At 46.5% G+C, this 144,179-nt stretch overlaps 1 protein-coding gene and 1 non-coding gene across 3 annotated transcripts; one reads left to right on the forward strand and one right to left on the reverse strand.

Moving 5' to 3' along the window:
• Positions 1 to 8,190: 8,190 nt before the first annotated feature.
• Positions 8,191 to 79,814, reverse strand: C7H1orf21 (chromosome 7 C1orf21 homolog). 2 transcript variants are annotated; one of them, XM_049776632.1, is made up of 6 exons: positions 79,775 to 79,814; positions 41,752 to 41,963; positions 31,927 to 32,021; positions 13,395 to 13,471; positions 11,611 to 11,671; positions 8,191 to 8,882 (listed from the first exon to the last, which is right to left on the reverse strand). In XM_049776632.1, exons 2-6 carry the CDS (start codon positions 41,843 to 41,845, stop codon positions 8,844 to 8,846), a joined length of 366 nt encoding a protein of 121 aa, XP_049632589.1. In that variant the 5' UTR covers positions 41,846 to 41,963; positions 79,775 to 79,814; the 3' UTR covers positions 8,191 to 8,843. The 2 variants fall into 2 exon arrangements, with proteins under 2 accessions (XP_049632589.1, XP_049632588.1); XM_049776631.1 differs by lacking the exon at positions 79,775 to 79,814 and adding an exon at positions 79,077 to 79,252.
• Positions 79,815 to 103,604: 23,790 nt separating this feature from the next.
• On the forward strand, positions 103,605 to 103,708 carry LOC126015321 (U6 spliceosomal RNA). The gene has a single exon (XR_007498197.1). It is a non-coding gene; the product is annotated as a U6 spliceosomal RNA (small nuclear RNA).
• The last annotated feature ends 40,471 nt before the right edge of the window (positions 103,709 to 144,179 follow it).

A 144,179-nucleotide genomic window follows, 5' to 3' on the forward strand; every position in this document is an offset into this window, starting at 1 on the left:
TATGTTAAAATATTTTGCAGAAATGTGGGAAAAGAGCAGCTAAAATGAATCTTACCTAGCCATCTACTGTATACATATCTGTGATCAACATATCTAACCCTCGGGCTATTTTCTATCGTCTCCCATTTATCATTCACCAATCCACTCCATACTCAAATACCCTTCTCTATAGCCATCCACCTATCTTTTCTGTCCACACATCCACCCATTAGCCATCCACCTTCCATCCATTCATCTGCTCACCCTCTATTATCCATCCACCATCCACCAGTCTACCATTCAGCCATTCACCATCTGTTCATCCAACCATCCATCATCCAACTATCCACCCATCATTCAACCACCACCCATTCTTCCATCATAACTAATATAATCAAGGTAGTTTGCTGGGAGGGAAATCACAGCAAATCTCACATGAAGTGCTAGGAGTATGAGAAGAATTCTGGGCTAAGTTCCAGGAGATGCCTGGAAGTGAGAAATATTGTCACCTCGATGGCAGAGAGACTTTGAGCAAGTTATCAACTCCCCCTACAGTGGGGTTTGAGGAAATGAGCTCTGACGCCCCAACCCCCAAATCTTGTCTGACCTTCAGGCACCTGTCTTGTCAGCTGTGAGAAAATCATATGGAAGAGGTCACTGGCTTAGAATCATAGCCTAGTTTCAAAGCCACATCTCGAGGCTGCAAACCAGATCTCAGTGAATGAACTCCTTGGGAAAATGGGTAAAGGGTGATAAGATTCTAGAAGTTAAAGGATTGGCTAGGGAAAAAAATGTTAAGTACACATAGCATATATTTTAGAATTAATGCTAATTAAGAGTTCATTATTTTACTGTACTAAAATAATGTGCTCAGAATTTCTGGGAGAATGCTGTGTCATCTTTTAGGCAAAAACAGTTTAAAAATAGAAAAGCAGGGCTAGACCAATAGCACAGTGGGGAAGGCATATGCTTTGTATGTAGCTGACTTGGGTTCAATCCTTGGCATCCTGTCTGTTCCAGGAGTGATTACTGAGCACAGATCTAGGAGTAACCCCTGAGCATCTCGGGTTTGGCCCCAAAACAAAACAAAAAATAAATAAATAAAAGAAAAAGGTAGGACTGGAGGGATAGAACAACAGGAAAGATGTTTGCCTTGTCTGTAGTCTGCACCATAGTCTGCTGCCTGGTGGTTGGAGGAGGACTGGAGTGGCCCAAAATCCTCTAAACACCGGGTCCCAGCCTGCCCCAACACGTCCCCACCTAAGGTAGCCCCAGATCCTGGAGGGGTGACCGCAGTGGAGTACACGGCTCTGTGGGGCCCGAGTTCCTGCCCTGGAGAATTCAGCCTGGATGGCCCAGCCTGGACGCAGCCCCATGGTGTAGAACCCAGCATTGAACCGTTTAGATACCTGGGTTGGGCCTGGGAGCCTCAGGCTCCCCAAGGAAAACAGAGCCTTTAAAAAAGAAGTCGCCTACCTAGAGAAGGTTGGTCCAAGTTCTGGAGGCCTTGAAATTGGTCTAGGGATCTCCCCTCCCTCTTCTCTTTCCGTCTTTCTTCTCTCGGTCCTTGCTTCCTTCTTCTCTCCCCCTTCTCTTCCCTCCCTCTTTCCCTGCCCTTTTTTCTTCCTTTGTTTCCTCCTTCCCTCCTCCCTTACCTCTCTTCTCTTTCCTTTCTGCTCTCCCCCTTCTCTTCCCTCCCTCTTTCCCTGCCCTTTTTTCTTCCTTTGTTTCCTCCTTCCCTCCTCCCTTACCTCTCTTCTCTTTCCTTTCTTCCTCCTCTCCTCCAATCCTCCCTCTCCTTCCCTTTTCTCCCTCCCTTTCCTTTCTCCTTCCCTTCTTCCCTCTCTCCCTTCCATCTTTCCTCCCTTCCTCCCTCCCATTGTATTTCCTTTTTGCTCTTGGGACCTAGGTGTGAAGGAGGCCCCCCAACCCCTGGATCTGCCCACTGCACTGGGCTCACTGGTCACGGGGTCCTTTCCAAGGTTGAAGAGAGGTGGTGCCAGCATGGGGGATAACAGGGGAAGGTCTGTGCACCCTTGTATGCCTCATGTCTCTGTGGTAGGGTTGCCTCCTCTCCACCATGGACACCACTCCCCCCCTCCCCAGCAGGCTACTCCCGGTAGCTTGTGCTGGGAATGAATGGTCTATTTAGAGTCTGGAACAATCCACAGTGCAGAGGCTATGATTGGGGGCTGAAATGCTGCTTTATGCAGGGGATCCCAGGCAGCTGTGTGACTATCAACCCCTGCTCTGGTCAATGTTTCTGGAAGACCCCTGGATAGTGGGGGGGGGGCTGCCCATCACACCCCTTCCCTACCCTCTGTCCTTCCCAGAGCCGTGTGCAAGTCAAGAGTGAGGAGGGAAGAAAGAAGGGAAGGAAGTAGAGAAGGAAAGAAAAAGGAGAAAGGAAAGGGAGGATGGAGAAAAAAAAGGGAAGAAAAGGATGTAAGAAAGAAGAAAAAGGAGAGGAGCTGTAGTGATAGTGCAGCGGGTAATGCTCTTGCCTTGCACACGGCTGACCCAGGTTTGATACCTAGAGTCCTATGTGGTCCCCTGTGCCTGCCAGGAGTGATTCCTGAGCACAGACCGAAGAATAAGCCCCAAGCACTGCCAGATGTGAACCAAAACAAGCAGACAAACAACAAAAAAAGGAAGAATTCTGGTATTTCTCCTGCAGCCTCCCTGCAGCAGAACAGACCCAGGAGGCTTTAGTGGGCCTGTGTGGCAGGAGCACTGCCTGAAAGGGACTTCCTGGAGGAATCGGCCTCCCAGAAAGGATTCCCACAGGTCACCTTCCTGCTGAGTCAGAAGATGCATCCACACTGCTGTCAGACACTGTCTTTTGCGGCACGAGGTGGTACCGGCAGTGTGTGTATGTGATGGTGGTGAGGTAGTTTGGGTAGTGCCAGGGACCCAGTGTGGGTCCTAGAGAGATGGCAAGACCCATCAGGAGCACACCTCACCCCCAGAGCACAGATTATGGGGTGGAAAGCCTGCAGACTTTGGGGAAATGTGTTAGCCTGTGTGTACACGTGGGGATATGTGCAGGCACATGTGTGCGCACATGCACATAGGTGCAGTCTGTGGGGGTGTGCATGCAAAAGGACTTGGGCACATGCCTGTGACTGAACAGGTGTGCAGGCACACGGGTGGGCACCATATGCCCTCTTCCTTCTTTTGGTAATGTCAGGTCTGAGCCTGGGGAAGGCAGCAGCTGTGGGAGCTGCAGAGTGGGAACCCTGAAAGGGTGCGTCCCCAAGGGGAGCCTGCTGCTCGAGTTGCCCCCTCACCCCCAGCATCTTGGAAACGGGGCAGCTCTCACATGGAACCTGGGAGCAGAGCAAGGACAGAACCCCCAGGACCCTGCCATCCAGAGATCAGGAGAGGAAGTGAAGGAAAACTCGATGCCAGGCCCAGGGTGAGAATCGAGTTACTAGAAAGTCCCATGTCAAAAATACATAGTAGGGGAGGGGGGCACTGGAGCAAGAGCACAGTTGGAAGGGAGCCTTGCACAAAGCTGACCCAGGTTCGATCTCTGGTATCCCATAGGGTCCCCTGAGCACTGCCAGGAGTAATTCCTGAGCACAGAGGCAGGAGTTAACTCCTGACCTCAAACAAAAACTTTTGCGGAGGAATCAAAGTGCCATTGGATGTGTCACTTCCTCAGACACTTTTAAAGAATGACTCTGCAGAGCTCAAACCAGGATCTTCAGCAATGCAGCCCAGAAGGGCAGCCCCCAAATGCCCTATCTGGGAGAGCAGAGGCTCCAGCACCCCACAGCTTGCAGCCCTGCAGCCCAAGGAGGGGCTAAGAGGCAAATCCATGTTCTGGGCCCATGGCTGCCATGTCTCCTACACCAGAAGTGCTCAGAGGTAGCACCTGCTTGCAAATCCCTTACTCCCCATAGCTGAGATGGGCCTGAGGTGTCCAGAGTAGGAGAGTAGGGTGTGTTGTAGCCCAGGGTGCCCCAAGGAGCTCCAGAGAAAATAGCAGAACCTCAGCTGCTAATATTTTATTTGGTTCTATCAGCTATGTTGTGTACACACGTTGTTGATAGTGTGTCCAGGTACATTGTACATGCACAAGGTCCAGTGCCCATACACACACCATATACACATAGTTCAGTTCCCATGCATGCACTATGGACACACTATGGTCCTGTGTCCATACATGCACCATGTAGTCATGTCCACGCACGTACTGCGTAATGGTTCAGTATCCATATATGCACCATGTGAACACATTATGTCGACTCTCATTGTGTATACATGCATTGTCCCTATATGTGCTGTGTATAGTGCCTGTGTCCATACATGCATCATGTATAGCACCCAAGCTCATTGTGCACACACAATTCTGTTCATGTATCACGTCATGCAGTGTTCAGGGTACATACTGTGTATACACATCACACAACATTTGGTGTGTACAAATATCATGTGCACACATGTGGACACACACGATGCACATAATGCACACGAGTTAAACCCACCCTGTGTATGTAGGAAGACAAGGCACACACACACACACACACACAATGCAGGTGGGTGGCCCTGGGTCAGGACTTGAGGGAGAGGGCCTCTGGCCTAGACCCTCTAACTAAGGTACTGGAGCCCACAGCTCCTGCCTGGTGCTCTGTTTCCAGATGCTCTTTTTTTTTTTTTTTTTTGGTTTTTGGGCCACACCCGGTAACGCTCAGGGGTTGCTCCTGGCTATGCGCTCAGAAGTTGCTCCTGGCTTGGGGGACCATATGGGACACCGGGGGATCGAACCGCGTTCCGTCCAAGGCTAGCGAAGGCAAGGCAGGCACCTTACCTTTAGCGCCACCGCCCGGCCCCTGGATGCTCTTTTTTTTTAAAATTCATTTTGTTTTGTTTTGTTTTGGGATCATACCCAGCAGTGCTCAGGGGCTACTCCTGGCTCTGGACTCAGGAATTTCCCAAGGCAGTGCTTGGGGAAACATGGGATGCTTGGGATTGAACCCAAGTAGGCTACATGCAAGGCAAATGCCCTCCCTGAAATGCTATTGCTCTGGACATCTCTAGATGCTTTTTTTTGTTTTGTTTTTGTTTTTGTTTTTGGGCCACACCCGGCGGTGCTCAGGGGTTACTCCTGGCTGTCTGCTCAGAAATAGCTCCTGGCAATCACGGGGGACCATATGGGACACCGGGATTCGAACCAACCACCTTTGGTCCTGGATCGGCTGCTTGTAAGGCAAACACCGCTGTGCTATCTCTCCGGGCCCCCAATTTTTAATTTCTTTTTCTTTTTTTTTCTTTTTTTTTGGGGCCACACCCGGCGTTGCTCAGGGGTTACTCCTGGCTGTCTGCTCAGAAATAGCTCCTGGCAGGCACGGGGGACTATATGGGACACCTCGATTCGAACCAACCACCTTTGGTCCTGGATCGGCTGCTTGCAAGGCAAACGCCGCTGTACTATCTTTCTGGGCCCTCTAGATGCTTTTTCAAAGACTCTAAAAGGTGGCAGAGAACAGTTCTTCCTGGAGAAGCTCCTAGAATCTGCCTTCTCATGTCTTAGCATGCATGCAGCTATGTGCTATATACGCACATGTATAGTCTGTGTTATATGAGTTCATATGTGGCAAATATTTCCAATTTAGAACCTAATTGTGCAATCGCTTCTGCTCGAACAGCCTGGATTAAACAGTCCATGTGCTCTCGCAGCAGAAACACTGGCCTGGCCTCAATTGGGAAAGTCCCCTGTTGGAAGCTGTGCCAGAGAGCCAGGAGCTCAAGGGGCAGTGGCAGCAAGCCTGGCGGTGCCCTCACGTCTGGGCAGAGCCAGGCAGGCTGCCCCCACCCCCCAGGGCCTGCGGCAGTTCTGGCTGAGTCTCCGCTCTTCTTTGAACTGCTGGAAATCTTGCTGGGCCCAATTCAAAGTTGGGCCTGGAAATAGCCACGCGAAGGGCCAGGCGCATTCGGGGCAGGGAAGACCAAGGCACGAGCCAGAACTTCTAGTTTGGGGGGTGGGTGGGAGGACTGCGCCTACTTCCAGCAATTTCTCTGGCTTTCCAGACATCAAAGCCACCCCCACCCCACATCAGCTGAAAGGAAGTAAAATTGGGGCAGCCACTAAGGCAGCCGAAGGGGTGGGATGTGAGGGGAAATTTTCATGGGAGCAAGACCCCCAGTCCCCGCTTCACCCAGGAACTTCTTTGATTCAGGCCAAGTCAGGGGGCGAGCGTGGCTCCCAGCATGGTGCTCATGCATTCAAGGTTGTGCCAAGCAAAGCAACTCAAGTTCTGCCTGGGCTCCTCTGACCCAGGCTCTGACACTAATAGCAATCAGTTTCCAGGCCATTCCAGTACCATTCAGAACAGCAAGCAGATTCATTCTCACTTGAGCTGCCCCACAGCTACACAGAGCAAAGGACCTAAAGAGGCCAGACATGGTTTCCATTGCTGACAGCCAGGTGGCGTCTTCCCTCTCAGAAGTTAAAATGCCCACCCCCCCACAAAAATCCCAGGAACTCAGGAAAGCCATCAGGGCTGTTGGCCGCAGTGGGGACAAAGTCCATGGGGTAGAGAGGTAAAGGATCCTGCACCCCAGACTTGAGGACACAGTGCCCCTGCTAGAGAAGTGCCATGGAGCCCTTGAATGTTCTAGAAGGTGCCATGAAGGCAACAATCAAGGTAAACATGGTGAAAACCCCTACCAAAGCCCCAGGATAAAATTTCTCCCACATGGGCACCCTGCCTAGAAAGGGTGGGGGAGTGAGCAAAGGCATCACAGTAAGGACTTTGGGGGAGCAATGTTGAGGACGAGCACAGCAGGAGGTGGGAGCAGCAGAGTCCACAAACACCCAGGATGAGATGCCATCCCACCGAGCGGGTGCCAGGAGCCCCCCTCTACCCTCTTCTCCCTGAGCTGGGGGATCCCAACGCAGAGATGCAGGTCACAGATATCCCAGGGGAGGTATAGGGGCACTGCCGATGGACTGGCTAAGGACTGAGAGAACCGCAGGTCCCAGCTATCCCTGCCTCTCTCTTTGTCCCAAATATACCTGAGAAACTGAGTCACAAGCTCAGAAGGGCTGTGGGTGTTGTTGGTGCTATGGAAACCCTCTGGGCAGAAGAGGGATGGATGGGGGACAGATCTAAGATGAAATTCTGGCTGCCAGGGGACAGACTAATGTTCCACCTCGGGATTTCCCATGGTTGATTCCACTCTCGGTTCAGAGAAATAGCAAAACAGGTAGGGAAGTTTGTCTTGCATGTGGCAGACCTGGGTTTGATCCTCAGCATCCCACATGGTTCCCAAGCCTGCCAGGAGTAACTTCTGAGTGCAGAGCCAAGAATAACTCCTGAGTGCTGCTGAGTGTAGCCCAATGCCCTCTCTACCCCCCCAAAAAGGGCAGGAAATTTTCAGGATGGAGAGTACAACCAGTAGGGTGCTTAACTTGCACACAAAAATGTGGATTCAATCCCCAAAATCCCATATGGTCCCTCAGGCACTCCTAGAAGTGGCCCAAAACAAAAACCAAAAAAAATATTCATTCTCTGGCCAGAGCCATAGGCCAGTTTGCTTTGCACGTGGCTGACCTAGGTTCGATCCTAGACATTTCATATGGTCCCCCAAGATGGCCAGGAGTGATTCCTGAGCACAGAGCCAGGAATTAGCCCTGAGCTCCACTGGGTATGGCCACCAAAACAAAAAAAAAAGGAATTTCAGGTGCTGGAAGGATTATTCAGTGGTTAAGGCACTTGCCTTCCATGCCATGCTGCCAACTGGGACTCAATCCCTGAGCACTGTTGGGTGTGGCCTTAAAACCAACAAAACAAAACAAAACAAAACTCAACCTAGCCTACAGTTTTGGCACTACATGAGCGGCCTTCCCCAATATTTTAACAATCTGTTCCAAAGATTGCTCCACATCCATGCTGAGGAAAGCTTTTTCTTGGTAGAATATGGAAAATAAACTATCCAACTTGTAGTCCCCATTCCTGGCATTGTCCTTCCTTGGCAGGCTCAAGGTGGGTTCCGTGTCACCCTACCCTCTAATGGTGGGTGTGATCATAGGGAATGAGGGAGAGACCAGGGTCAGCAATGTCTGGGAGGAAGTCAGGCCAAAAGATGACATGGGAAATGAGGGTGAGATTGCCCCAAATCACACCCTGTGCCAGCTCCTAGTCCCCTTTTGCTCCCTCATATCAGCCCTGCAGGGAATTAAATGAATGAACCAAGACTAGGTTACATAAAAACAGTAAAATGTTTATTTTCTTAGAAAAAAAGTCGGGGAGTGATTACGATTGACTTCATCTGAGCACTGCCAGCAGAGTTGGGGTGCAGACCCCCAACACCCGCCCAGGGCCAATGAGTCTGCCTAACGCCATCTCCGTCACAGCTGTGGCCGCCGTCCCTACCCCAAAGCTCGGCATCACCCTGAAGGAAGCAAGGGCCATACGGGGTAACCTGGGTGGGAGGGTCAAGAATTTGGGGGACATTTGAAGAGACGGGGCAAATGGCTGTGGAACTTTCTAGAAGTCTGAGAGCGGATTCACCATGGCCTCTGGAGAACCTCTAAAAAACTCCAGTTATCTTTCAGGCACCACTCCAAAAGTTTGCCACCTTACCCCAACACGAGAGAAGAGAGACAGCAGTGCTTTAAGTGGCAGCCCACAAAGAAAGTTCCAGAAGGCTTTGTTTTGGGGGGAGCACTCTCCCTTTGGCGAGCTTGTGAAGGAACACTGTGATCAAATGGGTTGGACGGAGGCTTCGAAACCACCATCTTCGGCTTTGAAGTGCTGTTGGGTGTAGACAAGAATCCTTGGTAATTGGATTTCCACTGGGGTGTAACCTATTTACACAGTAGTTGCTCCGGACTCGAGGGGCGGCACAGGGCGCTATGTAACGTCCTCTTCCTCTGAGCAATAATCTCGACCCTGCCATGGGGAAGAGGGAAAGATCGGGCATCAGAGACTCACAGAGAAGGCCCCAATCTTGACTCAGTCAGGGCTACAAGGCCAATAAGTGGGAAGACACAAGAAACATCAGCGAATTCAGAAACGACGTCTCTGCAAAGCACACCCCCAATCTCTAAACAAGGCATTCGGGACCCAGTGCAGACAGCCAGTGATTTTGGGGTGCCCCAGATGCTCACACCACCCCAACTTCCTCTAGCCCCAGGCCTGGTGTTGGCTTGTATATGTCATGAGGATAGAACCTGGAATGTCTTTGCTTTGATCCACGTTAAATAAACCTACAATGAAGCAAGTCAGGGTCTGTGGTGACAAGGAGCATCTCCCTGGCTGATGTTGGCTATATGTTGGTTAGGAGGGCAGCCAAGAGACTTCTAGATCATTCCACGGCAATTCTCACTCCAGCCAACCTAGAGGTGCAGTGTTGGGGCATCTCAGCTACCCTCAGCAGTGTCCAGAGGAGCATGGAGTACTGGATATCCAACCCAGCTTGGACAGATACTAGCCGGAACCTTAACTGCTGGATGACCTCCTGACCCCACATGAAGTTTAAAAAAATAACTAAAAAAATAAAAACAAAAAATGATTGGGAACAATAGTACAGTGGGGAGGGCACTTGCCTTGTACACGGTTGACCCAGGTTTGATCCCCAGCATCTCATAGGGTCCCCCAAGCACCGCCAGGAGCGGTCCCTGAGTGCAGAGCCAGAAATGAGCCCCAAGCAATGCTGAGGATAGCTCCCAAATAAAAAGAAACCAAAACAACACAAATTTGATTTTTAGAAACTTCATGTTTAGAAATTTCTAAAAGTGTTGACATATTCAGAAGGATAAATTTCTCTCTCGTCTCAAAGAGAAGCAGAAAAGCTTGAGTTAGCGAACAGAAAATTCCTGAAAATCTGCTGTTGAGCTCTCAGCACACACACTGTATCTGTGGATTTAACTGTTGACACGAGTGTTTTTTTTCCTCCCCCAGCATTCTTATGTTCTAATATTCTTTTTTTTTTTTTTTTTTTTTGGATTTTGAGCCACACCTGGCGGTGCTCAGGGATTACTCCTGGCTATCTGCTGAGGAATAGCTCCTGGCGGGCACAGGGGACCATATGGGATGCTGGGATTTGAACCAACCACCTTAGGTCCTGGATAGGCTGCTTGCAAGGCAAACACCGCTGTGCTATATCTCTGTTCCCATATTCTAATATTCTTACACTCCCAAAATTATTCCCAAAATTCCAAAATGCCAATATTCTAATTTCCAACATCTCAACATTCCACTAACACCCTAATATTCTAATAATTTAACATCTCAATATTGCAATATCCCAACATTCTAATATTACAATATCCTAGTATTCCAACATCCCAATATTCCATTATTCCATCACACCCATATTCTAATATTAAGACTGCAAATAATCCAATATTCTAACATCCTAATATTCCATTATCCCATCATTCAAATATTTTAATATTACAACATACTAATAGTTCCAATATATAACATCTTAATATTTCAACTTCCTAATATTCTAATATTCTATATTAGATTCTATATCTGGATTCTACATCCAGTCACAAATGCTCCTTTGTCCAGCCAAGGTTCCACCTGGCCAGTGAGGGATGGAGTTCTAAACCTAAGCTCCATCTATGCTAGACCCTGGAGACAAAAGCAAAGAGAAAACTAATTTCAGAGAGGAATAAAGACTTTCTACTTCCAAGTACACAGAATCTGGTGATGGAAATAAACTGGTTCACCCTTAACCACATTGTTGGAATTTAAAGAGATGACCTGGGGCTAAAGTACAGGGGTTAAGGTACTTCTCTTGCAACCAAGGACCCCAGGCCAATCCCTCCAACTTTGCCCACTTATATCACCAATGACTCCCAGGATTCCAGGATGTCACCATGACACCCTGGATATTTCCATGGCTTCTTTGTCTTAGAAGGGAGTTGGGGTTGCTGTGATACCTCTGAATCTTCCCTGGGAGTCCTGTCCAGGCTGACACCCCTGCGGCCATCTCAGAATGGGCATGGAGAGGTTCCACTTTCAGCAGCCCAGTGTCACCCACCCCCTACATCCTCCCACAGAAACGGTCCAGTTTCATGACTTAACCCTCTCAAACTGCTTTGTTGAATGTCAGATTGTTCTAGTTTTTATGACTGAGTGGCCGTCTAGCAACCCCCAAATTTCAGTCATGTCATCCCAGAAAAATCATGGGAAATCTGATGGGAAAGTCCCATAGGAATCTCTCAAGCTCAGTGAACTTGGACAGTTAGTTACGAAGAAGTTCAACTAGCACCAACCATAGTCCCAGTGAATCCTCACACTGACTTTAGTAACACCACGGAGATACAGAACAATCATTTCTAATTGGCTCATTGATCTAAGTTTTTATAATTCCATTGGAATTTGTATTGTAACAAACACTATGAAGTCAATCTGTTTGTGCCAATATGGAGGCAGGCTAGGGTGATGGTTGGGAGATTGAGGGCACTGGTGAAGGGAAGGTCACACTGGTGGTAGGAAGGGTGTTGGAATAGTTAATACCTGAAATGTCTTATTATAGATAACTAGGTTAATCAGTTATAATTAAATATACATAATAATAAAAAAGGAACAGCTAAGTTCACAGGGGAAATAAGAATCTCATGAATTCCCTTTGGAGTCTGGAATGTTCTCTCCAGCCCTTTACCTTCTCGATCTTCTCATCCAGCATCCTGAAGAATTCCTGCTGGCTCTCTGAGATGTGCATGCTGAAAGAGAAGATATAGCTGAGAGTAGCTATGGGGGATTAGGGGTCCCTGATAGCCAAAATCTGGTACAGGAACACACTGCCTCCCAATACTGGGAAACACGTCTACTCCTGACATCTCTCTGGAGCAGAACTTCCACAAAAGTAGAAACGTGGAAGCATATCTGGGGGTTGGTTCTCTCCCTCCCCCATGCCCTGTTCACAGCAGGGATCGGGTACATGAACAGGGTAGGGTTCTGCAAGTAGCATGGTGGGATTCGGGATGCTGGGGTTTATTTGTTGTTGTTCATGTTTCCTGGTCAGGGTGGGTGCAGGGAGCTGTGTAAGCCTCAGCATTCTGATTCATTTGGGGGTCCCAAGAGGCAGCAGCCATGACCCTCAACCTTGCAGGCCCTCTCGGGGGCACAAAACAGACTTCAGTGGGTGAGTCCAACCCAGGTTTAAACCCTTGGAGAGCAGCGGACTTGGCTAAGAGATGAAAATTCCAAGATATCCACGGCCAGGACATCCCAATGGTTCCCTTCCTCTGCTTCATAAGTCAGTGAGGCTAGAGAACAATGATTGGGGAGTGAGCAAGGAGGGAACTTTTAACTTTGGGAAACTCATAAACTCACCCTACTCTTTCTTTCACAGAGACCCTGAAAGTTTCCCAATTGCTCTCTGGGCCATGACTCAGATGAGGGCAGTACTAAAGGCCAACCTCCAGGGGGCGGTGCTGAGGAAGCCCTGGGATTCTCCTACCTTTCCAGATGCCTGATGAAAAAATGGGGTACCCAGCTCCTCTCCCCTCTGCAAACCATCTTAGTGGGATTTACAGAACAGGGATGTGGGGGTGACTCAATGGAGTATCTTGTACGAAGCCTTGTATGCAACCAGATGGCCCCTGGTCTTGCTGCAAATCCTCTTTTGAGCTTCAGTTCAGGGCCAAGAGAAGATGCCAAGACTGGCGCATGCCTGGCCTGTGTGAGGCCCCAATTTTGAGGTCTGGCCAGGCCCTTCTGATGTCTCAGCACCACAGTGACCACAATGAGGGGGCGGGGACCGGCACATCAAAACATTCGGCCTTCTTGAGAGCCCCAACAAGGCCCAACTGGCAAATCTTGAGTCCCCCAAACCCAAACCAAACATCCTTAATACAAATGGAGGCTGCAGAAATACGGGGAGATGGGGGCCTAGTCATTGAGAGGTGGGTGGCAGGGCAACCTGGCAAGCACCCCACTTCCTTCATGGATGCAGCTCAGGGCACTTGGGGTGGCATTCACTCAATTCTCTCCTAAGTACACAATCTCCCAGGGGAGGAAAACAGTGGGGGGGGGTGTGTGGAGAGTTGGGGAGGGTAACATCTGGAACCCAGAGCCCACCCTTCCCTGAGACCTCACAACTCTCCTTTCCCAGGGCCAGGCTGAGTTTTCAGGGGATTTGCTCTTTCCTCTCGCCCTGGACCCTCAGAGCCTTCAAGTAGGCGGAGAACCCAACTAAAACTTGCTGTTCTCTGGTTTCCTCTGTGAACAGTAGTAGGGGTGAGAACAACTCCCCTTGGGGGACAGTCAGGAGTGGGAAAACAGCCCCTCTGGGGGACAGACACTGCAGGTCTCCAACCCTGGTGCCTTTTGTCCCAAGACCCACAGCTGGATGGGATCCTTGTGGGAAGGATGGGATCCTTGGGGGTTTGTGGGCGATCACTACACCCTAGTCCCATGGAGAGGTGATGAGAAAACACTTACTTGGCTCGGGGCTGGTGCACCAATCCCGGGACCTCTTTACCAGTTTTCAGTCTGGTGTTGGAACTGGCACTTTTTTCCTGGAATAAAGACACAGGGTTTACCAGCTCTGGGAACTCAGACACTCAAAGACATTTGATTTCCAGTTGGATCACAAAGAGCCAGCATCCTGACCCTTCACCTGGAACAATACCAGCAAGAAGTTACCAGCTTTCACGGCAGAGGGCTGAGTTCAAGAGGAACAAAGACCGAGGAACATTCTAGGTACCTGTGCAGGACAAGAAAGACCCTTGACCCTCCTTACTCCTCTAGCCCCATCTGCCAGAACTGGCTCCAGAGTTTGCTCCAAAGCTCCTTGCTCCTTCCATGCCATGCAAACATGGTTCGAATTGTGCAAAGAAAGGTCCTTGATCAGCATGGCCTGGAACTTCCTTGTTTCCATCTGCCTGATTTTTGGAGCCACAGCAGGCAATGCTCAGGGATTACTCTGCAGCTGGATGACCAGTAACTAGTTGGAGGAGCCACCGTTTCTCGGAAACAAATTTGACTCGTGCCACAGTGCTCACTGCACTTTGACTGGGGCTCAGGAAACAAGCTGCCTTCCTTACAGATCCAACTCCAGTTCCTCTTCTAATGTCACCCAGACCTCCCTCCCACCTCTGTGTTCGAGACTCAATTAAAAGATAATAAAATGTAGGTGCTAGCCCAGGGGAAGTGGCCCAAAATCATATTAGCAGAACCAAAACATCAGAGGACCCCCCCCCAAAAAAAAACTCCTCTCAGCTCCAAAGCTCCCTAAAATGAAGCAAAATGATCTCAATACTCATACTGAATCATAGGACTGGGGAATGTATACAGTAGGGAGGTCTGCCTGGTGAAGTTAGCACTGGGAGAATTCCAACCTCATGTGTTCAGTCTAGAACAAAAAGATCTTCGGGCTTCAAAAAGATAGAATGACAAGCCGTGGCTAAACCAGCAAAGTGGAACCCGGCAAAGTGGCCTGAATATGTGACTATGTCCAGTAATGAAGTACAAGGCTTCGAATTTGATCCCCAGCAGCAGTCCACATGCCCACATGCTGACATGGCTCTTCGAAGCACAGGGCTCCTGATCTATGATAAAGCTGTGATGCTGCCTTTGCAAAGGCAAAGCTGAGAAACATTCTAGAATCTAGAAACATTCTAGAGCAAAGGACAAGATGTTGTTGCATTTCCCGAGACCTCTGGAACTGGAGGCATGTGGGCACACCTTCAGGGTACAAAATGGTGGCTGGAATGATGGGAAACACAGAAACTCAGGGACATGGCTGATGATGCCACACACATGCCCAGATTTGGGAAGGTGATGCACTCTGCCTGTATCACCAGTGGTGTTTAGCAGCTGCTGGACTCAGTGCCCAGAACACTTCTGGGGTTTGCTACTTGTCCATGTCTCAAATCAGCGCCCAGCTGTCAAACATATATTGGACAACATTTAAGGTAGCCTGGATTAAAGGTTCCAGTACACATGTCTGGAGATGAGGCTGCCAGACCTCAGGGATGGGGTTCTAAGTGAAAATTACTTAAAACCAATTATACCTCATTTCTGTAGGGTCCCCACTGCCACATAACTGCTTGGAAATCGCTAAGGGGACGAGGCTGGAGGCCCAGACTGAGGCAGTGCCATCAAAGACCACGAGACCTGGGCCTCAGTGAAGGAGTGCTCCCCAGCTCTCCATAGAGAGTTGAGGGGACACGACAACAAGGTCACTGAGTCCTGTGATACTTGGGCCTCTGATGACAGTGACTCAGTGTGGCAGAAAAGATCAGATGGTGACAAGCCAGGGCACTCTGTCCTGCTCACCACTGCCAGCCCAATGCAGCCCATTCTCAGCACAGGCACCCTCAGGGCTCACTAGGATATCCCATAACTACATGGCAGTTCCCTCATGACAGGGAGGGCCAGGCTTGGACCAGGGTATTCAGGGCATAAGAGGTTGAGCTTAGGGTCCTGCAGTGGACTCTGCAGGCTCAGGGCCACAAGAAAATAGCATAAATCTCAGTTGGGGGGGGGCTGTCCCCACATGTCCTGCCTGTTTGCCATCTCAGTTCAGTTCCATTTACTGGGGCTTCCTCGGACCCAGTCACTCACAGATAAAAGGGAACAGCAGGTTCTGGTTGGTTCAGGGGGAGGTGCAGAGGCCAGGAGGGGTGTGAACATGCACAAGAGTGTACAGGGCTTGTTCTACACAGCAGCCGAGGGTTCCCCAAACAGAGTGCTGGGTTCCAGCAAGTGCCCATTTGAGCTCCAACATACAGGAAACCACCATGAGCTCCAGGCCTTGGCATGCAGTTGAGTAGAGCATTGCCTATGAAGGGGAAAAGTGGCCAAGACAGAAGCGACCTGGAATTGTGGGGAGCCATTGGAGGGGCAACAGGGCTCAGTAGAGACCTGGCCTGGACCCAGGGAATCCCACTCGGATCAGAGCTGCACAGACTGATCAAACCTCCGCACTTTATAGCAAACACAACTGAAGCTCCCACATGCTACGTTCCCAATTTCTAGAATGTTCTGACCCAAATAGGAAGGATTCAATAGTGACTCCCCAAGCAGTACTCAGGGGCCTGGAGGGCTGACGGTAACTCAGTCTGTGGGTGTGGTGCTGTCTGGGTACCTGCTATGTTGGAGAACCACGGCCACCCACCTCAAATGTGCTGGGAACATTCAGGGCCACAGTCCGCAATGCTTATGGGGCCAATGCTTAAGCGCGGCCAGGTAGCACAAACCCCCCCACTATATCCCTGGCCCCCTATAAAGTTTTGTTGTGTGTTTAATTTTCAGGGAGCACAGTGGCAATGCTTAGTAGGGCTAACTCCTTGTGGGTTCAGTGACCATATAGGGCACCAGCCAGCCCAGGAAGGCTCATTTTTTTTTTTTTTTTTGTATAATGGGTCTTTATGCCCCTTTTATCATTCTGGAATTTGTTTGAATAAATCATCTTTCGAAGGGCATCAGTGCTGGGGGTTAGTGCTAAAGGCAAGTTTGCAAAGGTGTGGTACAGACTTCCTGAAATCGAGGTGGGTTTCACTCAGGGGATCTATGAGTGAGTGGATAGGTGAAGGAATGAATGAATGTATGAGTGAATAAATGAATGAGTTAATATATGAACGAATGAACCAACAGGAGCGTGAATGAGCCTGGCAGCCTGCAAACAGATAGACCCAGAACCGTTCTTTGTTTTTGGCACCCATGCACAGCTGCAGGGGGGGTAGGGCACAGGGAACAGAGCCGCCAGATGTAGTCAGCAGCTGCAGCCCTTATTATGCAGGGGAGGGAGACTCAGTGGGCGGGGCCAGGCAAGACGGTCTGCTGTGAATTAACTCACTTGAGAAGACATATGGGGCTACAGTATGGGGGGGGGGCGTGCTTGCCTTGAACACAGACACCCACGTTTGATTCCCGGTATCCCCTGAAGTTCCCCAAGCACCACCAAGAGTGATTCCTGAGAGTAGAACCAGGAGTAATTGCTCAATACTGCAGTACTGCTGGGCGTGGGCCCTAAACAAAAGTAACCCCAGCAAAAAAGATATATATGGAGGGATCAGAGTGACAGTACAGCAGGGAGGACACTGGCCTTGTACACAGCTGACCCAAGTTCAAGAACCAGCTTCCCATAGCATCTCCTGAGCCTGCTATGAGTGATCCCAGAGCACAGAGCCGGGATTCAGCCCTGAGCACTGCTGGGTGTGGTCCTAAAACAAAAACAAAACAAAACAAAACAAAACACATGGAAACCGTTTCTCCTTCTCTGGGTTCTTGAGAATTTTTTACTTAAAGGTTTGAAAATGGCCTTGCTGAGCTGAGCACAGGCTTTGCATGCAGAAGGCCCAGGTTACTTCTAGCACCTCTGGGAGGAACACTGAACACTGAGCTGAAAGCAGAAGACCCCAAGCACCACTCGTCTGGTTTCCAAACCAGAATCAAAACCAAATCCCCCCCCCCCCCCCAGACAATCCCCGCCCAATGATTTATACAAATTTTTTATGGTGTTTAGGCCCCACCCAGCGATGTTCTTGGCTCTGTGCTCAAGGTTCACTCTGGTGGGGCATGGGGAGCTAGAGATCAAACCTGGTTGACTATGTGCAAGACAAGAACTTTACCTACTGTACTATGATTCCAGTCTCTGATTTACTTTTAGTTTTAGGGTTTTTTTTTTTTTTTTTTTGGTTTTGGGCCACACCCGGCAGCGCTCAGGGTTACTCCTGGCTCTATGCCAGACATTGCTCTTGGCAGGCTCAGGAGACCATATGGGATGCCAGGGATCTAACCCGGGTCGGCCGTGTGTAAGGCAAACACCCTCCCCACTGTGCTATCACTCCGGCCCCAGATTGATTTATACAACTTATTTTTGCAAACATTATACACTAGTTCCTGGAACCCTCAGGAAAAGTCAGCAGCATTTTGGAATAAGTGGCTACATTTTGCCTTTCAACCACAGTTACCCTAGGAAGATACTTTCACTACTATCAGTCTGGTATCTGAAATTAATACCCAAAGGAGACAAGGAAATGGATGAGAAAGATCCATCATTTAGACACTTTCCTGACCAATTTCTCATTTAAGAGGAAAGTGATGACTGAGATGGATCCCACCCTTCAGAGGAATGTTCCAGAACCTTCCAGGCTGTTCATCCTGGCCCTGCACATCCAGAGCTGGAGTTCTATATACAACAAAGCCTATCAAAGCAGCTGAGAGTAAGGGGCGCAGTGACAAAGTACTTCAAGGTTTCTTCAATACCCACATAGAACATGCCTAGTTTAAATTTATTTTTTTGGGCAACAGCTGGCAAAGCTCAGCGCTCACAGTTCACCTCGGAAAGGGATCATGGGACCCTCTGTGGTGTTGTGGATATAACTATGATTGGCAGCATCCAAGTCCAGTGCTTAACCCCTGGACTGTCGATCTTGCTGAAAGTAAATGAAAATTTTGATGCCTTCTGTGGTTTTTCCCATGAGAAAAAAGTCTGGAATTAGGGCCGGACTGATAGCACAGCAGCAGGGCATTTGCCTTGCACACCATGCAGCCAACCTGGGATGGATCAAGATTTGATTCCCTGCATCCCATAGGATCCCCCGAGCCTGCCAGAAGCGATTTCTGAGTGCAGAGCCAAGAGTAACCCCTGAGCACCGCTGCATGTGCCCTCTCCCCCCCCCCCCCATGTCCCATCCCTGAGCACCTCCAAGTTGTTTCCTAGCACCCTCCCTCCCAGCTGCTGAGCTCGGCCCAGTGATCCTGTAGGTTTGTCTACAGAAGCCACATGCTGGGCAGGGCTGACTCAGTCACTTGTGCAGGGCTCCCAGTCACATACCAGCTCCCTCACAGGCCTCAGCTTGGTTGGAAGAAGGTGTGCGGTGCTGCCAAGCAGTCCATCCAACAGGGAGCCGAATGCCTAACTGCACCTAAGCTCCAGGGTGCTAGCAGCACCCACTTTCTCAGCAGCCCCAGAAACTTTCTAGAAGTTTTTACTGCCTCTCCCTTCTTCCCCTATATCAGTGTTTCTCAATTATTTTCTGTCATGCCTCCCTAGGAAGAAGAAAACATTTTTCGCGACCCCCCACGCAACTATAAATAGTATCTTTATGAAAAAAAAACCTTTAACCTGCAAAACAAAAATATATAAAGTAATTTGAGCTAATTTTGTGTTGTTGTTTTTTCAGGCCACACCGGTTTGATGCTCAGGGGTTACTTCCTGGCTAAGCGCTCAGAAATTGCCCCTGGCTTGGGGGGACCATATGGGACACCAGGGGATCAAACCGCATCCTTCCTTGGCTAGTGCCTGCAAGGCAGACACTTAACTCTAGCGCCACCTCACCAGCCCCTGAGCTAATTTTTCTTTTTTTTTTTTGGTTTTTGGGCCACACCCAGTGGTGCTCAGGGGTTACTCCTGGCTGTCTGCTCAGAAATAGCTCCTGGCAGGCACGGGGGACCAAATGGGACACCGGGATTTGAACCAACCACCTTTGGTCCTGGATCGGCTGCTTGCAAGGCAAACGCCGCTGTGCTATCTCTCCGGGCCCTGAGCTAATTTTTTAATCAGAGGTAATGTCTGGATTAATGGCAACAATGAGCATGTTTTGCAACACATAGCTTTTTGAAGCAGGACACAGCAACTCTCAGCTCCGGAGACATACAGACACATAAACACGAGGCTTAGCTTGTTATGACAGTGTTTGCCGAGGTCAAATGCAGCCTCCTTTACAGAGCCTCGCGCCCCCCGCCCCCCTGGAGGCACGCCCCACTATTTGAGAAGCACTGCCCTATATTCAGCCTGACTTTCCAAAGTAACATCAACTAGTGGCCCAACTCCTGCATGAAAAAGGCTTTGGGCTATGGCGACTTAGGACTGGCTTAGGTTTTGAGGCTTTGAGGCATGCTGGGACGCGCACTGCGGCTATTCCCAGCTCTGGGCAGGAGGAATGGAGGGCCCATGAAATGCCAGGGATAAAACCCAATTTCCAGCATGCAAAGCCTCTGCTTCCAAGAGCACGGCAGGGAAAGAGCTAGCCTTGCACACAGCTGGGCTGAGTTTGATCCTTGGCACCTCATAATGTCCCCAGAGCCTCACTAGAAGAGATCCCTAAGCCCAGAGCTAGGAGTCAGCCCTGAGCACTGCTGGGCGTGGTCCCTAAATTAAAACAAAAAATAAAGGTCACAAGTTCCTTTAGAACCCCAAGAGGGGTTCCAGAAGGCCTATTACAAAATTCTGGGCAGAGTCAGCCCGCCTCGACCCCTGAACAAGGTTCTAACATGAATGTTTCAAGTGACTCATTAAAAAAAAATAAAATAACTGGGTCAGAGCAGTAACATAGCATTGCCTTGCACACAGCCAACTCAGGTTCAAACCTCAGAATTTATATGGTGCCCTCCATGCCCTGCGAGGAGTTACTGAGCACAAAACCAGGAGTAAGCCCTGAACATCGCCCAGTGCTGCCCCTAAACAAAACCAAAGTAATAACCAGAATACAGAGCAGATCAACTGAAGAAAGCAGTCCATTTTAATGCAAGGAAAAGGGGCTGGAGAGATACCTGAGGGGGAAGGCACTTGCTATTATGTGGCTGACCTGGGTTCAGTCCCTGACACCACATATGGTGCTCTGAGTCCTGCTAGAACTGATCCCTGAGCACAGCTGATGTGGCCCAAACTCCCAGTTCATCCCATACTCTCCAACAAAACATGGACCTTGATTTGAGCATGATGTTCAGACCCGAAATCAGAAGTGACGAGTCCAAACATTAGCTCCCCAGAATATTGCTGAGCCAAAGGTTTCCACACAGGAGCCAGTTAACACTCTTCAAACACACACACACAAACACACACACACACACACACCAGGGACAGTACAGTTAACACTCTTCAAACACACACAACACACACACATACACACTTGAAAGCATCAGCCTCCCAGCAGCAATCCTGAATTCCACAATAATGAAGACAAAAGTATGTATGTCTAGTTATTCAAAAATAAACATTATTCTTAAAGATGTTTCACTGAATTATTAAACACATCTGTTTCTACTGCCATTTAAATTTTTTTTTTCAGATTAACAAATCTACCTCTTGTAACAATACAGGGAACATCAAGTTCTGGAAGAAAGAATTCCTAACTGCATGGATCTTGGGCCCCAAAGCAAGACAAAGGGGCTATCGATGACACAAGCAGTCTCCTTGATCATGCCAAATGGCTTTCTGCACACATGATTTCCCACATAGCACCACTTCTAGAACATTCTGGAACTACTAGAACATTCCTTTGTCATTAATGTTGCCTGGTTACCACTCCAAAGAAGGGGCAAATCCAGCCAGGTGGGTCACAGGAAACCAGCTGGGACCTTCGTAACATCCTTTAGAGAGTAAAATTAGGGGAGATCTTCTGGAAAAGGGGGTCTGCGCTTAGTTTATTGCCTAGAAATATGAACGAAGAAGTAACATATGGTCATTATAGACACAGGAGAGTGCTGCCTTTGCTAGAGGCAGTTCTTGACTATCCTCCAGAGAGCTCTGCTGCAGAGTATTGGGTTTTTGGGATATACCATATTTTCTGGTGTATAAGACGACCCCCTAATTTTGCAGTTAAAACATAGGCTTAGGCCTATATTTGCTGTATCAGACAGAACGTTCCTGTGCTGCAACTGTATGTACCACAGTGAGCCACTCACAACAAGCAAAGGTTCAAAGGTTATACTGTAATAAACTTCTTCTCTGACTCTGGCCAATCTGAGCAGGCTTTTTACAGTGTAGATTCGGGTCCAGAACATTGTCTAATTTGCATGCATAAAAAGCCTGCTTGGATTGGCTGAGTTAGAGAGGCGGTCCGAGCAGCCTGGCAGTGACTGGTGCAGGATAGAGTTGGAAAATTCGTTTTGTGGCAATATTCAGATGAGTTTAGCGTATAAGACGACCCCCGATTTTCGGTTGACTTTTTTGTTTCAAAAGTTGTCTTATACTCCGGAAAATATGGTACCTCAGGTCCGTCCTTCACTGCTTATAGGATCCCAGGCAAGACATGGGGTATCACAGACCTGACTGAAGTTGGCTGAAACACGAAAGGGAGAGAGTGGGAGTGGCGAAAACATCAAGTGACTGTTGTCCCAGAAAACAAAGAATTGAACCAAGGCTGTTAGAAGGTCACAGAGATGGGGCTGAAGTGGAACAGTAAGTAGCACAACAGGTAGGACACTTGCCTTGCACATGATCTACCTGGGTTTGATCCCAGCATCCCACATGGTCCCCCCAAGCACAAAGCAAGGAGCAATGCCAGAACACCGCCAAGTGAGATTCGCAGAAACCAACAGGAGAAGGAGCAAGTGGTCAGTAAAAGTCACTGGAGTCACAAAGAACAATGAAGAGGGTAGGGTATGAGACATTGTCACCCATCCCATGAAGTTCATGTCGCCCACCCTTATTCAATTCCTGACATCCCATATGGTTTGTTATAACATCACCAGGTAAGTCCGGAGGTTATGACCCACTTAGGGTGGCTGGGGAGTTCCCAGCACTGCAAGACTGGAAGAATTCCCGGACAACTCTTTGCGCCCCCACCCCCCCAAATCATGGATACAATTGTCTTTGCCAAAAAAAATCACATCTGTGAGTCTGTCCACACACACAGACCTCTCATACCTTCGCAATGACAGAAGCAGAAAAAAGCAAGGCACTGGGAGCTGGGATGTACCGGGCAGGCTGCACCCCACTGTGGAAGCGGCAGTGCCCAACGGGCAGATGACAAATCCATGACAGAGACGTGCTCAGACATGGCAGGGCTGTGGGGAAGCCAGGCTCTGTCCAGACAGCTCGACCCTGACACACCCCAGTTCTAGAATATTCAATCAGCTCTTGCGGTATTGGGCCTGGTGTCACCTGGCTGGAGTTTAGATCCCACCTCACCCCAACTCAGCCAACTGTCTATATTTTATTCCTTTTTTTCTTTTTTTTTTTTTTTTTTTTTTGGTTTTTGGGCCACACTCATTTGACGCTCAGGGGTTACTCCTGGCTATGTGCTCAGAAATCGCCCCTGGCTTGGGGGGACCATATGGGACGCCAGGGGATCGAACCGCGGTCCTTCCTTGGCTAGCGCTTGCAAGGCAGACATCTTACCTCCAGCGCCACCTACCCGGCCCCTATTCCTTTTTTTCTTGTTTTAAATTTTACGTTTTAGTATTTGGGACCACACCCAGCAGTGCTCAGGGGTTACTTCTGGCTCTGCATCCAGAAATTACTCCTGGAAGTGCTTGGGAGACCATATGGGATACTGGGAATCAAACCTGGATTGGCCATGTGCAAGGCAAACACCCTACCACTGTGCTAACGCTCCAGTCCCTTGTTTTAATTTTTTCAGGGGGAGCTATACCTGGCAGAACTTAAGAAATCATGTGATTTGGGGATACAAAGACATAGAACCCACATACAAAATTTGCATCAACCCTTATTCTTGCCTGCCAATTCTGAACTCTAGCTGCATTTTCTCTAAAGCCAATCAGGTGAACATCCAAGGAGGCCATCCCTCAAAGGAAGCCAGACCCGAAGACTTAGGGGTTTTAACCCAAGTCATGCAGTTCACCAATGTCTCAGTGGGGCCAAGAGCCATGATAAAGCCTTTGTGTTTCGTGATGGTTGTGTCCTGGCTAAAGCCATCAAATGAGAGCACAACTCTCTCATCTGACGAATCCAGCCTTTGAGGATAATCTCCTGAGAGGTACCCAGGAAAGAGGCAGAAATGGGGGGGGGGGCGCCAAGGGGGGCAGAGAATAGAAGCATCCAGAATTGTCCAACCAAGGTCAGTGCATAACTTGTGGACTGAAGGTCCCAAGTTCACATCTGGGAGGCCTTTACTTATGGGAAAGCAACAGTCAAACCAGCAATGAACATCTCATGTGGGGAACTTCTGGTGTAGATCCAAGGGCAGGAAGAAATGCCAGGTCTCAGGCTGAAGCAATAGTATGGCAGGAAAGGTGCTAGCTGACCCAGGTTCATATCTTAACATCACTTAGGTTTGCCCCAAAGTTACTCAGGAGGGATCCTGGAGTACAAAGGCAGGAGTCAGTTCTGGGTGTGGCCCCACCAACACAATACAAAACCCAGAAACAAATCAAACAATAAAAATGCCAGCTTGATTTGTTTTATTAGCTCCATGTGGAAAAAGATAGAATGGACGTTAAATTCTTTTTTTTTGTTTGTTTTTTTGTTTTTGGGCCACACCCGGCAGTGCTCAGGGGTTACTCCTGGCTGTCTGCTCAGAAATAGCTCCTAGCAGGCTTGGGGGACCATATGGGACACCGGGATTCGAACCAACCACCTTTGGTCCTGGATCGGCTGCTTGCGAGGCAAATGCCGCTGTGCTATCTCTCCGGGCCCCGGACGTTAAATTCTTAAGGGCGGTGGTGCAGGGCATAATCTGCCTTGTGCATGCTAGCCTAGGATGGACCGTGGTTTGATCTCCGGACATCCCATCTGGTTCCCCAAGACAGGCACAATTTCTGAGCACATAGCCAGGACTAACCCCTGAGCATCACACCAAAAACAAAACAAAACAAAAAAATCTTAAGGGTGGGGGCTAAAGTGATAGCAAAGAGATAGGGCATTCTCGTTGAATGCGGCCAACTTTGGACATATTCCAGTTCGATTCCCGGCATCCCATAGGGTCCCAAGACTGCTAGGAACAACTTCTGAGTGCAGAGCCAGGTGTAACCCCTGAATGCCACCAGTGTGACCCAAAAACCAAAATAAAATAAAATAAATGCTCAAAGGTGGTCCTGCTTTGTTCAGGGATGCAAGGAGAGAAGAGGGGTGGAGGTGATGGAAGCAGGAAGCACACCCACTTCAGTAGTTTGAATCCAGTTTCTCTTCCATCCTGGATGTAGTAGGAAAAAATGTGGGGTCCTTACAGGTGATAATTTTATTTTATATATATATATATATATTATAATGATTAGATAAATCATTTTAGCACATTTACAAGTTTACCTTTACAAATGTTACTTCATTTTTGAGTTGTTTTGTTTTGTTTTTGTGACACCAGGGATTAAAGTTGGTGCCTCCTACATAGATAGCAAATGCTTAGCCACCCCTTGCACTGCTACTATTTCTTTTAGAGAGTTAAAAACAATGAATGTTTGGTAGGCTAGAGACATTTGAGCAGCGAGAGTATTTGTCTTGCATAAGGCCAACTTGGGTTCAACACTTGACACCAAAGTATGTTCGTTCCCCAAGCCTTGCCCAGAGTTATCTCTGATAGTAAATCCAGGAGTCAGCCCTGAGCACTGCCGGGTGTAGCTCCCCCACAAAAGAAAATGAAACAAATCAACATTTGGAGGGAAACTGAGATGGTGGTATTTATATCACCACCGCTAACTGACGGGCCAGAACATAGCTCCTGCCCCAAATTGTAGGCATCCAACTACAAAGAGAAAAGTCTTAGTTTAATAGGCACTCTGCAAAACGGGATTACAATTTCTCTAAGCCCAAATATTGAAAAAGGCCAGACTCAAGGATATATTTTAATGCTGTCAACATCTTTTAAAGCCTGGGTATGCTTAGAGCCTATAAATTATGCTCAGACGGAGAGTGTATGCTCAGAGAAAAGAGGTATTTAAAATATCACCACTAACTGAACACTGAGCTAAAATTGGAGGCCTCGTGTGGTCAATGACTTTCAGAAAGAACCACAGATGTCTGCCCTCTGCTTTGGTTTTCTCCTGCATCGGTGAAGAATCAGGGGGTCTCCTAAACGCCATTACGTTGGCCCACAAAGCAGGAACTGTGGCATTTCATGTTTGTATCGGAGAGTCACACCACGTAACAAACATTTTCAAATCCAAACAGTAAAGAAACGTTTCATTCTCAGTCCTGATGTTATCATAAGCCTACAACTTGAGTCTCCATACAGGGGTTCAGATTTCGGTACTAACCATGGACAGCCCAGCAGGGAACACACCAGGGCAGGCTTTCTGTCCAAAATCTCCCGTCTCTACTAACATCCCATGGGAAAAGCAAGTCAAGGGTGGGGCACATGGACAGGACACTGTGTCTCTGGATTTGGAAGGGGGTCCCCTTCTGGCTGTCCCCTCCTGAACAGACACCTTCATGGTCAGCTTCCCCACACGCACACCCACTTTATGCTTTTATCATATACCCTGGGCTGATACAAGGGGAATGACTAATGGGGATCAAGAGGAATTTTATGGGTTCTTTTTCTACTGTAAAACAACTAGGAAATGTGTGTATAATATATATAGAACATATATATATATATTTGGTTTTTTGTGGATAACCCCAGCAGTGCTCAGGGCTCATTCCTAGCTCTGCGCTCAGTAATTCTCCTCTGGTGCTGGAGGACCAATATGGGATGCAGGGAATCAAACAAGGGTTGGCCATGTGCAAAACACATACCCTGACCATTAATTAATTAATTTATTTGGGAGGGCCACACCTGGTGATGCTCAGGGGTTACTCCTAGCTATGCGCTCAGAAATCGTTCCTAGCTTGGGGAACCATATAGGATGCTGGGGGATCGGACTGTGGTCCGTCCTAGGTTAGCGCTTGCAAGGCAGCGCCTTACTGCTAGCACCACCACTCCAGGTGGCTGGATTTTCATGGCCCCTAGAAATAGGATTTAAAGTCAGTTTCCTTCTAGAAAAAATCCAAACCATGAGGTGAAAGTGTAAGAAAATAGAAAAAACTTTTTTTTTTTTTTTGGTTTTTGGGCCACACCCGGCGGTGCTCAGGGGTTACTCCTGGCTGTCTGCTCAGAAATAGCTCCTGGCAGGCACAGGGGACCATATGGGATGCCGGGATTCGAACCAACCACCTTTGGTCCTGGATCGGCTGCTTGCAAGGCAAACACCGCTGTGTTATCTCTCTGGGCCCGAAGAAACAATTTTAGTCCCAATGAAAAAGTTAGTTTCCAATCAAAAAGAAAAAAAAAAACCTGGTAAATTCTAAGATACAATAACCGTCTTCCTTAACTAGCCCTCCTTGCTCACAGGTCGGGCATTTTCAGGAAACAGCTGCCAATTCTTTCTCAGGGAGATTCAACAGAACAGCCCTGTCAGAAACAAGAGCAGACAGGACATGCAGCACGTGGGCAGAAGAGATAAGATCACAGCAGACAGAACAAATATTAAAGTCAGCGCTGCAGACAACCGGCTCCGGCTCAGAAACAGACCCAAGAGAAGGCTGAACAAACGATGGGAAGGTACTGACGAAGATGCGAGCAAAGGCAGGCAGAGGAAACAGCAAGGAGTTGAAAGTGGCAAGAACTGATCCTTCTCCCCCAAAGCCCTCCCAGCTTGCCACATTCAAGGGCAAATTAGCTTTCCATGTCTTTTTTGTTTGTTTTGTTTTGTTTTGTTTGGGTCATGCCTGGCAGTGCTCAGGGGGCTACTCCTGGCTCTACACTCAGAAATCGCCCCCAGCAGCTCAGGGAACCATATGGGATGCCGGGATTTAAACCACTGTCCTTCTGCATGCAAGGCAAAACACCCTACCTTCATGCTATCTCTTCAGCACCCCTAGCTTTCCATGTCTTACAACACAGGCAAATTCAAGGAGTCTGTGTAGTAAGGCTTGGAAAAGCTTTTGCTATGGAAAGCAGAAGAAAAAAAAATAAATACACAGCCCAGCAACCCAAGCTAAGACACAAGATAGAAGCATTCAGAAGTCAAAAGACCACTTTCACACAGAGATTAGCAGAGCCTTAGTGTTTTTCCTGATCAAAACTGAGTCTGAAGCAAGTGGCTGGAGGCAGGGACGGAAGGGGGAGCTATAGAATATTCAAATGTGTTGGGGTGTGGGACTGGAGAGAGAGCAAAGCCACTAGGGCCCTAGGGCCCTACCTTTGTATATGACTGACCCAAGCTGGGCTCCAATAAACTCCATATAGTCCATTGAGCCCCACCCAGAGTGATCACTGAGCACAGAGCTGGGAATAAGCCCTGAGCACTGCTGGGTGTGGCCTGAAAACGAACAGAAAGACCAACAAACTAGAAAGACCAATACCAGGTCTATAAAATTCAGAGTTGCTCCATGTATCAGAACTAGTATAAAAAGGGGAACCATTTCATGAAGCAGACCAGAGGTCAAAGGGTACAAAGGTTTGCGTGAGTAAGGAACCAGGGGGCCCCTTCAGTAGTGAGTAAGCAAATGGCTGGTTGAGTCATTGGTAATCACAGTACTGACAGATGTTACTGAAACACTGGTGAAATAGAAGCTAAACGTCAAAATAAAGAGTTTCAAGACCGTCTGGATAAAGTGATGACATCTGATAAAGAGTAAGACAGAAAATGCAAAATTATTTGTTGGAATTATTTGTCTGTAAAATAGAATAAAATTACTTTTCCCAAAGCAGCTTTATTACTACCAATATCATCATCATTGTTGGGTCCCGTTTGCTCCTTTGTTGGTTGTTTGAGTATCCACAAAGAGCTCCCAGAATAAGAAATTGATTCCCATCCCCTTGTCCCTTTTGGGGGGAGATCTCGGTAATATTTATCCACAGCAAATAATCCACACAGACAGGAGGGTTAAGGGTGAAAGGCTGGGCGAAGAGAGTCCTTTGTCAGCCTGCTGCTAGCTCCCAAACACCTCGAGCCAGCCAGCCAACTCTGGCAAAAGACCCTGAAGCCTGGCACCCACGCTATTTATTCGGCGCTCAACAGTGCCCCCACCTGGAAGGTCAAGGCGGGACAACAGGCAAAGAATAATCGTATGGAAATGTTTTCATATACCACAATCATCACCACTATCACACACCAAAATCAGTACCATTCTCATCCCAACCGCCATCATCACCACGATCACTATCCTCACCACCATTACCTACGACACTATCACCATCACTAAGCACCATCAGGAGTGTCCCCTCCAAACCAGTTAACTACACTTGGGAGTGCTCGGGGGTATCCCACAATGTGATCAGGGACTGCTCCTGGCACTGTTGGGGGGAGGGGTGGAACTGGGGTTCATACACAGCAGTTGAGACCTTCACTCCTTGGAGCATCTTTGTGTTGCTACCCCCAAGTCTCTCTCATCTCCTTTGATCTCACCCAAGCCTTTTTGTTTTTTTCTTTTTTGTTGTTCTTCAGATCTCTGTCTGCGCTCTGACTTTTGGACAACGTTGTCTGCCTGCTATGTGAGCAGAACAGGCACCAGCTCTGGATTTCTGTCCACAGACACATCTGTGTACCAGGAGTCTCAAACTCACAACCCGTGGGCCATTTGCAGCCGTCTGTACAACGTTTTGTGGCCCTGCCCTAGAGGAATCTTTTTTTCTTTTGTTTTGTTTTAGTTGTTTGGGTCACACCCCCCAATGTTCAAGGCTTACTACTGACTTTGACTTTGCACTCAAGGATCAGCCCAACTTTGCTTCCTGCGGCCCCCAGGTAAATTGAGTTTGAGACCCCTGGACTGTAGACCTTTGGCAGACATGCGGCATGCACACAGACCAGAATCTTTCAGGGGTGCTCAGAGTCAAGCCAAGCCCAGCACCCGTCCCATGGGGAAAGAAACTTGGAGACTTGGAGCAAACTGACAATGAGCAGGAAGGAAGGAAGGCGGAAGAAAGGTTCAGAAGGGGGCCAGAAAGGAGGGGGGACTGTCCCACTGGCTGCTGAACCTAAACTTGGCCTCCAAATGAACTTCCTCTGCGTCTGCAGTGATTTACAAGGCAGCGCCTGAAACTCACACCCGATTAGCACCTCCAGGTGGCAATAAAAATGAACAATCCATTAACCAAGGAGAAGTGGGTTTGTTCTTCCTATGCTTGGCACCTGCGGTAATGGAGATTAGTTCATTGCTCAATGCCTTTCCCACCGGACTGAAAAATCCTGCACTTCACTTTACTTCAGTTTCCCAAGCTTAGCACTGCGACTGGAGTGAGGAGAGAGTGTGCTGGCGTTGCACACGGTTGACCTGGGTTTGATCTCCAGCATCTCATAGGCTCCCCCCCCCACCCCAAGAAGAGTCAGGAGTGATCCCTGACTGCAAAGCCAGGAATAACAACCTTCAATCCTTGCCCTTGCAAAATGCCCCCAAACCTTACCAGGAGTGGTTCCTGGAGCACAGAGCCAGGTGTCAGCTCTGAGCACAGCCAACCTGGGCTTTGATCTTCAGCATCCCATAGAGTCCCCCAAGCAGGATTGATTCCTGAGTACAGGAATAAGCCCTGAGTGTTATGAAGTGTGACTCCAAACACCAAAACCAAAGAGCTTGGCACACATAAAAATACAAAAACCAGGGGAAGGAGTGATAGTATAGTGGAGAGGGCATTTGCCTTGCACATGGCTGATCCAGGTTCAATCCCCGGCATTCCACAGGGTTTCCTGTGTGATTTCTGAGAACTGTGCCAAGAGAAGTGCCCCTTAGGGCTGGAGAGATAGTACGGAGGTAGGGCATTTGCTTTGCATGCAGAAGGATAGTGGTTCGAATCCGGGCATTCCATATGGTCCCGAGCCTGTCAGGAGCATTTCTGAGCACAGAGCGAGGAGTAACTCCTGAGAGCTGCCAGGTGTAACCCAAAAACCAACCAACCAAATAAAAAAGAGTAGTACCCCTTAAGAACCTATGAGTGTGACCCAAAAATCAAATAAATAAACAAAATAAACTTTCCCTTTCCACAGGAAGCTGCCATGTTCTAGTACTGGTATTTCCTCATAGTACACAGGACATGCACAAAGAAGAATAAGCTTTCAGAGTTCACTCGGGAGTGCCAGAAAACCCCAGAAAGTTCCAGAGTCCACTCCACTATTTCCCTCAGCAGGAGCCAAGCAAAAAGTATCAAAAACAACTCACTGCAAAACACTTCAAGTTTCTTCACCTCCATTCCTTTATAATGACAAGGTCTAGACTCTTCCCAAATGTAAAAAATAACAGTGGAGCACAGTGGGCACCTCATGGAACCCAATGCAAGCTTGAAAATCTGTAACCTCTTCAAAGAAATCTAAGAAGCTCATAAAATAATTATTTTGAGAGAGAGAGGCTTAAAGTTGTGTTCATCAATTTATGCTCAAGAAAGCAGTTCCTAACTTTCTGTTGAAGGTTAATAACAATTCTTGGGGTGGGGGGTAAAGCTAAATTTCATAAAACACATACTTTGATTGTAGAATTTCCCAGGTCTATCCCAAGTATTGTATGTTCCCTGCCCCCCCACCATCAAGATGAACCCCCAAATCACTATGCCTGAAACAACCCATGTTATTTTCAGTATAATCCCAACTCTCCCTCCCAATAACCTTTCATAACAAGAATCTTAAGTACTGCTTTGAGGGAGACTTACCTTAAGTACATCTCTTTGAGAGGAAATGCCCACAAACATCCTCCAAAATCTAATGCAAAAGAATAAAACTTTGGAATCTCCTGGCCTGGATCATAGTTTTAAAAATGTAGAATAGGGGGCCAGAAAGATGATACAGTGGGTAGAGCAATTGCTTACATGTAGCCAACCTAGGTCCTACACCTCTATATGGTCCCCTGAGAAGAGGAAAAAGTGACCCCTGATCACAAAACCAGGAGTAAGACCTAAGCATTGCTGGGTATGGCCCCAAAAATAATAAAATAAAAATTAAAATTATTAAAATTAAAATAAAAATTAAAAAAATTTAAGTAGAATAGGAGCCAGAGCAGGGAGAACATTTGCCTTGCATGTAGTCAACCTGGGTTTCATCCCAGTACCCCATAGAGTGAAGGACCCTATGGGTCCTTCAAGTCCACCAGGGATGATTCCTGAGTACAAAGCCAGGAGTGACCCAAAACTCCCCAACAATGAGAAAGGGGAGAGGCGTGCTTGCCCAGAACATCAAGTATTTCACTTGATGTAGTTTTGTAACACCATCTGCATATTCACTTTTCCGTTAAGACGTAAGGAGATAGGAAACGGAAGGCACCTATTTCCAAACAAGCTAGAAACAGCATGGCATTTTCAGGAAATCCAGCAGTGCCCAGCATGCAAACCACTTTTCATCGAAGGTTTCTCTGCACCCTGGGCACGGCACCCCTTCTTACCAAGTTTTCTTGGTTTCTGGTTTCTACCTTCTGCTCATCTTCTGTCCCATTTTTCATGTATTTAACTTCTTCCACCGGTTTGATCCTATATTCATCTGAAAAACAAGAGAAAAGACATTTTGTTAACAATCCACAGTGAGAATGAGCTCAGATGTGGCTTCTGATCTGAGCCTAAATCTGTGGTTTCTTTCTTCTCTTTTCTATGTTTGTTTTGGGGCCAAACCAAAGTGGTGCTCAGGGCTACATCTGGTTCTGCACTCAGCAATCACTCCTGGAGGGGCGTGAGGGACCCTGAGGTGCTGCAGGTTGAACCCAGGTCTACCACGTGCAAGACAAGCGCCATGCCATGCTAATCTATGCTCTGACCCTAGTTTATTGCTTTCATTTAACGTGTGTGTGTGTGTGTGTGTGTGTGTGTGTGTGTGTGTCTGCCTGCCTATCTGTCCCTCCCTCCTTTTCTCAGATTCAGTTCAGCACTTCAAAGACAAGTACTCTGTTTACTGTCACCCTCCATTGCTTGGGACCTTATAGAAGGTTTTGGGGCCACACCCAGCAGAGCTCCATAGCTACTTCCACTCTCTACTTGGGGCTCATTCAGTGCTGGAGATCCAACTGAGATATTTGTCTCCAAAGCCTGTACTTGACCTGAAGGAAGTTCTCATGTGTTCTCCATGAGAACATTCATTGAAAATATCCATGGCACGGGGCTGAGGTGATAGGACAAAGGGGAGGGTTCTGCCCTTGCACACAGCTGACATGGGTTCGATCCCTAGCATCCCATAGGGTCCCTTTGATCCCTTACATAATGAGCTTGGGAGTGCAGAGCCAGGAGTCAGGCCTGAGTACTGCTGGGTGTGGACAAAAAACAACAACAACAACGAAAAATAAGAGAAAAAAAGTCATGGCAACAATCTATAGCCAACATAAATATTATACTGGTTGTCTTTGGGAAAAAGACCAATTTGGGAAAATTATTAATAATTGTGTTAAAAAATAATTGCATAAGACTCCAGGAATTTCATGGATAAACAAATGAAGACTAGTAAGGCTGAAAATTTCCGATGGATGAAATGTTATTGGACAGATGGACACACACACACTCACATACACATACACACACACACACTCACCTCTCTGCTAAGACAGGATCTGGATGGACAAGAGATTTCTCTTTCTCCCTCTCTCCCTCTCTCTCTACAGCCTCCCTACCCACCAGGCAGAAACTGGACAGCCAAGTGATTCCAGAATCTGGAGGCCCCTCAAGGTTGGGATAGGAGCTTCTCAAAAAGGGCCTGTGTCCCTAAATCACCTCACAAAGACACCCCACTCATCAAATGTCATGAAACAGGCACAGGTATGGGAAAACAAGGGCTAAGTCTGAGTCACACTGAGGCCAAGTTATGGTGCAAAAAGGCAAAAGTGGAATAAGGGCTGGGGCCAGAGTATAGGTACAGTGATGAGGGCATTTGCCTTGTATGCAGTTGACCCGGGTTCGATCCTGAGCACCCTCTAGAATCCTCTGAGCACTGCCAAGAGTGATTCCTGAGTCTAAATCCAGGAGTAAGCCCTGAGCATCGTGAGGTGTGGCCCCCAGCACCCCAAAAATAAAAAATATTTAGCCCTTTTAGATAAAGACTTGGCTGTACCTTTTCACCCACTTTAAGTCACTCCCTTCCAAGTCTTCATAGCCACACCTGGCATCTGGAAGGATGTGTTTCTTTTGTTTGGGGTCACACTCAGAAATGCCATGCTCAGCAGTTATTCGGCAGGAATAACTCAGATATTACTGGACTCTGTGTTCAGTAGTCACTCCTGGCAGGCTCGGGACCGTGTGGGGTGCCAGAAACTGAACCCAGGTCAGCTGCATGCAAGGCAAATGCCCTGTTCCTGGAATGTAAACAACCTCCCATGCAAGGTAACCCCCACTCACAGTGTAATGAACATGAACTTTGCTGTTAGTACTTGGAACAACAGCTATTTTCTATCACTGCTCCTGGCCTCTCTCTTCCCCAGCCAGAACCTTCTCCCCCACAATGCTGGGCAAACAATACTTCAAACGAGAAAGACCTTTATCAGTGCTAGTTTTGAAAAGTACCACTCAGGGGGCCGGGCGGTGGCGCTAAAGGTAAGGTGCCTGCCTTGCCTGCGCTAGCCTCGGACGGACCTCGGTTCGATCCCCCGGCGTCCCATATGGTCCCCCAAGCCAGGAGCGACTTCTGAGCGCATAGCCAGGAGTAACCCCTGAGCATCACTGGGTGTGGCCCAAAAACCAAAAAAAAAAAAAAAAGAAAAAGAAAAGTACCACTCAGGATTCATCGTTCACTGGTGTCACAGTTTGTAGAAAGACTGTTTAATATGCCATCCATGGGGGCCAGAAAGATAGTATATATAGTGTGTAGAGCCTTTGCCTCACAAGCAGCAGACGTGGCTTTGATCCCTGGCATCTCATAAGTGAGCCCTGAGCACAGAACCAGGAGTTTTTAATAAGCCCTGAGCAATACCAGTTTCTATCTGATGTTTCCTGTTCTCTATTCTCTTGCGTTGACTTGATGGATCCAGGTGGTGAGAAAACAGAATCTAGGTATTCAACAGAATCACACTGTAAGGACACACCTAGAACCATTCTCCAGAGAAAGCCAGCAGTCGGGAGGTCACTCTGCGCTTTGTTTAAATCCATCTTCTCAGGCCAGAGCAATAGTACACTGGGGATTGTGCTTGCCATGCATGCAGCCAACCTGCATCCAATCCTCAGCATTCCATAGGGTACCCCTGACCACCAGCATGAGAAACTGCTGTGTGCGGAACCAGAAGTAACCCCTGAGCATTGCCAGGTCTGACCTCCAAAGCAGAAGTAAAGTAAAATAAATTCAATCCATTTTCTATTACAGATCATATAATCCCCTTCAAGTGGAATCTTACCACCACTTTTCCCTAAACACAGTAATAGCATCAGCCAATTGGATGTTAGGCTGGCCAAAGACTCATTCCGGCATCCCTAGAGGACTGCTAAATGTAAAGCCAGCCTAGGCAGATCAACTCAATTCCTCCTTTTTCTTTCTTTCTTTCTTTCTTTTCTTTTTTTTTTTTTTTTTTTTTTTTGGTTTTTGGGTTACACCCGACAGTGCTCAGGGGTTACTCCTGGCTCTATGCTCAGAAATCACCCCTGGCAGGCACAGGGGACCATATAGGATGCCGGGATTCGAACCACCGTCCTTCTGAATGAAAGGCAAACGCCTTACCTCCATGCTATCTCTCTGGTCCCAATTCCTCCTTTTTCACCTGCTGGTGCAAGGGAACCCTCCTCCTAAGTCACTAATCTTGATGTAATTCTAATACACAACCCCACAACTCACTGCTCGGGGGCCATTCCTCCTAGCAGTGCTCAAATAATCACTGGGCAGTGGCACACACAACTGCAAAGCACATGGCCAAAAAGCTGTCTTGGCTTTCCAGCTTTTCTGCTCTTAGAAGAAGAAAAAAAAGTTTCAAAGCAAAGCTATCAACAACACCTTGACCCTTAAAGCCATTAAATGTTTCAAGGTCCATAAACCTAGTTCAACAATAAGTTACAGAGCCCGAGGGCTGAGACATCTTTACCAGCATGAGAAGCTACAACAAATTTGCAAAGCCAGGAACTGAAGGAACCAACACTGTGGAATGGGGAAGGCAAAGCACATTCACAGCTGCCCTCTAGGGCAGCTGAACCCAAAAGCCCCAGCCACCAAAGCATCCCCTAGCCTGGGCTTCCAGGATGACAGAACAAAACTGGACAGGGAGGATGGCCAGAAGCTACCGATCTAACAATGAGTCACCCAGACAGAAAGCCAGAGCCCTGAGGCTGAAATTCAATAACTCAGGGCCTAATGCATCCCCACATTGGCCTGGCACTGAGGATTCAAAGCAAGTCCCAGGCCTTAAGTCAGGTCAGAACCTGAACCCCTTTTCTTGAGCTGATTCCTTCTGGGAAGCAAGACACTGGGGGAGGCATGGGCCAGAGTTCTGCCCTCAGTACCCAGGACATAGGAAAAAGTACTGAGTGTGTTACAATTCCTAACTGGACACAAGAAATGCAATAGGAAATATACACTTGGAAAAATGTTAGCTTCAAGCAACAAAGCCAAAAAACAGGAAATGCAATGATGTGAAATAAATGCTAATGCTACGTATAGGAACCATAAAGCAATGGGAAATACAATGTACATGAAATATACCAACACTGGGAAATGCAGCACTTTCCTGGACTCAGGGCCCACATCAGTTAGGGATTACTGCACTCAGAGAGCTCCTGGCTGTGCCAGGGACCATGAGATGCTGAGGATTTAATCTATCTATGTCAGCCATGTGCAAGGCAAGTGCCCTCCCCACTGTCCTATGGCTCTGGCCTTTCAAGATTTATATTTAAGTGAATAACTGAAGGGACTGGGGAGAGAGAGAAAGATCATGTTTCAGAGCACACACTTTGCTGGCACAAGGTGTAGAGTTTGATTTGGAGCACTACAAGGTCTCTTTACCCAACATCATAGAATACAGTCCCAGATAACCCCTTAGCACTTTGGGGGGACCCCATGGAAATGAGCATGGAACTGTCCAGCCTGGTGAGCTGAATGAGTGGACCCAGACTTGCATCTGAACACACAAAAGGATCTGAAGATAGTAGTCAGATATTGCGGACTTAGAGCTGGCCCAGTGTGCAACTGGGACACCTCATGAGGTACTCTTCGGTAATGTGTTAAATATTAAAAATGAAAAGCATCCATGAGCTACAGAATTAACAAAACTGTTTTGAACAGTTTTGCCAGCATTTTTTTTCATAAGCCTTGCAGAATTAAACAGTATCCAAGCAGCAATGTTGTGCCTATGTCATATAGACTGCCTTTTCTTCTTTGCTGTTAATAACATGCAGAAACCTCTTTCCACCTCACTGGCTGGGCGTAGCACCTTATTTGCGATCACTGTGCAGAGGGTCTTTCATAAGCCAAAGGACCCCGGAGCAGACAGGCAGGCAAGCTTGTCCAATTATCTCCTTCTGATAAATTCCTAGAAGTGAGAGTACCGGAGCAAAGGGCAAACTCATTTAAATTGCTGATACTTATTACTCTCCTGGGTCCCAGGAAAAGATCCAATGGGACTTCCCAGCTCTGGCCTGAGACTTCACTTAGCTTTGTGTCTGTGTGTGTTGTGTCATGCAGTCATTTATTTACAAGGATGTTTGAAGCTGTCGCTTCAAAATGTCTATGACATTTAGCTTTTCTTTTTTTTTTTCCTGTTCAAATTACCTAGACACAGTAATTGTTCGCCTTTCAGCAGGAAACCTTTCAGCGGGAAGGCTTCCTTCGGATTTTTCAATGAGTCATTAACTTCGTGCGTTGCAAATACTATCAGGCTGACACATGTCTGACCTTGTTTATGAAGGTTGGTTTGTGATGAGTTGTATGTATGTATACACACATAATTTTAAATTGATATGTGGGCAAAAGTGTCAAAATTTTTTTCTACAATATAATGTTCTATGGCATTATGAAGAAAAAGATGGATTTTTTTTGTTGTTGTTGTTCTTGTTTGTTTTGGGATCTCACACACAGGTCTCACTCCTGGCTCTGCACTGAGGGAATCCTGGCAGGAATCAGGAAACAATATGGGATATGCCGAGGATCAAACCCAATGCAGCCCCAATGTACTACTACACTACACTCCAGTCCCTGCTTGTTTGTTATGTTTTTATTTTTTTAAGATTTTATTTATTTATTTATTTATTTAAATTTTTGGGTCACACCTGGCAGCGCACAAGGGTTACTCCTGGCTCCATGCTCAGAAATTGCCCCTGGCAGGCACAGGGGACCATATGGGATGCCAGGATTCGAACCACTGTCCTTCGGCATGGAAGGCAAATGCCTTACCTCCGTGCTATCTCACCAGCCCTTTTATTTATTTATTTATTTATTTATTTTGCCAGCCCTTTTTTTAAGATTTTATATTTGCAACTAGATCCTTAAATTCATCTGCAAACACTAATCTAAAAAGATGAGTTAGGGAATTCAATTTCTAATATTATAGTTAGGAATAATAGGCTCATTTTAAAGAATAAAAAGTGAAGGGAAATAGTCTTTAATGTGTGCATCTTTTTCTACTCGAATTGGTTTGATGCATTTCTCCAATTATAAAGCACCAATGTAAATAGAAATAATAGCTAATTTGTGCATCATTTTTACACAAGTTAGTTAAGATGCATTGATTCAATTACAAGCCGTAGCCTGTCTCTTTTCTGTTTATCGTTTGCACAATGTTTCACTTAAAAAAAATCAGATGTCTATAAACATCTTTTGCAGACCTGATAAGGCCAAATGCACACGTGATTTAATAAAAAAGAAATTTTCCTAAGCTTATTTTTAATTCTAAAACACACTCTCCTAGAAATAAGATATATCCTATTCATTTTTATATACATGGGTGACATAAAGAAAAACAGACAGACAGACACACTGATATGGTCAAACAAAAGGAACAAATTAGAAAATGACAAAAGAGACAAACACTATGTGTCTAACTAGTTGACTTTTGAAATTGAGATGACAGTGGCATACCAATAGATGAATTAATACACTTCACCCCAGGGTCATGGGGGTTTGGGGGGAGAAACTGAGGCAGTAAGTTTGTTTATTATCAGATCAAAACACAAGCTCTCGCTCAGAGCGACTGATACTGCCAGAGTAATATCTTGCAGGCTGCAATGGACTCCAAATTGTTCCAGATTATTCCAGACCATTATTATTTTCCAGACCATTCCAGGTTGTTCTGTGCTATTCCATACTAATATGGATTTAAGCCAGAACCAACGGTGGCAGGTGTTAGGAAAGTGAATCCAGAATAAGCAGGAGGTAGAGACTCTGAGACTTGGAGGAGACTAAGATTTCACTTTCAGGCTTGGAATCCAGATTCCCTAGAAGGGAAGTGCTTTTCAGGCATCATCAAGTCAACATAAATAAGATTCTCCAGAGTGGAGGAAGTGAAGTGTAAGGCAGGCACTGATTTCAGGGTGTGCAGGACCGTTTCCTGAAGAGGAGGCATCTCTGTTCTCAAACCCACTCTTACTTGCAAAGGGAAATGCTGCTGAAAGACACCAGAGCAAACATTTGGGTTTCCTTAGAAGTTGCCTAACAAGTTTATATTAACTTGAAATGGTGGGTCATTTATTCCTTGCAAGCTAGTCTTGGCAACTGCTCTACTGGTCCCAGAATGACCCCAACAGGCCTGCTTACCACTGGCCATTCTGTCCACTGCTAAGGAAGAGGAAATTCCAGTATGAACATTGACCTCTGGCCTGGCTCCTTCAAACACCCAGACTTTCAGTTGGAATCGTTCCAGCTTCAAGATGAAACGTGACATCTTGTGGATTCATATCAGTGATCATGTCTTATCTTTGGAGTCATTGGACTCCAAAGGTGAAAAGAGGCCCACTGGTCTGGAGTCAATGGACGATGGGATGCTGGAGAGAAATTCTGTTCTTTCAGTACAGTAGCTCCTAATATACCAAAACATCCAGAGCCTGAACAGTGTTATGAACATGAGTTTTACCATTTACAAAATCACAATGGTTAGGAGTCAAGCTCCCAATCATGCCCCAGAAGTATTGAAATAAAACAACATATTCAGGGAAAGAATCAACAGCCCTTGAACACGTGGCCATCAGCATTTTCCTCAACATTTTCCAGAATGGTCCAGAACAGTCTGGACCAATATAGAATATTCAGTAAAAGTCTTAGAATGACCTGGAATGATCCAGAACTAGCTAGAAGAACCTGGAGTCCTTCACTTTTACAATACCGTATTTTCCAGAGTATAAGACAACTTTTTAACCCATGAAAAACTTGTCAAAAGTCGAGGATCATCTTATACACCAGTATACGGCATGCCGAAACTTACTCCAGCTTCAGGGTTGAGTGATCCAGCCCCCTTTTTATTGCCACATCCCATCCAGCTACCAGGCATCATCACTCAGTCATCTGCTTGTCTTGATTAATCTTTCAGGACACAGAGGAGCTGAGTTACCAGCACTGTATCCCATCCAGCTACTGGGTGTCATTGCTGGTATGCGGCTTTCTGGTGCTCACATCTCTGCTTGTCCTGATTTATTTTTCAGGGCACACAGAGGAACTGAGTTACCGAGCACCACATCTCATCCACCCACCGGGTAAGCGGCTTTCCGTTGGGTGCTCAATCCTTTGTTCAGCTTTTATGGGACACAGAAGAAGCACTCTGTCTCCCTCTAGCTGTCTTATTAATCACTGCACCCCAGCCAGTTGCTCTTGGAGGGGCCCCCTTTCCCTATCTCAGCGGTGGGCAACCTTTTTTTTTCAACTGAGCCAAATCTCAATGAAAATAACGATGTTGTTTTGGATTCAGCCAATTGAAATTTATTTTGAGAGCCACACATGGCGTGCACTGACAGAGGCTAGGAGCAGAATCTTGACTCCTGGAGCAGCCACCCGGCACACAGAAGAGCCACATTAAAAAGTGTAAAGAGCCTCATGTGGCTCATAAGCCGCGGCTTGCTGACCACTGCCCTATCTCAATGTAGATCACAATTAAAAAATCAGAGTCACTACAAATGACAAATGTAAAATTATTGTTGGCACTCCAAAGTCTAGCATTATTAAACATATACTGTTAATCTTTGAGGGTTCTACTCTTTTTCTCTTACTTTTTTTTCATTTCCATTTGGTGTGCATTAAAAGAGAGGTAATCTTATATGATGGATATGGCCCAAATCCTATATTTTAACAGGAAAAGTACGGGGTCGTCTTATATGCTCAGTCGTCTTATACGCTGGAAAATATGGTGTATGTCAGACCTCTGGGTTCCCATGAAAGAAAAACAAGGAAGAATGTAAGAAAACAGAAAACCAGTGTCTGAGGTTGGTCCTAAAGACAGAGTCCACAGCCTCATGGGACACCAAGCACTGAATCACTAAGTGACATCAGCCTGTGCAGAGAGCTTTAATGCCTCTGTCAATGGCTTTGGAACTGCTAAACTCTTGACAGTTACCTACTCACATGCCCAATGACTAGGACTCAGGTCTCCTAACACACTCCCCTCAAGAAAGCACTTAGAAACCTCCTTCACTTCAAAATCATACTTTCCTACTGGCTACCTTTGACCTAATGTTTGGTTTCAAGCCCTGTTAGGTTTTGGAGAACTAAATGGAAATGCTGGTCCACACTGAGCACTACATCAGAGAGTAAGGCAGAAAAACTAAATAGTATAGCAAGGAGGGCACTTATGACCTGGGTTTGGCCTCCAACATCCCATAGGGTCCCTAAGCACAGCCAAGAGTTATTTCTGAGCTCAGAGCTCAGACTCCTGTCAGTTCTGAGCACCTTCAAGTATGGCACAAAAATAAAAAAAAATTTAAATTAAAAAATTAAGTAACTGAGGGCTGGAGAAATAATGCAGTGGGTAAAGTGTTTGCCTCACATGCAGCTGAGCTGGTTGGTTTCCATCTCCGGCATCCTATATAATCCTCTGAGCACTGCCAGGAGTGATTTTAGAGTGCAGAGCCAGGATTTGTAAACCTTGAAAACTGCCATGTATGACCCCAAACAAAAAATAAATAACATCCTGGCATTTGACCATCGTGTAGGAAGGCAGATAAGAGCATACACTTGCCAGCCTGGCATTGATCTCATCTCAGAAGCCCTTTGCCAACTGCACCCACACCCACACCCACACCCACACACACACACACAATGCAGCCCAATAGTCCAAGTCTTCACTTGCTCTCAAAGGGAAAGGCGGGAAGCATGAGATCAAGGGTCAAAGGGCACTCACCCCCAAACACATCTCCGTTCTGGTAGTTCTTCCCTTTCTGGGCTTCCTCTTCACTCTGAACAGTGGCTACATGCTTGGCGGAGGTGCAGCCCATAGTCTCATCCGGTCAGCGGCCACCGGGCTGAGCTGCAAATCATCTCTACACACCCGGGGACATGGTCCTTGACTTCAGCCCAAGAATCCACCTTCCTGCAGGATCAGCCACGAGGTCCCTGGGGAACAAGAGAGCCTGGTCAGCAGGGTGGGATAAAATCTAAGTGTATATGAGAAAGTGTGTGTGAGACAACCAAAGACCCCAAGGTCTGCAGAACACACTCTTCTCTGGGTTGGGGTAACGGGGCCAGGAGAAGGAAATGCAATTTGAGGCACAACCCTATACCCAAATTCCCACTCGGAGCCGAAGCAGAAGGTATGACCTACTGCCAAACATGTGGCTGAATCCAAAACAACATGGTTATTTTCATTTGGAGGGGAGGAGTAGACCTGGCTTTCAATGCTCTAGAATGACTCCTGGCTTTGTCCTCACCAATCACTCCTGGTGGTGCTCTGGGGACCCTCTGAGTTGCAAGGGATCAAACTCAGATCAGCTGCATGCAAGGCAGCTGCCCTCCCCATTGCACTCTCTCTAGCCGCCATAATTTGTTCTAGTAAAAGCATGAGCATCTGCCTACATGCACTTGAATGCATGCTCTATGCATCGGGGAGTCTGTCCTGCTTCTCCTCAAAATGCTCAGCCCCATCGCTCAGTCCTGCTTTGGAAGCTTCAAGTACAGCCATGTCCCCTGATGGAGGAAAAGCAAACAAAAACCTCTCTGATTATGAAGCAGAGTCCCAAGATGAACTAACTGCTGTGTCACTTAGTTTCTTCTACATTGTTTACTGTTTGGTTTGAGGGTTTAAGGTAGACAACTGCCTGTACTTGAACCATTCCTGGCTCTGTGCTTGGGCACCATATTCTGTGCCATGGATCAAACTGGGGTAGATAGACCCCATGAAAGGTAAGTGCCTTAACCATTGTCTTATTCTCCTGTTTCCAAAGTTACCCAAGGAACATACTCATTCCCTGTATTTGCACGAACCTCTGAATCAGCCAACGACCTCCAGACAGATAATTTTCTCACAGTTCTTCTATTTTCCTTTCCCAACCAGCCCAATATAAACTCCAATCCCAGCAAAGCATCAGGTGAATTTGGGAGGAAAGAAATCCACATTTCATACAATAATTTGTATCGACCCTTGTCTCACCAGTCATGAGAGGCAAGTAATGATACTTGGCTTCAGTAACAGCAGTTTTCAGGTTTTTCTTTTCTTTTGGGGCCCTACCTAGAAGTGCTTGGGGGACCTGATGTGGTGCCTGGCTATGTGTAAACCAGTGCTTCAACCTCTGCACTCTCTCTCAGCCTGGTGATAATGTTTGTGAATATTCTGGACTCCGAAAAGCCTTAAGAAAGACAGGTATAGCCACGGACCCACATCTGTCCTGGGAGATCACCTCAGCTTCCCCAACATCTCACATTTTTCAAGAAAAGGGGCCTTCTGCTGCCACTGGATCACAGGCTGGTGCACTGTTGGTGGTGGGCCCCTTGAATTCAGAACTGTCTTTTACCAGAGGTGACACTGTTCTGAGAATCAAGAAGAGGATGGCAGGTCTGAAATGGACACATAGTCCATCCCATAAAATGCATCCCAAAATATGGCATCGCGTATTAGACCACTGCCACCACATCCCATAATGAGCCTTTATCTCAGCATCCCATAACAGTCTATAATATATGTGCAGCCCATAATAGTCCACCTTATATGCATCCTATATTATACTGTTACCTAAGCAACCCATAATAGCCCATTATACACATATCCCTTAATATTTCATTACTTATGCATCCCCTAATTTCTACTGCCTATGCATCCCGTAATCACCCATTACACATGCATCCTATAATATAGTCCATTACCTGGGTAGCACATAATAGCCCATTAAACATGCATCCCATAATAGTCCACTGCCCTTGCATCCCATAATAGTCCTCTATCCCTGTATACCATCATAGTGCACTCCAGAACTGTCCATTTTTGAGCCATCATATGGGCCTATTTCTATTGTCTCATCCACTGACAGTAAGAATCTTCTGAGACACCTGCTACGTCTTTCAAAACGTGCTTTTGAGACATCTGCCACGTCACTCAGAAGTGGAACAACTTGGCAGTCACCATGCCTGCACCTGGCCAGGTCCATAGACTCACTCTGTTCTCGAAACAGATATAAACCAAGCTGTGAAAAATGATGGGTACACCAGCTATGCAATCACAAGGAAAAGCTGGCAATCACAGGAGAGGTTGGGCCAAGACTCCACTCTGCCAAAGCCATGTCCATTACACCCACCACCCATCATCGCTGCTTTGCCAATGGCCCTATTTCACCACTCCTCCATGTCTCTCTGCAGGGACACCAATCTGACCAAACTCCAAGTTTGCCAATATTTGTACTGAAACTACCTGGACTTTTTTGGAGTGAGTGTGGGCACCCTCCCTCATCCCCACACACCTTGTAATTCCTGAAGCCTTAGCAGCCAAAAACATGTGCAATAAAAGCCATATAGTATCGGCAATAGTATTTCGAATTCCTGAACAACAACCCCATTTTTGTTTAATACTGTCATCCCAGTAGGATCACAACAATTTAGAAGTCACCAATGTATCTGAAGTCACCTAAAGTTCAGAAACAAAAGTAACATAATGGTCAACTAGCAACAAAAGCTTACTAACCTTCTGATAACAACTTCATTGGAGATACAGTAATTAAAAAAAAATTGCTTGTCTACTTCTTTTATTTTTTTCTCTTCTTTTTTTTTTTTTTTTTGGTTTTTGGGCCACACCCAGTAACACTCAGGGGTTACTCCTGGCTATGTGCTCAGAAGTTGCTCCTGGCTTGGGGGACCATATGGGACACCGGGGGATCGAACCGTGGTCCGTCCAAGGCTAGCGCAGGCAAGGCAGGCACCTTACCTTTAGCGCCACCGCCCGGCCCCTCTCTTCTTTTTTTTAATGATTTTGCTCTCTTAGGGCAGGAGCAATAAATAGCACAGCAGAGAGGGGAATTTGCCTTGCAAGCATCTGACCCACGTTCAATCCCAGGCATCCCCTATGGTCCCCAAGCCTGCCAGGAGTGATATCTGAGCACGGAGCCAGGCGTAACTCCTGAGTGCCACTAGGTGTGGCCCAGAAGCCAAAAATAAAATAAAATTATTTCTCTCCCATCTGGAAACAAATGTATTATGACTAATTCTGCCAATTATAAAATACATGCTCTCTACATAAAGTAAATTAAAGAAAAAAGAAGTGGAACAATTTGGTGTCTGCTTTCTTCAGCCTAAGCTCTCGAACTGGAAACATCATTTCCTCAGAAAAGCCCACTTTTGTCAAATCAAAGAGAAACCCCACCCCCCAACAGAATCTCTTTTGAGAAGAATCTGAGCTAGCCGGCCTTGTTTATTGGTTGGTTGGTTTTCGTTCTGGTTCGGGGGACCACATCTGGTGATGCTCGGGGCTGACTCCTAGCTCTGTGCTCAGGGATCACTCTTGATGGATTCAGGGGACCCTTTGGGGTGCCAGGAATCAAACTTGGGTCACAGCACACAAAATAAACACTCTCCCAGGCTGGAGAGATAGCATGGAGGTAAGGCATTTGCCTTTCATGCAGAAGGTCATTGGTTCGAATCCCTGCATCCCATATGGTCCCCCGTGCCTGCCAGGAGTGACCCCTGAGCAGTGCCAGGTGTGCCGTGCAGGCCCCTAACCATCCCCCTTTTTCTCCCCTGGACTCCAGGCCTTCCTGGGTGCCTGCCCAGATGACCAGAAGTGGGTTCAGGTGGACTCTTAAGGGTCCTCAGGCTTCCCCTGCCACTCTGTACTCCAGGGGGGAGGTGCATGGGGAGGAGGGCGAGCAGATATCTGGCTTCCGGTCTCCTCTTTGATTCTGGAGGCCAGCTCTTGCCAGGTATGGGGTTTGGGGAGGCCCCATGCCAGAGGCCTTCTCCCTAGCCTGGGGAGTGCTGGGAGGCTTGGCAGGCCCTCAGCAGTCCTCCTCTTTCTCCCCTGGACTCCAGGCCTTCCCTGGGTGCCAGCTCTGATGGCCAGAAGTGGGTTCAGGTGGACTCTTAAGGGTCCTCAGGCTTCCCCCCCCCATACTCCAGGGGGGAGGTGCATGGGGAGGAGGGCGGGCAGATATCTGGCTACCGGTTTCTTCTTTGATTCTAGAGGCCAGCTCTTGCCAGATATGGGGTTTGGGGAGGCCCCATGCTGAAGGCCTTCTCTCTAGCCTGGGGAGTGCTGGGAAGCTTGGCAAGCCCCCAGCCGTCCCCCTCTTTCTCCCCTGGACTCCAGGCCTTCCCTGGGTGTTGGTCCAGGTGGACTCTATAGGGGCCATCAGGCTTTCCCCCTACCTCTCCCTACACTAATGGGAATTTGCTTTGGGAGGAGGGTAGGCCGTTGCAGCACTGGTTTATGTTGGGACAGTCATTGGAAATTTTTTCTCCTTGGTCTCCATTTCAAAAACCACGTGGGGGCTAGTGCCCCCATGCGTACAATATATATTGATAGTATTATATGCATATAGTTTATATATGCATAATATCCATCTTGTATTGTGACCTTGATACTGCCCTACAAAGCTCATTTATAATCTTTTACTGCCTCAGTCCCAACCATCATTTCCCCCCATTTACCCATGTAGGTGCAGCTCATGACATGAAGCTCACCACATAGAATGATGAGTGCAGTTAGAGAAATAACTACACTGAAAACTATCATAACAACGTGAATGAATGAGGGAAATAGAAAGCCTGTCACGAGTACAGGTGTGGGTGGGGTGGGGAGGAGGAAGATCTGGGCAATTGGTGGTGGGAATCCTGCACTGGTGAAGGGGGGTGTTCTTTACATGACTGTAATCATACAACTATAATCATATTTGTAATCATGGTGTTATAAATAAAGATAATTTAAAAAAAAACAAAAAAAAATAAACAAAAATAAACACTCTCTATCTCTCCCCATCTTTTTAAAGTAATGGTGAAATACTTCTATTTATATATGATCCTAGACTTTTATGTTGATGGGGAGAGAGACAACCAATCAAATACCTTCTGGAGGGCCACAGCCCAAGTCAGAAGACCCGGATGTGTCTTCTCATCCTTCTTTGCATCTGCAATGTGCAGAAAAGTCCTGGAGTCTGCAGAAAGTACACCCCAGATCTCAGGAATCAGCCATGGCATGGGTCTCCTGACAGTTGTGCATGGCTGACATGCCAGGGGGAAATGTCCACACTCTCGTGTCAGGCTCCTGTCATCGCAGGCCTGGTTCATGAAAGGGGGTCATGGAATGTTCTAGAAGGCATTCAGACTCTCTAGAAGACTTTGGAAGGCACTCCTTCCTGGTCAGACCCCATTTGGAGAACCTAGAGGATTCTGCAACTTCTGTACTGGCTTGAGCCCTAGTCAGATGGATCCCAACACCCAGAAAATGGCCAAGAAGGGGAGAAAAGGGCAAGATGGAGATCAGGAAAGGACTTCACAGTTAGGTGAGTCAGGGTGACTTATTTTAAAGGCATCTCTGACTTGGATTCATTTATTTTGGGAGTAGCTATCTAGGGGCACCTGAGAGTCTGAGGGACCATCCCAGCAATACCTCCAGTTCAGGACCTAATGGTTAGGGGGTCTAGTGATGCTGGGTATTACTTTGGACACACCCTGTATTGTGAGGGAAGCTGTGTGAGGTTGGGGCCCAAACTCAGAACCTCACATATGTGGGCAATGCTCTACCCCTTGGGACTCCTCCGCCCTGGTCCCCACTGACAGTCAGGGGGAACTTAAAGAGGAGCAGAGAAGCCAGTGCTAAATATGGGACAGCTGGCGTCATAGACATCTCTGTCCACAGTACTCTGGGAGGTGAGGCCAGTTTGTGAAAGAAAGAGCCAAAAAGAAACTCCAAGAAAGAGATGGGAAGAGAGATGTGAGAGCTGCAGCGATAGCACAGTGAGGTTTTAGCCTTGTATGAGGCTGGCTTGGGTTCGATCCCTGGTCCCCATAGGGTCCCCTGAGCATTGCCATGAGTGATTACAAAGTGAAGAGCCAGAAGTAAGCCTTAAGCATCACTGGCTAGGGGTCCTCCCCAAAACAAAACAATAAGTAAAATTTGGCAGCCAGAGCAATAGTGCAGCAATAGGGCACGCGCCTGGCATGAGACTAAGTCTGGTTCAATTCCAGGTACCCCAAAGAGTTCAGCAAGCTCCCACCAAGAATGATACATGAGTGCATAGCCTGAATTAAACCCTGAGCACTGTTGGGTGTGACCCACACACCAGAACAAAAACCAAAAAAGCTGAGTTCAACCTTTGGGCCTCACCTCCCAGACCCATGTTAATTTCTTCTGGAGTCCTCTTTTTTCCCATGACTCAAAGGGAAAAATGTTGGCCTAAATCATTTTAGACCACTGAAAACTGTGTTTGGGGTCTCAACTTGATTGGAAGGTCAGGATCTTCAAGCCCTTCAGTGGAAGTTTTGAAAGCTTTGAATATGGCTACTGGGGGGCAGATCTCTGTCAGTCCCAGAAAATTAAGCTGTTAATTTCCACCTTCATTTGGACATGGGGGAATCTCTTGTTTGGGTTCCAACATTCCACAGAGGCCCAGAGATTCCAATGTGAATAAGTCTTCCCAATCCAAAATGCATTTCATGACTTTCAGAGTTTGGCTAAAAACTTATTTATTCCTACTGGTTAGTTACTCCAACACCCCATACTGAACTCAGCGTGGGCTGCCATTTAAATATTTGATCAACTTTCCATGACAAAGATCTATTTAAAGACGTGTCCTGAAGGAGCCAAACAAATAGGCTCGTTTTTCAGGTCACACAGATCAATATATTTTAACCTCCAGTTTTTTGTTTGTTTGCTTGTTTGTTTTTAGATGCATTGGTCTGTTCTGCTCTCAAAAAATGACAGGACTTTTAGGGGACCTTATTGATTTTGTTAAGACTTGGGTAAAAACACCTTCAATACAATCTAGCACTTGTCAGAAGCAAGAGGAAGATGAGGATGGATTTGAGGACAAGGATGTGGAGGGAAGATGCGGGAGGGTCTCTCGTACTCGGAGTCTTTGCACTCCCGCTCCCCAAGGCAGAGAGAGCATCTGCCCGGGTCTTTGCAACATGGGAAATGACAATAAAGTACAATTTGAAGCTTGATGAGCTGCTAAACTGAAAAGCTCAAAAAGATCATAAAGGGCCAGAGCAATAGAACAGCAGGAAGTATGCTTGCCTTACACACAGCAGATCCAGGTTCAATTCTCAGCATCCCTTAGAGTTCCCCAAATGCACCATAAATAATTCCTAAGTGAGTACAGAGCCATGAGTAACCTCTGAGCACTGCTGGGTGTGGCCCAAAACCCCCCCAAAAATTCAAATATAGATCATCCAGGGGCCAGAGTGATAGCACAGCGGTAGGGCATTTGCCTTGTATGTGGCTGATGCAGGACAGACCTGGTTCGATCCCTGGCATCCCATATGCCAGGAGCAATTTCTTTTTTCCTTTTTCCTTTTTTTTTTTTTTTTTTTTTTTTGGTTTTTGGATTTTGGGCCACACCTGGTGACGCTCAGGGGTTACTCCAGGCTATGTGCTCAGAAATAGCAGTCCGTCCTAGGTTAGTGTGTGCAAGGCAAATGCCCTACCGCTTGCACCACCACTCCAGCCCTAGCCAGAGCGTTACCAGGTATGGCCCCAAAACAAAATAAAACAAAAAACAGATCATCCAGGTGGGGTCCTCAGAGACAGGACAAGGGATGATGACAACTGCTCTGCCTGTGACAGAGCTGGACTCACTCCCCTCCCCAAAGCCCTGCCAGGACGGATGCCTGAGCTGAGCCAGGAGTAAGCCCAAATTGTGGCCCAGTCCACTGAGCCACTAGCATAGTTGGCCATGAATGATCACAGGAAACACCAAATAATAACATAGTAGGGAAAGCACTTACTTTAACACAGGGATGCCAGAAATTCACCGTCACAGGGATTCCCTGCTCCAAGAAGGCTCCCCAGGGCATGTCCCAGGACCCTCTGCTCTGCAGCTTTGTCCAGAAATCAACCCATGTCCCTCTCAATAGTCCCTTTTTGCTCAGCTCTGGTGGGGGTTGGGGATAGGGTCAATTCTAGAAAGTTCTTTGGTATCCTGAACTGAGCATTCCAGGAACACATGGCATCTCCTGGATGTGGGTACTTAAGAGCCACATGGACATTGAGTACTTTGCAAAGGGTTGGGATGACCTTGTCTTTCCCTCTGTCCCATCAACCTGCCTCTCTCCTGCCTTCCCTCTGCCCAACTTCCAGATGGTTCCATCTATCCTTCCAGAGCCTCCAAGCCCCTTTGTGTGGACCCAAGGGCATCATCATCTTCCTTTAGATTCCCTCCCTGTCCTAGGTCCAGTCTGGGAATCCTGAGACAGCCATAGTTACCCTATTTTCCACCTGAACCCGCACTGGCTCAGGTCAATGAGAGCAAGGGGATGAGTGACCCCATGAACAGATGAGTCTCTTCTTAGGACCCACCTTCCAGCCTGTGCAGAAGCGTCGGCTCCTCGTGTCCCTGACACTCCCAGTCACCTCCCCGTGATCATGATGCCAAGATAGAAGATTCTCGCACTTGTAAGGAAGGTCCAGCCAGACCCTCCTCCAGACCCTGAGATTATGTGTCCAGGGTCAGGCTCTCCAGCTCAGCACCTGCTTTATCTCCTCACTTAGCACAGTTCAGCACAGTGCTCAATACATGTTCACTACCCATTTCAGCACCTAGTTCAACATCTTAACAATGTCTGCTCTATCACTTTCAGTATCAGGCCTAGCACATAACTAAACACCTTGAGCAATACTAAGTTCATCACCCATTTCAGCACCTTCACCAATGTCTGGTCCATCACCTAGTTCAATACTACCTTTGTTCTCCCCCTCTGCATTTATCTTCCCACCTGGGTCCCCCTTGGCCCGCAGACCCCCCACTCCATTGAAAGGAGTTGTTCTCTCATTAGGAAATGGTCATTCATGCAGCCCCGAGCCTCCCCAATTTAGCTCCTTCGCATTCACACCTGTGCTGTTTCCCCCCCCCCCCCAGGGATTCACATTGCCTGGGGAGGTCCCAGCCTCATGTCTTATTTCTTGGGTCAGTTTTATGCATCAAGCACAGTCCCTGTGGCACCTGCTACGTTTCTGACTCGGGAGACAATGATGGAAATGCTCAAAAATAACTATCGCCCCAAGAGCCCCTGGAAAACTTGGGATTCTTAGAGGCTGCTCAAAAGGTCAGATGTTGAGCGTATAATTACACAGTAATTTGGTAAAATTATTATATGAATAAAGGTTATTTTTAAATAGAAACTTTTTTGTCCGTGAGATAAAAAATTATGAATAGAGGAGAAATTTTAGTGAAAAGGGAAGCAAAAGAGAATGAAAGAAAGAAAATTGTGCCTGAGTTTGCTCCCCTCTGTGCCTTCAGGACTGGGGAGGGGGGTTGTCCCTGGCCCCCCATGAATGCCTCCAGGAATTTTCATCACAGGTCGGACTCCAGCGGCCTCAACACCAGTCACTGATCTAGGCTGCTGTGTCCCCTTGGCAACCACCCTAGCAACAGACTGGGAAAACTAGACAAATAAATGGGGCTCCTTGGCCATATCTGCCTGAGACTCTATGTAAAATCACCCCATGTGCCATATTTCCAGCTCCGGGAAAAACGGGTCTGATGGGGCCAGAGCAATAGTGCAGTGGTACGGCTGCAGTAAGACTTTACATACAGCTGAACCGGGATAAACCTCGGTTCAATCCCCGGCGTCCCATTTGGTCCCCCAAGTCAGGAGTGATTTCTGAGCGCATAGCCAGGAGTAACCCCTGAGCATCACTGGGGTGTGGCCCAAAACCAAACAAACAAAAAAGCAGTCTGAAGCAGGGTCACTGCAAGTTAATAAATCAAGCCAGTCAGGAGAGAATCATCTAACAACTCTTAACTGTAGCGTGCATCTCCCCATTCTGGGGATACAAAACAGCCTTACAGGCCTGCTGAGAATGCATTTTATCTCTCTGCTCTGGAGAAACCAATGTTTTCTCTCTCCTTTTTTGTTTTGACTTTTTCAGCCACACCTGGTGGTGCTCAGGGCTGACTCCTAGCTCTATGCTCAGGGATCACCCCTGGCACGGCTCGGGACACTATGAAGTGCCGGGAGCAAACCTGGGCTGGCTGTGTGCAAGGCAAATAATTGTCCCCACTGGACTCTCACTCTAATGCCTTGTCTGGCTGGGGCTGGAACTAAAGTGATTTGTATCCAGCTCAATGCACAAATGAAGACAGAAAAATTCGGGGTAAGTCGATCAAAAAGCCATCAGCTATTTCATTCAAGGTAGTTCTGCCAGGATCAGAGTGACAGTAGAGCAAGGAAGATGCTGGCCTTTCACACAGCAGGTCTGGATTCAATCCCCAAGCATCCCATATGGTTCTGAGCTCCACCAGAAGTGATCTCTGAGTATAAAGTCTGAAGTAAGCATGGCCAGATATAGCCCAAACAACAATAACAACAACAAAACATCCAAAGTGGTTCATGCTTTATTGGGCTTCCCTCTAAGGCCAAGGCCAGTGGCATTTATTTAAAACCAAAATATTTAAACTCACTTAGGTCAGAGGCTTCTTCTCTACGGCTACACCTCACTGTGCTATTTCGTTCCCCTCCCCAGAACAAAAGCCAAATGCCCCCAACACTTGGAGTGTGTCCAAGTTGGATTCTTGTAAAATCCTTTGCAAGGCGTCTATTTAGAAATGAATTACAATTCACTGTGGTAGGAGAAAAAAAATCCCCCTCTGGTATGATAACTGGCTACGAGCCAGCAAAAAAAAAAAAAAAGAAAAGAAAAGTCTTATGTTGGTGTAAATAAAGGAAGATGCTGAGTGGAAATACTTGGGGCGACTTTCCCATTATATCAGAACAGGCTGCCCAGCCAGGGAACTCAGCACACAGTAGTCTGCACCTCCACCAAGTCAGGGAGTTTGGCTCCAATCGCACAGGCCCAGAATGATAATACAGCAGAGAGGGCGATCAACCCAGATTCGATCACTGGCATTCCACAGGGTTCTTTGAGCCCGGCCCAGGAGTGATTCCTGAGCACAGAGTCAGGAGTAAGTCCTAAGCATCATTGTGTGTGGTCCCCAAATAAAAAAACAAACAGACAAAACCAGCGCAGATGCTAATTACACTAGAGCATCTTCTTTTGACCTGCTTCCCAATGGGGACTCAACATTGTGTATACACGACCACACGTCAGAAAACCTTCCACCCGCCGCCTCTCTGTGGGTCCACACTGGAAAAGCAAGGATCAGAAAATTGAGTTCAGGACAAGTACTTTCAAAATAAGACATTTCTCTTTCCTCCATACATATCAGCCTCTGCAGAATCAATACCCAGATCTTCCTCATTCCTATCCCCCTGGTTCCTTCATCCTGTCCTTCTGTTTATATTTCCTTTGGCAGAGCAAATGTATGCGCTTGAATCATTGATCTTTACTTTTATGACCCTCCTTGTGCCAGGATCGAGTCACCAAGCTCATACTCGTTATTCTAGAACGTTCTCTTCTTCTCTGAACTTTATGGACTTGGTGTCTCCTGTCCAAGTTTTCTTTTCTTTCACTTTTTTTTTTTTTTTTTTTTTTTAGTCTTTGTTTTTGTTTTCAGCCTACATTCAGCAATGCTCAGGAGTTACTCCTGATTCTGCTCTCAGCAATCACTCCTGTGGTGCTCAGGGACCACTATATGGGATGCTGAGAATTGAACCTGGGTCAACCACATGCAAGGCAAGTGCCCTCCCCTCTGTCCTATGGCTCCAACCCCTGCTGTCCAAGTTTTGAGTCCAATTGAAATCATATTCCCGACGGGCACATGTCCAGCCTTAGACATTTCCATGAAACTGCCCAGCTTTTCCAGAAGCCTACAGCAATGACGTTTTGTTTTATAATTTATACAAGAGAGGAGAAGATTAGGGCCACACATGGTTGTCTCTGGGCTGGCATTTGACTCTGTGCTCTGGGATCACTTCTGGAGGGGTTCAGGGGACTGAACCATTACCCATGGGGTGATGGGGTTAGATCCCAGGTGGGTCACATGCACACAAAGCCAGCACTGTCACCACTTGACTATCTCCTGGGCCCCAGAAATTAAGTATTAAAGATGTATACTTGCTCCTTTTCAGAAAACAACCACCCAAAATTCCCTCTGCCATTCTTCTCTAGAGTGTGACTTCTAGAAAATCCACTGGCTATCTTTGTGTAGAAGGATAACCACCCTCAGCCCCATCCCCCCAAGCACCCCAATTTCTCCTCCACCAAGCCCTGCTTCTTGTTCTCAAGCTGAGAAACAAATTGTCAGCCACATATTTCCAGCATTGCCAAAAACAAAACAAAACAAAACCAAGACAGAAGCCGAGGCTCCCTCTTTCAGAGTTCACTGTTGGAGCTGTTGGGTTGAACCCAGTGTCCGGGTTGAGGAAAGAAATATATAGTGGCCTTGAACTGTCAACTCCAACTACTACATGAAGAAATCCATCTGACTCTGAAGCACAACTCCTGGCTTTGCACAACAAAACCAAACAGCTATTTCTTGAAGCATCTGGCCTGCGTGACCCCTCCCAAAATCCTGGAGATGCTCCCTGGAGATGAAAATCCAAAGGGAGGGATGGCATGAAGCCACGTGAGGGCTTTGGAGTTATTGGTGGCTTTGGAACAGGAAGGCAAAATGCCAAGAAACCGAATCACTCAAGTTTCCACTGGCAAATTCCCCCACAGGCAACTGCCACATGCTGCTGGCTTATTACTGAGCACAGGCAGGGACTCACCAGCAACGTGCCTGCGCTTTAGTTCAATGCCTCAACAGTGCATGGGAAGCCAAGGCAGAACCATGAGAGGAAGCCCAACCCAGCAGCACTGTCTGCACTCACTGCACCACCACACGCTGCACAGGTTTGGGGCTTAGCTTACATATCCCTCCTTGGGGGCTCAGTGTCTGGAGTTGGGGAACCCTTTAAAACAAGCCAGTTTCCTAGCCTAAACTGCCTCTCCCCAAAATACTTCAAGTAATCAGAAGCTAAAAGGAGAGAGATCTCTTGGCTTGAAGGTTTTTTTTCCAAAATTCTGAGTCCAGATCCACATTGCTGCTCTGTTTACCATTCCAGGGGAAGTAGCCGGGGCTGCACAGAGACCATCTGAGCATGGTTGGATGCTGAATACTTCAGTCCAGAAGCTTCTCCACTCTTCTGGAAGAGTTCATCAAGCACAGAAAGCAGGGAAGCCAAGTTCTTTCACTTTTTAAAGGCCTTAAAAAGTGAGGGTGGAGTGATGAAACAGATAGTACAGTGAAACAGTGGAGAGATGGAACAGTACTTGCCTTGTACACGGCCAGCCAACTGGGGTTTAATCTCCAACATCCAAACACAGAGGGGAGATGCTCACCCAGGTTTTTTGTGTGTGTTTGTTTAAAAACAACTGGGCCTAGAGAGACTGAGCAGTGGGGAGAGTGCATGCTTTGCACACAGCCCATGATACAATCCCAGCACTCCATAGGATCCCCCAGAACACAGCCATGAGTAATCCTTGAGCACAAAAACAGGAAGGAATAAGTCTTGAGCACAACTAGGCATGGCCCAAACACACACACACACACACAAAAGAAAATAAAATACAATTATGCTGGATGGTGACAAGAAACAGGAAGACCTCAGGAGGGCCAAGCAGAGAGAAGAAATGAGCCATTTCAGATTTCATCCGACCTTGCTAGAACACACACACACACACCCTTTCCCAAGAGTCCCAGCAAACCCAGAGTCAATCAGGGACTCACACAGCCTCCTGTGGGGCATGACCACAACCAGCCAGGCCCTGGGGTATCAGGCCAGGAGGAGGAACAAGAACTTTCCAACACTGTGGAAGCCAGGTATGGTCCACCCTCTTCTCTCACCTGCCTGCTGGGGTCACGCTGGCCCCTAGGAAACCATGGGTGACTATCTCTTAAGTAGGATACACAGGACTCACTTCTGCTCAACCCTAAATCCTGCAGCTTCTGGCAACACAACTACCCATGGGGAAGCACATCCAGGGAAAGGATCCCAATACCAGGTCAGCATGTGATGCCCATCTTCTTTCTTGCCATCGCAAAAGCAAAATCGGGCTCCATTCCCCATTCAGGGGCCTTGCAAGTGGAGATCTAGGGAAAGGGAAGGATTTCTCCAGCATGGAGGAAACTGGGATGAGAGTCTGTTCGCCCAACTGAAACTTCCACCCTGCTGCCAACACATGAGCTATGCTAGAGGTCCTCTCCATTCCACATTTTGAAGAACCATCACCACATGCAAGAAGTCTCAGAGACTATGGAGCAGGCCTACCCCAGCTGGTGCACTTCACTGAAGTTGCTGCTTGAGCCCAGTTGTCTGATTTCTTCTCTTTTTTTTGGGGGGGGGGGGGTTGAGTCACACACACAGCAGCACTCAGGGGTTACTCCTGGCTCTACGCTCAGAAATCGGCCCCAGCAGGCTTGGTGGACCATATGGATGATAGGATTCGAACCACCATCCTTCTGCGTTCAAGGCAAACACCTTACCGCTGTGCTATCTCTCCGGCCCCCAAGTTGTCTGATTTCATATCACCAAGGAGTGTGCCTTCCTGAGACAGCAAAAAATCACTCAGGGCCTGCAGACAGTTTTCAATGCCCAGCTGATAACAAGCGAGCATGACTGTTTCTTCTCAAAAACAAAATTATTTACAAAGGATGTGATCACGCCATGGAGCACGGGCTCATCAAGTTTATAAACACAGGAACCATCAGCCTTCAGAGGCATGTGATTGGCTCATGTCTCTCTGTGAACTTGGCAGAGGTTGGTAATGTGTGACACGACGCACATTTGAGAAAGTGGGACCACTTCTCATTCATGTTAGGATGCTGCAAATATGCTTATTACTTCTTGAAGGAGGCGTGGTCACACATGTGTATGAGTGTGCATGTGAGAGTATGTGAACTTGCTTGTTCTATGTATATACATGTAAATCTGTGTACATGTGTCTGCATAGGCACAATTACAGCCTTGTTCATGAACCAAAATAGGCTAAAGCCAATCTTCCAGAATTGAGTCTACATGGAATTTTTTTTTTTTTTGGGTCACACCCGGCAGTGCTCAGGGGTTACTCCTGGCTGTCTGCTCAGAAATAGCTCCTGGCAGGCACGGGGGATCATATGGGACACTGGGATTCAAACCAACCACCTTTGGTCCTGGATGGGCTGCTTGCAAGGCAAACACCACTGTGCTCTCTCTCCGGGCCCTGGAATTTTCTTAATTAAAAATATTTTTGTTTTAGTTTTTGGGTCACACCTGCTGTCCAGGGCTTACTCCTGACTCAATGCTCAGGGATCACTCCTAAAGGGCTCAGGGATCATATGGGGTGCTGGGGACTGAGCCCAGGTCAGTCATGTGCATACCAAGTGCACTCACTTCCCACTGGGCTATTGGTCCAGTTGCCATCCTGAGCACTTCTTAGAGAGCACAGCCTCAAAAAAAAAAAAAAAAAAGATGCTGAAAGGACCCAAGCAAACAAAAAATAAGGGTGGGCTCAGAGATGATTCAAATGGGTAGAGCACATGCGAAGCATGAAGGGGACCCAGGTTCAATTTCCAGGATCTGATAGTCTCTCACACATAGCCCAAAACAATCCCTAAGCATGGTGTCAGAATGATGCCTGCGAGTATGGAGCTAGAAGTAGCCCCTGACCTCCTTACCAGGAGTTGCACCAGACAGCAGCAGGGAAGCCCATTATAAAAACAACAAAACTAAACTTTGAGACTGAAAGCTAAATTCGATGTTACCAGAGGGGCCAAAACAATAATATAGACGGGAGAGCGTTTGCCTTGCACACTCAGCTGCCGTGGGTTTAATCCCCAGCATCCCATAAAGTCCCCAGCGCCTGCCAGGAGTAATTTCTGAGAGTCAGAAGTAACCCCTCAAGTGCCTCAGGGTGTGCCCCCCACAATGCTACCAGAAGGGGGGGACAAGTGGGCTTGTGGGGCAAGGGGCTCATTCATAGTGAAAGCCAGAAGGATGGGATGTGAGAAAGTTCCTCTAATAAGTTCAGGTGATGACTTATCACAGCTGACACCTGACAGTCATAAAACACTCTCCTGACCTATTACTTCCATAAAAAGCTGACGGCAAAGGAAGGATGAGCTACCAGAGTGCTTATCTGCCATGGGAAAAGAGTGATGAAGAGGAAGGGAAGGCCAGAACACATCATAAAAAAGTGAAGAGCAGTCATATCCTAAAAGCACTGGGCTCCAAAGGGCTGGGGGAGACAGTATCCTTGAAACCAGAGCTTGGGCTGCAGGATTTGAGCAGTGGCCTGAATTCATTCTGGAGCAGGGCTGGTACAGATAGCAAACTTCTTGAGTGCATCTGCCGTGATGCACACATCTGCTTGTGTCCTACAAGCAAACCCGTTTTGTGACTCCAGGAAGATTCTGTGATGAGGGTGATTCTATGGAATTTTGGAGCAGGGTCGATGCAAACAGCAAACCTCTTCAGTACATCCAGGATGACTGTCACTGAACTCCAGTGGAGGGAGGGTGGGAAGAGAAATTCTTTCCCTGGCACCACAGGGCTTCACTTTTGCTTTCTTTTCTGAAGAGCTCTTAGCTCAATGCAGGAGAACCTCTGCACTGCGAGGTCCAGGAACCTCTCCTGGTATCCCATCATGTCACTCCTGAGTTCTAGCCCATTGGGCATTGCTTCAACCCTGCTCAGTCTTACAATCACTGTTCCAAATTCCCCTTTCCCCTTCCCCACCCTCTGCTCTGCCATCTACCGTCTGCCTTTGTTTATGTGGGGGGCATCACTCCAGCCTTCACCATCCTAAGTGCCATATGCAATTCCTACCATGGAGCTGGGAGCTTTTGCCAGCATGGGGAATGGCAGGCCTTTATGCCAAAGACCTTTTTACCAAACTTAGGAGAGCTTCGGGGCTTGGGCCACCCCAATAACCTTCCATCTCCTTCCTCCTGGACTCCAGGACTATCCCTGGGCGCACGCCCAGGGGACCATCATGGTGGATGCCTACCATGGGGATCCCTCTCCTCCCAGCCTGGCTGACTTCCTACCCAGGGTTCAGTTTAGATTCTCCTCACATCAATGATTTCTGGCTCCAAACATGCTGCATCTTAAATGGAGGGGGGCTTACTAGAAGGGATCCTGGGAGTCCCCAAACTGAAATCTACTCACTGCATCCTTCCTATAGCCCATGTCCATTCACAAAGCTCAGAATGAATCTGCTGTCCAAAGCCAGCCAGCCCTCCATCCCTGGAAATAGGAAGTGCATGCAGAACCTATCCACCCTTGCAGTGCCAGATCCTCTCAGGGGCTCTTCTAATTCTAATATTAACAGCCTGTTCCTTATTCTCCAGGCTAGTCTTTCCCTGGGCCTATCTATTCTGCAAGGATATGAGATCTCCCAGCCCCACATTCTTTCCAGAGGCAGCAGAACTCAGAGGCCAAGGGACAGTTACCAACATGTACAGCAGGTGAAAACCAAACCATATGAAGTACAGGGAACAGGGACCTAGGGAGTAAGATATTGACCACAGGGACAGGGCTGGGCACCCTATAAATTCCAGAGCTACTTTCCCAGATGGGAAGAAGCAAAGTCCAAAATGTTCATGAGTTATTACAATACACAGACTTCCTCAGGAGTGACTGAGCCCTAAGACTGCTTTCCAAACTCAAACTCGACTCTTTTCACTAGGATGCAGATGAAGGGATTGAGGGCTGACTGCTGACTCCTGTGCTCAGGAACCACTCCTGGTGAGGCTTACAGAATTATATGGAGTGTCAGGGATCTAACTAGATTGTCACATACTAAGCAAGTATCTTAACTCTCATTCTCATTCCCTCTCTCTCTCCCTCCCCTCCCTCCCTCTCCCTCTTCTTCCTCTTCCTTCTCTCCCTCCTCCTCCCTCTTTTTCCCCTCCCTCTCATCACGGACATTTTTTTTTGGTTTCTGGGTCACACCTGGTGACGCTCAGGGGTTACTCCTGGCTATACGCTCAGAAATCGCTCCTGGCTTGGGGGACCATATGGGACACTGGGGGATTGAACCGCGGTCCATCCTAGGCTAGCACGGGCAAGGCAGAGATGCCTTACCGCTTGCGCCACCACTGCGGCCCCACATCATGGACATTTGAAAGGACTTACGCAGCACAGCTCCATGGTAGGTGGTCAAGGATGGTGAAGGATTTTTGCATGATATGCAGTCAAGGGACAGAGCCTCAACATCAAATATTAAGCCGAGAACAGGGCTGGCAGATAAGCCCTGTCCACCCACTAGCCCCAGAAACCTCCCAAATCTATAGCCCAGGGCCAGAGAGATAGCATAGTGGTAGGGTGTGTGTGCCTTGCACATGGGCAACCTGTGACAGACCCAGGTTTGATTCCTGGCATCCCATATGGTCCCCAAGCCTGCTAAGAGCTATTTCTAAGCGCAGAACCAGGAATAATCCAAGTGCCGCCAGGTGTGCCCCCCCCCTAGATAAAAAGCCAAATCTTAGAAAAACTCAAGTGAAATTAAATTGGATTCCCCAGACCCTATGACCTTCAGATGATCAAGATCTCCAAGTCTCCTATCTACCCCTGTGAGACATACTTGCCCTAAAACAAATCCAAGTTATGTGTACAAGAGTATCTTATAATAAGGAAAAAACCAAACCTAGTCTGCTGCCAGTGAGAGAAGCTGCTGAAACATTCCAAGTCCAGTTAGGAGGTCAGCAGGCCCCAAGAAGCACCCCCAAGGCACCTGCAGACTTAGGGCCATTGTGCCAGATGGTCCCCAATATGAGTAAGCAGCACTGCCGCACACATGCATGGTGCCATGGAGACGTACCCCACTGTCTGCTGCATCCTCACCCAATTTAGCAGCAGACAGCCCCAGAATTTCAGAATTGGGCAGAGATCTTCTTTTTGAAAGGAAGAAAAAAAGGCAATGTTATTCCAAAGCACCAAGAAGCCTCTCTACACCCAGCAGATAGTGCGGGAGCCAGGAGAGGGAGGAGAAGGCAGAGGAAGGCTCGTCCACCAGCACCGCTGCAGCCCTCCGTCTATTTATTCCATTTATTCCAGGGACCAGGCGGGGCACAGGGGCTGCTGGAGCCTGGCACAGCAGGAGGAGATGAGGAGGTTGTGAGCCCTCCTGGGGTGCTCAGAGCACAGGGGGTGGTAGTGCAGGAAACTGGAGGCTGGGGCCCCAGGAGAGTGAGAAGGGAAGAGGAATTGGGGGGGGGGGGCTGGCAAGAAGGCAGCCAATGTGCATGGCCCATATTAAACCAGAGCCTTTGCTTTGGGCCATCCTCAATAATGGTGCCAAAAGGCTCCCAGGCTAGAACACATATGAGCCCCAGAGCACCAGCAGTTGTGCACCCCCAAAAATATGGTCCCCTTTGGGGATGGAAAAATTACCTTAAATGTGACCCATTCGGGATCAATCCCCAGCATCCCCTAAAGTCCCCCTGAGTTCCACCATGAAGGAGCTCAGAGCCAACCAAGAGCACTGTAGATGTGGACTCACCCCAAAAGTTCCCCTCCATGTGTAGGGGTCCCCAGAAAGGCAAACCCACTTCAGTGGCCCCCACTCAGTGCCAAAATATCTATAGAAGAAGAAACCCCGGAGTTGTCTACACAACCCCCACAGTCAAAATCTAAGTATATTTAAGTGGAATCATGGGCAGTTTCTGCATTCTAGAACCAAGTGTAAGAGACTGGCCTTTTCACCCTTCTCCCCCTCCTAGCATGACTAACCCCCCCACTCACAACATCACAACCACCCCCCACACCTGCCAGATGGCTGAGGAGGGTTGCAAAGTGTCCCAAACTAGCCCCTAGTAGGAGCAGTGACTTTTACTTATTTTGATTTGGGGCCACATCCAGTTGAGGCTGTTCCTGATAGAGCTCTGAGGAGTCTATGGGGAAGTGGGGATCATACCAGGGTATCCCATATGTGAAGTCTGAGGTCAGCCCCTAGAGCTATTTTGCCAACACTACTGAAAGACGTTTTTAGTTTGTTTTAGAGCCACACTTGGTGATGCTCAGGGATTACTCCTAGCTATGCACTGAGAAATCGCTCCTGACTTCAGGGGCCATATGGGACACTAGGGATCAAACCCAGGTCCGTCATGGTCCATCCAAGGCAAATGCCCTACCACAGCACCATCACTCCAAACCCTCCTAAAAGACATTTAGCTGGTGCTGAGTCTTTTACTATCCTCGGCAGACACCCCCAGTCCCTAGGTCCCGAAACAAGATCAACTCACTTCCCCAACTCACTCTACAAACATGCCTGATCATGGTTCTGCCTTATTCAGCCCCTGCATGAAGAAAATCAAACGTCAAACACTAGAGCCTGGGACCCAGAGAGAAAAATAAGGTTCTAGTTCCATCATGATTGCAGGACTGTTGAGAACTCACAGGGCCCCAATCTTGGCCAGCAAACACCAGTGAGTAGAGACTTGCTGGAGGAAACTTTCCAATCCAGCTGTCATGACTGGAGGAAGCAGTCCAATGAGATCACTGTGATTGGAGAATTGGGCCTCCAAAATTAGAAGAATCTATCAGGCCCTAGGATTAGAGAAAGCTCTCCCACTGGACCTTCAGGATTGAAGGAATCTCTCACTGGGCCCTCATGATTGGAGGAAGCTAACCAATCCGGTGCTAGCATTGGAGGAAGCTCTTCATTGGGCCCTCGTGATTGGGCCAAGTTCTCCAATCAAGCCACAGGATTTGGAGAAAGCAATTCAATGAGGCCACTGGGATTGGGGAAGTTCTTCCATCAGGCCATTGGGAAATTCTTCAATCAGGCCATGGGGATTGAAGAAAACCCATCAGGGAGACACAACTCCCATCTCGGTCACATCGTCCCCCAACACCACCACGGGTGACCCTCCAGCCAAGTACATACAGTCAGGAATATTCCAAGAGCACTTCTGGGCCCACAAACAACCCCCCCTCAGTTGGAAACCATGGTGAATCATGACTTCTTGTGACCTTGAGGTCGAAAGGGTGTTGGCCGCCTTCGGTCTGATTTCCAGCACTTCCGCTGGAAATGACTTCACCCCATCTGGAACCTGGAGTCGTGTCCCTGGCCAAGATGGGTTTCAGGGAGACTGAAAGAGGAAGTGGGGTGAGCAGGCTCTCGGAGGCCTCATTAACCCTCATCTCCGTTCCCACAGAGGTCAGAGCTCAGACACGAGCACATCCCACTTCCACTTCCAGGTTTTTGAAGAGAAAAAGCTGCATAAAGTTAGTGATCAGCATCTAGAAAGCACAAGTATTGCTTGTGCTTGGACCCTTAAGAGCCCAAGTTCTTGTTACAGTTTTGTCCCTGGGTCGCCCAGGGGATCTTAGACAAGTCATTCATCCATGACCCCAAATCTCACAGTCATGTCGTCAGTGCAAGGCAGAAAACCCATGACTTTGGATGGATTTTCATTCAAAATCCAAAAACAGCTCTCTGAGTTTGATCCAAGCCACCTTGGAGAGGCTCTGAAGGGAACAAAATAGTTCCAGAAGAAGAGTACAAAACTCCAACATGGCCCTCAAAGCAGACTCCATGGAAACAATCAGAAAAGCAGAATCCACAAGAAACTCCAAAGGAAGCCCAGTCTACCCTGAGGAGGAAGAAGTTAAGTCCTAATATGAACCACCCAGCAGAGCCCAGGAGGGATTCATCTGAGATGTGGGGTGCCAGGATGGGACCATCCTGTAACCCACACCCAGGAGACAGAATCCAGGAAACTCAGACCTGCCCATGGATAGGTGGAAATGGGCTGTATGACAGAGCCAGGACCATAGGTGGATTCCAGGCCGAGATCCCAGACAGAAAACAACAAAGGGAGTCCCCAAATCTCTTTTCTCTGACTCATTTCCAACAGGGACCCAGTCAGAGGAGACAAAGCTGAGCAAATTTTTCCAGAAGGTTCTGTGGGCCTTGGAAGACAAACCCTGCACATCAGCCACCCACTGGTCTGGTGGGGAAGAGACACTGAGGTCAGAGGTTACCAATATCCCCCAGCTACTCAGACAATGGAGGTGAAAGACTCCCAACATCTTTTGGCAAAAATGGGTGTCTGCCATTAAGAAAATGCAGTGACCCCCCCGCACAGTCAGAAGACATAGTTGTTACCCAGGAGAAAAGGGCCTGCTTTTCTGGTTCACTCCTGCTCAAATTCAAAGAGCTCAAACCTCAAAAAGCCACAATTCCTTCTTCAATCCCTTTGAAAATCCACCCTTTTGCCATCTTGGTTTTAAAAGGTTGGACTCAAGACAAGAAAATTTGTGAAGCTCAATTTTTTTATTTGTTTTGTTTTTCAATTTCTGGGCCACACCTGGCAGTGCTCAGCATGTACTCCTGGCTCCACACTCAAAATCAGGGTCACACCTGGTGGGAACTGGGACCCTGGGGGTGCTGGGGTTGATCCTGGATAGGCTTCATGCATAACAAATGCCTTTCCTGCTGTCCTCACTCTAGCATTGCTTCACAATCTTGTCAGTGTTTCTCAGGCTTGGTGGAGATTCCCTTAGAGCGAAGGAGACTGCACTGAAGCACTGTCATCTCTCTCTTTCTCTCCTTCTCTCTCTCCTCTCTTCACTCTCTCCTTCCTCTACTCCCTCTTCTCTCCTCCCTACCCTCCCTCCCTCTTTCTCTGCCCTTGGAGAAGCCTGTGTTCTCTCTTGAGGACATTACTCTCTCTCTTCCTTATCCTCTCTCCCCTTTCTCAGTTCCTCTGAATAAAACCTGTTGTTTTTTGTTTGTTTTGCTTTGGGGGCCATACCCGGTGACGTTCAGGGGTTCTGGCTATGCGCTCAGAAATCACTCCTGGTTTGGGGGACCATATGGGATACCAGGATTAGAAATGTGGTCCATCCTAGGTTAGCGTGTACAGGGCAAACACCCTACCGCTTGTACCACTGCTTTGGCCCTGAATAAAACCTGTTTTAAAAACATTAAAAAGGAAGCATATCTTTTTTTTTTTTTTTTTTTTTTTGGTTTTTGGTTTTGGGGCCAAACCCGGCAGTGCTCAGGGGTTACTCCTGGCTGTCTGCTAAAAAATAGCTCCTGGCAGGCACGGGGGACCATATGGGACACCGGGATTCGAACCAACCACCTTTGGTCCTGGATCAGCCGCTTGCAAGGCAAACGCCACTGTGCTATCTCTCTGGGCCCAGGAAGCATATCTTAACCCCAACTTTGAATACTTAGCAGAGACCACACACACACAGAATCTCCCCCCACTAACCCCATGGAAAGGGTTTGGTGGGATGTGTATCCCACCTTAGCATGAGAGCCTTCTTATCCTACAAGTCTCCCCCAAGTAACTGAACCCTAAAAACTAACTGGAGGGTGAAAGAAATAGTGTAGGGTAAGACTATACTTGCACAGAGCCAATGCCAGTTCGAGCCCAACCAGGAGTGATCCCTGAATACAGAGCCAGAAGTCAGTCCTGCACTGTGGGGAAGGGCCCCATATCCCCCCCCCCCATGCAAATAATCAACTAGAAGGGCCAAGAAGACAGCTCCAAGGATTGGAGTGCATGCTTTGTGTGCAGAAAGCCCAAGTTTGACCATCAAGCACACCCAGGAGCCATCCCCAAGCCAGTGTTCTTCTGGGTACCCCCAGGGTGTGGCCCCCAACCAAATATCAACTGGAAACAAATTGATTTTTTGTTTTTGTTTTAGGGCCACACCCAGAGGTGCTCAGGGGACCCTAGGAGATGCTGGGAATCAAACCCAGGAGGGCTGTGTGCAAGGCAAGCGCCATCCTGCTGAGGTAAGGCACCAGTCCTGAAAAAGGCGCTGTAAATTCCCTTAGGCCAGGCTCTGTCCCCAGCTGAACTGGTCTAACTCTGACTTCCTCTTCCCAGGCTGGCATCAGGCTGGAGCGTGCCCAGCTTTTGTCTGCAAACAAATCCTTCAGCAACGTGGCATTTAGCGTCTCAGAGACTGACCTTTGTAGGAGGCATCTGGAGTCCAGCCCTGCTTCCAGAAACACTGTGGTGACATTGGTGACATTCCCCTCTTAATGACTGTTACACAGTTACCTTCCTTTTCCAACCTGCCATGGGCAAGGGAAGGTACCCCGCGGTCATGCAGGGCCATTCTGCAGGACACACAGATGAGCAACTCCCGGGGTGCTTGAAACCTGATAGGATTGTGGAGTCATGACTTTGCTCAGCACAAACCCCAGCAGTCAAGTCTGACGGCAAATCCAGAGGAAGTTCCAAGAGCGTGTCCAAATAAACCTTCTTGGCTTCTGTTTGTTCTTAGCAGTGGCCTGAGCCCGAAACTAGTAAAAAGCTGTGACGGACACTCCCCTGAAGACAGGTCCCCGCTTTGGACACACATCTATCTATTCCTGTGTGATGTGATGCTTGACGACATCCTTAAGGCCTTTTTTTTTTTTTTTTTTTTTTTTTGTGCATGATTATTGGAATCACGAATAGACACAGCCAACTGCGCTCAGGTCTTACTCTTGGCTCTCTCAGGGATCTCTCATGATGGGCCTGGGGACTACATGAGATGCTGGGGATCAAACCTAAGTCATGGGGCCGGGCGGTGGCGCTGGAGGTAAGGTGCCTGCCTTACAAGCGCTAGCCAAGGAACGGACAGCGGTTCGATCCCCCGGCGTCCCATATGGTTCCCCCAAGCCAGGGGCGATTTCTGAGCACATAGCCAGGAGTAACCCCTGAGCGTCAAACGGGTGTGGCCCAAAAACCAAAAAAAAAAAAAAAAAAAAAAAAAAACCTAAGTCATAAGCGTCCTCCTCAATGTCTTATTGCTCCCAATCAAGTCATTTCTGGAGACTGGCAGTGTCTGTTGCAAAGTAAAGAGTTCATCTGTTGAGGCAAACTCAGTGGACAGATGAGGGATTTGAACATACGACAGAAGTCCAAACAGACCAAGAACCTTTCCAGCTAAAACTTGTGACAAGGCAATGAAATCTATGTGACCCACAACCTACCCCCCACAACTGGCCCGCAGCACCCCACATGCCCAGTTGAAATCAGTTTGGAAAGTGCCTAGGGTCACTCACTTTAGTCACTTGCTAGTGACCATTTAGTCACTTGCTAGTGACTAAATCATCACCCCTGGAGTGACTAAAGGGAAATTCTTCGCCCCCCAAATTAGCCGCTTCTTCAAGCTGTTGGCTGCCCACTTCTGCACTTGCTCTTCAGCCCTGTTATCCGATGCCAAGATCGTGTCCTGTCCCTTCTCGCTCAAAGCTGCTGGAGAAAGGGGGCTCGTGGAAGTCAAGAAAAAGACCAAGAACTGAGGTTACCGATCAGCCACTCAGAGGGAGGAAAAGAGACCAGCAGAGCCAACAGCTCCTACATCTCGGAGTCCCCTCTACGTGCCCTGCCCTCATCAACCTGGCCACCCACATAAGCTGGGGGACGGCACCTCTTAGAGATGAGGGGCATTCGTCTCAGCAGGCAGAACATGAGTTTTGCATGCAAGGACTGGGTCTAATCCAAGAGAGCCCCCTCCCACCCCTCAGAGATAGGAGAAGCTCCTAAGCACCATGGGTGTGGTCCAACCCCCTAAAAGTATGGGGGCCCTGTGAGACACCCTAAGATCTTACTCTGCAAAAGGAGTTATTCACTGGAGCAAAGACTTCCGGCCAGAAGGGAGGGGTCACTATCCACAAAGACCCTCTTCTGGCAGCCCTGGGAAGCAACCCAGACCCACAATGAATCTCTTTATCCGGCCGGGTCCCTGAGAGGGAGGCAGAGCTGAGAGGCCACCTGCAGACCCCCCACCCAGCACACACCTCCCAGCCCCACAACTCCTTTATTCTTGCTCCCCAAGAAAGAGAGGCACCTTCCTCCTGCCTAAGCAAAGTTCAGTGTCAATTTTAACACAAGAAACTCACAAGCCCCCACACCAAGTCCAGCACACACATACATTCAAATACACTCATGCCACAGCCATTCATTCACTCATAGACACACGCTCACAGTCATACGTTCACTCATAAGTCTGTAAAATACATACACTCAGTCATACACACAAATCACTCACAATGTGAGCACCCAGTGTGAAGCAGATTCCTTTTTGTGGCTGTTTGGCATCATCTTCCGGGCAAGAAAATGACAAAGCAGCTGTTGAAGCAGCTGTTCACTGTCTACAGCCTGACTGCAAGGTGGTGGCAGGGACCAAACTCAGGATCTCACACATGCGAGACCTTGGTTCTGTCTCCTGAGTCATCTCCGTAGCCCTGGAGTGCAAGTCTCAAACCAAACCTGATGATCAAGGGCTGGCATGAAAATAGGTGTCCAGTCTGACACTGTTGTAGGGCAAACATCAGTTCTTGGAAAATCAGCTTAAAAGCAGAAAGGCCTATTTGGCATTTTAAAAAGAAAGACATAGGGGGCTGGAGCGATTAGGACAGCACGGAGGGTGCTTGCCTTGCAAGTGGGAATCCTGGGTTCAATTCCCAGCTTCCCCAAATTGTCCCTCCAGCCCACCAGGAGTGATCGCTGAGCAGAGTCAGCAGTAAGCCCTGAGCAAGGCTGGCTGTGGCCCCCAAACAAAACAAAACAGATTTGGCAACGTGACTTGAAATAGAGCAGAGTGACAGGACAGCAGGAAGGGATCTTGCTTTGTATTTGAATGGGGTTCGATCCTCAACATCTAAATGGTTCCCTGAGCCTACCAGGACTGATTCCTGAGTACAGAATCAGGTGTGGCCCCAAAACAAAAACCAAATCAAACCCCCAAAAACAGAAATAATATCATCAGTACACTGGGTGAATTAACAATAGATTATCAAATTACTTCTCTTTACAGTGTGGAATATATAAATGATTTCTACCATGAGCCCATTGGCTAAGTGCTTGTCTATCCCTTGGAAGGACATTTTCCAGAGTCAGTTCTCAAGCCCCGGAAGATGCAGGCAGAAAAGGAGACAAGTGTGGATCTCACAGAAAAACTCGACAAGGTAAAAACGTTGGAGAATGCTCCATGGTAAACGGGAGAAAAGCTCTCCAATATTACAGTTTAAGATCTCTAGCTTCATATACAGGGGTCCTTTAATCATATCAAAAAATGGACAAAAGCTACCAAGAGAGAAAATCACAGAGACCAAATGCAAATGGCTCCAAAGCATGAGAAAAAGAGCTTCAAGTGCTCAAAGGAAAACACAAATTCCAATGAAGTTTGGAATTGGGGAGCCTTCTCTGACCTGTAGATTGGTGGGGATGACAGAGTTTCAGCAGAGACTGTAGGTGTAAGTGATTCACATTCAAGGCTCCTCAAACTGGTGAGAACCAGCATGACAGTCACCCCCAAAAGGGACTTGAGGGCACAGGAAACAAAGTTGTGAATGCATTTCTCCCTTTGACCCAGGAGCCCAGTCCTTGGAAATCATGGAAAAAAGTACAAGGAGGAGGAATGGGAACATAAATTAATATTCAGGAGACTGCCAGGGCAGCTAGGGGGGTCTCCATCACTCCGCTGCCCCCTTCCTTTGGGAGAGAAAGAAGGCTTCAGCCAGGCAGGATGTTTGATTTGCAAATAAGCCCCCAGTGACAAAAACAAATCATCCCACCACAATGGAGAAATGGGGTCCCTGGAAACAAACCCCAGGCAGGAAGAATGAGTTGGTGCATTTATGCACTGGAAGATGCCATGAGAAATCTTTTTTTTCTTTTTCTGGTTCCAGGGAAATCGCTAATTAAGGCACAGAACCCTAAGTATCTGTCTTTTTTTTTCTCCCCCTGGAGTGAAGAAATAAAGCATTTCTACTCCCTCAACAAATAATGGGGCAAGAGCAATAGCACAGTGGGAAGGGCATTTGCCTTGCACACGGCCAACTGGGTTCGATTCCCAAGATCCCATATGGTGCCCTGAGCCTGCCAAGAGTGATTCCTGAGTGAAGAGCCAGGAGTATAACCCATGAACGCCACCAGGTATGACAAAAAAAAAAATAATAATAATAGTAATAACAACTGCACATATGCACACATGAATACTGACATGTGTCATGTATGCATGAATATGCAAAAATTGCACATTTACACTCTCTCCCTCCAAACTCTGACCAGTTGAAAGGACTAAAAGCATAAATAACCCACAGGCCAGGGTAACAAGTTTCTACATACTTCAAATCTGTCAAAAGTGATAAAGAGGGCCCGGAGAGATAGCACAGCGGCGTTTGCCTTGCAAGCAGCAAATCCAGGACCAAAGGTGGTTGGTTCGAATCCCGGTGTCCCATGTGGTCCCCCGTGCCTGCCAGGAGCTATTCTGAGCAGACAGCCAGGAGTAACCCCTGAGCAAAGCTGGGTGTGGCCCAAAAACCAAAAAAAAAAAAAGTGATAAAGAAAAATAAAATCAGTCTGTGTCTATTATTGCCCTATAAATAAAATATCATCTTATGGCCCCATAAATAGGACATCAACAGTGACTTGTTTCCATGTGAAAGAGATTCTCAGGCCAGAGGAATGGTACAGCTGGGAGGGTATTTGTTTTGCACGGGTTAAAACCGGGTTCAGTCTCCAGGACCCCATCCCATTTGGCCCCCCCAAGGCCCATCAGTAACTCCTGATGCACAGCTAAGAGTAAACCCAGAGCACTGTCCGGTGTGGCTTAAAAAGAAAAAACAGAAACAACAGGCTTTTCAGATTATATTTCAAGAATCTTCCACGGGTCAAAGAACCAAGAGCTTCAAAAGAAGCAGGGCACGTGACTAAAAGGCGTCACTGGTTTGAAAACGCACAATGCTTGGAGGGGCTGGCGGGAAGCATTGTGAGATGCTATCGTGCAAGCTCATTCTTCAGAGCATGGTTTAATATAGAGGGAATAAAACGGAGCATTCATTTAACCCACACAACTGCAAATCACTGATGCAGTTCACAGCTTCAAGAGACAAGTTCCAAGCATCCCAGGGCAAAAGAAAAAAGAAAAGCCCGTAGTTTCATAGCCCAGAGGGAAATGATCCATCTAGTTTGCGGGGTCCTCAAACTACGGCCTGTGGGTTACATGTGGCCCGCCCAGGACATTTATCCAAGGGTTTTTCCGCCACTTCCTGTCCTGCTTAGCAGCCAATTCATCCCTGGCCCTAAGTGCACATGTGTGGGATGTGCTCTGTACCCTCCAACTCCCCTCTTTGTCTCTTGACTCCTCTTCTCAGTCTTAGGCTGGGGTCCTCCCGACTCTCCCTCCAACAGTTTGAGGGACAATGAACTCGTCCCTGTTTAAAAAGTTTGAGAACCACTGTTATAGACTATCCTTTCTGCTTCGATTGGTGCATTTAGGGATTGAACCCTGGACCTCACGCATGCAAGACAGGAAACTTCCTGAGCCACAGGAAGGGAGGACACAGGACACTGGGAGGGGGCTGTCCCTGTCATCCTTGCCCCACTCCTTGGGTCACCAGCTCCCAGGAGAAGCCAGGGGTCTCCACATAATCTCAGGAAACTTCCTTCTGAGGGGCTCTGTCCAAAGTCCTGTGGGAGGGGCCAGAGCGATAGCACAGCAGTAGAGCATTTGCCTTGCATGCAGATGGCTCAGGACAGTCCCGGGTTCAATCCTCGGCATCCCATATGGCCCCCAGAGCTTGCCAGGAGTGATTTCTGAGTGCAAAGCCAGGAGTAACCAAGTGCTGCCAGATGTGGCCCAAAAATATAAAATAAAATAAAAAAGTCCTGCGGGAGCTTCCAGCCCTGATCAAGCTAAATACCAGGATTAACAGACACAGCAAACTGGGTGCAGTGACCAAGGCAAGAAAGAGGTGCCAGCACAAAACCCCAGGATATCAACAATTCAAATGCCAAGTTGAGAGAGAAAATATCCAAACAAGAGGGTGTTGTTCAAGAAAAGTGGAGGGACCAGAGAGATAGCACAATCGGGAAGATGCTGCCTTGCGTGTGGCCAACTCAAGTTTGATCCCTGGCATCTCATAGGGTCCGATGAGTACCACCAGGAGTAATCCCTGAGTGCAGAGCCACAAGTAACTCCACAGCACTGCTGGGTGAGAGGGAGGGGAGGAATGAAAGGGAGGAAGGGGAAGAGGGAGAAAGGGAGAATGAGAAGCAAGAAACAAGAAAAGGGAAAGAGAGAGGAAAGGAGGAAGGAGGAAAAGGGAAAGGGGGGGTTGGAGTGCTAGTACAGCAGGTAGGACATTTGTCTTGAATGTGGCTGACCCACATTCAATTCTGTCAGCCCATATAGTCCCTGAGCCTACCAAGAGTAACTTCTGAGCACAGGGCCAGGAGTAATTCCTGAACAATGCTGGTTTTTGTGGCACAAAAATCAAAAAAGAAAAAGGAAAAAATAAGGAAAGGGAAAGAAGGGAAGAAGAAAGGGAAGAAAGGAAGGTGGGCAAAGGGGAGAAAAAAAGAGAAATAAAGGAAGGATGGAAGGAAAGAAGGGAGGGAGGGAGGGAAATAATTTAGGGTAACAGTTGGTGTCTTGTACCAACAAACCCCAGTTCAATTTGAGGGGGTTACATGGTCCCCTGAGCACCCCTGGGAGTGGCCCCAACCAACCTCCCCCCTAAAAATTAAGGAATATAGGAGCTGCTCTGTGGGGTAGAAAAGAGGCCTGGCATGAATTCTGAATTCTGATTCTGAATGCCACAGCACATTAAGTAATACCAGAAGCCGATGAAGAAAAAGCAATTTTTAGGTTTGTGAGTCTCACTTGGTGGTGCTTAGGGGATCCTGCAGTGCCCAGGATCAACTCTGGGCTCCGCAAACAGGAAGCCTAGGATGCTTCTAGGAACTGGGGGGTAAGGACAGAGCAATGCTGGGGCCTCTGGCACCTGGTCACAGCCGACAATCTCAGCAAATCTCAATCTGCCTAACTTGAAAATGGGGACTTCAGAGAGGCATAATTTTAGGGACATTTGCTAGACCCCTTCACCGTCTGACACTTTTACCCTGCCTCTGCATAAATTCTCTGCCAGCCCCAGTTGCCAAGTGTCTAGCCCAGGTCAGCTGCTAGAGAATCTTCACTCACCTGGTCTGTCCACACCCAGGACAGTCCCATATTTAGACAATGTGTGTCCCAAGTTACCCTGCCCATGGCTGGAGCAACAGCACAGCAGGGAGGCCACTGCCCTTGCCCATTGAAAACCCAGGTTCGATCCCTGGTATCCCATATGATATCTCTGAGCCTGGCAGGAATGGTCCCTGAACAGAGCCAGGCATCAGCCTGAAAAATGGCCTTGTGTGACCTAAAAGCAAAAACCACAAAGGTGAACACCAGAGCCTAAAAGCTTAACTGGGTGGAGGGAGGAACTAGTCTGCAGCACATAACACATGGGCAAGAAGCTCAGGTCAAGCCCTGGCACCCCATGGTCCAGTGAGAGCAACAGCTGAGAAAAATCCCTAACCACTGCCTAGTATGGGCCCCAAAGCGGAATGAGAAAGCGAGTCAGTAAGTGAACATGAAAGCAGAAAAGTCCAGTCTCTGTCTCTGACCCTCTCTTGCTCTCTCCCCACATCTGCTGAGATGGTTTGTGCCAGCCAACAGGCAGAGGCAGGCACAAGCTGTAAAGACCTGAGGGTTGATGGGGAGAGGTGGGTGGGAGCCTGTAGGGAGGTGGTTTGGGGGAAAGTAGGGCGTGCCTCCAGGGCAGAGCGAGGCTGCCTCTGGGGGGACGGGCATCAGATCTGGAGATTGGGTCCCTTCCCAGGCAGCAACATGAACTCAAGGCCCAAGAGGAAATTAGGTGGGCAAGATGCACTTTGAGGCTGGAATCCCCAGATGCACTTTGAGGCTGGAAACAGAGTAAAGTCAGAAAATAAGGAAAATGAAAAGGATTTGGAGTCATGGGACATCAGGCGGGCGGGTGATCCCTGAGGCAAACCCCAGGGCACCCACAGTACACTGAGTCACACAGGGCAGGGCCTGCCTTGAATGAGAAAAATCCCACTCACTGGGCAAAGACCACAGCCATGGGCAGGAACAGCCCGAACTTGGATAGGGGCTATGGATCTAAGGGAAGGTGCCAAGTGAAAGGCCCCAAGCTAGAAGTTGAGAATGAGAAGGACACGTTTGCTGGGCAGGCTGTCTCGCCTCTCAAACAGGTTCCAACAATTCAAAAAGCCTACCCCTGAGGGCCAAAGAGATAGTCCAATGGGCAGCATACTGGCCTGGCATATGACTTAGCCAGGTTCCCCTAGTGTTGTCCCTTGAGCACCTCCAGGAGTAATTCCTGAGTGTAGAACCAGGAAGGAGTAAATAAGCCTTGAAGCATAGCCAAGCATGGCCTCAAACCCCCCCCCCAAAAAAATTAAAATATTATTGTCAACAATATGTAAGCCATTATGTTCAAAATAAAAATTATATTAAAAAAATTAAATCAAATCAAAATTCTACTCTGAGGACCAGAGGGATAGGAGAGTAGGGAAGGTGTCTGCTTTGCATGTGGCCAACCCAGATTCAATCCTCGGCACCCCATATAGTCCTCCAAACACTACCAGGAGTGATCCCTAGCAGAGTGAGGAGTAAGCCCTGAGCACTGTAAGGTATTGCTCCAAAAACAAAATAATAAAAAGAATAATAGGGGAAAAAAATCCTACTAGGGGGTCAGAGCAATACAGCAGGTAGGGCATTTTCCTTGCATGTGGCAGACCCAGGTTCAATCACCAGCATTCTATATGGTCTCCAGAGCCTATAAGTATAATTTCTGAGAACAGAGCACAGAGTAAGCCCTGAACACTTTGGGATATGGCCCCCCAAAAAAATATTTCCCCAGGACCAGAGAAATTGAATAAAAGTGAATTTCCTACTTCCCCAGGCCCAAGTCTATCCTTGAGCACCACCATGAACTACTGCTGAGCACAGAATCTGGAATAGTATGAGCTGCTGCGTGTAACCTAAAAAAAGAAAAAAACTCTAAAACCAAAAATTGTTGTTTAAATCCTACCCCAGGGCTAGGGAGAAGCTCAAGGGACTTGGCATGTAAGAGTCTCAGATTCCATCCCTGGCACCTCACAGTTCCTCAGCTAAATCAGGTGTGGCTCCCAAGAACCAAACGGCCAATTCTAATCTAGACATCATGCAGAGCTCAGAATAAACTCAACACTCATTTACTAAGATGCATGTCTATACTTAGCGCATTTGCAAGAAGTTAAGCCCTTTTTTATTTATTTTTTTTTTGACATATTACAGACCCAAAGGAATCCACTTTACTCCAATCCCATCTCTCCAGGAGGGCCAAACACTTTCTCAAGATCCTTCCAGATAGCACCCATTGCAGTGGACAGCACCTGGGCCCTGACCTGTTCACCTCCAAGGAGACACAAGTCTTGAGCTCATTACTGAAAAGCACCAGGCACTTGCACCACTTTGAGAAACCGCCTGCTGAGATACCTGGCCGCACCCCTTCAAGTTCTTTCTTGTTGCAACTGTAACTTGTCAAATTAAACTTGGGCAAGGGGGTGGCCCAAGCTAAACAACTGCCTGCCTGGAAAATATGCACAGACCTCAGGAACCTACCACTGCAGACGAACAAACACAGAGAAGAGTCCCCAAAAGTCACCAGCTGATGCTCGAAACGCAGAATCCCAGGAGAAACGCTTCCAAAATGCAGAACCAAATTTCTCGAGATCTGAGTCTCACAGTCAGCATGCAGAGAACTAATGAATGACCGTTGTCACCTCTTCCACAAGATGGTCAGCGCCAGGGACTCAGGGCCCCCATGGACTTGTCTGTGCCAGGTTGAACTGAGAAGTAGAGGATACTGAGCACGTGGTTCCTGGAGCTGAGGGTTTTGGTCACTGACCCTCCCCTATCCCTGGGAAGGCCCAGTATTCTCCATCCAATCAATCTCAGAGGCCTCATTCTATGACAGTGTAATCAGACCCCAGGCCAGTCCTGACCTGCTGACTTGGAGTGTTTACTCCAGGCTAAGTAGGTCCCTAATGCAATCGCTAGGCCAGTAAGGGAGGGGAAGGCCCTGTGGTCTTAAACCCTGTTGTGCATGCAGAAGTTCCAGTTTGATTCCCCTACTGGAGGGCTGTCCACCCCCCCAAGCCACTCCCACCCCATCCCTTGCCTCCAGCATGTCTGAGTCTGACCCCAAAGCCAAACAAAACTTATCAACTGGAAACCGTAGTGATAGTACAGCAGGAAGGGTATTTGCCTTGCACATGGCCCACCTAAGTATCCCCAGCCTTCTAGGAAGTAACCCAAGCACTACCAGATGCTCTGGTTCAAAAACAAAAATAAAATGAGATGAAAAGTATCAATTGAATCCAACACTAGGAAAACAACAACAACAACTGTTTCAAACTCTCTTCTACTATGGGTGAGGGACTTTAGGGGGGATCGTCTATGCAGTACTTAGGATCTGGGGGTTAATCCCTGCTTGGATTTGGGTTTGGATTCAGCCATGCTGGGCCCACTTGGGTCACCTCACTAGTGTTCAGGCCCCCCCTGTGGTACCAGAGCTCAAAGTTGGGGACTCTGAATCAGCCTCAGTATGCACTAGGACCTGGACATGGCTCATCTCCTCTGAGTCAGTCGTAGGAAAGATGTGCAATTCTGGACATGCTCCAGAATTCAAGATGCTGGCGGTCTAGGACCAGGACTCTGTTGTTCCCAGAAAGAACGATATGGACAAGGGGTGGGTGGGGCAAGCTCAAAGAAGGAGAGGATCAATAAATTAGTCAGAAAAGAAACTGCTTCCATTAACCATGGAATCTAAATTAGTGCCGGAGAACCTGCAAGGACAAACTTTTATTTTGTTTTGTTTTGTTGCTTTTGGGACCACATCCCGAGGTGCTCAATAAGGCCATATGGGGTACCTGGGATTGAACCCAGGCCAGCTGCCTTCAAGGCCAGAGCCCTCAATGCAGCTCAAGCCCCACAAGGACAAACTTTGCATACTAGGACAGACTCGAAGCCCACTGGGGCCTTTTTTCCTGGCCTGAGCAGAGACCAAGTGTGAAGACAAGTCCCCCACATCCCCCACATCTTCTCATCCAACCGCTACTCCCCTGGCAACCCTCCTGAGCATTCCCTAACACCACCCCGCATCCCAGTTCATAGGACCAGCAGGAAACATTAGGGAGTGCATCTTGTTACACCACTGGGGCTCCCCGTTTCTCAAAACATATGGGTACAGGACAGAGACTAAGTCCATGTTGTCACTGCACATAACATGGATCTCTCCAGCACACTCCAGATGTGTCTACTGGCTTTCCTGGTGAAGTGCCTAATTTTCCCCAAGAAATAATTCATCAGCCAGAAGGCCCTACGGTGGAAGTCAATCATAACCCCTGCGTGGATTACTGGCTATATGTCTGACATGGCTGTGACATTATATATCTCTTTTATTTATTTGGCTTTGCCTCCCTTGCTAAACTACAGATATTTGGCTTCAGTTATCCTGCAATCTTGCGGAAATTTTCAGCACCAAGACTGCTAAATTCCCCCCCTGGCTAGTATATTTGCAACTCAAAGGTTGAGCCAAGCCAGTTCCCAGCAACTTGCTTTTTCCAGCTCTCAGCTTCAGGGTGCTATACTATAGCTTCTGCCTTTCTTGAATTCTACTTTCTGGAGGCTTCGACTTCTTGCAAACCAGAACACCTCCGTCTCCCGTTTCGCCTTACTCTAGCAAAGCTCTTTCTCACCTACATCGGGTAGTTATTTGATATTTAGATTCTAGGGTCCTGTACCATTGTGTTGTCTGTCCCTCCTAAGGATCCTCTGCCCTTTTTGTCCCTGAAAATACATTGCATACCAGAGTTGTGCTTAAAATGTCATCAGCTGAAAAGTAAAGTTTGTCTCTCGTCTCATAGACGAGGGTCCCCATACAATGCATTTTGAGTGGTCTCAATTATTTCATATTCGTCCGCTCGTGTACCCGTTTTCCTCTCGTGAAAGTACTATGACCCATGAGAATTGCTGAGACGAAACACGTCCACAGCACATGTTGAGGTCTCAGCCAGACTGTTGACATGCTCTAGGGACACTCCACCCAGGGGCAGACTTATGAAGGAGGTGGGGCTCCCCATAAACAGTCTGTCAAACTCATAGTTCCCTTGAGTTGGCATGTCCAGTCCATGGTGCCCACCACTCTTTGGAAGGGGGCACTGCCCAGTTCCACCCAAGCTCACCCACCCTAGGGCTGGTGTAGGAGAGAAATTGAGTCCAGGGGCTCATCGTGGTGGTCGAGGCAATGAATTTGCCACAACCCCCACCCCCATCCACAGTCTCCTTCGGAAAAAAAAAAATAATAATAATAAAGCACTGGTTATTTAGTTGGGATCCAGGCGCTACTACCAGCTGCCGGCCCCTGAGTTTTGGTGATGGGTGAACTCTGGCCACTTCGCAGCCAATCCCCCCACCCCGGTGGCCCCAACCCAACCCCCCTGCAGGCCGGCAGGGTTGTCATCGCGGAGATCGCTGCGCGAGGAGGGACGGAGGGACGCAGACGCCTCTGGCCACCACGCAAGCAGGCTCCGCAACCGGGCTCCGAGCTAGGGAGCGTCCCGCGGTCCGTGCAGACGTGCCCAAGCCCATGCCGGGGGCCCCAAGGGAGGAATGAATGGGCCAGGGGAGGCCTCCAGCTCCTCCAAGCACAAACACAAAGTCGCGGGGCGGCAGGCAGCCCCTCCGTGGAGGAAGGGGTCAGGGGTACGCTCTGGTGTGTGTGTGGAAGGGGGGGGACCCCATTTCAACAACTGCCTGCAGCGGGGGCAGGGAAGGGGCCTCCTCTCCCGGGAGTCTGGCCACGAAGAAGCCCAGCTTCAGGGCGCGAGCACGGGAGGAACCAAACAGCGGGGGATGGGGCCCCCCAAAGCACCCAACCCAGCGCCTCCACGTCGCCCCCAGAGGTCAAAACTTCAGAAATCCCCGGGGGATGCCGGCGCCCCCCATATAATATAAAAGCATATCCATCAGCCTGGAGTGGAAATGATTTGGATTCCGAATTAGGGGGTGTCCGTTCAAGCTCGGCCTGGGGTGCAGGGCTGCAGAGAAGAGGCTCAGAGGCTGGGGGTACGTGAGGAAAAGGTCTGGACACTATGAACCCCCCCTTGATTTCTGGAGATCCCCACCTCTGCGGCCCAGTCCCCCCCCCCCAAAAAAAAATAGATCCACAGAGCGCCCGCGCAGCAAGGCTCCATCCAGAGCCACCCCCCGCGGCTCGGCTCGGCCCCAGCAGGCCCCGTCCCAGCCCCAGCGCTGGGCGGGCGGGCACCCCCCGCAGTCCGGCGCCCCGCTTACCTCGTCTCGCGGGGGGCGCAGCGCAGAAGGTGCCACCTCCCGCCCCCCGCCGGCCCAGCGCGCCGCGCGCTCTCTCGCTCGCCCGCTCGCTCCCTCCTCCGCCGCTTCCTCCGTCTCCCCGCGCCGGGGCCCGGGCGCCCCCACGTCGCGGGGGCCCTTCGCGCGTGCCAGCCGAACCCCCCCGCAGCCGGGCCCGGGGCGGAGCGTGCGGGCGGCGCGGGGCCAGCGCTCCAGGCGGGGCGAGCGCGGCGGCCCCTCGGGCAGGCAGAGCGGCAGAGCAGCCGCGCCCCGGAGCGCCCCGGGAGTGGGCAGAAGCTGCGCGGGAGCCGGCGGCGGGCGGGCGGGCGGGCGCGGCGAGGGAGGGCGGCGACGAGCGAGCGAGCGAGAGAGCGAGCGAGGAGCGGGCGGGCGGGCGAGGGAGGGGACCGGCGCGGCGCGGCCGTCACTCACTCACTCACTCGCTCTCTCTCTCTTGGGGGGCGGGGGCAGCCCCGACACTCCCCGCCGGCCCGGCCCGGCCCGCCCGGCCCCGCGCGCGCGCGAGAGGAGCGCTTCCTCCCCGGGGAGGAGCCTGGATGCGGCGCGCCCGGGGTGCGTGGGTCGGTGGGAGGCGCTTGTGTCTCTGTGCGCGCGCCCCCGAGTCTCCGGGACCCCCCCCACCGCCCATCCCACTTGGGCCCGTGCATCTGTGCACGCACCCGTGTCTGGGGGACCCTTTGTGCGCGCCCCGCGTCTGGAGCCCTGGTGCATCGGTGCCAGCGCGCGCGTCTCGGCGGGGCCCCTTGTGCGCGCTCGTGTCTGGCCCTGGTGCATCCTCCGTGCAAGCGCCCACTGGGGTGGGGGGGGCTTGTGCACGCGCCTGTCTGGCGTCTGTTTGTGTGTCCGTGCCCGCGCCCGCGTCTCAGGAGTGGGGGCCCCCTTATGCGCGCGCAGTCTGCGTGGGCGCACCAGCAGGATGGCGCCCCGACCCATCACCCCGGATCCATCACCCGGGGGCCGAGCCCCAGGCTCGAACTGGACGCCCGCGGAGGGCTTGCGTCTGCACACCCAAAAGGAAAGCGAGGACTTCTCCCCGGCAGGACTAGATTGGGGGGCGCCGCAGCGCTGGGCCTGCCAGGGCCCGACACCCCGCCCTGGAGCGACAGCCCGGAGACCCGGTGGAAGCAGCGTGGTGAGCTCGGCTGCAGAGGCTGGGGAGGCTGGGAAGAAAGACCTTGCGCGCCCCAGGCTGGAGATTTGGTGTCCGGCGCCCCGATTCCAAGACCGCGGCCTCCGGGGAGGTGTGATCCTTAAAGATCATTGTGCCCCTCATTCCGTTACCTAAGAGGATCCCCAAGAGCGAGCAATTTCTCCACCCGTGGATGGAGTTCGTTTGTCTCTCCTCGCGGCTTATTTATGGGGTGTTTGTTGGATGTGCGTCCTGAATCGAGCTTTGATCTGGGGTTCTCAGTGAAAGGTCTTCATTGCGTGGCCCTAGAGCACCCAAGGAAACTGGAGGGGAGAGGAATGACCACCCCGGCCGCGGGCGATAAGCAGCCGCTGCAATTCCCAGATATGGAAGAGCTGTGGTTGGAAAAGGACACCCAGACCCGTGATGGCCACAAGGCCCTTGACTGAAAAGCATAGCATCACCACCACCCCCCGGTCAGAGCCATAGGACAGCGGGGAGGGGCCCTTGCCTTGCCCTTCCATCCTAAGCATCCAATATGGTCCCCAAAGCACTGCTGGGAGTGATTCCTGAGTCAGCCCCAGCACCGCTGGGAGTGGCCCCCCCAAAAAAAACAAACAAAAAGCAAACTCATCCTTGGAATTTCAAGACATGAGTTAACTCTCCATAATAGCTGGGAGCGTTGGAGGGGAGGGCAAGACGTCAGCTGTCTTTATTTTTTTTCTTGAATTTTTCTTTTTGGGGTGGGTCACACCTGCTGTGTGGTGAGGAAGGGAAGTAATGGGGAACTGGGGTCAGGGCTTCCGTTATACTGGGGGTGTGGAGAGTTGGGGTAGCTATAAACTCAAAGCATATAGACTGAAGAACTCTGACAACACACGAGATGTTAAGCTTTGTGCCTATCGAGGGGCCAGGCGGGTGGGAGGATGGAGCACTGGAAGAGGGAGTCGACTTTGGGAATGGGATCAGTGTAGGAATGTATGCCTAAAACTCAACAATCAATAACTTTGTAAATGACTGTTCTTGAATAAAATAAAAAAATGTATATATAGAAAGACTGCTGAAATCTATGATGTTTGTGAAAAGGGCAAAAAGACACAATTTGGATGTGTGGGTTATATAGTACTATTAGCCGCTTTAAGATCAGATAGGCTAAAGTACCCCCCCATTGACCCTTCATACAAATTCATGAAAGCATATCCATTCTAGGAACTTTTGGGGGGCGCTCATCTATGCCCCACCCTGTGCTTGGACCATGCACTATGGGCATCAAACCCAGACATCCCACATGCAAAGCAAATACTTAAGCCCACGAAGCTGTCTCCCCCTGCCCTCCTAAGAGCTTGGAGATAAGAGGCTCATTATCCAGACTACTTCATGTTTTCACCTTATGGGAAACAGAAAAATGTGGGGAATAGGCTGAGTAGAAAGAAAATGAAAATCATTATAACCGTTCCAATTCCAATAGCGGCACTGGAGAGTTACTTAAAGTATCGAAATTTGCTCTTTAGTTATTTCTTTACTGCTCGCTCAGCAAACATGTCCCAGGGCAAATGTCCCAGGGTCAAGAGTAGGTTGGGGGCTGCTTTTAAATGTTTCTAGGCTGAGACAATTCCTTGGAAGCCACGGATTATTTAAAGGACAAAGATTCCCACCAACACGTAAGAAAAGCTGGAAAACGAGATGAAATCCTGTGATTTGCTGCTCTGTGGATGGACCCGAAGAGAATGGTGCCAAGTGAAGCAAGTCAAAGGGAGGAGGACAAACAGAGCATCTCTCTCCAAAGTGAGACAGAAAGAAACATAGCTGGGAAAGAGCACATGCCCAAAGGTGATAGAAACCAAGACATGAGAACTGGTTTCAGCAGGAACATGGCTGATTTGGATGGGGTGAATTGGGGACAGAACAAGAGCGAGAACACCATGACAGAAGGAAGAAGGTCAGTGGAGGAGATGAGGTGCTAAGGTAATGGAACCTTATCAGTAACAGGGATGGGAATCACAGTACCTAAAACGTATAATTCAAGGATCAGTAATAGAGGCAGACTGGGAGTGGGAGGGGAGCTGGGAACATTGGTGGAGGAAAGTGGACATTGGTGAAAGGATGGCAGTGTGTCGAAAACAAAAAGCAAAGAAATTAAAAAAAGGAGGGAGGAAGGAAGTAAAGAAGGTGGGAAAAAGGCAAGGAAGGAAGGAAGACCTTTCTTAAAACAAAAGTCTCAGAAGCAAATCCCCTAATGAAACAGAATTTACAAGGATCAATTCAGGGTTTACAGATCCTTAAAGGCCAACAGAATTTACAAGGATCAATTCAGGGTTTACAGATCCTTAAAGGCCAGGTGCAGAGCCCTCTTGAAAGCTCAAGAACAGAATTTCTGGAGCTGGAGCCATAGTACAGAAGGTAAAGTGCTTACCTTATATGTACCAATCTGGGTTCAACCTTCAGCACCCCGTAGAGTCCCCTGAACCCTGTCAGGAGTGATTCCTGAACACAGACAGGAGTAAGCCTGGAGCATAGCCCGTTATGGTTTCCATCCACCAAAAAAAAAAAAAAAAAAAGGAGAAAAAAAGGAAGGAAGGAAAGAAACAAAATTAAATTCCTACCTTCAGTCATAAAACCAAAATTCTCAGGCATGGGGCCGGAGAGATAGAATGGAGGTAGGGTGTTTGCCTTGCATGCAGAAGGACTGTGGTTCGAATCTCGGCATCCCATATGGTCCCCTGAGCCTGCCAGGAGTGATGTCTGAGCGTAGAGCCAGGAGCAACCCTTGAGCGCTGCCGGGTGTGACCCAAAAAAACAACAAGAACAACAACAAAAAAATTCTCAGGCATATTTCAAGGTGAAAACCAAAGTTGCCTCTATTTTTTTTCTTATTAGTAGAAAAAATTTCATAAAATCTTGAAACAAGGAGAAATCATAAAGAAAAAGATTGGCTAATTGTGATAGTACAGTGGGATGGCTCTTGCTTTGCTTTGCACACAGTCAACCAAGTGTTAGGTTTGAACCCTGGCATCCTGTAGGATCCCCTGAGCTTCCCAGGAGGAAGACCTGAGCACCACCAGGTGTTACCTTACTCCCCCCCCCCCCCCCGCCAATAAAAGTAGATAAACTAGTTGTGAATGTACAGAATGTTTATATATCAGAAAACTATTGCAATAGACACTGTAACAGTGGGGAGGTATTTGCAATATATTTGATAGATAATTGGCTAAGTCACTAATAAGTGTGGTGACCTCTGGGAACAGGGAGATGACACAAGGACAGAATCACAACACCTAACCCCATGAGCATCGTCACATCCAGGAAATACACAAACAGATCCTAAAGAAAAGATTGAATTCAATAGAAAACTGGCCCAGGACATAGAGGGAAAAAAAAATCATGTCCATAGACATTTAAATCACTCATCAAATGAAATGAAAACAGCAGCATAGCTCGAGTTTGAATTGAAAGTAAATAAAAAAATGGGCTGGAGAGATAGGACAGCAGGGAGAGCACTTTCCTTGCATACAGTCAAGCAGAATTCAGTCCCCAGCATTCCATAGAGTCCCTCAAACCCTCTCCAGGAGTGATCCCTGAGTGCAAAGCCAAGAATAAGTTCTGAGCTTATTATTATAAATAAAAAAAGAAAATTAAAAATAAAATATCACATTCCCCCTTTCTCATTGGGGAAGAAATTTTAAAGTAATTATCTACTCTAGAAAAAAAGAAGCATAAGGGGCCTTCCTGAGAAAACCTTCGACCGTCAAAGCATTAGGATTTTGTCTGCACATGGCCCCCCAGCAAGCTGTACATCTTAGGGATTTTAGTATAAGGAATAGACATATGCACTCATATGTAGCTTGTCACTGAGCTTTTCATGACATTCTGTTAAAAGGATATCAAATTATATATGTGGAGTTGTCATAAAAACAAGGTAAATTATAGATACACTTGTGTTTTGCAGTTCTCTTGTTTATTTGTTTTGCTGTTTTTTTAGGGGACAGTATCAACACCCAGTGCTGCTCAGGGCTCACTCCTGGCTCTGTGCTGAGAGATCACTCCTGGTGCAGCTCAGGTGTGAGAAGCCTGATTCGGGCAAGGGCAAGGCAAGCACCCTACCTGCTGTACTATCATATTGTGCCAGCTTCCTCCTGCATATTTTAAAAATCTCCAGAAGTCACAAATGAGCATTCAGTGTGGTGGGATAATTTATTTAGCCATTTTATTTTTAGCTTTTGGGTGGTCATATTTGAGGTGGGAGAAATTTGGAACCAATCAGTTTTGAGGAGAGAACCAAGTCACCTGCACACAAAACCTGGGCTCATCTCTCTGGATTTAGGGAAATTGCTTTTTAACTCGTTTTTCCTTCTCTTATCAAAGAGCACATTGTTCTTTGGCAGACTGAGAGAAAGATCCGATTGTCCGTGGGCACAGCCTTCAGTGGCCGGAAGAACCTTGCAGATTCCTAGTTGAAATTCCGTGTTGGCATCTCTCGAGCCTGCTGGCTGCAGACTCTACTCAGCATCAAATCCCACTCTGATGTGTGCGTAGTCGGAGCACACGTTTTCCCTCCAAATGTATACTATCTCCAGGATGGTTCATGGGGAGCCAGCCAGGTCATCGCAGTATCAGACCAGATACTGCCGACAGGGTTTGATCCAGAAATCTAGGAAACCCTAAATTTCCTCTTTTAACACCATCTCTCTGGTGGAAATACCCCAGCCAGGTTTTCCTGAAGTTGCTCCAGATGCTTCTGGGACTGGGAGAGATCAATCCAGTTCTCTGAGAGTCATTACTGTGAGTCACCGGAGCAGCGTCCCTCCTGGGAGACTTGAGACCCCTCCCAGGCTGCATGACCATCCTTTCCTCTCTTCTTCCTCCCCTCCTTAGCCTATGCTCCCAGCCTCCTTGCTGTTCATTCTCTTTGTCTTCAAATCTCCCTTATATGGACTTAATCTTTATATTTTTTTTTGGAGAATGGGGATCACATCCAGTTGTACTACAGGGTTACTCCTGCCCCTATACTCAGGGATTATTCCTGCGGACCTTACAGAGAGCATATGGGGTACTAGGGATTGAACCCAGATCAGCTGCATGCAAGGCAAGCACCCAAGCCATTGTATTACTACTGCTCTGGTCTCAGGGACCCCAGACTTATCAGATTTGTGACCTCCTCCTCTTCACACATTTCCATTTCTGAAAGAGGGGGCACCTTCCAGGGACTGGTACTGAGGCTGACCATACATGCTTTGGGAGGGGCTCCAAACCAGCTTCTGTTAAGGTAAGGTTTTTGTTTTTGGTTTGTTTCTTTCGGCCACACCCGTTTGATACTCAGGGGTTACTACTGGCTAAGCGCTCAGAAATTGCCCCTGGCTTGGGGAATCAAGCCGTGGTCCTTTCCTTGACTAGCGCTTGCAAGACAGACACCCTTACCTCTAGCGCCACCTCAACGGCCACCCAAACCAGCTTCTGTCACCATCAAATCAAACCAAAGTGGTTCATCCTTATCCAGTGAATCACTGGACGCTCAATCACGAAATCCAAGCAGGCAACCCTAGGCCAGAAACACAGTGAATCAAGCTGTAAATCCTGTCTCTTCTTTGCTAACCGCCTCTACTTTATTTCTCAAAAGTGACTTAAAGGTCCTTCAGCACATGGGCCTTTTCACTCTTCTGGAAAATTTAGTTTCCCTTCACTGAATTTTTAAATGTCCAATATGACCCCTCCGTCTTACAAGAACTGCTGAAGACCTGGATCTGGAGCTGGAAGATGGACACATGAGCACCTCATTGTTCAAATGAGCATCAGTGGTGGAGACAGACGTGAGAGCATCAGGTGAGGTGGGATGGAGACCAATTCTTTTAGGTTTTAGGTTTTAGGTTTTAGTCGTTTCTGACTCTACACACAGGGGACAATAGCTGAGCAGGAAGCACAGTTCAGACTCACCTTTCTGTCTCCCTGGGTTGAGCTGGAGCCATAGCACAGGTATAGTAGGGCGTTTACCTTGCACGTGGCTGATACAGAACAGACCTGGTTTCAAGCCCCTGAGTCCTATCTGGTTCTCCCTAGCCAGGAGCGATTTCTGAGTGCAGTCAGGAGTAACCCCTGAGTGTCACCAGGTGTGGCCCAAAAACAAAACAAAACAACAAATAAAAGAGTGGCCTGAAGGGACAGGTGAGATCAGAAGCAGCAAGGAAGAAGAGATGAGAGAAAGGATTGATGTAGATGAGCAGGAAGAAGTCTGCTTGGCTTAGAGGCCATGTGAAGAATATAAATATGCAATTAGGGCCTTATAATAAAGCTGGATTTCTCCTGAAACTTCATCTGACTTCTGTGGATCATTTCTTTGCCTTTATCCTGAACCAACAGACCTACAGGCTAAAGGAGTGGCAGGCACTGGGCAGAGCTGAGAAAGGCCTCACCATCCATCCATTCATGCTAGGATTAATCCAACAGTCTATTAGAAGTCTTCACACCCCTTCTTTTCTTTATCCCAGTCACCCAGGTCTGAGCATGGTGAAATATTTCTGAAAAGTATATTTGTTTCTTTTTTTTTGTTTTTGTTTTTTGGGTCACAACCAACAGTGCTCAGGGGTTACTCTTGGCTCTGCACTCAGAAATTGTTCCTGGCAGGCTCGGGGGACCATTATGGCATGATGGGTATTGAACCCAGGTCTGTCTGAGTTTGTCGGCATGCAAGGCAGACTATCACGCTGGCTCCTAAAAAGCATTTCTTCAAAGCAATCTGTGTTGAGCTCCATAGCCTTGAAGTCAGCCAGGAAAGCTGCTGAGAAACAATGCAACTGAATGGCCCCTTCATATGTACACACCTGCATGTACATAGAAATAGAACATGCATACACACAAACACCCGCATGCACACAGAAATGAACGTGTACACATATGCACACAGACTCCACATGCACACAACGCACGCATGCCTACATCTACACCCACACTCATTCACATAAACAATACACCCACATCTATATGTACACATATACATGCACACAGACTCAAACACACTTATCCACATGGGCACACATGCACCCATTCACATGCACACAGATTTACATCCATAGCTCCCATGCATGTACGCACACATGGGCAGATCCACCCTCGGTGTGTCAGAGATGGGCACTGAGCATGATGAACTCCTTCGACCTTCAAAGAAAGACCTTTCTGTGAAAGAATAAAAGCTGCTTTCAAGAAATCCATCGGATCACATCCCTGACGTTAGAAAATGCTCTGATGGAACAAGTGAGAGACGCAGAACAAGAAAAAAGAGGAAACGAGCATTTCTGCCTTCAAAGGCAGCCTGGGTGGGAGGCCTTGCACGCAGCAACCGGGGTTCAATCTCTAACATCCATAGTGTTTCCCTAGCTCTACTAGGAGTGATTCCTGTGTGCAGAGCCAAGAGTAAGCCCTGAGCACGGCTGAGTGTGCCCCCAAACAAAAACAAGGCAGCCTCAGCCTCACTAGATGGATATAGCAGAGAAAGGCTAGCAATCACTTGAGTGTTTGTTTCAGAAATGGAGCTTCCAGTAGTGTCAGGCTCTAAGTTTACCTAGAACTTGCAGGCTCTTTGCAAAAATAATGTATGACTGCATTCACCAACTGACAGTAATAGAGGCCCTGGATCATGTCTGGTACTGCGTCTGCCCAGTTTCTGAGCAGCTCAGGCTGATGGGCTCTGCTTGGGTCAGTGATGACAACAGCAAATGGACCCATGTTCCTGCAGGTGCTGAGTGGCTGAGTCAGCGACTGCGTCTGGAACCAGTGCTCCTGACCTGGAAGCTATTGATTTGCTCAAGTTTTCATGAATAAGAGCAGCAGAAAAAAGTGCTCAGGGGACAAGGCCTTGGGTTGGAGCTGAGCTAGATCAGAGAGAGGAAAAAGGAGGAGGGAAAGGGTTCCTCACACAAATACTCCTCATAAGTGCTAATATGACTGTCTGGGAGAACTTATGATGCCCATAGAAAACAGGATTCACATCCATGTGAGATACATTTGGTAGCAAGAACAATGTGATGTAGATAAAGACATATCCTGGGCCCGGAGATGATAGCACAGCGGTGTTTGCCTTGCAAGCAGCCGATCCAGGACCAAAGGTGGTTTGGTTCAAATCCCGGTGTCCCATATGGTCCCCCGTGCCTGCCAGGAGCTATTTCTGAGCAGACAGCCAGGAGTAACCCCTGAGCACCGCTGGGTGTGGCCCAAAAACCAAAAAAAAAAAAAAAAAAAAGACATATCCTGCCTGCAGAACAATGAGATCGAAGTATTTCTGCTCTAACTGTGCAGTTCAATTAGTTTTTTGGGTAAAGGAGAAAATGTTTTTCTATTCTCTCCCTCTCTGTCTCTCTCTGTTTCTCTCTCTCTCTGTCTCTGTCTCTCTCTCTCTGTCTCTCTCTCTCTGTGTGTGTGTGTGTCTCTTTCTCTCTGTCTGCTTCCTCTCATGTCCTCATGATTGCCAGATGGTTACATCAATTCCCAATAGCATCCCCTCATAAAACTTTCCCATAATTTGAGACACAGTGTGGCACTTTGGTACCATGTAGAAAACTTTCTGGAAGCTTCCTCTGTACCACTGAACTTTAGACTGATTGGCCAGAATCTCGATTACACCATGACTCTTTTTTTGTTTGTTTTGTTTTGTTTTTAGGTCATACTTGGCTGTGCTCAAGGGGGTTTACTCCTGGCTCTGTGCTCAGAAATAACTCCTGGAAGGCTTGGGGGACCATATGGGATGACAGGGATCGAACCCTGGTTGGCTACGTGCAAGGCAAATGCCCTATTAACTGTGCTATAGTTCTGGCCCCACATACCATGATTCTTAAGCCAATCACTGGCCAGCAACATGGAAGGTTTATTGAATCATCAAGCTTTAGGGCTATGGGCCTGGAGAGCAGCCAGCCCTCACCAACCTTTGTGGGTTTCAGAACAAAATGAGAACACCAAGGGCCAAAAAGGGCAAAGCAAGGAAGACAGGGGCATAAAAGGGAGGCTCAGGGAAGCAGAGTTACTAAGGAGGCACCTCTGGACCAGAAAAAATGCATCAGGCTGCTTTGGGGAATGCCCCAGGCCCTTGACCTTGCTTCCTGGATGAGCCTGCTCTTACAGGAATGCATTTTGCTGATCTTTAGGATAACTGCTAAGTACACACTGTGAATATAGCTGGTCAGATGACACCATGTTGACCTGAAGCCAAATTTCCTGTAGATTCTAAAATGGTCCTAGGGTGGGGAGCTGGCTGATGTCAGCTGTCAGAGGTGGTGTTCCAGAAGGATTTTGTTCTAGAATGATCTTACCAATGTCATAGCATTCCAAGGCTCTCCCACAGAAAAATAAAAGGGAAGGAAAAAGGCATTGTGGGAACCAGAATCTAACATGCCCACTGCTTTTGCCACATGGAATGGACCCAACCTATGGATGAAGAAGGTAGAGGAGAGAGGAAGCCCCTAATATGGGAATCTGGATGGGGGGAGGGTTTGAGAATCTTGTGGCTGATGAGTTAGTTTTTATTGAACTGTAATTTCAAGCTTCTTTGACATCCCAGTGGAGTAGTTTGGGGTTCACACACACAGCCGCTAAGGGCTTACAGCTAGCAAAGAAGAAATCCTAAGTGGTGCTGGGATTTGAATCCTGGATCAGCTACAAGGTGAACGCCTTACCCACTGCTCCACCTCTCTAGCCCAGGTTTATGCTTTATAAGTCATGTGATCCAAATAATGTGATATAGGGCTGAGGATATAGCTCAAGGTCACATGCAGGAGCCCTACATCAAAGTCTTGACATATGTGGGCCCCAGTACTGCCAGGATTGATCCCTAAACAAACACAAAAGAAAAGGGCTTGACTCTGCAGTCTAGTGGGGAGTGTTTGCCTTACAGACCCAAGGTCAAGCTTATGGCTGAAGGCCCCAGTCCAGCAAACCAAGCATATGACTCTGAGATCCATAAGCTAAAAAGTACCACAACCAAGAGTATGCCCTCCTGTGATCACAATCACAACAATAACTGCAAAGAGAAGAGAAGGGAGAAAATAAACAAAATGTACAAACAACAATGAAGACAATAACAACAAAACACCAAAATACCCAAACTACCAATCAGAAAATGACAGTAATGGCAAATAATATAAAAAAGGAGAGTAAGCTGCTGTTATCCCAGATAGAAACAGTCTCTGGGACTGAGAACTCTTGGGTCTCTTGGAATGGAGACCGGCAGATTCTCCAACTCTCCACCCCTGGCCTGAAGATCCAGCAGCCTCTACCCACACCAACATCTTCATCATAGAAACAACCCAGCTCCACTCTTGAACATAATCAAAGGGTCTACTCACCAAATCATCCCAGCTCCATAGTTTTATCTCCAAATTGCACAGTACTAACAGCTGAATAGTAGCACAGCAAATTTGATAGGAAAATTGTATAGGTATGAACGTTCCATTGGTGAAAAGGGGTGTTCTTTTCTATAACTGAAACCCAACAACAAGCGTGTTTGTAATTGTGGTGCTTAAACAAAAATATTAAAAAGGAAAGGAAGAAAGTTGTGTAGAAGCCCACCAAGATCAATAAGCAAAAACAATAACACAGAAGGCTCAACAGGGACCAACTGGCTCAGTAAATCCTCAATGACTTTAGTAACACCATTGTGAGAGAAAACAATGATCAACATTGACTTTTATTTATCTTTTTTTTTAATTTTCTATTTTCCACTTTGTTGTAACAAGCAATATAAAGTAAGTTTGTGCCTACCAAAGGGACAGGCTTGGGGGGGTTGGGAAAACTGGGGACATTAGTGGAAGAAAGGTCACTGGTGCTGATAATGTTCCAATGGTGTTGAAATATTAGATGACTGAAACAACTGTACATGAACAACTTTGTAAATCATGATGTTATGATAAAAATGAAATCATGATGTCATAATAAAATAATAATAATGATAATGATAATAAAAGGGACACAAACAACTTTTGGCCTTGGAGCTAGAAAGTTTTCTTTTTCTTTTTTTTTTTTTTTTTTGGTTTTTGAGTCACACCAGGAGCGCTCAGGGGTTACTCCTGGGCTCTGTGCTCAGTGCTCAGAAATTGCTCCTGGGCAAGTTCTGGGGACCATATGGGATACTGGGATTCGAAACCACCAACCTTCTGCATGAAAGGCAAACACCTTACCTTCATGCTATCTCTCCGGCCTTCGGAGCTAGCAAGTTTTCAGCACTCACTGCCAAAAGCTTTTCAGGAGCACCACTAACTTTGCCAGGATGAAGAAATATTTTGAAAATAGGCATAGGGCATAGATGAAAACTGAAATATCTCCATTTTAAATCGCCCATGATCTCTATCATTGTTGAGATAGTTATAGCAGTTAGGGTGCAGACTCAGTACACTCCTGATCTGAGCTCCAAGACCCAACACCCTAAGAAATTGGAGGGTCTCAACCAGCTATAGGTTCATTGCAGGGCCCAAGAATACAAAGGTGCTAGTCTTGCAGAGCTGGGGATATCAAGGCACCACATAAGGAATCTTGGGGTCTCCCAGGTGTGCACCTACCAATGCTTGGTAGCCTGTGTGGTACTTGAAACTGAACCTAGGTGAGTGCTTGACAGATATCTGACTAAAATACTACCATCACCCAGTACCCTCACATTTTCTTAATGTCTTTATAGTTACACATTTTTTATAAATGTAGGAAAGATACATATTCATCTCTATTTCATTTAGATTAAAAAAGTATTATTACTTTCTACTTTTGAGTCTGAAGTACTTTGTAATAAATTTAAGATTGTTTTTGGGGAAACCCACATCCAATAGTGCTCATGGTTTACACCTGGCTCTTCACTAAGGAATTACTCCTGGCAATCTTTAGGGGGGATCATATGGGATTGCAAGGGGAATGAACCTGGATCTGTGGCATGCAGATCACCCACTGTACTATTGCTCCAGCCCCAAAAATTTTCTTTTTACTCTAGTTTATGGCATGAGGAAAGGATTAGGTACATAGTAAACTGAGAGAAAAATCACAAACTGAAGTCGCAAATTTGTGAAAAATCACAAAATCTGGGCCAGATCGGTGGTGCTAGCCATAAAGGCGTCTGCCATATGCACGCCAGCCTAGACGGACCACAATTCAATCTCCAGGCATCCCATATGGTTCCCCAAGCCACGAGTAGTTTCTGAGCCAGGAGTCACCCCCTGAGCATCAATAGATGTGGCCCAAAAACCGAAAAAAAAAAACAAAACACCATAAAATCAGAAAACTTTCCAGAATCTGCAAATGTCTTTTTTATTCTCTGTAAGTGAAATACAGTAAAACCAAACATGAAAGTAAGTTTCACAGGACAAAGTCTACCATCTTGATCTGAAGAAGCAAATTTATTATCATTTTATTACATTATATTCATTCACCAGGACCAGAGATCTTTGGCAAAACTCATGCTTTTCGGATCTCTAAATCCTGGGTTCGATTGTGGACATTGAAACAATTCACTTATTGGATAAACTCTTCTAAAACTTACAGGGAAATCAGCTCTCCAAAACATCTGACAGCAGGTAGAAGTCCCCTAGCCCACAACAACGCGGTTGGGGGGGCCGGAGAGATAGCATGGAGATAGGATATTTGCTTTGCATGCAGAAGGTCTGTGGTTCAAATCCCGGCACCCCATTTGGTCCCCCGTGCCTGGGTGTGACTAAAACACAAAACAAAACAAAACAAAAAAATCAATAAAACAAAAAACAACAATGCTGGTTAACCCCAACCTAGCCTGGGGTTATAGCAGACTCTTAAAAGCGACACCTGAGCTACTTCCTAATCCCAGTGTCAATCAAAGGAAAGCACAGGGGAAAAAAATTAAAAGCGGCTTCACTCAGCACACTTCTTATATAATACGAACCCCATCGCAATACAAAAGTGGCAATGAGGAAACAACGCAGGACAACAGCATGCATAGATGCTACTTGCAAAAAAGCAAACTTAGACCCCCAGCTAACCACCATGTACAAAGGTAAAATCAAATGGATTAAGACCTTTGATATCAGACCTGAAACCATAAGGTATATAGAACAGCATGAAGGTAAACACTCCATGACATTGAGACTAAACACATCTTTAAAGTGAGGAAACAGTGCTCTCCAAACAAAGTGGGAGCTGAAATAAACAGATGGGACTATATTAAGCTGAGAAGCTTCTGCACCTCAAAGGAAATAGTGCCCAGAATACAAGAGCCACCCACTGAGTGGGAGAAACTATTCACCCAATACCATCAGATAAGGGCAAATTTCCAAAATATCCAAGATACTGACAAAACTTGACAAGAAAAAAACACTCAAAAATGGGAGAGAAGAAATGAAACAGACACTTTGACAAAAAAGAAATACAAATGGCTAAAAGGCACATGAAAAAATGCTCCACATCACTAATTATCAGGGAGATGCCAATCAAAACAACTATGAGGTACCATCTCACACCACAGAGATTGGCGCACATCACAAAGAATGAGAGCAAGCAGTGCTGGCGGAGATGTGGAGAGAAAGGAACTCTTATTCACTGCTGGTGGGAATGCCGTCTAGTACAACCTTTATGGAAAGCTATATGAAGATTCCTCCAAAAGTTAGAAATCGAGCTTCCAAACAATCCAGCTATACCACTCCTAGGGATATACCCTAGGAACACAAAAATGCAATACAAAAATCCCTTCCTCACACCCATATTCATTGCAGCGCTGTTTACAATAGCCAGACTATGGAAACAACTTAGATGCCCCTCAATAGATGAATGGCTAAAGAAACTGTGGTACATATATACAATGGAATATTATGCCATCAGAAGAGATGAAGTCATGAAATTTTCCTATACATGGATGTATATGGAATCTATTATGCTGAGTGAAATAAGTCAGAGGGAGAGAGAAAGACACAGAATAGTCTCACTCATCTATGGGTTTTAAGAAAATAAAACACTTTTTTGCCAATAATTCTCAGAGACAAAAGAGAGGAGGGCTGGAAGTGTCCCAGCTCACAACATGAAGCTCACCACAAAGAGTGATGAGTTTCAGTTAGAGAAATAATTACACTGAGAACCATCATAACAAAATGTGAATGAATGAGGGAAAGTAGAAAGCCTGTCAAGAGCACAGGCCGGGTGGGATGGGGGGGAAGAGGGACACTTGGGACATTGGTGATGGGAATGTTGCACTTGTGAAGGGTTATTTATATATTATATATATATATTATATATATATATATATATATATATATATATATATATACTATATATATAAACAAAACATCTTACAATATGTGGAGAAAATAAGGTGAGTCTATGAGATCTGTCTTTTCAATGGCTATGCTTTGAACTTCCCTTGGTTCGATAGAGACGAAAGTTGCAATCGCTGTGTTTGATTTCACAGCTCCAGGATGTGCTACCATCCTGGAGTAGAAGAAAAACACCAGCCAAGGAAATAGGTTTCATGTTCTCAAGATGTAATGTCTCTAAAATAGCTCTGATTCAGGGAGGACAGTCACAGGACAGGGCAAGGTTATTAGGAACACAATGACAGCCATTTCTGGCAAAATCTGAAGATTACTTAACAGAAAAAAGAGCAGGATTTCGTCAGCAATTGTCCAAGGATGCTGGCTCTGGAGACTCGTAGTCATTAGAATTATTGTACTAAAACAAGTGATATCCAAGCATAGAAAAAAAATGCCTGCAAAACATTCCACCAAAGGGGAAAGTCCCGAGTCCCTTAGGGAATATACAACCCACAGCTCTCAATAGTCCTAAGACCATTTTTTACTGGTAGAACTTATTACTTTGCCCGATATGCATTGTCTTTATGAAATTATGCCTAAGGCTCATGCCCTTAGCATACACCAAGGGATAATCACTAGGAAGTTCATATGTACTTGCATTTGCCCTGTAAGGACACTGTCTAATAAATCACTCTTTGTTTGGTTCTCAAAGTCTCATTTTTTCTTTCATTTTTCTTTCTTTCTTCTTTCTTTTCTTTCTTTCTTTCTTTCTTTCTTTTCTTTCTTCTTTCTTTCTTCTTTCTTTTCTTTCTTTCTTTCTTTCTTTCTTTCTTTTTCTTTCTTTCTCTTTCCTTTTCTTTCTTCTTTTTTCTTTCTCTTTCTTCCTTTCTTCTTTCTTTTCTCTTTTCTCCTTTCTTTCTTTTTCTTTTCTTTTATCCTTTCTTTCTCCCTTCCTCTCTCCCTTCTTCCCTCCTTCCAATCCCTCCATCCTTCAAAATTTCCTGTCCTTTCCCCCTTCAACCTCCCTCTCTTTTCTCGTTTTCTCTCCTTTTAAATTTGAGTCCACTCATTTTATTCACTTTTTTGGGGGGGGGAGGCCACTCCCATTTGATGCTCGGGGCTTACTCCTGGCTAAGCGCTCAGAAATTGCCCCTGGCTTGGGGGGGGACCATATGGGACGTCGGGGGGATTGAACACTGTCCTTCTTTGGCTAGCGCTTGCAAGGCAGACTCCTTACCTCTAGCGCCACCTCTCCGGCCCCATTTTATTCACTTCTAATGATTCCTCCCTCATCATAACTTCTAACTTCTTTTTTTATAATTCCTTGTTTTAGTCTATGTACACGTGTGATATTTTGTTCCCTAACTAAAGTTTTGGGCAACAGATCATTTTCTCGGATTTCTTCTTACCAAGTAAATTTCCAAAAATGATTACTTCCAAACAAGAACAGCAATGACAGCAAATATCTCACCTGGTGCGTCAGCACAGGTGGCTGGTGAGGGTTGCTGAGCTCTGGATTAAGAAAGGAGTGTGGCACCTCTTCAAGGTCATGGACAAAATGCTGTGAAAATTCATATGAGTCATAAAACCTCTCGAAGAGTCAAAGCAATACTGGGGTGGGGAAAAGGTAAAAGGATTTTGTTTCCCCAACTTGAAAGCTACAGTCATACTTAATGTACTAGGAAACAATAGCAACCAAGACTGGGTGGTGCTGGGGTAGAGAGCAACTCTCAGAATCACGGACTAGAATTGAGAGTCCAGAGAACGATCAGCTAAGGTTGCTGAATGTGTGAAGTGGTGTAAGAAAGGCCCCTTTAACAAGGAGTGCTGGGAAACCCGGTTAACCACATGCCAAAATCTGAACTTGGATCCCTCTCACACCATACACAAAAGTGGCATCAGGTTAGATATCTAGGAACTGCTGGCTGTAAGGCAAATGCTTTTCCCATTCTACTCTTTCTTTTCTTTTCTCTCTACCTTTTCTTTCTTTCTTTCTTTCTTTCTTTCTTTCTTTCTTTCTTTCTTTCTTTCTTTCTTCTTCTTTCTTTCTTTCTTTCTTTCTTCTTCCTTCCTTCCTTCCTTCCTTCCTTCCTTCCTTCCTTCCTTCCTTCCTTCCTTCCTTCCTTCCTTCCTTCCTTCCTTCCTTCCTTCTTTCTTCTTTCTTTCTTTCTTTCTTTCTTCTTTCTTTCTTCTGAACAGGGGGCATCTCCTCAGATTGGGTCAAATTTGGCTCTCTCCCAGCAGTCCTTGGAGGGTGTTGTCATTGCAGTGCCTGGGATTAGAACTTGGGTCCCCAGGATACAAGCTGTGTATACCCTTGAGCACTGAAACGCTCTCTCTCTCTCTCTACTCTCTTCTCTCTCTCCTTCTCTCTCTCTCTCTCTCTCCTTCTCTCTTTCTCTCCCTCCTTTTTTCAGATCTATTATTTTTCCTTTCTCTTTTTTTGGGGGGTGGGAGGGATACTAACAGTGTTCAGGGTTGACTCTAGGCTCTTTTTTAAGGGATCACTCCTGGCAGTGCTAAAGGCACTTTATGAAGTGGTGGGAATTGAACTTGGATTCACCAGGTGTAAGACAAGCACCTTTCCTGCTGTATATACTACTTTTCCAGCCCCATAGGGATCTGTTTTCATTGTCCTAAGGACAATGGCACAGACTTAGATCTTAACTCTTTTTAAGTCTTGCTTTCTCTGCCTCTCCTCATGTAATAGCTCTTATGGATTAAACATCCATCAGAATCACCTGGAGAAACTTGTTAAAACACACATCTAGGTACCACCCACAACAGTCTGGTCCCATAGGTCTGGGGAGCAGCATAAGTACATACATTTCTAAGCATATCCCCAGGCAGTGCTGATGCTTGTAGCAGAGACCCATTGGCCTGAGGGCTCTCAACAATTGTTAATGCTCCTCTCCTAGAAGGATTCATCTGTGAGTTACTGCTGGGAAACATCATCAAAATCTGGTTCTACATAGCTATTTCTCATTCAGAGCAATCCAACCCTTTTTGGCTCCTGCTAATGGTTTATTTGTGGGGGTGGAGGGCACACACACACACACACACACACACACACACACACACACACACACCAGCAATGCTTGGGTCTTATTGCTGGTCTGAGCTCAGGGAACACTGCTGGCAGGGTTCAGAAGACTTTATTGTAGTGCAGAGATCGAGTCTGTGCTTTGGAAGACTAAGGCCTGCCCTTAGATCAGCAGTTATTAAGTTTTTGTCTCTTTGACCCCCTATACATTAGGGGGGTTATCTTAGTGACTTCACATCAGACAGCACACAGGTCTCAGAAGAGAAGAAATCCAACATCCACAGGGAAAGCTCCCTCCGTATATGTCAGTTTTGGTCAAATGTCACTGGCTTCTCTCCAGAACCCTGATATAAAATCTTGTTCTTGAGGAAGACAAAGAAAAATGGGTAGGGAGAGAATGGTTAGGAAGGATGCTTTAGGTGGATTATTTTTGCCCCAGTCTGGAAGAGAAGAAAGAAACACAATATAATCTTCTTAAGATCTGAGTTCAATGTTTGGTCCTAATAACTCCAAGTTTAGGGGCTAAAAAAAGTGGCTCCAGGGACAAGAGTGATAGTACCAGCAGGTAAGGTGTTTGCCTTGCATGCAGCCAATCCAAGTTTGATCCCTGGCATCCCTTAGGGTCCCCCCCAGCACTGCAGGGGTAATTCTTGAGCTCAGAGCCAGGAGTAAGCCCCTGCAGCACCGTTGGGTGTGTCTACCCAAAAAAAGGCCCATAGCTCCTCAGTCTGCTAATATTATTGAAACTCACTTCCCCGAGGGAATTTCAAGAAGAGAGGCATGTCCCAGGTTTGGATCCCTAACACCCACATAAATGAACATATAAACAAGTAAAATAAACGACTTTCCAGCCTGCAACTCCCAATCTCTTCTACAAAGCCATTTGATCACATTCATTTCTTATTCTCGGCCTGACCTCCCCAAAAGACCTCAGCATCTATTCTTTTCTCCCTTTGTGTATCATGACCCCAGAACAGTGAAGGGATCTTGTGGGGGTGGAGGTGGGGGGCACTCTCAGGTGGTAATAGGTCTCTTTGGAAGAAACCATTTAGTCCAATTTCTCTTTCATGAACGTAGGAAGGCTGTGGGTGAGGACCAGCTCAGAGATCCGAGCGTCGCGGTTCCCAGGCCTGGATCCACATCATTTATTTAATAGTTCCAGGCAAAGCTATTCTTAGCGTGGTCCAGCGAGTTCCCAGAACAGAAATCGGACCAGCGCCCTTCATCCAAAGTTGCAGAGATCTGGCTGCTGAAACAACTGTCTTTGTGGCCCCCGGAGAGAGGGGGGTTCTTTTCCTTCCCTGCAGATTCCCCCAAAGTCACAGCAGCTCTTCTTCAAAGTCTAACTACCAGTTATTTCTGCCAGTCTCCTTTCGACACCGCAAACAGCACTTTATGCTTTGCAGGTGCTTGATTTATCTTTGCTGATGAGATGGCAGTTAAAATCCAGAACAGACTTGCTCATGAAAACTGCAAGTAAAAGGGCCAGAGCCATAGCACAGCGGGGAGGGCTGACCAGCATCCCCGACATCCTATATGTTCCCTTGAGCCTGCCAAGAGTACCCCCTGAGCACCTCTGGGTGTGATCCAAAAACTGAAGCAAAACAAAACAAGACAAGACAACCATCCCCCCACCACAAAAAAAAAAAAAAAGCCAAGCAAAGACCTTTCCAGTTCACTAAAGGTCAGCGCAGCACACATTCAGGCACTCAGGGCCAAGAGGAGAAATGGAAACTGCCTTCCCACACCAAAAGGGTTCAAGAGATGCACTGTCCAGTCATCTAGCTAGGGAGCCCAACAGTCCAGATACACCATGGTGGCTTTTAAGGAGCAGATGGGTGTAAAATCACCTCACACATGCCATATCTCCAACCCCAGGTGAATGAGCAGGGCCACACATGAAATAATCCAGACTAGGCTGAGGATGAAATACATGTAGTCTGGCATTCTTTTACCACATCTAGAGCACCAGCTGCCTGCCAGAACTATCATTTTTTAAATAATTATCTTTATTTAAACACCGTGATTACAAACATGATTATAGTTGTATGATTACAGTCATGTAAAGAACACCCCCCTTCACCAGTTCAACATTCCCACCACCAATTTCCCAGATCTCCCTCCTCCCCACCTCCCCACACCTGTACTCAAGACAGGCTTTCTACTTCTCTCATTCATTCACATTGTTATGATAGTTTTCAGTGTAGTCATCTCTCCAACTGCACTCATCACTCTATGTGATGAACTTCATGTCATGAGCTGCACCTACCAGCCCTCATCTCTCTTGTCTCCGAGATACTGTTAAAAATGTCTTTCATTTTTCTTAAAGCCCATAGATGAGTGAAACCATTCTGCATCTTTCTCTCTCTCTGACTTACTTCACTCAGCATAATAGATTCCATGTACATCCATGTATAGGAAAATTTCATGACTTTATCTCTCCTGATGGCTGCATAGTATTCCATTGTGTATATATACCACAGTTTCTTTAGCCACTCATCTGTTGAAGGGCATCTTGGTTATTTCCAGAGTCTGGCTATTGTAAATAGCGCTGCAGTGTATATAGAAGTAAGGAAGGGATTTTTGTATTGTATTTTTGTGTTCCTAGGGTATATTCCTAGGAGTGGTATAGCTGGATCGTATGGAAGCTCAATTTCCAGTTTGTGAAGGAATCTCCATATTGCTTTCCATAAAGGTTGTACTAGATGGCATTCCCACCAGCAGTGAAAAAGAGTTCCTTTCTCTCCACATCCAAAGAACTATCATTTTTTAATGAGTACAGAGACCACCCCTGGTTGGGGCAGTAAGTACATAGTAAGGTCAGATAGCTCATGCTATCCTGAGCCTGTCCAGCCAGGTTTACATAGAAGACAATCTTTGTTGTAAACAATCAGGGATGATCTTTGTTCTGGATAAAATGAAGTGTAACCTAACAGGTAGGGGCAACTTGAAGCAGGTGATCAGGGCCAGAGAGATAGTACAAGGGGAAGACATTTACCTTGCATGCAGAGGACCCTGGTTCCATTCAGTGATCCCCAAACCTAGAGTCAAGAGTAAGCTGTGACCTCCCCCTAAAAAAAAGATTCTGGACAAGCTTAATGTGAGGAGATATTATGCTTTGGTCTCAGTCGAGTTGCTGGCCCCAGAGAAACTCTTGCCACTTGCATCAAAGTAGGCTCGAAAGATAACTGGTTGTATTGAACATGAATTTCTCATGCAGGAGGTTCAGGTTGGATGCCCAGTTCCTAACTTGGTATCCTAAGCTCTGCAGGAAATGACTTCCAAGTACTAAGCCAGGAGTAACCTCTGAAAGCTGCCAGGTGTGATTTCAAAAATAAAAATAAGGGGGCCGGGCGGTGGCGCTGGAGGTAAGGTGCCTGCGCTAGCCTAGGACGGATCACGGTTCGATCCCCTGGCGTCCCATATGGTCCCCCAAGAAGCCAGGAGCAACTTCTGAGCGCATAGCCAGGAGTAACCCCTGAGCATCACAGGGTGTGGCCCAAAAACCAAAATAAAAATAAAAATAAAAATAAAAAAAAAAATAAGAATGATAACCCTCCTGATCTCAGTCACCCCATGTGGTTGTCAGGAGGAATTCCTAAGCACAGAGGCAGGAATAATTCCTGGGAAGGGAGGGAGGAAGAGAGGAAGGGAGGGAGGGAGGGAAGAAGGAGAAAAGGAAGGAGGGAAGGGAGGGAGGGATGGAAAGAAGGAGGGAAGGAGTGAGAAACCCATCTTTTAGAGGGAGGGAGAAAGAAACCCAGCTTTTAAAATATGTTCCAGGGGCCCGGAGAGCAGTAGGGTGTTTGCCTTGCATGCAGCAGATCCAGGACAGATGGTGGTTCGAATCCTGGCATCCATATGGTGCCCTGAGGGTGCCAGGAGCAATTTCTGAGTGCAGAACCAGGAGTAACTCAAGTGCCAGGAGTAACCCAAGTGCTACTGGGTGTGACCCCAAAACAAAACAAAACAGACAAACAAAAAGATGTTCCCATGAGTGTAGAGATACCAGGCAAGAGATATCACAGAATCTTCATCCAATAGTTGTCATTTCTCGGAATCTTCTAGAGTCAGAGAGGATTTCATTTAAAACACTCTGTCCAGCTTTACTAAGGATTTTCAGAGTAGTATTGGTTTAATATCTCACTCAATTATTCCACAAGTTCTACCCTCTGTAAAGTGTTCTGGAACTTGAATTAATTTAATAATATTTGTTCTTTAACCACACCCAGTAGTGTTCAGGACTTGATTCTGAGCTCAGGCAGGGCTCACCCTGGTGGTGTTCAGGGAACCATATGGGGTGCTGGGATATAAGAACTGGCTGCATGTAAGGCAAGAGCCCCCCCTTCCCTTTTTCAATATTGTGTTTGCAGGTAAGATTCCATTTCCTCCTTATTCTAATGCTTACATAGATTTCACTTTTTTATTTTTAACTACTTTATTTACACATCATGGTTACAAAGTTGTTCGTAATAAAGTTGTATTATATTTCCCAGTTACAAACTTGTTCATGATTTAGTTTCAGTCATACAATGAGCAATACCCTTCCACAGTGTACATTTCTCGCCACCAATCCAATGTCCAATGTCCCAGTTTCCCTCCTGTCCTTCCCCTTGCCTCTGGGGCAGACATTCTCTCTCTCTCTCTCTCTCTCTCTCTCTCTCTCTCTCTCTCTCTCTCTCTCTCTCTGTTTCTCTGTGTGTGTCTTTCTCTGTCTCTGTCTCTCTGTCTCTCTCTGTTTCTCTCTCTCTCTGTCTCTCCCTCCCTTTTCTTCTTTTAGGTACTATGATTCACAGTATTGTTAGTGAAGGGGTATCCTACAAATCACTTTCCCTCCTTTCAGCACCCAGTTCTTGTTCAGCATGATCATTCCCAATGTTCATTGTCATGGTGCTCCCTTCTCTCCCCTAACTGCACTTCCCTGCTCTTTGTGGCAAATTTCCCACCATGAACCAGACTTCCTGGCCCTCAACTTGTCTTTGTTGTCTCTGGATATTATTACCATACTATCTTTTTAAAAATATACCACAAATTATTGTGATTTTGCTCTGAATGATCTCACTTTCTAGTCCTCTAATAAATCCCAATTAATCGTGCTTTGTTCTTTATGTTCCTAGGTCTCATTTGATTTCTTAGAGAAGAATGTTTGGCATGTAAGCACCAAAATAAGATTATGGCCATTTCTTTGTTCCCTACAAAGTTTTGGTGTAAAAATTGTACCAATTTTGGGGCATATATCAGGAGCCTCTGTATTTTTCCTGTGGCCTGAATCATTTCACTAATAGGCATAGTCTAGCTATTTAATTCTGGACAGATTCAAACTCTGAAACCTGTAGGTAACATTTTTTGCGGGGGGCACACCCAGTGATGCTCAGGGATTACTCCTGGCTATGCATTCAGAAATCACTCCTGGCTTGGGGGACCATATGGGATGCCAGGGGATCGAACCGCATCCTTCCTAGGCTAACACTTTCCAGACGCCTTACCTCTAATGCTACCACTCCAGCCTCTGTAGGTAACATTTTTAGCAAAAGATCTTCATAATCTTTACTGTATTTTCTGTTCAAATTGGTCTTTGCCTTATTTTTGGATTAATTATGGTTCTGAGTACTTTACTGATAAATGATCCATCTCCTCTAGATGTGCAACTCTGTGACTTTTGACACTTTTGTATGTCATTCTTTCTTCTAATTTTTCACAACCCTACAAATGAGTACTTCTTTTTATACTTTATAGTTTTCTTACATTTTTGAATCATTTATATTGCATATTTAATTTGTGGAATTTTGGGGGTGATAGGAATGACACCTGGTGGTGCTCAGAGCTTTCTCTTGGCTCTGCACTCAGAAGTCATTCTGGGCTGGTTTGGGGTACCATATTACCATATTAGGGTTCTAAAAATAGAGCTTGGTTTGGCCAGGTATGAGACAAGCTCTCTACTTGCTGTACAATCACACAGCCCTAGATTTGAAGTATACCTTACTTGCTTGTTGTCTATAGAAACTTTTGGATACCAATGTTCAGAATCATCATTGCACTCATTTTGTTCATTTGGTTCAGTTCTAGTTTTTAAAAAATATTGAATTTACGTGCTCACTTCGGCAGCACATATACTAAAATTGGAACGATACAGAGATTAGCATGGCCCCTGCTCAAGTGATGAACACAAATTCGTGAAGCATTCTATATTTTTAATGTGAAAACAAAATAAATTGAATTTAGACCAAGGTGATAATACAGTTTGTAGGGCATGTGCCTTACATGTGGCCAGCCACTTGGTTAGAGCACTAGCACCACAGAGGATCCCTGATGCCCTGAGCTATCTAACTAAATGTACTTCTTTTATTGAAGTCAGATAAATCAGATGGGGAAGAAGGGAACACATCAGGTTATACTTGAGGGTAAAAATTGGGGAGGAAATAGCTGAGAAATTGGGGTGTTGGTATTTATTTTTTCAGTTTTTGGATTTTGGGTCACCACCCGATGGCACTCAGAGGTTATTCCTGGCTCTTCTATCAGAAATTGCTCCTGGCAGGCTCTCTGGACCATATGGATGCCAGGATCGAAACCTGTGTCTATCCTGGGCCAGCTGCATGCAAGACAAACACCCTACTACTGTGCTACCACTCTGACTCTGGCACTGACATTAACTGAGATTGAGACAGCAAGGATGGAAAAGTGGCATTAAAACTAATCACCAACTACTTAGCATGATGATGAGCTAATGACCAAGTATTTCAATGGTAGTTTCAATATGGTGGTAGGATGGAGCATTACATTCTGGGAAGGCATGCCTGTCACAGTTCGGTCAGTCCATCAAAGGGTAGATTTCTGGCTCTGCCTGCAATGTTTATGTTCTTGTGGCCAAGTTCTTCAATATTGGGGTCTTACTTAGCTTATAAAATGACACTGAAGTTATGTCTTCCCTCTGGCTGCTATGAATGCAAAAATCAGATATTGCACCTAAAAAACTTGAGGCAGAGCCTGACATAGAGTGAGTGCTTCATATTGTGGGGGAAAGCGGAAGGAAGACACCCATTGATGAAAGGGCTAAGTCGAAAGGTCATCTCAGAAGCTTTAAGCCACCACACAGAGTTTAGAGTCGGTGGTGGTTGGAAGCAAACGGGGTAGATAATGATTCAGAATTTTTGACAATTTAGCAGATCTTGTATTAACTTTTGATAATGGGATTTGGTTGTTGAATTTCTTTTTTCCAGCTTGAATTATACACACAACAACAACAACAGCAACAGCAACTGCAGCAACAGCGACTTAACTTCTTTTGTTTGGGGGCCACACCCAGTGGTGTTCAGGGTTGACTCCTGACTCTATACTATGGGATCACTCCTGATGGGCTCAGGGGATCAAATGGGTGCCAGAAATTGAACCCAGGCCGATTGCTTTCACAGAAAAACATTCTTCCTGTCGTACAATCTCTCCTGCCCCTAAAAAACGACCTTGATCCAAGATAAAGGAAGGCGAACAAATGAGAACATTTTGATCTGAAAGGTACTGATCAGTCGGAGCAAGGCTCAGACCAACAACTTCAGGCTCCTCAGGGCAAATGGTGAGTCATGGGCTAAGATCCATTGCTCTTGAGCAACCGCACCGAATGCTCCAGGGCAGTTGGCATCTTGTGGCTGAGCAGAGTTCCCGGCCCATCCCGGGCATTGGTATTATGTAAGATGTATCTGGCATCTGCTGTGCGCAGGCTCTAGGGCCATTCGTTCCAGAGCAGCACTGCGTTCTGATGCAGCTGGTGGCTCAGTTAGAACCCTGAGGCTCTTCAGTGCTTTAGATAGTTCTTGTTTTCCTGCATAAAATGATGTGATTAGGGGCCAGAGCCACACTACAGAGGTCAGGATACCCCACTTTGATCCCCTGCACCCCTGAGCTCATCAGGAGTGATGCCTGAGGCATAGCCAGGGGGAAGCACAACTGGATGTGGCCCAAAACCAAAAATAAAACAGAACAAAACAAAATACCATGCCCAAGTTTAACCATTAGACTTGGCCCACAAGACCTAGATTTAGGCTAATGCCCTTTTCTTTTCTTGAAGTCACTAAATATTCTGATATATTTCCTAGGGCTCTTCTCTGGCCATGGATAGTGAAGTGACAGCAGGAATTGAACCAACAGCTTATTGCAGGGTAAAATAAAGGGCCAGGGAGTAATGAATGCAAAGCCAAGCATTGGCTCTGCTCTCCCTCCACCTCTTCAACATGGCTAGAAACAAGGTTGGAATTTGGTGTGGTTTGGTTTGGGTGAAGGAACACACCCAGTGGTATTCAGGGCTTACTCTTGACTCTGCAAATCCAGCTCGGTCACATGCTAAAGCAAGGACCCTATCCACTAACCCATATCTCTGGCCCTGGAAAAGATTTGTTGTTAGAGATATGGTAACACACACCCCTGTTGCTTTGCTACAGAGAGGAAGATGAAATGGAAAAGAGATGTCTTAATAAAGTGAAAGAACAGAAATCACATTTTTTTAAATATTGATGTTGGTTTGCTCTGCAAGCCCACATTCTTCCTTGAACATGCATCTTGATTGCTAGTCTCTTCTACTTTGTTTGGTCCTTTTCCATTCTTAGAGAAACCTGGGTTTCTGTTTTTCCTTTCTCTCCCACCACACACCTTCCTAAATAAAAAATAAAACCAAAGCAACATAACAAATGATGACAAGTTCACTTCCCTTGCACCTTACAGAGAAACATTTCTCATTTCTTCTCTTCCAATCCCAGGCCCATTGCTTCTAAACCAAGGATACTCCTTGCTTGGATGCTATTCCCAACTCATTGGGAAGTTCTTTAAGACTTACTTGTTGGGGCAGGAGTGATAGCATAGCAGAAGTGTGTTTGCTTTGCACATGGTCAATCCTGGAAAGACTCTGGTTCGATTTCTGGCTTCCCATATGGTCCCCTGAGCTTGCCAGGAGTGAGTGCAGATCCAGGAGTAACTCGAGCACCACCGGTGGGACCCCAAAACAAAACAAAAAAAAACTTACTTGCTTTTGGACTCTCCTTAAGAGTGACTTCGATTTGGGGCTACATAATACAGTGATGCTCCATCTGCTCAAGTAAAGCATCATCTTAACTTTTCATTTCCTTCCTGATGTTGCCCTTTCACATTGGTATTCTCCCCCCCACCCCATTAGAGTCCTATGATTCTATTGGCTTAATCTGGACCCACAGGATATCTCCTCCATCTCAGCATCCTTGACTTTAAGCCACATTCAGAATGACTTTAACTATGAGGGAAACTTTACAGGAGGTGAACTTAGCATTTGAATGCCTTTGAACCTTACCTAATATCATTTCACTCATCAGACCAGGAAAACCAGTGCAGATAAAGGTTTGTGCATGGAAAAGGAGTGGAAAGAACCAAGTAACAAGAAGCAATGAGGTTTGGAGAACTTCCCAGCCTCCCAAGCTCTCATTTTCTGTTTGTAAATTAAAATTACTTTATTTAAACATCACGTACCACAGAAATGTTTGATCTGCCAGACTTGTTGAGAAAATAAAATCAGAAAAAAAGTTTACTTTGATTACTCCAATTTCCTCAAAACATCAAATGTCGTTGGCTACACTGCTCAGAGCTGCAAATTATAGACATGACATTTCTTTGAACTCTAGTGTTGTGTTTTTTTTTTCTGAGAAAAGTGTGTGTGAATTATGCAATTACATTGAATAATGGATGGATTTTGGTTCTAATACAAACTTTCTTTGGGTTACTCCTCACTCTACACTCAGAAATCAGTCCTGGCAATATGGACCACATAGGATGTTGAGATCGAACCCAGGTCAGCCACATGCCTTATCTGCTGTACTCACAAATAACATTCTTTTTTTTGGGAGGGTGAGCATACTGATGGTGCTCATGGATTACTCCTGGTTCTGTGCTCAGAAATTGCTCCTGGCAGGCTCAAGGGACTCTATGAATTCTGGAGATTGAACTCAGATCTGACCCAGGTCAGCAGCATGCAAGGCAAATGTCCCACTGCTGTGCTATCTCTCTGCCAAATAACATTTTAAACATCTTTGGGAATAAGATATTGACATTATTTGTTCTTTAAGCTTGCCTACTTGTATCTTCAACACAACCTAAAATGTTGGAGATTTATTTGATTTTTAAAAATTACTTTAAACATCATGATTTACAAGGTTCTTCATAACACAGATGGGGTTTTTTTCACAGTTACAAAGTTGTTCATAATTGAGTTTTTGTTTGTTTGTTTGTTTTCTATGGTTTCTGGGTCACACCCAGTGGTGCTCAGGGGTTACTCTCAGCTGTCTGCTCAGAAATAGCTCCTGGCAGGCACGGGGGACCATATGGAACACCGGGATTCGAACCAACCACCTTTGGTCCTGGATCGGCTGCTTGCAAGGCAGACGCCGCTGTGCTATCTCTCCAGGCCCCATAATTGAGTTTTTTTAAATAAAATTTTTATTTAAGCACCATGATTACAAGCGTGATTGTAGTTGTGTTTCAGTCATAACAGAATACCCCCCTTCACCATGCAACATTCTCACCACCACTGCCCCCTCCCACCTTCCCTACCCCTGCCTGTATTATTTTTTTACAGTTGCTTTATTAGATGTGAGCATGCATAAAAGTATATCACATATTTTTATACATACAGATATAAACGAATTTATACACATTGTGAGAATAATAGAGCATGAACATGAGATTATTTGGGATCAAATCTAGGCATTGAGATATATAGGTCATCACTCTACAAATTGAAACACATCCTTAGCTTCCTCCTTCTCCTCTTTTCTTTTCTTGTCTTCTTTTCCTTCCTCCTCTTCTTCCTCTCTTTTTCTTTCTCTTCTTTTCATTCTTACTCTTCTTTGCCTTTTTTCTTACTCTCCTTCTTCCTCCTCTTCTTTTCTTCTTCCTTTTCACCTTCCCCTTCTCCTTACTTTTCTTCACATTATTCTTCTTACCCTTCTTTGCCTTATTCTTCTTACTCTTCTTCCTTCTCTTCCTCTTCTCACTCTTTCTCCAACTCCTCTTATTATTATTCTCTTCCTGGGTCTCTGGACTTCAATGATTCCTATGTTGTTTCTGTTGAGTTTATCAAAGACTTCTACTTTCATCTGTTCACATTCTTTGAGTAGTTTAGAACATTGATCATTTTCTTTAAGGTCTCTTCCAATCTCTTTTGCTCTATAGAGTTGTTCTGCATCTTATCCCCTGGCTCACTGACCCTTTGCAGCCACCGTTACTCCAGTGGAGAAACTTTCCATTGAGGTTTTCAATTCATAAACCAAATTTTTCAGACCTGTTACTTCAGTATGAAGTTCTCTAATTTCAATCTTTATACCCTCTTGATTCTTATTTGTGTTTCATTCAAGTCTATCTATGCTTTCTTTTAGCTCCATAAACATCCTTTGTAATTCTTCTCTAAACACCTTTACTGAGAGGATACCTAGCTGTTTGGTACTTTTCAGGTCATCAGAGCAGCCATCTCTATACATGGGTTGTCCTGCGTGGTTTCCTCATTGTGATGCTTGTAGTGTGGTTTTTACTATGTGCTGGGGTGGGGTTCAGCGGTTAAAAGATACACACAGCTGTGGAGCTAAATGAACAGCTCCACTCAAAAAGCAGGCAGAGAGCAGGACAGCAGTCCTTTATAATGGCTCTCTGGTGCTCAATTACTCTGCAAGAATCAGCTCCCACGTTCGTTGGGTGGGGATATCTTACCGGGTTTGGTCCTGAGAGATTATGTTTGTTGGTGTCTTCTGAGACGCCTCCCGCAGAAAGAAGCCATAATTGAGTTTTAGTCTTATAGTGTACAATACCCTTCACCAGTGCACATCCTACTACCAATGTCCCCAGCAAACTAAAATGCTTATATTTCTGCTTCAAATAAAACTGAAACATAAATTAAAAAATATAAAAACACATTGTTTTTTATAATGTTTATAATGTTTCTCTAATGGACAACAAAAGCTCCTAAAATGATTTTCAGACATCAAATTATGGAAGGATCACATTGGTCTTGGCTTTTCTCTGGTTTATTTTCCTCGCTTGAAGCCTTCCAGATCCATCTAAGGAGTAGCAAATCACATAATTTTGGCCTTTCTTAGTCTAGAGGCCCAGATCCACATCCCACATCCATTGTGTCCAACCAGCTTTACCACAGACCTGCTGGTGATCGGGATGCAAGTGTGTCAAGAGCAGCACTATCCTTGCAATGAGAGAACCCTAGTTTATGTTGTCCAGAGAAGTAGCATCCCAGCTAAGTGGGGTATCCCCAGGGCCTAAGGCCTCCTATAATAGATGTGAGGGATTCTGGAGCCCAGAGCCTGCAGTGGCCCCTTAGCACCCCTGGGTGTCATTCCCAAACCAAATACAATAGTGAAAAATTGTGGTCCTGGGGGAGGAGAGAGAGAGAGAGAGAGAGAGAGAGAGAGAGAGAGGAGAGAGAAGAGAGAGAGAGAGAGAGAAGAGAGAGAGAGAGAGAGAGAAAAGACAGGGGGTAAGGTACTAACCTTGCATGCAGCTAACCTAAATCCAGTCTCTGGCGACACCCCCAGAAGGGCCATAGGGGCATAGGAGTGATCCCGAAGTTTCAAGCCAGGAATTCAGTCCTGAGCAGAGCCTGGTGTAGGCTAACCACTCCTCAAATTCATGGTGATTGGCTCAGTCTCTGTTTTGAGGTCCTGCTGGTTTCTCGTTCTGTTTCTGGGGTGACTAGGCAGTGTTAAGCCAAAGAAATATGTTCATGTCCCCAGAAAACTATGACTCCACTTTGTTTTGCCAACAGTAAGCAGAACTTGCAATGGATTCATGGCGGTAGAGAAAAGGCTTGTCTAAGAAGCCAAAATAAAACCTGACAAGGCTCCAAAAGCCGGAAGTTCCAAGGAATATATTTCTTTCTCCCTTAAAGGAAAACAGGATAAATAACATCATTAATGTTGAAACAAACGGTCCCTGGCCGACCAGGGAGCAGCTACCATCAAACACTTGGAGCCTTAAAAAAGAAATAAAAAAAAATAAGCCTCTCATTTCACTCAAGGAGTTCGAGAAAGAATCAAATCAAAACCACAAGCTAGACAGAAGGCATGAATCAACGTTTTTAAAAAATTCATGACTCACAAAACAAAAATATCCACAAGTGGAAGTGACAAATTTGAACAAAATGAAAAATTACAAATAGCTTCTTATCTAAAAAATACCGAACAAAGGAAGAAAGAGTAACTTTACATAGAACTGACAAATCTTACCTGGGTGATCAAGGCCAACATTAATGCAGGTAAAATGTGCAGATAAGGTGAACCCTTCTCTGATTTTTAATTTTTTTGGAGAGGGGGCTCAGGGGAGTCCTGAGTTATGGGTTTACTCCTGACTGTGCTCATGAATAACTCCTGGTGGGCTCAGGGGACCATATTGGCCCCAGGTTCTGGAGATTGTGGTTGGCAAGGGCAGGGTGTTATGTATTGAGCTTTCACTCCATCCTGATACACAAATGTATGTGAGAGGAAACAGATACATCTGAAAACCCAGGAGATGCAAAGGAAACAAGTATTGGAAGGAAGCAAGCCAGAACCACTCACAGTCACAGGCCAATGGCTGTAGATAGTGGAAGAATATTATCTGCAGGAAACACAGGATTTCTATAGACAACCAGGTACCCCGTTCAAAGACAACTCAGCCAGAGTGCAAAAGGTCAATGGTGGAATGGGTAAGGCTTTCATAATAAGCAATAAGAAGCTTGGATTGAGCTATTATGAAAGGGGCCCTTGGGCTACTGTGAAGGTAAGAAGTGCTCAGGCCATGGGGTATTGTTGGAAAGATTGTGCAGAAATAATGTTAACCGTATATTAACTTCTGATCCTCAATAAAAATAAGCTATTATAAAATAAAAAAAAAAACACACACACACACACAAAAGAAGCCAATGAGTCTCTGTTTATGGAATGAGGCTGAAAGTTGGAGGGAAACAGCATTGATCATTGATCTGTACATGGATTTCTATGATATTGTTTTGCCTTCTGTACCTGAATCCTTTTTCTGGGGTTGTGAGGACATTCTATGCAGGGCCCTCTGGTGCTGAGGTCCTCTGAAATCTCCATCCTATATCCAGGAAGGCTCCAGAGACCACATAGTTCCAAGGGATTGACTAGGAGTAACCATATGCAAGGCAAATTACCTTCACACCCTAAATTATTTCTCCAGCCCATTTCTTTCCCTTTTCTTTCCTTCCTTCCTTCCTTCCTTCCTTCCTTCCTTCCTTCCTTCCTTCCTCCTTCCTTCCTTCCTTCCTTCCTTCCTTCCTTCCCTCCTTCCTTCCTTCCTTCTTCCTTCCTTCCTCCTCTCTCTCTCTTTCTTTCTTTCTTTCTTCTTTCTTTCTTTCTTTCTTCTTCTTTCTTTCTTTTCTTTTCTTTCTTATCTTTCTTTCTTCTTTTCTTCTTTCTTTCTTTCTTTCTTTCTTTCTTTCTTTCTTTTTCTTTTTCTCTTTTTCTTTTTCTTTCTCTTTTTTCTTTCTTTTCTCTTTTTCTTTCTTTCTTTCTTTTCTTTTTCTTTCTTTTCTTTCTTTCTTTCCTTTTTTCTTTCTTTCTTTCTTTCTTTTCTTCTTTCTTTTCTTCTTTCTTTCTTCTTTCTTTCTTTCTTTCTTTCTTTCTTTCTTTCTTTCTTTCTTTTCTTTCTTTCTTTTCTTTCTTTCTTTCTTTTCTTTCTTTCTTTCTTTCTTCTTCTTTATCTCTTTTTCTTTCTCTATCTCTCTTTTTCTTTCTTTCCTTTCTTTTTTTTGGGGGGGGCATATCCTGGCAGCACTCGGGGATTACTCCTGGCTCTCTGCACAGAAATCGCTCCTGGCAGGCATCAGGAACCATATGGGATGCTAGGATTCAAACCACCGTTAATCCTGGTTGGCTGCTTGCAAGGCAAATGCCCTACCGCTGTGCTATCTCTCCAGCCCATTTCTTTCCTCCTTTCTCTCTCTTTCTCTTCCTTCCTTCCTTCCTTCCTTCCTTCCTTCCTTCCTTCCTTCTTTCTTTCTTTCTTTCTCTCTTTTTCTTTCTTTCTTTTTCTCTGTCTTTCTTTCTCTTTCTCTTTCTTTCTTTCTTTTTCTTTCTTTCTTTCTTTCTTTCTCTTTCTTTCTTTCTTTTTTCTTTCTTTCTTTTCTTCTTTCTTTCTCTCTCTCTCTCTCTCTTTCTTTTCTTTCTTTTTTCTTTCTTTTTCATTCTTTCTTTCTTTCTTTTTCTTCTTTCTTTCTTTCTTTCTTTCTTTCTTTCTTTCTTTCTTTCTTTCTTTCTTTCTTTCTTTCTTTCTTTCTTTCTTTCTTTCTTTCTTTCTTTCTTTCTTTCTTTCTTTCTTTCTTTCTTTCTTTCTTTCTTTCTTTCTTTCTTTCATACCCAGTGCCACTCAGGAGTTACTTCCTGGCCCAGTGCTCAGGGGTCACTCCTGGTTGGCTCAGGGGACAATATAGGATGCTGGGGATTGAACATAGATTGTCCAAGTGCAAGGCAAATGCCTTACCCACTGTACTTTCTCTCTCTCAGTTTCCCACTCCCTCTTTTTGTCTTTGGAGCACACTTAGTGGTGCGCAAGTTCGACTCCTGGCTCTATGCTTAGAGATCACTCCTAGCAGACGTGGGGGACCTTATGTGGTGCTGGATGAAATTCGAGTTGCCCATGCGAAGCAAGCCTTCCTTACTGTCCTATTTCTCCAGTCCCAGTACTAAAGTCTTTTAGAAGACCTAACACACATTGAAATATCAACTATTGTTTGTAAAAGATGGAATATTGGATCAGAGAGATAGTACAGCAGGTAGGGCGCTTGCCTTGCACAAAGTAGCCGTGAGTTCCACAATCTGTGGTTCTTCACGCCCACCACCAGGGGTGATCCCTGAACAAAGAGCCAGGAGTAAGCCCTGAGCAATGCTTAGTGGCGACCCAAAACCAAAACCAAGAGAGACTCCTACCATTTTGGAACAATGTGGAGAGACTAGGTTCAGTGGAAGGTAATCCATAGGGTGTCATTCATATGTAGGAAGTAGAGAAGAAACAAAACTAAAAAACAAAATAAATGGGACTGGGGAAGTAGCTGAGAGGGGTGGAGCACAGGTTTGTACCCCAAGTCCCCTCAACTGCTCCTCTATAAGGTGGGTAGGTGAACCCTGTGAGATATATCTCTGGGGCTCCATAGCATCACTGAGCCACACTGCATGGCTGGTATCATGGGGGCATCCCAAGTTTCATGGGAAGGCATCCTTAGCTTCAATAGAAAAGCCTCCTCCACCAATACCTCAAGAAACCAAATTAATAAAGAAAACAATATATCACTCAGACTATAAGAACGCACTAGTGGTTAACTGAAAGGAATAGAAGGGAGACAGAAACCAGGATCAAGGTTCAGTTTCAAATGAAGGATGGAAACCTCTAGTATAGACACAAGACAGTGCAGACAGATGCTGATTTATAAGTCATGACATAAAAAACCTATTCCAAGGGATTCACCAAGTGAGCTGAAGAAAATCCAAAGAACAGAATCTACCACAACCAAAGAACCAATAACGTCTTCACATATAGCACAAAATGGGGCTTTGAAATCATCAGAGAATCAAACAGAAAAAGTCACAGTCATTCAATTTAGAAAGATATTGGTAAAGCAACGCTATCATTTCTGAGGGGACTAAAAAAAAATCTTTCATTCTCTATGAATAGAAGAAAATTTCCTGAACATATTAAGGCATATTGATACTGACGGGTCAAATAATTATTTATTGGGGAAATACCCATAGGGACACCTTTAATTAACATCATTAACATCAGAAACAAAGCAAGACCTTCTGTTCTACTTCATTTTATGTTAGGGTTTATTCATAGCAGAAATCAGAAAGAGGAAATGTGGTTACTAGAAAAGTGGAAACTGATACTATTAATTGTAGATGGTATGACCACAAGGCCTGAGAAGAAAACAAACTTTGAGAATCAGCTAATAAAATAATTAAAGTTCTCTGAGATGAATAGAACCATCAATGAGCTTCAAGCATACCCAGCTACAATCAGAAAATATCATGAAAAAAATTATTCCAAAAAATTATACATAAAATAACATGCCTATAAAACATTTCCAAGTACACAAACTTAATAAAAAATGTGTCCAGTTTTTATTATTACCAGAAAACCAAATAGACCAAGAAAAATAAAATAAGAATTAAATAAATGGAAAGTTTCTGGCCAGTAATGCCCACTATAATTTGGGGGTTTAACTCAGTTCAATAGGCTCTCAAATTGGGATTTTTTTTTTTCCTTTGGGGTTTTTTGCTGAAAGAGTAAATCTTTCATAACAGAGCAAACATTTGCAAAGAAAGCTGTTTGAGACTGCCTCTCAGGGGATATACGGGAAAGCAGAGAAAAAGCTTGATTGAAAAAAGAGAAAAAAAGGAATAGCTGTTTTGACACAATAAGCTGGACATTAAGGCAATGTCATACAACAGAGGGACAATTTTGCAATATCCAGAGTATGGAAAATATCAGCCTAGATCTTTATAGACCTTTTCCTGGTGCCACCCGCACTCACACAACAATCAACCAATGATATCCAAGTTTAACATGCAGCCAAAGAAAACAATCTACAAGTGAAGAACTAAGGCTGATTCCAGGACGAAGGAGAAGAGAGAGATCAACAGAAAAGATGACCAAAATCTCAACTCTGGAGAACAAAAGATCATTTTCAGGTTTTAATTTATTTGTTTTGGGGACCACTCATGATTATGTTCATTGATGACTCCTGACAGTGTCCAGGAGGCTCCTTTGTGACAATAGAATTTGAATCTGTGGGCCACTGGAGCAGTAGCACAGCGGTAGGGCGTTTGCCTTGCACGCGGCTGACTCAGGTGTGGACCGTGATTTTGATCCCAGTGTCCCATAGTGTCCCCAAGCCAAGAGCGACTTCTGAGCACATAGCCAGGAGCAACCCCTAAGTGTCACCGGGGTGTGGCCCCCAAAACAAAAACAAAACAAACACAAAACAATTGAATCTGGGTGGCCCACACCCAGGGGAAACTCCTTATCCCCTGGACAATTTCTTCAGCCCTGATTTCTTTTTTCCCCTTCACATTTGGCAGTGTTCTGAGAGTTTACTCCTGGCTTACTGAGTGCTCAGGGGACCACATAGGATGCCATAGATTGAACCTGTATTGACTGTGTACAAGGCAAGTGCCCTACTCGCTGTACTATGGCTCTTACCTCCAGCCCTGATTTCGTTCTTTTCTTTGTTTCATTGGGTTTTGAATTATAACTGATGTTGCTCAGGTGTTGCTCCTGGCTCTGCACTCAGGAATTACTCCTGATATGTTCAGGGTAGCCATTAGGCATGCCAAGGATTGGATCCAGAGAGAGAGAGAGAGAGAGAGAGAGAGAGAGACAGAGACAGAGACAGAGACAGAGACAGAGACAGAGACAGAGAGAGAAAGGGAGAGAGAGGGAGAGAGGGGGGAGAGAGAAGGGGGAGAGAGAGAGAAAGAGAGGGAGAGAAAGAGAGAGAGAGAGAAGGATTGGATCCAGGCTAACTTTGTAAAAAGCAAATGTCCTGTCCATGGTACTATCGCTCTGCCCCATCGGGCTCCAATTTCTTATAGTCAAAAGAAAATTCCATGGCACACATCAAAATGAGAAACTTGAACAGACTGCTATGGATGACAAAGAGCTGGGAAAACTTTTGAAAAATTTGATGAATCTGTAAGAACAATGCTGATTCTTCTAGAGAAAAATGTGAATGGAGCATGGAGCAAGCTAGGTGGTCTGTGGAGAAATTAGCCTCACACAGCAGAATATTTATTAGTTCAAGGGCCAGAGCAATAGACAGCATGTAGGGTGTTTGCCTTGCATGTGGCCGACCAGGGTTTGATCCCCTGCATCCATATAGCTTCCTGGAGTCTTCCAGGAGTGATTTCTGAGCACAGAGATAGGAATAACTCCTGAGTGCCACTGGGTGTGGCCTAAAAAATCAACCCCCCCCCAAAAAAAAAGTATTTACTAGCTCAGAGATAATGGGTCAGATGAAGGGTGAAGCCAGGTTAACATTGAAAGGTGAGTTGGAAGGATTCAAAGTTGTGACTTTCTGGGAAAGTATTTTGCAGTCATGTTTCAGGAACCTAAAAACCTCCGTGGGGCTGGAGTGATAGGACAACAGGAGGAATGCTTGCCTTGCACACAGCCAGCCCAGATTTGATCTCCAACTTCCCATAAGGTCTCCTGAGCACCACCAAGAGTTATCTCTGAGCAAAGGGCCAGGAGTCAGCCCTGGACACCACCGGTTATGACTCCCAAACAGAACAAAACAAAACCCTCTGGTTATGCAACTCAGTGATTCTTCTAGAATGCTGCATTTAATTAGGGCTGAAGAGCTAGCACAGCAGGTAAAGCACTTGCCTTGCATGTGGCTGACTGCAGTTTAGCTTCTGGACCAGACAGCATCCCTGACGCAGCAGTGATTCCTAAGCACAGAGACAGGAATAAGCTCTGAACATTGCTGGTGTGGCCACTACATCACCCCAAAAAAGAAAAGAAAAGAAAGTAAAGACTATATTGGCATGCCTAGACTGGTGAAAATTGAGAATTTGAAGAACATTGACGCCCACAATAGCCTTCCTATCCTTCATATCCATCTGGAGCAATTCGAGGCAGTTTCCTAGAGAAGCTTCTGAGAATTTAGAATAGGGCGTTTTTCTGGCATTTTCATTTGCTTCTTGGGCACTTTCATATGTCCTAGAATCTTCCCCAATGGAGCGTGTCCAGTGCTAGGCAAACCCTAAGGGGAAGCAAATCATGATGGTGTGTCTGGATATTCTGGTTTAGACTCTACAACTGGTGCTTCTCTCTCCAAACTTTCTTCTTGAAGAAAAGCAAGAGTATTGAGTCCATTGTTATTGTTATTGGTTATCTCCCCACCCCATTCCCCACACATACCTTTTTCTCTCTGATAAAGGATCTGTTTATACTCAGCATTTATTTTTATGAGTTCATTAAGAGAATTGAAGCTTTCTCTTTGCTAAAAATGAAAATATGTTCAAGACAGAATAAGCTTTGTTACCAAGGGAGCAGAGAACACTCTAGCAACTCAACAGTAGATTTCTAAATTCATCCGGGCCCCAGTGCCGGTGATATTTTCAGGAGGTTCAGAATTACAAGTACATGAGAAAACCAGAAACACTGACTGGGGTCTCTAAACTGTGGTATTATGAAGACTCACTTTTTTCATCTTGGTTTATTTAAGGACAAAATGGAAAAATCTGAAGGATATGGGAAAACTCAGATGAAAACATAGCTCCCAGGGCCAGAGCAATAGCACAGTGGATAGGGCAATCTGCCTTGCATATGATCGACCAGGTTTGATCCCCGACAATACATATGGTCCTCTGAGCCTGTTATGAGAAATAGAGCCAGGAGTAACCTCTGGCTAGGTAGTGTCTCCAGGTGTGGCCCAAAACCAAATAAAGGAAAAAGAAAATGGTAATGAATGCAATAATCAGTTCCTGAAAACAGTGTTCTGTGTGTGTGTGTATGTGTGTGTATATGTGTGTGTTTGTGTGTGTAGACCCCAACAATTAAAATATTATTTAAATGAGGTTTTAGAGCAGTGGAGCAGGCGGTAGGGCATTTGCCTTGCACATGTCTAACCTAGGACGGACCTCGGTTTGATCCCCTGGCATCCCATATGGTCCCCCAAGCCAGGGATGATTTCTGAGTGCATAGCCAGAAGTAACCCCTGAACATCACTGGGTGTGGCCCAAAACAAAACAAAAAGTAAAAATATATATTATTTATATGTTTCTTTGCAAATAGGGCTGGTAGTTCATGGAAGAGCTCTAGGATGAGATGTTGCTTGGGCCAGGAATATTGGGTTACTCTGGTCTCTGGTCTCTGGTTCTCTGGTCTTTCAATTCAGCCCCTAGTCTTCTGTCCCCATTAGCAATAGGTTTTATATCACAGTCAAACCTGAGTCTTCTATCCCAATCAGCCTATGATCTTGTGTTTTGTAATCAGTTCCTGGTCTTTTCTTCCAGTCAGATTCTGGTCTTTTAGCAAGTCAGAATCTGTCCCAGTCATCTCCTTGATTTCAGTCCTCGTCAGTCCCTATTCTTTTGTCTCAATAAGTCCTAGGTCTTCTTTCTGTTAGAGTCAGCCCCTGGTCTTCTGTCCCAGTCAGTCCTTGGTCTTCTGTCCCCTTCAGCCTTGGTCTTCTATTTAGTCAGTCACTGGTCTTTTTCATAGTCAGCCCAATCTTCTGTTACCATCAGCCCTGGTCTTTGGTTTCATCAGACCCTGGGCTTCTGTTCTGTTAGTCCCTGGTCTTCTCTTCCATCCAAACCCTGGTCTTCTGTCCCACTCAGCTCCAGGTCTTCTATTCTGTCATCAGCCCCTGATCTTCTTTCCTAATCATTCCCTAGTCTATTGTACCATTTAGTCCCTTGTTTTCTGCCCCAGTAAGCCCCTAGTTTTCTGTTTATTTCAGCCCCAGCCTTCTGTTTTTTTGTTTGTTTGTTTGTTTGTTTTGTTTTTTAGTTTTTGGGCCACACCCATTTGACGCTCAGGGGTTACTCCTGGCTATGCGCTCAGAAATCGGCCCTGGCTTGGGGGGACCATATGGGACGCCGGGGGATCGAACCGCGGTTTATCCTACACTAGCGCTTGCAAGGCAGACACCTTACCTCTAGCGCCACCTTCCCGGTCCCCCGTTTTTTTTTTTTTTTTGTTTGTTTGTTTTTTATCATCCTCTGGACTTCTGTCATGAGCTCTTGGTCATCTGTTTGTCCTCTGTTCCAGGTCTTCTGTTTTGTCATCAGTACTTAGTTCTTTCTCATTTATTCCCCAGTCATCTGTCCCACTAAGCACCTGGACCTCTATTGTCATTAGCCCCTGGTCTTTACCAGTCACCCCTGGATTTCTGTCCCAGTTAGCCACTGGATTTCTGTCCCAGTAAGCCCCTGGTCTCCTGTTCTGTCATCAGAATCTGGTCTTCTGTTCTGTCATTGGCTCTGCCTACTGCCCAATCAGCCCTTTGTCTTTTGTTCCAGTCAGCCCACCCCTGATTTTCTTTTTCTTTTTCTTTTTTTTTTTTTTTTTTTGTGGTTTTTGGGTCACACCGGCAGTGCTCAGGGGTTATTCCTGGCTCCAGGCTCAGAAATCGCTCCTGGCAGGCACGGGGACCATATGGGGCGCCGAGATTCGAACTGATGACCTCCTGCATGAAAGGCAAATGCCTTACCTCCATGCTATCTCTCCGGCCCCTCACCCCTGATTTTCTATTCGAGTCAGCCCCGGTTTTCTATTGAAGTCTGTCCCTGACCTTCTGTGCTCATCAGCCTTGGTCTTCTGTTTAGTCAGCCACTGGTCTTCTGTTCTGTAATGAGTGTTGCATTTAGCCCTTTGGATGGGCTTGGATGGAGGTGAATGGTGATGGAGGCCTTTCTTAATCAGCTCAGGACCACATGGCTTCATCTTCTTCAATAGCCAGTGAGTCTGCCAGTTCAGGTGATTGTGGCGGGCAGAAAATTCACTCACATGCAGGCTTCCAGAGAGATGACATCTTTATTTGCCCTGGCCAACGTGTGTGGCCTATAACATAAACCTATTTAAGCATGTGCCATCCTTAGCTTGCCCTGCGTCTTAACTCCTTTCAGCCATCTCTTCTCCTGCTCCCTCCTCCATCCTGCATCCAGGCAAATCCCCCTTTGCCCCTCAGGCAAAACCTTTTATAACCTTCCAAGACCCCTCCCAGAAATGGGAGAGTCTTTCTTGTAGGTAAGGTTACACAAAAAATAGGTGTAGGGTTACAATGAGTACTGGTCAAAAGTCCCAGTTACCAGTCAGCCCTGGAATTCTGTCCCAATCTATCCCTATTCTTTCGTCATTGTCAGCACCTGGTTTTCTGACCTACTCATTCTTCTATTCTGTCCTAAATAGCCCATGGTCTTCTGTCCCAGTCAGTCCCTGGTCTTCTTTCATTAGCCCCTGATCTTCTTACCAGTCAATTACTGGTCTTCTATCTCACTTAGTCTCTGATCTTCTGTCCCAGTTAGTCACTGTCTTTTGTTCCCATAAGCCTGTCAGAATCAACTGGTCTCTGTTCTGTCATCAGCCCTAGTTTACTGCCCTAGCCAACCCCTGAATTTCTGCCTCACTCAACCTTGGTCTTCTGGGCTTCTGTTCTGTCATCAGTCTATGGTCTTCTGTCCCAGTCAAGCCCTTGGCCATCTTTTACAGTCATTCCCTGGTCTTCTTTCCAAGTCAGTCCCTGGTTTTTTTGTCCCAGTTGGCCCCTGTACTTCTGTCCCCATCAACCCTGGTCTTTCATTCCAGTCAGCACCAGGTCTTCTATTCTGTCATTACCCCTTGTCTAGTTTATTAGTTAGCTATAGGTCTTTTGTTCCAGTCAGCTCCTGGACTTCTGTTCCATTAGCCCCTGGTCTACTATCCAAGTTAGTCCCTGTTTTTCTGCTTCAGTCCCTGGTCTGTTCTAGTCATAACCTGATCTTCCTTCTCTGCTCTTCTGTACCAGTCAGCCCTGGTCTTTTGACCCATTCAGCCTTTGGTCTTTGTTCTGTCATCTGTTCTGATCTTCTTTCTCAAACAGCCTTGTTCTTCTGTCCCCATTGGCTCCTAGTATTCATTTCTAGTTAGCCCAAGGTCTTCTGTTCTCATCAGCTTCTGATCTATTTTATATCAGCTCCTGATCTCCTGTTCCATTAGTCCTTGGTCTTTCACCATCAGTCCCTGGTCTTCTGTCCTTTAATCAGTTGTTTGTCTCCTTTCCATTCAGGCCCTAGTCTTCTGTCCCGGGTCTTCTTTCCCAGTCAGCCCCTGGTCTTTTGCTCTGTCATCAGTCCCTCATCTTCTTTTCCAATCACTCCCTAGTTTCTTCTGTTCCTGTCAGCCTCTGATCTTCTGTCCCACTCAGTCCTTGGTCTTCTCGTCTGTCATCATTTCTGGTCCTCTGTCCTGTCATCAGTCACTGATCTTCTGTTCTGTCATCAGCACCAGATTCTGTTCTTCTTCTTTCCCAGTCAACCCCTGGCCTTCTGTCCCAATCAGCCCCTGATCTTCAGTTCTTTCCTCACTTCCTAGTCTTCTTTCCCAGCTAGCCCCTTCTATTCCTGTCAGCCTCTGGTCTTCAGTACCAGTTAGCCCCTAGTCTTCTGTCCCAGTCATCCCTTGGTCTTCTTCATCAGCCCTGGTTTACTGTCTTAGTCTGCCCTGATCTTCTGTTCCAATTAGCCCCTGGTCTTCTTTTCTGTCATCAGCCCTGGTCTTCTGTTTCAGTTAGCACCTTATCTTCTGTTCCAGTGGTCTCTGGGCTAATTGGCTATTTCCACCCTACAGGGAAGAGCTGCCTGATTTATTTCATTGAGTCTCTCCCAGTCTCCTGGATCATCTCTCCCTCAGCATCTCTTGCTGAACATTGCCCCTCTGGGCAAGGCTCCTGTACTCTTAACTCCTACGTAAGTGAAGGAACCAGACAAGTAGATGGACTCAAGCACAGAAAGCTGTGACTCCAAAGGCCTGAAAAGTGAAAGGAAAGTCCCAAGGACAGGGGACAATGGTGGGGAGGGTCAAACTTGCCCTGAGTGTTGACTGGACAATTTACATATTCTGACTGAGCTCATGATCAGGACTCAAACCTGTTAGAAAGTAATGTCAACTCTGTAAAAATAAGTCTTGAGGTTAATCGAACACTGGTTAATCCTCCACCATGCTTCAATTCCTTGACACCCCAAGCATTACAGTGGTGACTCTGGAGATCCCCAGGTGTTGGGGGTGACCCAGGGATTCCCAGAACTGCAAGGCCTGAGCAATCCCACTTTTGGGATTGCATTGAACTTAGGGTCCGGCTGGCCTAGAATCTCTAAACTTCCTGAACACCATTTGGGCGGTTCCTCTCACCAAACCATTATTGTTCAAGTCTACCCCCGTTCACTTAATGCTCATCTCATTCAGAAAGTTCCTCTGTGACATAACCAGCAAATCAAATCTCTCTAGAGTCCATGAGTCTGGCTGACATGGAATTGACTCTCACAAACTTTTAGGAAATAGGAAGAAAAGACACAAGCAGCAAAGAAACAAGAACAAAGGGAATTTAAAATAGAAATATTTTATTAAATTTTAAAAAGTTAATGATAGTTTAGTTGTAGGTATTTTAATATTTCCACACCAACCTACCCTCAGTGTCAACTCCCTCCTCCAGTTTTCCCACACTCTTATCACCCCTCATTCCACCTGCTCCCTTGACAGGCACCTTACAAAATTTGGTGGTTGAGCTCAGATCTTGTGTTATCAGAGTTGTTGAATCTGTGCTTTGGGTGTAGCTATTTTACTCTCCACACCCCCAGGATAACCAGGACCCCTGGTACCCCATCACTTCCTTTCCTCACCTTCTTCCTTTCCCTTTGGTTCTTTCCTTCTCTGTCCTTCTCCTCCCTAAGCTCTTCTGGGGTCCAGGGTGCCCTGGTACCCCCTTTACCCATTTCATTTCTTCATCCTAGCTTAATGAATTTTTGCACCACTCAAGTGGGAAACTAGGGAGTGAGCTGAGAGGTGATACTGAGGATTACACACACCACACACACACACACACACACACACACACACACACACACACTCTTCCATCCCAGCTTGGCTTTTACATGTCTTTCCTCTGCCAGTAAGGAGAAATCGGGGGAAGGATAAAACAGAAAAGAAATGCTGTGGATAAGTCAGCACTGCACAGCCACGTGCAATTCCCTGAACCAGAGAGAGGGAGGACTTGGACAAATCTTTTCGACTCTTCCCACCCCAGTCCCAAAAGGGTGCCTGGGGCATTTATTTGCAAGCCCCCTTCTGCTTGCTGAAGGAAGTGTTGGAAAGACCAAATTGCATGTGCTTCTTGCTGGAAGCTTTTATGCACACCACGACTCATTTATCAGTGTTCAATTATTCAAATGTTGTTGTGTATTTCGTAGCAGATCTACTGTAATGTGGTGTACCCCAAGACCCACCCATATCTGGGAGGGGTCTTGGGAACCGGATAATAGGTGTAACTACCTGCAAGACCTCCCATTTCTGGGAGGGGTCTGGAAAAGGATAGATAAACCTCTGAGCCAGGGGATTCGGCCCCCCTTTTGCCGTTTCTCTTTTGGCCCGGCTTGGCTTCCTGGCTTTTGGATCTTTGGGCCGCATGGAGCCCAAAGGGAAGATGGCTAACAGGAGATAAGATGCAGGGCTAGCAAAATATAGCTGAATGCTTAAAAGGTTGACATAGGCCACACACCTGTGGTGGCTAGGGCATAAATAAAGATGATACTTCCTGACGCCTGACTGTAAGTGAGTGATTTCACCTGGGCCTGGGACCCGGCCGGCTGGATGGAGTTGCAGAGCCATGTGGCCTGGGGTGGCAGAAAGGAATCCATCGCCATCCATCGCCATCCAGCCCCATCGTTAATTATTTAATGCAACATCTGGCGCTCCGAACTTTGATCTAAATCCTGAACCCAACAAAACAGCGAAAATGGTGAGATTTCTGCTCTTTTGTTTCATTTTGGCTCTTTTCGGGTGCACTGAGCCCAAAACACTGGGCCACGTGGAGCCATGTTCAAACATGGCCGTGACCCCTTCTAGGGAAACAAGGGCAATTAAAACAAAAGAGGTGGAAGCTTGCATCACCTCCAGCCCAGGCCCAGAACTAAAACTTTGTTACAAAAACCAAAAACCTGGGCCTCTTCAAAAACTTATTAAAAGTCTAAATTGGAAACGGAGGAGAAAAAAGACTGTATTTAAAGTGGACTGATTTTCTGAAAATGACCTTTGGCTTGAATTTGGATTTCAACTTTGGAAATTTCGAACTGAACTTTTAGTTTAAATCACTTGGAACTCTGAACATCCAAAGTGCTCCCAGAGGGGGAAAAAAGGCAGCGGTGAAGCCCCTGCGGCAAAAAGCTCCAAGCGGCAAGCTCCAAGCAGCTCGGCTCGGCTGGGATCTCGGCTGGAATCAGCTTGGCTGGGCTCAGTTTGGCCCGGAAAAGCGAAAAACCTGGAATCCACCCTCCAGCGAACCAGCAGCGGGCAGCAAAACCGGCAACCTCATGGTCTACAAAACCGTCTACGGGGCCTGAAACTATAAAAGAGAGCCACGTGGTGAGATCAGCGTGGGACAAACCAACATCTGAACTTTAAAAGTTTACAAAAGCCACATGGTGAGATCAGCGTGGGACAAATTAATCTAAACTATGGTTTTAGGTGTAGAAAATTAGTGGGTAGTAATATTTTACTCATAGTTGGTGATGGAATAAGTTTTAATTAGTTAGTGGTTAAAAAATAAAAATATAAGGGAGGTAATACAAATTAGCCCATTTTAACATCTAATTTCTAACCACCTGCATCTTTGTCTTAAGTCATTTTCTTTATAATTTAAATGTGTTTTGTTGTCTTTCAGAGTTAATATTTTCAATTGCAAAATGTTTTACTGTGTATTTTAATGTACTTAGCCTGTTTTTAAAATGTATGTTATGCATGTATGCTGAAGTACTTGTGTATAGGAAAAATATAGGAACAGTGAAGTTCCCCCAATATAGTTTAAAAATATAGGAACATAAAAGTTCCGAAATAGTGCTTGGTAAAAAAGCATTAATAGAATTTTAGGTTACAGGTGTAAAGTATATTTTGCAATTGATATGTTTTTGAAAAGGGCTGGTATATTAATTTTCACTTTATTACGTTGGCGCATGAAAATATTTAAAAAAGGGGGAAATGTGGTGTACCCCAAGACCCACCCATATCTGGGAGGGGTCTTGGGAACCGGATAATAGGTGTAACTACCTGCAAGACCTCCCATTTCTGGGAGGGGTCTGGAAAAGGATAGATAAACCTCTGAGCCAGGGGATTCGGCCCCCCTTTTGCCGTTTCTCTTTTGGCCCGGCTTGGCTTCCTGGCTTTTGGATCTTTGGGCCGCATGGAGCCCAAAGGGAAGATGGCTAACAGGAGATAAGATGCAGGGCTAGCAAAATATAGCTGAATGCTTAAAAGGTTGACATAGGCCACACACCTGTGGTGGCTAGGGCATAAATAAAGATGATTCTTCCTGACGCCTGACTGTAAGTGAGTAATTTCACCTGGGCCTAGAACTCGCCGGCTGCATGGAGGTTGCAGAGCCATGTGGGCTGGATGGCATCCTCCACCATCCAGCCTCATCGTTAATTATTTTATGCTACAAGCTGAGAGGTGATACTGAGGATTACACACCACACACACACACACACACACACACACACACACACACACACACACACACACACACTCTTCCATCCCAGCTTGGCTTTTACATGTCTGTCCTCTGCCAGTAAGGAGAAATCGGGGGAAGGATAAAACAGAAAAGAAATGCTGTGGATAAGTCAGCACTGCACAGCCACGTGCAATTCCCTGAACCAGAGAGAGGGAGGACTTGGACAAATCTTTTCGACTCTTCCCACCCCAGTCCCAAAAGGGTGCCTGGGGCATTTATTTGCAAGCCCCCTTCTGCTTGCTGAAGGAAGTGTTGGAAAGACCAAATTGCATGTGCTTCTTGCTGGAAGCTTTTATGCACACCACGACTCATTTATCAGTGTTCAATTATTCAAATGTTGTTGTGTATTTCGTAGCAGATCTACTGTATCTGGAAGCAATTAGGGTGAAAGAATTCCTCCCCGCTGGGGAAATCAGAGTCATTGTCTTGGGATTCACAGGTAGAATCTAGAAGGGTGAGTTAGGCGGGTGGTGATTAAATCGGATTGAGTGATACAGGTACCAGGGCAAAAGGATTCCTAAGCAGGAGGCTGCTGGAAGCAGCTGGCTGTGCGAGTGGGAAGAGATGTGGAGTTCCCGAAAATGAATGAGAACCCCATGGCCCTGGGATTGTGCCGTTCTAGCTCTGCCAGAGACACTGCAAAGAATTTCACCCAACAGAGAAGTCTGACAGATTTTTTTTAAAGGCAAGCAGTATAAAAGGAGAAAAACTAACCACATACTTTTTTGATAAATTGGCTTTAAAAATATTCTGCTGAACCCATTCTTCCTTTCATCCCAAATACTGAATTACTCTCCCTCCCTCCCTCCTTCCTTCTTCCTTCCCTCCTTTTTTCTTTCATTCCATCCCTTCTTCTTTCCCTTCCTTATTCCCTCCTTCCCTTCCCCTTTTCCCTTTCTTCTTCCCTTCCATCTTTACCTTTCTTCCTTCCTCTTTCTTCCCCCTCTCTTCTCTTCTTCCTTCCTTTTCTTTTCTTTCTTCTTTCTTTCTTTCTTTCTTTCTTTCTCTTTTTCCCAGATTTCCTGCATATAAAGCAGGAACATATAAAAAGGACATATAAATCTGTCCCTACATTCTTTTTTGCTGGTATATTGGCCATGACACTGTCCATTCACAGGGGACTCACAGAGAGGAGAAACTCTCTGCATAATCTCTCACATACAACAGATATTCCATGAAGGCTCCTAGGATGATGAGGATCTGTGCATCAATCTTGGCATTGGTGCCAGAAAATCCAAAGCACCCCATATTCCATTCATAGGCCTTCCAGGAAATCACCAAGACCAGAGGGGCCCTGATGAGATGCCCAGGATCTGCTTGCTGTGTGAGGGAGCAAACATTGGAAGTGAAAGAACTCACAGAAACCTCAGGGCATAAAGCTTGAGACTCTTCCTTTCTAAGCATTTCAGTAGCTCTTTACTGCCAGATTCCTGCAGGAGGAAGCTTTTCTGCCATCCTAGATCAACACTGCCTGGGTCCAACCTTCCCATTTCTCCTGAGCAGACTGGCATTACAGTAGTTTACTGCATAATTGTCCCATTCATTTTTAAAACACTATTTAAAAAAGGGAAAAAGCCTTCACATAATGGTCACACCTATATTTTTTTTAATTTTGAAAAATAAAAAATTGGGAAAGGGAAATCAAATTGGTGATGATTATGCAGTGAAATGTGTTCAGTTTCCTATTACATGCCTAAGTTGGTGCCAGGTTAAAGGCAACTGTAGTATTTTAGAATGTGAAGAAAGAAAGATCAAGCCCAAGATCCTTTTATCTTTTGTCATATCTGACAAACTAGGGAGGAGGCTGCATTCATGATCCTTAGAAAAACAGGTCTAAGGAATGTCTGGACTTAGTTCTCGCTCCCCACCAGGGTACTGTAGCTAAAGGCAGAAATATTGAAGGGGTATGAATTAATCACACACAGTAGTTTCCTCCCAAACTTCTAAGTCTAGGTCTTCTCCAAGAAGAATTCAGGGGCCCAAGAGATGTTACAGCAGCTATGGCACTTGTCTTGCAAGCAGCTATCACAATTTAATCCCTGGCTCAACATATGGTTCACTGCCTGCTCTGGCACTGGCAGAAGTGATCCCTGAGCACAAAGTAAGGAGTAGCACCTGAGCACCATTGAGTGTGGCTCAAACCTAACTCCAACAGGGCCCTAAACAAAGACATTCTGTCCTATCAATGTCTCCTTTTCCCAATGAGCTAGAATTATACATTCTTGGAACTTCCATTTCCTCACCCAAGGATGCACAAGTTAAAACAATGGGTAGGATGCTTGCCTTGCATGTGACTGACCTATGCACAAGATAAAACAATGGGTAGGATGCTTGCCTTGCATGTGACTGACCTGGGAGTGATTCCCAAGCCCACCTTATGCTCTCCCAAGCCCTGCCAGGAGTAATTCCTGAGAGCAAAGCAAGGAGTAAGCCCTGAGTATGGCCAAGTGCAGCCCCCAAACTAAAACAATTAACCATACGTATAGGATATTAGTATGTTTCCTGGAGACTTGCTAAGGCAATTTAATTAACCTAACTTGCTAAAATTATTGAACATATTCCCTCCAAACAAAACAAAACAAAAAACATACAAAACAAAACAAAGATAAATGTTAATGAGCAAAATGCCAGTCACTGTCAGATGGTGCTTCTCCACCCGCATTTTCATCACTCTCAGCAGTGATCTGTGGACAGTGATCCATGGGTACCAGCATCTACATTTTTAAAATAGGCTCAACATGGCATCTTTGAACGATGTGTTTCAATCTATTTAACAATGCTTAAACGGTCTCCTTGGACAGACTCTAAAAATAGTTGAAAGATCCTTTTTAAAGGAGACAAAGAAAAGAAAGGACAGCATGGACTAATGAAATTTGGATTCATTCTTAGTTGTGTCATTTGAAGCAAAGCTACAAACTAAAGTTTAAAGTGAAAAAATAATTTTCTGGAGGCCACACTCAGTGATACTCCAGAGTTAAGTTTGGTGCTTGGGAGACCATATGGGATGCCAGGGATTGAATCCAGATTGGCTGTGTGCAGGCAGGCACCTTGCTGTACTGAAAAGATTAACAGCTGAAATTTCCCCCAAACAGAGGAAGGACTAAGGAGGCCTGGAGTAATAGTACAACATGGGGGACACTTGCCTTGTATATAGCCAACCTGGGTTCGATCCCTGGCAGCCTATAGGGTCCCAGAACCAGCCAGAAGTAATTCCTGAGTGTAGTGTCATGGACACTACTGAATGTAGACCCAAAACAAACAAACAAAATTATTAATCATTCCAAGGTGGATAAATACAAAAAGCCACTATATCTTTACAGCTGGAAATTTTCTTTGAACCAAGACTATCAAGCACCCAGGAAGGCCAGAGCAATAGTAGAGTGGGAAGGACACTTGCCTTGCAGCTAACTCAGGTTTCATTCCCAAAGGGTCCCTTGAGTCCCACCAGGAGTGATCCCTGAGTGCAGAGCCAGGAGTCAGCCCCGAGTGCCACTAGGTATTGCCTCTAAACAAAAATAAATAAATAAAACATAATAAATAAAAACGAAACAAAAGAGAACACAGTGAATTTATAGGCACATCAAGCAGTTATTTTCTCAAAAGATAAATAAAGTCCAGAAGACAATGCAATGAAATAAACTTATTTATTATTTTTATTTATCTACTTTGTTACTACACCAACAAAAATAGAATTTATTACCAGGAGAAATAACTAAAAGCAACATGGAAAGAAATCTTGTGGATAGGAGGAAAGTTATTCCAAAACAATCCAAGAAGAAAAGAGATGTAATAGAAAATATAGAGTAAATGTGTGCTTATTGGTGGTTTTATGAACATAAAATACAAAAATAATTAAACTAATGAAAGCCATGATATGAAATTAGAATGGGAGTGTCAACTGGACTGTACACTATTAAGGGGGACTCCCATTCAAGAAGAAGACACAAAGAAATGGATAAACATCGTGTGCTCATAGATTAGAAAAATTAACATTTTGGGACTGGAGCAATAATACTTCAGGGAGGGCATTTGCCTTGCATGCAGCTGACCCAGGTTTGATCACCAGTTCCCTGAGTACCACCTGGAGTGATCCCTGAGCATAGAGCCAGGAGTAAGTCCTGAGCACCACCAGGTATGACCCGTCAACAAACAAACAAGAAAAGAATATTGCTAAAATGACTATTTCAACAAAGAATGAAATGTTAAAATGACAAATACAATGCATAGATTCAATGCAATTCCTACCGAAATCCCAATGGGAATCTCCAAGGAAAAACAATACCGAAGTTCAGAGGAGTTTTTATTTTTATTTCTGGCTGTGCCAAGATCGAAGACTGTTAAGTCACAGTCCCGACCAGACACACCTGAAATTTGTAAGAAAAACCCAGACTATAAATAGGCAAGGCCATGAGGGGGCAAAAAAAAATAGTGGTGAAATCATACTAGTGGCTTCAAAACCTACTATAAGCTATAGAAATTCAAACAGTATGGCATTGGCTGACCCATCAGCCACAGTATCTCAATAGATAAACACTAAAAGCCTGGAATAAGGCTTACCCATAGATAAAACAGGAGTCAAGAGTACACATGAACAAAGATATGGCTCTTCAACAAATAGTACTGGCCAACTGGCCAGCTCCACATAAAAGAATGAACCAAGAATATGATCTCCCACCACACACACAAATCAACTCAATCTGGATTAAAGACATGACAAATCAGAAAAAAAAAAAACCAACTTTGATGAAGACACAGGAAATAAATAAACTCAAAGATGCTGACTACAGTGATGTCTTTGGATTTGCATTTGGTGGCCAATGGGAAAAAAACAAAAATAAAGATAAGGGTGATGGAAAACTAAGATGCCTCTGAGTTAGGAAAGAAACTGTTATTATGTTGGGGTTGGAGAGATAGCACAGTGGGGGAGGCACTTGCCTTGTACACAGCTAACGTAAGTTTGACCCCTGGTACCCCATATAGTCTTCCAAGCTCTGCTAGGAGTAATCCTTGAGTGCAGAGCCAGGAATAAACCTTGAGTACTGCTGCTAGGTGTGGCCCCAACTCCCCTCCCCCAAGAGAGAAACTGTCATCACAGTGGAAAAGTGTCCCTTGGAATGGGAAAAATATTTGCACATCTCATGCCTAACATAGGCCTAAATAAAGGTTTACAAAGAAAAAGATCCAACAACTGCCAACACCAAATAACTGCATCCAGATATGCAACAAGATAATTTTTAAACAAATTAAATCAATTCTAATTTTTTAATGATTAAGAAAACACAAACAAAGAAGCTGTTTCCAAAAAGACATCAAGATGGGCCCAGAGGCACAGGAAAAATAATAAATGCTAATTATCATGAATTATCAGGGAAATGAGAATTGAAAGTAAAATGAGAAATTACCTTGTCTTAGTGAAAAGGGGTCTGTATCCAAAACCATACATACGGGGTGCAGCCTGTAGTAATGAAGCACCTCCATCCATAGAAGTTGGGTACCCATGCTGGTCCAAACTACACAATAAACTGTGCAGTCTTCCAAAATTTTTGTTAGTTTGGTGTCACGCCCTGCAGTGTTCAGGATACTCCTGGCTCTGCACTCAGGAATCACCCCTGGTGGTGCTCTGGGGACTCTATGGGGTGCCGGAGATCAAATTCGGGGTTTGCCATGTGTAAGGCCAGCACCCTCCCCACTGTGCTCTTGCTTCAGCCTCATAAAATCTTGCAAATATCGAAAACCAGTCCCATATAGGATCTACTACTGAGTGCCTTGATGGTGTACAAAAGATTCAACACCATGAATAACATTCTCCAAAAAACCCAGATACCCAACTAAGATTTATTGCAATACTCTCTGACTGCTAAGAGAGAGGAGGGTACAGTGTTTGAGAAACACGAAAACCACCAACACTCAGCTATAGGAAAATACTCTCTTAGATTTCTGTCCTGGTGGCTTGGAAAAGGGACCAAAAGGTCTCTTTCTGTCCAGAAGACCCTGTGCTGGCCATTCTCCTATTGCTTCTGCTCTGGTAGCATCTCTCTCTGTCTCTCTCTTTCTCTGTCTCTCTTTTTCTCTTTCTCTCTCTCGGCCTCCTTGTCTACCTCTCCCCTTTGTCTTGTTTCTCACTGTTTTTCTCTCACACACTTTCTTTTTCTCTATCTTTATTTTTGTCTCTGTCTCTCTTGTTTTCTCCCTGATGGTATACCTTTCTCCTTCCTTCCTTCCTTCCTTCTTCCTTCCCTCCCTATTTTTCTCTCTTCTTTCTTTCTTTCAGAGAGCCACTTTTTCTGTCACCTGCATTTATAGTTGCATTCAGTAGCAGAATTGATCTGAACCAATCAGTGCTCCACAGAAACCAAGAGTCCCAGGAACAAATCCCACAAATGCTCTGCAGTGAGGGGAGCAAATCAGAACAAGATCCGGGGTGCTTGGTGAGTTGGAAGCAGCTGTGAAGCTGCATGTGAGAATCCAGAAGGAACTGCAGGGGAAGTGGGAAGCAATCGGTGTGATCTGCTCACTGGATCTGTTCTGTGGCCTCTTCTTATGAATAAAACTGTATGTGCAGACTCGCTGCTCCACATCTGGTTTGTGAACCACTGTGTTCCAGTCACTAAATCCTTGCAAAAGGCTCTGAGTTTGAAAAACAGACACACCTTGCTTACATTGCTCAGAAAGTGGGCTGAGTGTGCTAAGCTGGCTCATTCCTGAGTGGGGCTGTCAGACCCACATCTATACCTAGAACCAGTCGAGGCAGTCGGATGTGCCTAGCTCAGTTCACGCCATTTTATTCTATTCTATTTTGGAGGCCATGCCCAATAGTGCTGTGCACTCAGGGATTACTTACTCCAGGTCGGTCATGTGCAAAGCAAATGTCTCCCTGCCATACTATTGCTCCAGCTCCTGTTCAGGCAATTTAAAACATTCAGTGTGAGCTTAGGGCACTTAACATTGCCAATTGGTGGAGAGATGGAAGCGGAAATTGCTCAAGAGTCTATAGTCATACCACCCTGAATGCACCCGATCTCGGCTGATCTCGGAAGCTAAGTAGGATCGGGCCTGGTTAGTACTCGGATGGGAGAAATTGCTTAAGAGCAAATCCCAAATATCTTTTGGCATAACATGGTTATTAAACCATCACTCTGCTCTCAGATGTCTTTTTATTTCTAGAACTCCCAGTGACCCAGATGCTGGAAGTGCGAGTTACTACCTGCAAGATCCTGGTCATTGAAAAACCTATATGGAGGGCTGAAGTAATAGCACAGTGGAGAGCGACTTTGCCTTGCATGTGGCTGACCTGGGTTCAATCCCAGCCATTCCATAGTGAATGGAATGTGAATTTCATAGTGAATTCCATGCTTAGAGGTGAGCATCCCTAACAGTGGTTCCTGAGTGCAGAGAGCCAGAAGTAACTTCTTTTTTTTTTGGGGGGGGGCCACACCCGGCGGTGCTCAGGGGTTACTCCTGGCTGTCTGCTCAAAAATAACTCCTGGCAGGCACGGGGACCATATAGGACACCGGGATTCGAACCAACCACCTTTGGTCCTGGATCGGCTGCTTGCAAGGCAAATGCCGCTGTTCTATCTCTCCGGGCCCCAGAAGTAACTTCTGAGCATTGTTGGGATCAGGGGAAGAAACTTGCCTTGCATGCACCTGACCCCGGTTTGAGCCTTTGGTTGGAGCCCTGCCAGGAGTGATCCCTGAGCTGAGAAAGGAATCAGCCCCGGTACTGCACACAATGTGTCCTCTCTGTCCCCAGTCCCAAAAGCTAGATGAGGGGTCAGAAGATAGTACAACTAAGCATGCACCCCCAAATATTTCCGGTTGCAGTTCTGGGGAGCCTCAGCACTGCCAGGATGTTCTGGGGTGTCGCCATTGTTGGACCAGAGCTAAATTGGGCTCTTGTGTCTTTGTACTAAGCCAGTGGCCAAGAGTCACTGGTAGGGCCACCTGAACTTCCTGAGCACCACCTGGGGTACTCCTTGTCCCCCGAAAAAACAATTCAAAGAACTAGTGCCTGGGCTTTATGAGCAGGAGGCTGTGGGTGGGTCCCTGACACCTCATATTTCCCCAGCACCCTGGAAGGAACCGAACTAGCTTCTGAGTAAGGCTGATGTGGTCCCTAAATAACAAAGAGTAGTCAGGTTCCCTGCCTCCCACAAACCCCTCTTTCTGGGGGTCCAGAGAGGAGCTGGCAAATATGGAAAAACATGGATTGCAAAGACAAGTAAGTCCATATCTCTGACTGGGCAAAGAATTTCAGTAAAAAAAAAAAAAACAGAGATAACCCCATACACACACTCTGGGCTGGTAGAGGTGGGGGGGCCAGAGGTGATTTTGACAAAAACACATTTCCGAGACAATACTATTTCCAAGGGGATCAAGCAAATCCGGGGGGGGGGGGACGAGAAACAGAGGGAGCATTATGCCAGGAGTGCGGCTGTTCACACATACCAGGGCGCCAGTCACCAGAGTGTGGAGTGTCCGGGTGGGCTCAAGACCCCTAAGCACCCGCTGCTGCGGGCCAGTGCCTTATCCCAGCCCTTCTCTGGCCTCTGAGCACGGCTGGCCAGACGCCTTTCGCGATAAGGAGAAGGGGAGCGAGAAGAGATAATGAAATCATGTCTTTGCTGAGAATCAGCTGCCTTACATGCCCCCCACTTTGTTTATTAATCCATCCCAGATTCCCTGGGGAGCTCGACCACGCTGGCTCCTTGCCTAAGAACAAGTCGGCAGAGCTGACAATTAGTCGTAATGACTTGGAGCCAGGGTCCCTGTAAATCACCTCAGGTTCTGGGCTGGCAAAGGCGGGCTGCACCTGGGTGGCTGGCGAACAAGCACCCCCATTTTATTCCGTTTTTTTCCCCTCCCTTTCCCATGTGGCACAGATTGCCCTGGCTCAGCTGGGAAGCCGAGAAGGTTCTAAATTCCCTTCTGTGATGTGGCATGTGGGGGTGGGGTGGGGTGGGATGGGGTGGGGATGGGGAAGCTGGAGGAAGGGAGGGAGGGGTGCTGCACGCTTTTCGAAAATTCTACACAAAAAAGCCCTCTATTCCTTGTCACCAGGCCCCTTCAGCTTATTAGGTAAGCAGCAAAGGGGTCTCCTATGTGGTCAGTCCGGCCCCCTGCACCCCTGCCAGGGGCCTGGGAGGCAGCTGGTAATTTTCCACTCTCCCTGGCACTGTGTCAGTGGTCCAGCCAGCGCTTTCTGTAAAGGCAGCAAGGAAAGCGCAGGGAGCCAGAATTGCCTCCGCTCAGAAGCTGGACTGGCCGCTCTCTGTTTCCTCAGTCCTGGGTTTTCCTTTCAGGGGTCCCCAAAAGGCGAGGGGATGGGGTGTATCCCAGCTGGGCTCCCCCTCGACAAGAGATGGGCTGATTTCTACCTTGCACATGTATTTAGCTGGGAAAACAGATGGTTTCCCACAGCCCAAGAAACCCAGCTGGTAGGTGCTGGTTAGGATGACCTCAGTATGGGAGCTGGGGTACTCGCCAGGGCCCTGGGAAAATTAGTGTCTGTGTGTGTGTATTTGACTGTGGGGGGCCAGTGGCTGAGAGAGGAGATGCTTAGAGGCCACTGTGGTCTGTCTTAGAGCACACATCACCCATGTTCTCGTGCATCCCCTTTTTTTTTTTTTTTTTTTTTTTTTTTTTTTTTTTTTTTGGTTTTTGGGCCACACCCGTTTGACGCTCAGGGGTTACTCCTGGCTATGTGCTCAGAAATCGCCCCTGGCTTGGGTGGACCATATGGGACGCCGGGGGATCGAACCGAGGTCCTTCCTTGGCTAGCGCTTGCAAGGCAGACACCTTACCTCCAGCGCCACCTACCCGGCCCCGTGCATCCCCTTTTTACAAAAACAAGGCAGGTTAAAATGGAGCAATAAGATTGCAGGGAGGGCACTTGCCTTATACATGGCCAACCCAGGTTCGAGCCCTGGCATCCTAGATGGTGCCCCAGACACCACCACAGTGACCCCTGAGTGACTACTGAGTATGCCCAAATGTGGCCCCCAAACAAAAAACATAGCAAGGTAAATGCATATCCTCCTAAAACACAAAAAACAAGGGTAAAGAAATAGGACAAGCAGGGACCAGAGTGATAGCACAGTGGTAGGGTGTTTGCCTTGCATATGGCCAACCCAGGATAGACCCCAGTTCAATTCTCAGCATCCTATATGATCCCCTGAGCCTGCCAGGAACAATTTCTGAGTGCAGAGCCAGGAGTAACCCCTGAGCACAGCCAGGTGTAACCCAAAAAACAAAAGCCAAAATAAATAAATAAATAAATAAATAAATAAATAAATAAATAAATAAATAAATAAATAAAAAGACAAGCAGGGAAGGCATTTGCTTTGCATGAAGCTGACTTGGGTTTGTGCCTCGGCATCCCATATGGTCCTCTAATCCCCACTAAGAGTAATCCCTGAGCATAGAGCCAGGAATAACCCTTGAGCACCATCAAGTGTGTCCCCAAACCAAACCCAGACTTGACAAAAAAAAAAAAAAAGCACTTTATTTATATTTTTTTTGGTAGTATCTCTCCAGTTCCTCTCCTACTTTGAGATGAAAGATATAGCCCAGGGGGTGAGCAATACTATACCATAGATAAGGATGCTTGCCTTGCAGAAGCCAACCCCCGTTTGATCCTAGGTACCCTGTAGGGTCCCCTGAGTCTTGTCAGGAGTGATACAAGAGCACAGAGTTACAAGTTACCTCTGAGAACTGCCAGGTGTAGCCCCAAAGAGCCTCAAACAGACTAAGAAGAACAGTAAAAGGGGCTGAAGCAACAGCACAGCATAGAGGGCTTTTGCTTTGCATAAGGCTAACCAAAGTTTAATCCCATACGGTCCCCTGAGCTTGCCAGGAGTGATTTCTGAGTGCAGAGCCAGGAGTAACCTTGAGCCCCAGAGTTTGACCCAAAAACAATAAGCAAAAAAAGAATAGTAAGAGATGCATTACCCCAATTCTCTGAGTCAAAACAGATTCATGGAAAATACATTTAGAAAGGGCTCTGTACTTCTCAATGTCTCTCAAGCATTGCCTTGTCCTGAGCATGCCAGGTGCTTGGTAATAGCACAGAAAGGGTGTGTGGATCCGTGTGGAGCATGAAGATGGTGGGAAAGACAGTGACGAAAACAAAGATGACAGTGAGACACTGGGGGGAGTGTATGTGGTAAGGAAGTTTCAAGAGGGGCCTCTTGATTCTCTGGAAGCCATTCCAGGAAGGTGAGACTATGCCTTGGGGAGAAGAGAGGAAGGAATGCTCATCTGTGAAACATAGGGGCACATGATCCATTTCTAGCTCCTGGGACCCCCTTTCTTCAGGGGAATCCCCTGTTCACAAGCTTGTGGGAAGGTTGGCTCATTCCCTAATTGAAAGGTACACCCCGGGGGTTCAGACCACTGGACAGTCTCAGCTGAAAGGCTGGGCTTAGAAGTGAATTTTGGCCCAGAAAGGGCAGTGTCTTTGGGGGCAGGGAGTCAAAAATGCTCCCACCTCAGTACTCACAAAATAGATCAAAATAAGACAATAGATCAACTAGGACAGCAGGAGGGTGTTTGCCTTGCACCCAACCAATATAGAATCTCTAGCATTCCATAGGGTACACCAGGGGTGATTCCTGAGCACAGAGCCAGGAATAAGTCCTGAGCACCACTGGGTGTGACTCAAAACAAAACAAAACAAAACAAGAACGTAAGTTGCCACTTCCTGTAAATGTTAAATCTGAACAAAGAAGTTCATTTGGCAGTACCAATGGCAAGGAATGGTGCCTTAGGTTCCAAATGAGCTTTCAGGCTGGCTGCAAGTTAAGAGTTGCTGCTCGCTTCCCACTTCTCATTACTCCAATTCCTCTGGAAGGTTCTAGAACACTCGAGTGAGGATTCTGCCATCTGCCTTCCACTGCTCAGCCCCACAGAGGAAAAGATACTCTGTGTGAGCCCCAGAAGATGCGTTTCCTCCAACATGCCCATCTGCTTCCCTACCCAGGCTAGAGATCAGCACATCGAATGTATTTTAGAAAAACCCCACACTTGAGTTCAAATTCCTGGCTGCCGGAGACTGGTGACAGTTCTCAGTTCCAGAGTTTGACAGATTCTGGTCTAGTGAGCATTTTCAGCAAAGGTCATGGGGAATGGTAGGGCAAGCTTTTGTGGCTCCAGGATCCTCATGGGAACAGAGCCTGAGGGTTCAGCACAAATGTGCTGTGAAGAATTTTGCTTAAAAACTTTCCCCCCCTACTTAAAAATGACTGTGAGATGGGCCAGAGCCATAGTATGGTGGGTAGAGCATTTGTATTGTATGAGACCTGACCTTGGTTCAATCCCCATAATCCCATAGGGTCCCTTGAGTTTGTCAGGAGTGATTTCTGAGCACAGAGTCAGGAGTAACCCCTGAACACCATCAGGTGTGGCTCCAAAGCAAAACCAAGCAATAAATAAATAAATGGGGCCAGAGAGATAGCACAGCAGTAGGGCGTTTGCTTGGCATGCAGCTGATTCAGGACAGATAGTGGTTCAAATTCCGGTATCCCATATGGTCCTACGTGCCTGCCATGAGCAATTTCTGAGCACAGAACCAGGAGTAATTTCTGAGTGCTGCTGGGTGTGCCCCCCCAAAAAATACAAAACAAATAAAAGATAATGAGAGGGCCAGAGCAATAACAGCTTGAAGGGTGCTTGCCTTGCACATGGTCAACTCAGGTTGGATCCCTGGCATTCCACAGGGTTTCCCGAGTTCCATCAGAAGTGATCCCTGTGTGCAGAGCCAGGAGTAAGCCTGAGCATCACCTGCTGTGGCCCAAGAAATTAAACAACAAAAATGACTGTGTTAATCAGCATTTTGCAGCTGGAGGCTCTATGGACTCCATGGGGGCTCCTAGGATATACCAACAGGGTCACAAGCTAAATGGTGTCCATTGAGGAGCCATTGCATGAGATTAGGGGCTTCATGTGTAAGCCTAGGGCTCACAGGAAGGAAACAAGGTCATCAGGGGTCACAGTCAGGAAAAAAGTGAGAAAAAATGCTATGTCAAGAAATGCGTCTGTGGGGACAGATTTCGTTTTGCCACTTTTATTTTCCTTTGCTGCAGTCTGAGCCTCAGAGACAGTGGTAGTGTCTAGCCAGCAAGAACCGGGCTGCCACCAACTGTCTCAATGGGCCAGGGACATTGCCTCTCCTGGGCATTGCCAAGTAGCCATATGTTCTGCAGCAGACCAGGAAGAGGGGCACAGGGTCTGCGAAGCTGACAGACCCGAGAGTCAGCAAGAAGGGAAATGTGGCAGCACTGCCTGTCAGAGGAGGCAGGAGAATGAAGGAGATGAAGGGCCTCCCAAAGGGGAAAGTTTGTCTGCAGAGGGAGGAGGGAAGGGGATATGGCATCAGCCTATTCAAGGAGGTAAAGCGTAGGATGGGGTGGGTTGTGGAGGAAGAACGAAAAGAGTAAATCAACCTTAAAGGAAGTCGGACCATGAGTAAATGAGCAAATGAGTGAATGAATGCACTTGGAAGGCAGAGCAAGCAAGATGAAGGCACCATTGGAGGTTCTTTTGTTTATCTGGGGGCTGCACCTGGCTCTATTGAAGGTTTACTCCTGGCTGTGCACTCAGGCATCATTCCTGGTGGGGCTCAGGGCACCCTATGGGATGCCAGGGATCAGGGATCGAACCCTGTCTACTGCAGGCAAAGCAAGTGCCTTACCTGCTATATTGTTGCTCTGGCTCCACCATCACAACAGGGTGCAAACCAGAACCCCCAATTTGTGGGGAAGCTGTTTCTAAGGTTGGTTAAAGGTAGCATTTGGTTTTAAAAGTGACCCCAGTGTAGGCCAGAGAAGGGGGGTGTTGCCTTTTAAGGGAACTATAGAGAGGACAAGCTCAATAGCACTGGGGGGGGGGGGCAGAGATCTTGATCTGAATACTGGTGCCAGGAAATTCAGGCAATTCACTGGAGAAAGGTAGGACAGCCCTGGGGACTCTCCCACTCTTCAGATTAGAGATTCTGTTGGATAGAATGAAAAAAACTGGAGTTTACTCTAAGGGCGACGGAGAGGGAGATGATTTTATTTTCTTGGAAAATACTATTTTTGAAAACTAACCAGACCATGTTGTATTGATGTATTGAAAATTCAGATATTAATCAGGTATTATTCAAGAACTCAGTGAGTGTAAGTGGAGCCAAAGACATTGTACAGTGGTTAGGGCACTTACCTTGTATGCAGCCAACCTGGGTTGCGTCTCTCGCCTTCTATAGGGTCTTCTTTGAGCCCACTAAGAGTGATCACTGAGCAAAGCACCACGAGTAAGCCCTGAGCACTGGCAGGGGTGGCACAAACTAAACAATAACAAGCAAACAAGGTCTTGAGAGAGAAGTTGTGACGTAAATCCTCCAGAGCTGCTGGGACCAGCCCCACACAGCCTGTAGGTCTGCATGCTGGCAGTGTTGGATCAATTGCTTCTCTGGCCCCTTCCATCACTTGGTGTCTGCCGCAGCATGGCCAGGAATGATTAACAGGAGAGAGTGAAAAATAAACATCAACTCTACCACCACCATCACAGGCTTCGGTGGGCTGGAAACACACAGGCCTGCAAGCTTGCAAGGAGCAAAGGCAAAGGCTGAGATTTGGATGCAGAACTATCTAAGTAGAGACAGGGAAGGTAGGAGGGGACCAGGGACACCAGTGCTATTTGCTTCACAGAGACAATATGGGTCCAGGAATCTGCAGAGGGAAAGGAAATTTGTGAAACTCTTCCCAAGCCAGGCACAAGGAGGACTGATTTTGCACTATGTCCAGCCTAATGCTGATTGTGCGTGTGTTTTTAATTTGTTTGGTTTTTGTTTTTGTTTTAGAGCTGTACTGAGGGTGGACTCCTGGCTCTGTGCTCAAGGATCACTCTTGGTGGGGTTCAGGATGCCAGGGATCAAACTTTGGGTGAGCTGCATGCAATGCAAACGCTTTTCACCTGGGTGCTGCTATCTCTTCAGCTCTAAATGCTATTAAATAAATCAGCCCATGCCAGGAGCATCTGAGCAGGGCCAACTCAGTCACAGACAATGAAATGATGAGGGATGTTGGATCATGATGGTTGTTGGATGATGTTGTTTCCCCTGAGGAATGGGAAGTGGGTGTCCAGAGGAGCTGCTCATGGAGCTCAGTGAGTCAGTCTCCCTTGGGGACACAGCCAAGCCAAAGAGGATCACCACAAAGTCCCATGCTGAGCACAAGCATGAGGCAAGCAGAGCATCCCATAAGTGACTTTTTCTCATTGGAATGATAGCACAGTGGTAGGGTGTTTGCCTTGCATGCAGCTAACCTGGGATAGACCCAGGTTTGATCCTTAGCATCCCTTAGGGTCCCCCAAGCCTGCCAGGAGTGATTTCTGGACTCAAAGCCAGTAGTAACCCCCAAGATCTGCCAGGTGTGGCCCCAAAACAAATGTGACTTCTCAAAGGCCTCCAGAAGTCAGTGTTGGCAGAGGAGGCTGGGAAGTTAGCGCAGACAAGAGTTGCCAAAGTGAATGTGACCCTTACAATTCTGCTCAGCTTCCATGGCCTCACTGATCAGAGGCAGGGGGTTCAGCACCCACAGGACAGCAGCAAAGGCCCCCTCACCTAGCTCCTCAACTCTTCTAGCAGTAGAGTTTCAGGAGAAGACAAAGATGGAAGCAAAGATATTGAGTTTAATGAATGAAGAGCGGGAGAGAAGAGAGGAGATAAAAAAAGAGAGAGAGTGGAAGAGAGAGGAAAGATGAAGAGAGGGAGGGTAAGAGAGAAAAAGAGAGAGGGAGGGTGTAGAATTAAATAATTAATGATGGTGCTGGATGGAGATGGACAGATGGAGGGAAATTTCTCTGCCATCCTAGGCCATGTGGCTCTGCAACCCCCTTCAACCAGTGGGTCTGGGGTCCAGGAAAGCGACGGATATTAAACTCACTCACAGGCAGGCTTCAGGAAGTATCAGCTTTATTCATACCCTATCCACCACATGTGTGGCCTATATCATAACCTTTTAAGCATTCAGCCATTCTTAGCTAGCCCTGCGTCTTAACTGCTTTCAGCCATCTTCCCTTTGACCTCCATGCTGGCAAAAGACCAAAAGGGTGCCAAAAGGGCCAAAAGCCCTAATCCCCTCTGGTCAAAGCCTTATCTATCCTTACCAAGACCCCTCCCAGGAAATGAGAGGGTTCTAGCAGGTAAGGTTAATGTAATATCCGGTTCCCAAAGACCCTGCCCAGAAATGGGCAGGTCTCAGATAGATACACCTAAATCCAGGGTGGAGTTACAGGAGGGAGATAGGAAAAAAGGGAGGGGAAGAAAGGAAGGGGGAAGAGAAAAAGGACTGAGAGTGAGTGAGTGAGTGAGTGAGTGAGTGAGGAAGAGGGAGGCAAAGAGGGACAGAGACCTAGAGAGAAGGTAGAGAAAGGGAGGGAGAAAGAGAGGAGGAAACAAACTTAAAAAAGAGAGACAGCATCAAAATCACACACACCCCAGGTTGGGATGGAGGCTACTTTCAACAGCAGTAGGGTGTACCCCACAATGTCAATGGAAAGGTAGGTACCCAAGAGTCATAGAGTGTGATAGATTGTGTTTGCCTTGTGTCTCTGTCTAGAAAACTGATCTCTGAGGCTCTCTCTAGTCCGCCCCATTCTCTGATTCATTGCTAGAAAGTTGTCACTGAGGGGCTGTGAGATCAGCCCTTCCTGGGGCTTCGACAGACTCTTGCGCCATAAGACCTCCTGAAAATCACCAAAAATTCTTTGCCAAGGACCCGCAGCTTGTGCATTTTTCATGGGGATGTGACTCTGTCCGTGGGGTCTTCTTCATTCTGAGACTCTGTGCTTGTCAATGCTTTCTCCACCCAAAGAAAGAGAAGAGAAAGAGGAGAGAAAGAGAAGAAAGAGAGGAAAGGGAGAGAGATAAGTAGAAGGAGAGAGAGGAAAGGGAGGGAAAGAGAAAAGATAGAGGAAGAGATACGTAGAGGGAAAGAGAGAGGAAGAGAAAGGTGAAAAGGAGAGAGAAAGGAATAGAACAACTGTGTAAGCTGTTGATTCCATCTCCTGATATTTATTCCACAAGCAATAACTGACTCAGGTGATATTGGAGCCCTCTGGCATTCCTTTTTGTAGTTAGTCAAGACATGGAAACATTGTGCCAGTCCCCTGGATAAAGCGGCTATGCTCTGTCTACACCGCGGGCTCTGACGAAGCTCTCAGAAACACAGAATCCTGCTTGCATGGTACAGGAGGTCATTATGTGAAAAGACCTAATCTAAAAGTCAGTTCACAGATGTTTTCACTCATTGACCGAAGATGATGAAACAAAGAAAATGATAAAAACAAGGGGCCAGAGCCATAGTATAGAGGGTCCCAACTTTATTTGACTGGCACGTGGCATGCCTGGATTTAATCCCCAGTAGCCCATATGGTTCCTTGAGAACTGCCAGGAGGAATTCCTGAGTGCAGTCAGAAGAGAGCCCTAAGCACCTCCTGTGTTGCCCAACCACCCAAAGATAAAATAAAGCCCAAGAAAAAGAATTCTTTGACAACAAAGAGGAGGTTAGCAGAAGAGAAGGGGATGTGGGGGAGGGGAGGAAAAATGTGAGGGGGCCCTAGATGATGATAAATAGCCTTGGAGTTATAGCAGTGGTGTGGAATTCATATCAGGGCCAGGGATACAGTGGTGAGGACGCTTGCCTTGTCCAGGGCTGACCCAAGTTCAATTCTTGGCATCCCATATAGTCCCCCAAGCCCATCAGAAGTGATCCTTGAGGGCAGAGCTAGGGATAAGCCCTGAAAATCCAGAAATAGATTTCAATGACTTTATTTTCTTCTTTATTGAGATACTGTGATTGACAAGTACTGTAAATGATACTTTGATGCATACATTTCCCCTACACCACACCCACCAAGATCCTCACTTCCCTCTACCAAATTCCCAAAAGGTTCCCCATTCCATCCCAACCACCTCTAAGCTAATAAGCTCTGGAATAAATAAAGTTTATTTGTTTGGTTGAGTTTTGTTTTGTGGTCACTCCCAATGATGCTCAGGGTTAACCTGAGTTCAGGGACAACTCCAGGTGGGATTTGGGAGACCCTATGGATTAAAGCTGGATTGGCAGCTTGCCACGCAAACGCTCAACTTGCTGGCTTTACTCTTCAGTCCCTAGGAATAGATTTTAGGCTCTTTCAGGCTGTTTGTGTCTTCAATAGAGCATAAGGTGTATGACCTGTATTCAATCATTCCTGTGCAGTTTTGGAGCTCATATCTCACCTCACCTCATCACACACAGACACACACCCACACACAGACACACACAATGCCAGTCTGGATAAGAAAATCAGCCCATTTCTTCGCGTGGCACAGTCATAGCCAGTGTCCTTTTCCGTATATACTCAAGTATAA

The sequence above is a fragment of the Suncus etruscus genome, chromosome 7 (genome assembly GCF_024139225.1).
Source record: "Suncus etruscus isolate mSunEtr1 chromosome 7, mSunEtr1.pri.cur, whole genome shotgun sequence".
Lineage (NCBI taxonomy): Eukaryota > Metazoa > Chordata > Mammalia > Eulipotyphla > Soricidae > Suncus > Suncus etruscus.

Bases quoted from the DNA above. Each gene is read 5' to 3' on its own strand.
- C7H1orf21 (XM_049776632.1), bottom strand. From the start codon at position 41,845: ATGGGCTGCACCTCCGCCAAGCATGTAGCCACTGTTCAGAGTGAAGAG. The intron at 13,472-31,926 runs GTAAGAAGGGGT...TCTTTATTCCAG, and splicing joins CCAGAAACCAAGAAAACTTG to GAAAAAAGTGCCAGTTCCAA. The intron at 8,883-11,610 runs GTAAAGGGCTGG...TCCCCATGGCAG, and splicing joins TGGATGAGAAGATCGAGAAG to GGTCGAGATTATTGCTCAGA.